This window comes from Sinohyriopsis cumingii, chromosome 18 (genome assembly GCF_028554795.1).
Source record: "Sinohyriopsis cumingii isolate HCF-2022 chromosome 18, ASM2855479v2, whole genome shotgun sequence".
NCBI lineage: Eukaryota > Metazoa > Mollusca > Bivalvia > Unionida > Unionidae > Sinohyriopsis > Sinohyriopsis cumingii.
The window spans coordinates 50,154,699-50,282,840 of NC_142978.1; the positions used below are offsets into that span (position 1 = coordinate 50,154,699).

General features: G+C 35.7%; 3 protein-coding genes and 1 long non-coding RNA gene across 9 annotated transcripts; 3 read left to right on the plus strand and 1 right to left on the minus strand.

The window, feature by feature from the left end:
* The first annotated feature begins 6,154 nt into the window (after positions 1 to 6,154).
* Positions 6,155 to 10,866, plus strand: LOC149776609 (uncharacterized). Its single transcript, XR_016416236.1, has 3 exons — positions 6,155 to 6,466; positions 8,337 to 8,484; positions 9,828 to 10,866. It is a non-coding gene; the product is annotated as an uncharacterized LOC149776609 (long non-coding RNA).
* A 13,253-nt stretch (positions 10,867 to 24,119) lies between these two features.
* On the plus strand, positions 24,120 to 46,219 carry LOC149776610 (uncharacterized). Of its 3 annotated transcripts, XM_089941107.1 has the most exons (5): positions 24,123 to 24,901; positions 37,178 to 37,395; positions 38,495 to 38,683; positions 44,558 to 44,790; positions 45,336 to 46,219. In XM_089941107.1, the coding sequence occupies exons 1-2, from the start codon at positions 24,392 to 24,394 to the stop codon at positions 37,355 to 37,357; spliced, it is 690 nt and encodes a 229-aa protein (XP_089797233.1). In that variant the 5' UTR covers positions 24,123 to 24,391; the 3' UTR covers positions 37,358 to 37,395; positions 38,495 to 38,683; positions 44,558 to 44,790; positions 45,336 to 46,219. The 3 variants fall into 3 exon arrangements, with proteins under 3 accessions (XP_089797234.1, XP_089797233.1, XP_089797232.1); XM_089941106.1 differs by having other exon boundaries at positions 44,558 to 46,219; XM_089941108.1 differs by lacking the exons at positions 37,178 to 37,395; positions 38,495 to 38,683; positions 44,558 to 44,790; positions 45,336 to 46,219 and adding an exon at positions 26,066 to 26,534 and having other exon boundaries at positions 24,120 to 24,901.
* An 11,902-nt stretch (positions 46,220 to 58,121) lies between these two features.
* Positions 58,122 to 86,355, minus strand: LOC149776611 (inositol polyphosphate 1-phosphatase-like). Of its 4 annotated transcripts, none has more exons than XM_089941109.1 (6): positions 85,864 to 86,106; positions 81,564 to 81,773; positions 72,886 to 73,003; positions 68,867 to 69,013; positions 67,187 to 67,361; positions 58,123 to 60,346 (listed from the first exon to the last, which is right to left on the minus strand). In XM_089941109.1, exons 1-6 carry the CDS (start codon positions 85,903 to 85,905, stop codon positions 59,812 to 59,814), a joined length of 1,227 nt encoding a protein of 408 aa, XP_089797235.1. In that variant the 5' UTR covers positions 85,906 to 86,106; the 3' UTR covers positions 58,123 to 59,811. The 4 variants fall into 4 exon arrangements, with proteins under 4 accessions (XP_089797238.1, XP_089797235.1, XP_089797237.1 ...); XM_089941111.1 differs by lacking the exon at positions 85,864 to 86,106 and adding an exon at positions 85,218 to 85,348; XM_089941110.1 differs by lacking the exon at positions 85,864 to 86,106 and adding an exon at positions 86,199 to 86,355 and having other exon boundaries at positions 58,124 to 60,346.
* A 45-nt stretch (positions 86,356 to 86,400) lies between these two features.
* Positions 86,401 to 120,033, plus strand: LOC149776612 (uncharacterized). The gene is made up of 10 exons (XM_089941113.1): positions 86,401 to 87,511; positions 92,553 to 93,206; positions 93,925 to 94,086; positions 98,425 to 98,561; positions 100,968 to 101,138; positions 103,719 to 103,908; positions 107,529 to 107,690; positions 109,563 to 109,757; positions 112,121 to 112,252; positions 115,846 to 120,033. The coding sequence occupies exons 1-10, from the start codon at positions 86,871 to 86,873 to the stop codon at positions 118,043 to 118,045; spliced, it is 4,644 nt and encodes a 1,547-aa protein (XP_089797239.1). The 5' UTR covers positions 86,401 to 86,870; the 3' UTR covers positions 118,046 to 120,033.
* Positions 120,034 to 128,142: the final 8,109 nt, after the last annotated feature.

Here is a 128,142-nt window from a genome sequence, read left to right on the forward strand (position 1 = left end):
GAGATGGTCTCGGTAGCACCATTGCGGGGTTATTTACAAGAATGGCCCCAAAAGTAGCGCCGTTAGCCAAACAATTAGGAATGAAGGCTATTGATGTTATTCGTGATAAGGGTATTAGTGCTATTGGAGATGTTGCCGGAAAGGCGCTTTCAGCCGCGCGGGATAAACTAATGTCATTGGTGAGAAAAAGAAAACAGAAACCACCGGTGATGCCATCAACGACAGTGATGCCTGCAAATGTCAGTAAAGTAATAAATAACGCCGTGGAAGAAAAACTAGAGTCGTTGGCGACGACTCCGCCAATGGCGACTTCGCCATCCGCCGATGCGGCAACCAACGCGCTCATGAACGCGATAGCGGGAAGTGGTCTACGACGAAAACGACGTTGATGGATTTCAATTGAAAACATCAACATGAATAATAATAAAATGTTTGCGCGAACCGCTGATCCCGCGTTTGATATGGATGCCCCAGTGCGCAGGGATGATTCTGTCCGCGATTATCAATATTATTCTTATTATGCAGCGCAACCTGACCTACGATCGCGAATTGAACTTCAAGTCCAAGATACCAGTAAATACTTTCTGCCGTGTGAAGCGTTTATCGAAATTGAGGGAGAACTCGTGACAAATGCCGCCGATAATGCACCATACGCAGATGACCATCGTGTTCGAGTTGGCTTCGTCAACAACGGTATCATGGCGTTATTTGAGAGCGCCAGATATCTTATTGACGGGCGAGAAATTGAATCAATAGAACGCGAGGTTGATGTTGCAACGACGATAATTGGGTTAGCGAGATACTCGGATGATTATACAAGATCGGCGGGCCCATCTATGATGTTTGCGAAGGACACCGCTAATAGCGCTGATCATCTTCAGTACATCAACGTGCTGGCGAGAAAAGATATCGCAGGTGATCAGGCTGAAGCAGCCAATCCAGACCGCAGAGCAAAACCGGACGCTGATTTCACTGTTACAAAAAGTCTTAACGATAATTACAATATGGGATTCGCAGCACGAGTAGGAATGTTGCAAGGACCACGCCGAAAGTTTTCATGCGCGATTCCACTCCATCACATATTTGGATTCTGCAGAAATGTTAGAAAAGTCATCTATGGGGCTAAGCATACAATTGCCCTGACGCGAAGGGGCGATGATAACAATGCAATATGGCATGCTGCTGGCGTCGCTGCCGGTAAAGTCATTTTAACTAAAATGGCATTGTGGATGCCGGTGCTGACTCCATCAGTTACCACGGAAGCACGATTGTTAGCATTTATGGAACAGGGAGGAAAATCGTTGTTGAGTTGGCTAGCGGTAACAACTGATGCTAAAGAGGATAACGTCGCCGATACGTTTACATGGCACCTAGCATCAAAACAGGGTGTTTCAGCCCCGCGTCATATATTCATAGCGCTACAGAATAGGGAACGATTGGGCAGTCAAGAACGCAGCCATATGATATTTGATCAATTAGGAGTCAGGGATGTTTCGCTGAGAATAAACGGACAACAGGAACCATCCGAGGATATACAGCTTAATTACGGCGACAACCATATCGCACGTGTGTATCATCGATTGCTGTCGTATATGGGTCGTGATCAAAACGTCGACACTGGTTTGCAAATATCACAACTTGATTTTAAAAACCTGTATCCGATTTATTATTTTTCGCTGGAACATCTTGATTTAACGAGACAATCCGTCGTTGATATACACTTCCGAGCTCATATAGCCCCGGGTAATGTTAATTATAGAGCGGTTGCTGTCATTCTCAGCGATAAATCAATGCTGCTAGAAGGTGTTGGTGGACGAATGAGAATCGTTGATGCGCCAGTGGAAAACATGTAATTGAAAACACAAACGCGTTTACAATAAAATGTCGTATAGTGTCGTCAGTGTAGAGTTGACTGATGGTCAAGTCAAGAAATTACGATCAAAGTCGGCTAAACAATGCGGAACCACAATAACGCTGAAGCCGTCGCAGATGGCGGGTGGTAATCATAAGATATCGTTGACGGCGCGTCAAATAAAACATTTCAATGATGCGATGAAGAATAAAAAGGGTGTTCAGGTAGATTTCTCGGCCGCAGCAATTAAAAACATGGAAAAGACCGGTGGGATATTTCCGCTGTTAGCTGCGATTTCAGCGTTGATTGCCGCGGCCGCACCAGCAGTGGCTAAGGCGGCGGCGTTGGGGGCCGTTGGTACCGCGGCGGGAATGGCATTAAAGAAGGCAACCGGGAAAGGCTACAAAAAAAAAACGACCCGTGGCGGGAAAGGGTCTAAGACTACCGGGAACCCCGTATTCATGGTATTCGGGAAAGGGTCTAAGACTACCGGGGACCGTTTATTAACGCAAGAGTCTATGACCCCCATGTCTAATTTTGATTTAATAGACGCCGCAAACGCGCTAGCGATAAAAAACTTCAGAGGTGTTTTTATGAGGGATCAATTACCGGCGGCACCAAGGAATATTGAAACAGGCATAATTAACCTCGATGGGTCCTCCGGAGCGGGAACTCATTGGGTTGCATACGCGATTGATCCGCGTGCAATCGTCTATTTTGATTCATACGGGTTAGCCCCGCCAAACGAGTTCATGCGGTATATCCGGGCGTGTTCAGCCCGGGCGTTTTATTCCACGTTGCCAACACAGCGATTAAGTGACCCACCGATATGTGGCCGTGAGGCATTGAACGTACTCGCGGCGATTTCATCATCGCGAAAACCACCTCATGTAGTTGTAAACGAATACACTAGTGGGGTCGTAGAGGCCCGGCGGGTTAATTAGAAACGCCGTTTTTTTTTACAATAATGATGATTGATATTTGGGGACGACCGGTTTCGGCGCTGAAGGAATCCACGGAAACGCTCGCCACCGATGACATAAAAAAACTAATCGAGGATGAAATCGCCGATACGTTGAATTTAACCAGTGTTGACCCAGGTGAAATAGTCGTATTTCAAGACCGCCAGGGTAAATTGAAATCCAGTAATGTGTCGCTGGATGATGTTTTAACACGACAGCGTGATGCCGCCGAGGACACTATCGCGTTGTATACCGGCGACGGACGACTCAAACCGGGTGAACATATATCGGCGGTAACATTAGTCAAAGACGGTTTTATAAGGTTGGATAGATCGGTGACCGAACTCGACGCGCAGGTGAAAAAATCTGCCACCGAGGTGAAAAAATCTATCACCGATATACAGCTCACTACCGCTAGTTTTTTCGGGACCCCGACGGTAACCGAACCGAATATTACAACAATAAGGAATACTATTTTGGATTTTGCAACGCTGTAGGGCCAATTTTACACGTTGCGAAAAAATGTTAACAGGATCGATGACAACTTTGATAAATTCTTTGGTAAAAAAAATACCAAGCTGGATGAGATTACAACAACTATAAATGATATCACTGCGTATGGACAGGAAATAAAAACAATCAAACTTGATGTTGCAGAGAACAGAGATGGTGTAGTAGTACATGAGCGGGAAATAGAAATAATCGGCGCTAATGTTGCAACGATCATAAATAATGTAGACTCGCATAGACGGAAAATAGAAACAATCAAAACTGATGTTACAATGATCATAAATAATATGAGCGCGCATACACAGGAAATAGGAACAATCAAAACTGATATTGAAGCGAACAAAAAGGGTGTAGACGCGCATACACAGGAAATAGGAACAATCAAAACTGATATTGAAGCGAACAAAAAAAATGTAGACGCGTATTGGCGGGGAATAGGAATAATCAAAACTGATGTTGCAGCGAACAAAAAAGGTATAGACGTGCATACATATGAAATAGGAACAATCAAACTTGATGTTGCAGCGAACAAAAAAAGTATGACCGAGACTACACGGGAAATAGAAACAATCAAAACTAATGTTGCAGCAAACAAGAATAATATGGACGCGAATTTGCGGAGAATAGAAATAATCAGAACTGATGTTGAAGCGATTAAAGACGGGCTACCGAGAATAACAGAGCAACTCGAAACTAATATTGAAGCGAACAAAAAAAATGTAGACGCGTATGGAGGGGAAATAAAAACAATCAAAACTGATGTTGAAGCGATTAAGGACAGACTACCTAGAATGACAGAGCAACTCGAAAAAATGAAAACACCTCATGGGATCATCGGCAGTGGCGTATACACGGTTCAATACGGATCATTCGATTGGACTCCTACGCGTAATGCAATAGATGTCACCGCAATTGTTAAGGGTATTTATCGATTGACATTGATTTCGGCGATGCAGTTTAGTATATCATCGCCGAGTTCATCCGGGTTTAACAATACAATATCAACAATCATCGACAAGGATACAATCGAACGGTTTATACTTAAAGCCGTTGATAGCAGTCTATTTAGGGCAAACATCACATGGTATGCGGAATTTGTAGTGGATCTAAGTAATTAAAAACACTAGCTCTTTTAAAATAAAAATGGCCACCAAGGTAATTGAATCAGAGGTATCACCGACGTCACATCAATATCGATTCGATACCGCAAAAGAATTCTCCGCGAACTTAAAAACGCTTTCCGAACAATACCGTGCAAAAATAAAAAAATACCGTCGTAAAATAACCGCCATCGACGCGGTCGTGTACTCGGTGTCGGGTATAGTAGCTGGCACCGGTGTTATTTTATCCACGGTGACCACGATAGCCCCGATCGCTGTTCCAATCGCTGTCTCCGCGATGACAACAGTTGCTGGAGTCGCCAACGCAATCACTAGAAAGATATCATCGTGTTTTCAGAAAAAACTCAACGAGTATACAGTAAAACATCAAATAGTATCCGACGCATACTCGAAATTATCCGGGTTGATCTCGTTATCGATTGATAATTTGTTCGTATCCGATGTTGAATTCTCCACGATGGTCCAGTTGTATAGCTCCGCGATGTCAAAAATCGAGGATTTTTAACTGGAAGCCGGAACCACCTGGTTGCTGAAATTAGACACTAAAGACAACGAATAATAATAATGTCGCTGAACCCCGAAGGGTTTCAGTTGCTTCAACGGATCGCGGAGAACACCACTCCGGTACAAACAAATATGATATCGATAACGTCAACGAAACCCGAATTCAGTGTGAACTTCCCGTCGCCGGTTCCAGTGAAGGAAATAGCGCTGGCAAAATTGCGAATATATCACAGTTGGCCTAATATTCGAGCGAACGCATTTAACGGACAACAACCTAATAACTCGCTGATTTTTGCACGGACAAATAAACCCGATGGGACCCCAAACTGGGAGGAGGTTACAATACCAACTGGGTCATACCAAATAGAGCAAATCAATAAAGAATTTCAACGCAGGATAAAATCGATCACAGGAAAAGAATCAAAAATCGCTATTACGGTTCATGAACCGACGTTATCGTCGACGATTGAAATAAGCACACCGGGGTATATGGTTGATATTTATAACAGTTCAATAAGAACCATACTAGGATGGCCTAAGAATCCACCCGCGGACGCCCCCCCATCAACTTATATCCTCAGACACGATAACGGAGATGATGGTAGGCATATTGCCCCGTACAACGTAAATATCGCATCGGTGATAGCAATCAATCTAGTATGTGATGTTATCGAAGGGAGTTACCAGGTGGATACCAAGCAATCAAATCAGGCTCAACAGGGATATATCCTTTATTCATTTTCACCAACAGCCCCTCCGGGATTTTTAATCGTTGAGAGTCCGATTAATCCGGTCTATATGCGATGCCATGATCGGTTTTTAACGAGAATTAATTTTAGAATTACCGATCAGTCAAATAACCTAATTGATCTACAAGAGGAGGAGTTAGTGATCACTCTGTTTGTAAGATCATAGCAGCAGGGGGGGCGATGACATCGACGCGGTCGTCGATGTGCTTACCGGACGCTGACGACGCTGGGGATCGACGCGCAGAAGGTATTAATTAAACCAAATGACGTCACCATCGTGTAAGATGGACCGACGTCGTTTTTTTTTTACCAGCGCTGACGACACCGGATCCGCTGAGTGCAGAAAGTACTAATTAAGCCAAATGACGTTTGGACAAAATGTCGGATTCGCCCCCCCTGCTGCTACATCTACCAAGTTTTGTGACAATTCCATGCATAATTTACATTTCAGCTGAAAGCCTCTTGTGTGCAGGAAGATAACAGGGGATCCTATGCCCTCACCATTATGGATTTGGATTCAGCCAAGAAAGCAGATCAACAAGTGGACTTAATGTGTTGGACATCAGAGTACATGAGTACTGAGTCATGCTAATGTTGCTTACAAAAATGGAATGTATAGTGACATGAATACCCAGATCATGTGCAAGGTTGATGTCTTTCTATTAAAATTAACAGTACCATTCCTCCATCAGCAGAAACATGTGTGCCTGAAACTTCTATAAAGGCTTTCCCATTGAAAAGACAAAATTACTGCAGCTACTGTTGTATGTAAGTATTATTAACTATTTTCTATCAGTTATATATACAAATAGTCATTTGAAGGTTTGCAAACTATGTTGGGTGGGATGGGGTGGTCTTTATTATCAAGATCAAGGTCACAGCTCAGTATTTTAACTTTTTCATTATAGTTTCCATTCCACTATAAATTTCAAGCTGTTATAGCTTTAGTGATGAAATTTGGTATACTTGTTTTAGCTTTAGTGATGACATTTGGTATACTTGTTTTAGCTTTAGTGATGACATTTGGTATACTTATTTTAGCTTTAGTGATGACATTTGGTATACTTATTTTAGCTTTAGTGATGACATTTGGTATAATTATTTTAGCTGTAGTGTTTAGATTTTTGGTATAATTATTTTAGCTTTAGTGATGACATTTGGTATACTTGTTTTAGCTTTATTGATGAAATTTGGTATACTTGTTTAGCTTTAGTGATGACATTTGGTATAATTATTTTAGCTTTAGTGATGACATTTGGTATACTTGTTTTAGCTTTAGTGATGAAATTTGGTATACTTTGTTTTAGCTTTAGTGGTGACATTTGGTATAATTATTTTAGCTTTAGTGATGAAATTTGGTATACTTTGTTTTAGCTTTAGTGATGAAATTTGGTATACTTTGTCTTAGCTTTAGTGATGACATTTGGTATACTTGTTTTAGCTTTAGTGATGACATTAGGTATACTTGTTTTAGCGTTAGTGATGACATTTGGTATACTTATATATCATCATTAGAATGAGTGATTGCCAGCTTTATTGTAGATCACATCTTCAGGGTCATGACCTAAGTTTTTGTTACACTTTCCATTCAGGCCCATTTTCTTTCACACTTTCCATTAATGTCCATTTTCTGTCACACTTTCCATTCCATTCAGGTCCATTTTCTGTCACACTGACTATTAATGTCCATTTTCTGTCACACTTTCCATTCCATTCAGATCCATTTTCTGTCACACTTTCTATCCAGGCCCATTTTCTTTCACACTTCTCATATATGTCCATTTCTTATGACACTTTTCATTCAGGTTCATTTCTGTCCAACTTTCCTTTCATGTCCATTTTTTGTTGTTAACACTTTCAAATCAAGTCCATTTTCTGTGACACTTTCTATTCAGGTCCATTTTCTGTCACACTTCTCATTCGTGTTAATTTTTTTGTGGCACTTTCCATTCAGATTTATTTTCTGTCATACTTCTCATTCATGTTAATTTTTTGTGGCACTTTCCATTCAGATTTATTTTCTGTCACACTTTCCAATCAGGTCCATTTTTTGTCACACTTCTCATTCATGTCCATTTTATGTCACACTTTCTGTTCAGGTCCAATTTCTGTGACACATTCTATTCAGTTCCACTGTCTGTCAAACTTCTCATAAATGCCATTGTCTGTGACACTTTCTGTTCAGGTCCATTTTCTTTCACACTTTCCATTCAGGTCCATTTTCTGCTAGTTTCCATTCAGGTCCATAATTTCAAAGTTGTTAGGAATTAGTGGTTAAAGTTATGTTATATATATCTGCATAATGTATATTATTTTCAAAAATAATGATTTTGTAAGGGTCATTTAGTTTATGACATATTTTTATGTTGGGTATTCTAACATTATAGAATGCACTTTAAAGGTGAGGTCATGTCATGTGTAGTGCATGAGTTTTCATTCATAAAACTATTCTTGTTTGATGTAAATGAGTAGCCATTTTTTGCATAGATAGGTTTTGTTTTTTAAAATAACTTTATATTTCTTCTAAGTTCTTTGCTGTACATGAATGATCATTATTTGCAACAAATTTATTTTTGTATTCTTTGCTGTCTAAATGCATTCATGAGATATTTATGTTTAATTTCCTTTATTTCTACAGTTAGTCACTGAAAAAGACCCTGTATCGCACCTCATTTCAGACAAATGTTGCATATATATATATATGCGGATTGTATGTGTAGAATGCTCTCTAGGACAGCTGAAGAGAGGCCCACAGCAGAGGAAGCACTCAGAATCATAAAATATAGGTAACAGGTTTTCTTGGTTGCAAAATTCATTTGACTGAACTAATTAGTGCATGATTGTGTGTGTGTGTTTTTAATTTTCAGTATAGCTGTTACGTATATATGATTTAAATCATATTTATTTTAATTTTATTGTTTGTCAGTTTTCAATTTTTTATTCTATTTTATGCTATTGTAATGTAAATTTATTCACTGGAGATGATATTTTTCCAGAAAATTGCTCAACCTGAATCATTCTTTTCATAAACACCAGGTGTTGGCCTGGATGCTGACCATGATTCAAAAATAGTAAACAAAGTTATATTTTTATTTTAAAATGATTGGTTGTTGTCAAGGTCATGATGGGCTTTGGGTTTAAAAAGTAAACAACTTTTTTTATTTTTTTATTTCTTAGAGAAAATTATTGGTTTAATCAAGGCCATATTCTGTGTACATGATATAAACCTGATCACATGACACCCCCTTCTGATTTTGCAACTTGGGGGAATTTCAAAAAATGCATCTTATAACACAATATAACCTTTGTTTTAGAGAGTGATCTCTCGGTTTGGGGCTTTTTACTCTGATGTCAAGTTAGTTTGCTGTAGCCAGATTTTGAGCTATAATTTTCTTCAGATCAGTTGGATTTCAAAAGGATTATTTCTTTTTCTCTGGAAATATTTTGAGGAGTGCTCACACAGAAATTTTGGAAAGACATTGCTTACAAATTTAATTTGGATTTCCAACACTGGAGTGCCATTATTTGTATTTCTACAAGGAACTGTAGATAAGTACAGTACTGACCACAGCATACATCGTCATCCATCTTGGATTTTCCATCAGGATTTGAACTTGAAATTATTAGAACATTTGTTACTAAGACTTTTGTAAAATAATTCGTGGATTATTCTTAGATTATTTTTGGATTTGATTCTTGAAACCGTAAGTTCTTCTCCTTTTTTCATTTTTAAAGAATTTTTCCAGGAAAATAAATTATTTACTAAATTTTACAAAGCTTTTTATTTTCACTCTTTCTGTGTTACTATTTATTCAAGCCTAAACACATAACAATAGCTTTGACAATTTTTCAGCCATATCACTACAATGTCTGCAGTGTGGCAGTTTATAGTGATGTCCAACTTGTGAAATCAGGGTTTTAATGTAAGCATTGATTTATACAAATTCTTAAGCAGAACATAGTAAAAAAATGTGTAGGGTGTGTATATATTGATAAATTATTCTTATAATAATTTAATAGTAATAATATTGAATAATTTGGAACTAAACCACTGTCAGGAAGAAATGTTATTGTGTCTGTATGTGTAAGTTAGAGTTCCTTCAGAATGAAAGTTTTGATGGTATTTCAGTGACAGAGAAGGAGGTAGATTAGATAATAAGCCAACCTTCAGCTTCCAAACCAGACTGCTTGGCCCTTAGGTCAAGGAACACCAGTAGCAGGCACAGTCCCATTGATCCATAGGGCTATCAGTTTACCATAGATCAAAGTCAGCTGTAATGCAGCCAAGTTGTAGCTCATCTGTATACACCCCCAATTAGGGTCAAGGTGCCAGTGAACCAGCTCTATTTGCCTAAATCAGTCATTAGGAGTCATTAAAATCAAGGACCACATGGTGAAGCAGAAACTGGGGGATTAATTTACTCCCTACCTGAAAGGGAAAATCTTGGTTAAGAAGAAAATTGAGGTGAAAATGGAAGCCAGCAATCCAACACCAATGAATGACAGGAATCCATGTTGGGGTTCCATGCAGTCACCATCATCAGTTGCCATGACAACCATGGAGATGATTGCTATGGATACCTGTATGAATACAAAGGAAAATGGCTGATGGAGACAGGGTCTAACATCACACAACATCAATTTCTGGAAGAGCTGGGAGTCACTCTCATCACTCAGCTTCAAGACATGAAACCTATACAACCACCCTGCCACATTGACCAAGAAAGTAACATGGTGGTACTGTGTGGGAACATTCCAAACTTTGAAACTATTGTCAGTATCTGACTTGTTAAATAGAAGTAAAGGATGTGTGAAGACATGACAATATTTTGTGCGTTTTAGATAATAAATAGATTTCATAAGGTAAATCAATATTGATGTAGTATATACAAGTATAAGTTTAATGAAGAGCTATGGGCTTTCCCGTTGTATGTAAAACTTGTTTCTGTTAGGTGATTGTACAGGTAACACTTTATGTTGACTCTATCCAGGGTTTGGTTAGGATCTTATTGTAAATAAAACTGACTTGTTACTCTGTCCAGAGTTAGATTAGGATCTTGAGTTTATGTATTATTTCTTTATATATCTTAACATGTTGGTACAAACAGTTCAGAATTCCTAATCATAATGTTAAATTGGACTTGATTGTTAAAACAAATTGGAAATTGGTTTGCTTTCTTTGTTTTTACTTTTTAATTGGACTTAAAAAAGTCTAAACAGTTTGTATGGGTTATCCAACTTTACCAGGGCTGAATCTTCAAACCACTTAAATGTGTTGAGGCCACATTTTTATTGTTTAAATAAATAGAATTTGTTGAATGCCCATCAGTCCATACGTCTGTTTCAAGACCATTTTCAGTCTCTCAGTTCATACATCTGTTTCAAGACCATTTTCAGTCTCTCTGTCCTTTTGTCCATATGTCTGTTCTAATACCATTTAAGTCTTTCTGTCGATCTCTCTATTCCAAGACCAGTTTAAGTCTCTGTCCATATGTCTGTTCAAAGACCATTTAATTGTCTAAGTCCATGTCTGTTCCAAGACCATTTAAGTCTTACTGTCCATGTCTATTCCAAGACCAGTTTAAGTCTCTGTCCATATGTCTGTTCCAAGACCATTTAAGTCTTACTGTCCATGTCTGTTCCAAGACCATTTAAGTCTTTCTGTCCATCTCTCTATTCCAAGACCAGTTTAAGTCTCTGTCCATATGTCTGTTCAAAGACCATTTAAGTGTCTAAGTCCATGTCTGTTCCAAGACCATTTAAGTCTTACTGTCCATGTCTATTCCAAGACCATTTACGGTAAGTCTCTGTCCATATGTCTGTTCAAAGAACATTTAAGTGTCTAAGTCCATGTCTGTTCCAAGACCATTTAAGTCTTACTGTCCATGTCTATTCCAAGACCATTTAAGTCTTTCTCTCCATATATCTGTTCCAAGACCATTTACGGTAAGTCTCTGTCTATGTCTGTTCCAAGACCATTTTAGTCTCTCTGTCCATATGTCTGTTCCAAGACCATTTAGGGGCCCAGAGTGGTCTAAAGTGCTCTCCGTTACTGATCACTGCCATCTCACCTCTGTCTGCGTGGGTTCGAGTCTAGGATTCGGCCAATGTGGGTATGTGAGAAAGCTTGCCAGTAGCTTCTCGGTGGTTCTTCCCGGGGTTTTCCTGGGTTCTTCCTCCACCATTAACACTGGCCGCCATGCATAGCCTATCGTGTGCTGAAAAAAGGCGTTAAACCCCACAACAACAAGAATACCATTTAAATATCGCTGTTCCAGGACCATTTTCAGTCTATATGATCATGTGTCTGTTCAAAGACCATATAAGAGCAATGAAACAAAAGTCCTTTAACTTTAAGCCAGCCATGAAATTCTACTCGCTTTATTATGGGCAGATGACTTGTTTATACTTTCAGACCATTCTACACACTACATAATGATCAACAGCAGATGACTTGATGACACACACATGGTACTAACTTTATCACAGTCATGAGCATATGGCATGATTATACTTACAGGCCACTGTACACACTTTATCAAGGTCATGTGCAGATGACTTCATGATACTGTTATATATATATATATATATATATATATATATATATATATATATATATATATATATATATATATATATATATATATATATATTGGGTCCTTAATTTCTTTCCATCATTGAGATTTGTGGAATTAATGCTTATCTGATTTTCATCATAATTCTAAGAAATAAACAAGATGTTGGTTAAAATCTGAGTTCAAGACCTAACCTTATTTACGTACTTAGATTGTCTGGAAGTGAACTTGTTTAAAGTTTGATGGAATTTCCCATTAGAAATGACTCACATCTAGAGAATTCCAGAGCATTCTAATGTCTAAGGCCAAGTGAAATATTATATATACAACTTGGTAAACAATTATTCATTCATGTGTTATGCTCATTCTGTGGAATTGCTTATGGTTTTGTTTCGATATAATTTGAGAGGATTTAAATTATTCATTGGAATTACAAAGTGCTCATTGACTTTATGGTCTAAAACACTTAGAATTATTGAGAACTCATTCAAAGACATTCTGGATTACATCACTGGTACATCAGGACTTCCAAGTCTATCAGAATTCATCTGAAACATTCTATACTTCTCAACTTGTGATTGTACATGTATGACTTTGGGGATTTAATTTACACTATTGTCTCTCAAATTTTCACTTCCTAACTATGGGACATAAATTATTTGTTGCTTTTAGAACACTTGTTGGGTTTGCTTCTTTCTGTTAGATAGTTTAAGGGGACCCTGGTGGCTGGGTTATCTAAAGTGCTCACCTTTACCAATTACTGCCATCTCACCTCTGACCACAGGGCTTCAGATCTCAGTCTCTGCCAATATGGGTAGTTGAGAAAGCTTGCCATTTGTTCCCTGTGGGTGGGTGGTTCATACTGGGGTTATACAGAGTTCTTCCTTCAGCAGTTATATTGGCCACCATGTATAGTCGATCATGTGTTGACAAATGGCACTAAACCCAAAAGAATAACAACATCATAGTTTAAGACCTAGAGTCCTAGCAATACTTAAAAGCAATTGAACACACTCTATTATGGTCATGAGCAGAGGACTCAATTATACTTACAGGCCATTGTGCACACTTTATAATGGTCATGAGCAGAGGCCTTGATGACACAGGCCACTGTACATCATGGTCATGAGCTGATGACTTGGTGATATGTACACACTTTATCACTGTCATGAGTTGATGATTATTACAGTAGTGTCATTAGTTATGTTTGGGATTTTTTTTTCAAGGTCCCTGTCTCTATCCCCCATGATGTTTGCTTCTTTTATAAATCAAGACACATACTATGTGCAACCATTGAATTGTTATAATTAAAAATTAATGAAAGTGAAGTTGCCAGACAAACAGCCAGTTATTGGGGATATAGGCCATGATTTGGAAAAGTAAGAACAATCCAAAAACATAACACTACCATGATTAATAATCCACATGGTAATGTCTTCAGTCAGGCCTATGTTATTGGTTGCAACTATACTACAGAAACGACAGAAACCTGGTTATTAATTTTACTGAAGAGTAGGATTACGCTGGCAAGGCAAAATATTCTGGCAGAGGAAAATATACACCAGATTTTTATATTGAAGAATAGCTACAGTGTATAAGTATAATGGTAAAAACTTTACAGATTGACGCTCATAATATTCTTAAGAAGGAGGTCTCTAAAAATGGTGTTAACCTACCTGAAAACTGGCACATAAAAAGTTCACATTAAAGCTTTAATCACTTTTTCTTTTGAATGCATCATACAGATTTATTATCAAAGATACCAAACACACTGATGAGCTGATTAACTTAGGAATGATTTTAAAACACCAGCATAGTAAACTTGGTCAAGCTTATGAGCAGAAAAAAAAGATTAACACAAATTTTTTTTACAATGTAATGTGCCAAAAAAAATAAAGTCTCAGACATTAAATTTCTTAGTACATTTTTTTATGTTGTTGTTGTTGTAGGGTTTAACGCCATTTTTCAGCACACGATAGGCTATACATGGCGGCCAGTTTTAATGGTGGAGGAAGAACCCTGGAAAACCCCAGAAAGAACCACTGACCCACGAGAAGCTAGTGGCAAGCTTTCTCACATATCCACATTAGCCAAATCCGAGACTCGAACCCATGCAGACAGAGGTGAGATGGCAGTGATCCATAACGGAGAGCGCTTAGACCACTCGGCCACTCGCGGCCCCCTTTTTTATGTTTCTGAAGAGAGTTATACAAATGAATCTTCTGATGATATGTCTGAATATTTTAGCAGCAATGATGAAGTTATCCAAGAGCAAATCTATTTTTTAAAAATCTATGTTGGTATTGATATAATAGTGAAATCCAAGCTCATAATCTTCATTCAGTAGTAGCTTTAACAAGGTGCGATCACTGGGTGGGGTGGGGGTGGAATTTTGGATTATTTAAAAAATGAATTTGATTATGAAAACAAACCTGTATTTTTCTATGACATGTCACAGAATTTCCTCAGCGATAAAGAAGTTTGAATTTGGTGGTCCATTGTCCTCATTTTGCACTGAACCCACACAGCTATATACTGCCGCTGCTTCACTTTATATATGAAATGTGGTACAATGATGTAGAAGAGGAGCGGCACAAACACATGGAATAATTTTTAGAAGTTGTTAAATGTGGAAATTTTAATTAACAAACTGCATGACTTGAGAGAAACTACAAATATTGAAAAACCAAAGGTGAATGAGATTTCTGACGAATTCTTTTAAATAGTGCTAATAAAACATTTGCAAATAGGAACAATACACAAATATACCATAATAAAGTACATATAAGCCTTTTGGGGGGAAACAATGTAAGCTAGCTAGAAATAAGTATCTTATTGCTATAAAAAAAACACTACTAAACACTCTTCAAAGTAAGAATGATATGCTTTCTACCTGTATAAATTACAAGAAAATAATCAGAAAATTCTCAAAATAGGAAGAAAACAAGATAAACTAAGAAACATGCAAACAACAAATCCAAAACAATAGTTGTCAATAATAAACAATTTGACTAAAGCAAATGATAAGATACCAATTGAAATGAACACCTATTCTGATTATTTTAGGAACATAAACTCCTCCAATGAGGAACCAATAAATATAGAACACTACAGAACTAAATGAACTAATGTCTTCAGAAGAAATACTCAAAGTACTAAAAAAATTTAAATCTGGCCAATCACGTGGTGAAGATTCCATCTTGAATGAATACTTGAAATGTACTTAAAAAAATTTTGTTCCTGTTTTTGTAAGTTTTTTTTAACCTATTTTAAATACAGGTGTAGACCCAGAAACCTGGACTACAGGACTGATTAAACCTTTTTGAGCTCGAACTGTAATGGCATTACAGTTGATTTGATGGATGGAGATTTAGAACTATTTGTTTTACTCTATGCAGACAATACAGTTGTATTTTTAGATAATCCAAGGGATAAGCAAAGTAACTGTGAGATATAAACTTATCATTAACAAAGAAAATGAAAAATATGATTTTTTGGAAATGTAGAAACCAGAAAAATGTGAAGTTCAAATTTGAAGATTCAGAACTTGAAATGTTCAGAAATTATAAATATGTAGGGATGACCTTAACAGAGTATGATAGATATTTGTTGGGAATTAAGAACTTGATTAGTCAAGCCAGAAAAGCTCTGTACCTTCTTGAGAAAAGAAGATCAAATCTGAACCTGCCTGTTGACTGTCAGCTTAAACTTTTTGTTATGACAATAGTTTCAATTCTCACATTTGCAACTGAGATCTGGGGTTATGAGAAACTAGATATGATGGAACAGGTTCATTTAGATTTTCAAAAATATGTGATAAAATTTAAAAAAAATCCACCCCTACGTACATATATACTTTATGGTGAGCTTGGTAGAATCCCGCTAAACTTGCAAATAAAAATGAGAATGGTTGGTTATTGGGTAAATCTCATTAACGGTTAAAAAAAAGTGAAACTAACTAAACATCATGTATCTGAGGCTATTGCAGGATTACAATGATGGTCTAGGCAGAAACAGATGGGTTAAGAGCATTCAAACATCTTGAAAATTAGCAAATGCAGTGTCAGTATATAAAAAAGAATTTTAAACAAATGTTTCTAACTATTGCCCAATATCACTCATTAGTATTTTGCCCAATCAGACTTAGTTTCAAAACTCATGACTATAGGAGCAGTTTATTCTTTGCCCCTTGAGGGCATTCATTTGTTATTAGATAGTGACCTAGCTGGAAATTGTGTTGTAGTTAATCCACTTGTAACTGACAAGTCTTGTTTGGATCAAAGAGTTGATCCTATTGAAATTGAAATTCTGGTGTATACCCAGCTTGTGCAGATGCTAGAGGGCTACCGCAAAGAAAGCTCTTGGGAAAGATGGTGATCAGGAAATTATTCCTTTAGCTGACACATTTATGTCTCATTCTTTTAATGAGGTCACCTTTGCTTCCAGTATGGATCAATAAAGAGGTATTAATCACAGTCATACTCCTTTTATTACTGATTCTCTTAAATATAATAAGAGTGATAAAAGACAACCACTTGTCGAACAGGAACAAGATCCTGGGTTATCATATTTGTATTAAAGATTTCATTAACTTTGAAGACTATGATTAGGTTATATTCTTTGCTATAGAAAATGACTGGGACCGGGGCGTTCACTTGTTGATGTTTGCTGTTGGGAAATCGCTTCGAGATCATCTTCATGTTAAGTATGTCCCTATAAAGGCAAAAGAAAAGTGACTTAAATTACATCATTGACTCTCTTGAGAGGCAAAACAGAAACAAAATTTGCAATACAAATATATTAAAGGAATATGTTGAGAGATATCCCTGTAAATCGTTTGAACAATTTAGTTGTACCCATCCTACACACCGCTGATTTGAATGATGTTGTGAAATCGGATTTTGTGTGTGTGTTTATATATATATATATATATATATATATATATATATATATATATATATATATATATATATATATATATATATATATATATATATATAATTAGTTGATATATTGAAGTCATTAGCGAGGGACAAAAGCTATTGTTACGGGTTTTCTCTCTTTTCATCAAATTTCGTGTTTTAGTAGAATGAAATCCAATATTTTCATTCTCGTAAATACAGTTCACAAGTTATTATGTCTTTATGAGAGAGTGATGCATGTGAAGTCGTTTGCATTTGAAACATGCACAGTGAAGAGAATGCAAAATATGAAACTGAAGAGCGCCACCAAATTAATTTTAAAAAATTGTGGATGTGATCCATTACCGAAATAGCAATATGGAAGAATGTTACTGAATAGATACCTTTTTTGATGTGATACTTGCTGGTATTGCTGGTTATGTTTTGTTAGATTTTCAGGAAATAAGGTTGGCAATAAGATGTGTTGTAAAGCATCTTTTAAATACATCCAATCGGTTATTTGGTTGATTAAAGCTTGCTTGATTTTCTCAGAAGTAGTATCTTCTTAGTCATGATGGAGGTTGGTTGTGTGCATCCTGTTACGTATATTTCATTTTGCATTGTTTCTTAGTGTATTTCATCATGTGCTGTTTGAATGGAACATTGTATGTTCGACTTAATCTTGTCAAAAGTTTATTTTCTACTTGACCTGAATTATTGATTTTTTATTTATTAAAGAAACAGTTATTCTGTAAACAACTAGTAAGTAGCTAAAATATTCTCTGTGTATGGATTTATTATCAGGATCATTATTAACAGAAGTAAATTTGTTTATTTGGGTCTGAGTCTAGGTTATCTGCATCCTAAAATTTTACTTTGTGTACCTGACATTGTCCAGAATTTATATGTTAATTTTAGTAACAGGCTGCTAATTATAGCTAACATTTTCTTGCAAATATTAACAACTTACTATAGGCAATGTTTTGTTTTGCTTTGTTTTAAAAAAAAAAAACTATAAAATGTTATTTGTGACCTGTGCTCAAATAGAAAACTATAGTCTTGTTACAGGAAGAAATCTTTTGGGCTGGAATTTATTTCTTCAAAATATTTAACTCAGTGAATAGAGTTCACTGGAAAAATAAAGTGCTCTAAAATAATATTCTTGGACAGAGACATCCACTGGGATTTATAGTGAATTCAAACCTGGAATTATATTACATGTACTGTGTTTGAACAAAAGACTGTTGGCACACAGGCATTATACACATCAACACTTCAGTATTTGTATTAAATTTGGATTTCTAATATAGTTTATTCAGGACTTTCAATTATTAAGACTTGTCTGTAATTCTAGGATTATTTTGGAATTTAACTTGCAATACTGTAAAAAAAAATCATTTTCATTTTGTATTCAATGGAAATATTTCATTTGTTGAATTTTACAAAAGCTTGTTGCTTTTCAGTCGTTTATGTTACTCATTTTAAGTTTTGTGGGTGGGGCATGTGTTGGTGTACCCCATAATGTCTGTTGTGTTGTGTATTTGAAATAAACATAATTTTGAGCAAAAGTTTATTTAAATCTGTTTTCGAATTGGGGTATTTCCTAATGTTGAGGAACCCAGGCTGGATCCTCTATTTAAGGAGTTGTTCATCCGACCAGAGGTTTTTCTCTGAGGTAGATTCCCTTCCCTTGATTTTTTGGGTGATCTTTGCCAAAGATATCCCAAGTCCTGTGTTTGCTATATGTGTATTTGCTCTACTGTTTGTTGTGAGCTATATATATTCTTGTAAGAACGACAATATGTCAAAAAAAAATATAAAAAATGTATTTCAACAAAATACTGTTTGGCACTTCAGCACTATACAGGTCATCACAGACATGTCAACACTGGAGCCTTGCACTTAATTTGGATTTTTACTAAAGTTTATTAAGAAATTGAAATTATGAGTACTTGTGTCTGTAATTCTATGATTATTTTAAGATTTCAATTGCAATACTGTAACTTATGTTTTCATTTTCACTTTGTATTTTAGGGAAATAAATTATTTGTTGAATTTTAAAAAGCGTGTTAATTTTCACTATTTTCTGTTACTTATTTTAAGAGCATAGACTCGTGACAATTCAAGGGTGACGTACTAATACGATAATTGCTATCTTCCTCCGTATAATCAATACATTAAACCCTCATCAAAATAACACCTGCTATGCTCGCGATTTGTACTTGACAACTGTACATCGTTTCCTGCGTTCGCTATTGTTTAAAGTTCTCAAGCAAAACGAAGTGACACTTTGAGAGCGAAAACGACTCACTTGGCTTTCAGTCTGGCACACATCTGATGATCATTTTTTTTAATCCTCCTGTTTACACTTATTTCTTTATGCATTCCTGTATTTCCCATTTTTCTGATTTAGCTGTTTTCTAATTGATGAAATTAATTTTTACCCCTCTCCATTCTGTTCGTACGTCTGTCCAGATATCATCACCGTAACGGCTGGTACTTTTCAAGCGATGTCAAGTATGATCATTTTCTTTCGTTTTACATGGCTTCATAACATTTGTTATTATTAAACAATGAGCATTTATCATTAATTAATGAGCATTTACACACTAATTAGTTAATCATTAATGATTATGCAAATTTTGCTCTTCGTTTTTTCTCTTTCAAACCATACCTAAATGTGTCTTCAGAAAGTCCCATTCTATTACTGCCAGACTCGAAGATTAAACAAATAATGTGCACAAGATTTCGACTTTGTTGAAGTTATTTTAAAAACAAAAGATCTCACGAATTTTTTGTTAGGTAGCAATATATGTTCATGCGGTGAACGAGAAACCGCGGAACAGTTACTCTTAGACTGCAAACAATATGTTACGCTAAGAATCCACGAAGTATTTTATTTTCGACTGTACAAATTATGTTACCCTCAGAAATCGTATAGCATTTTCTCTTGGACTGTAAAAGTTATGATACCCTCAGAAACCTTGTGGCATTTTCTCTTAGTACAAATGATGTTACCCTCAGAAACCGTATGGCATTTTCTGTTAGACAGTACAAATTATGTTACCTTCAGAAACCGTAAAGCATTTTTTTCTTTGACTGTATAAATTATGTTACCCTCAGAAACAATTTGACATTTTCTCTTGGACTGTAGAAATTATGTTGCCCTCAGAAACCATATGGCATTTTCTCTTAGACATTAAAAATATGTTACCATTATCATCCGAACAAAAGTAATATTGACTATGAATAAAGGCATAACTTGGTTACTAATGGGTAACCACTGCAATCGGTTGAGGTCAAAGATGTCTGAACTTCCTAAGTGTATAATTATGACCAAGAAACTCATGTCTGCCTTACGCTGTTATATCGCTAATATGTTGTGTTTTTACAAAATTAGAAACACATACTTTGACGTTGCGTGTCGTTTTACCACCGCACGCCAAATGCGATCAATGCCAACATATCCATATATGCAATAATTAATTGCACGTGAAAACATACTTTGTTCCCGAAAGTCAAATTATTGCAACAACATGCACGTTATGGAATTTTAGCAACTTTAAAGTTTAGGTACTACAGGCCCCGCTTTCGATACGACAGGTCCAGCTTGATTTGCTCAGTGGCCTTCTTTACTGCTTCATTTATTCTAGGGCGATAGGCAGAGTAAGCAATAGGTTGATTTTCGGCTGTCGCATTTCATTATTGGAAGAATATGTTAGTGGACCGATTTTCCTATCGGTCTAGAAGTCCCGGGATGTTTTGCTCAATTTTTGTTTGAAAACTCATATCAAACTGAAGGATTACTGATGACCCAAAATATTGTATAATTTAAGTAAAATTTTGGTAATAAAAAAATCTGTTACTCGATAGATGATTAGTAAATGCATACTTCCTTCATGTACCAAAAAAGAAGTGATGAAGAATTAATAGTAAAGAAGAATATGCCCTGTAAACTAGAGAAAATCTTTTTCAAAATAATTTTGATAAGTGACTCTCTCATTCTCTACAATAAATAATGCCTTTACCGAAAATGTTTTTATATCACTGGTTAAACAATATAAAGCTTGTCTCAATGCATTCTTTAAAATGATTTTCACACAAGACGATTTCTCGCAAAGAATAATATATTCGTGAGGAGGAAACCAAAACAAACGGCTCGACAAATCCATTTATTGTATTTTCTTTGAAACAGAGTAATGCAATTCCTCATGAAGATTAACAATTGGTGCAAATTACGATAACTTTACTGCTGATTTTTTTTAAACCAATATTCCTAGCAAGTATGTAGTACACAAAATATTAATGACATAATAAAAACTTTTCCCAAGCAAATCATGCCCTTACTTATATGAATGGTTTAATTTTGTATTTAAAATGTTAACAAATGCAGAATAGCTGGTAAGCTATTAAAGTAAGACACTAAATAATATTTATGCTTAACACTATCTGGGCTTTCTAGAATTTAAGGGTCTTCTCAAAGCCATTCATTAATAAAAGTTGGAATTATTATAGGATTAAATGATCTTGGTTGGGATTTATCGATGTGTAAATTTTACCTAATCAGACTTTATTTACTTTGTGAGTGATTAGGTAAAATTTACACATAGATAAATACCTAACCATGATCATTTAATCTTATAATGTCTTGCTTTTAAACAAGTTAAAACGATATTTATGTTGACCTTAATAACATAAACACTGAGACATTAAAAGTAACTCTAAATTAGTTTATGTTTTAAATAATTGTTTTGTTAATTTTGAATCGATTACAGCTAAAACCGATTATCGCAGATATACTTACTGCAAATGAACTTAACATCACGGTATATTTGCTCAAAGTGGATCTATTTATCATTTTGTATACTGCAGTATTTCAGGGGATATCTTATAATATGGCTTGTATAGGCATTAAAGTTCTCCTGTAGAGTATATCTCTTCGTAGTGTGAGCAAAACTCCAGATATGCAGGGTTTTGCCAGATATGCAGGGTTTTGTATCCTCTAAGTCTAATTGTAATAATACTTCCTGTCGGTATGAATGTACAATACAATAGGTTCTACACATGCTTTATGCAGTATAACTTTCTAATTGAATACTTCTAAATGACAATATTTTCTAAGGGATTAAAATACAACGCAATCAGATCTAATTGACCTATCGCCAGTTGTCAAACATTCTGCTCGATTGACCAATCAGAGAGCGCTATTATACACACCTCCATGCGCTGTTTACGTCCGCCATTTTCCTCCGACAAGCTGCTTCTGTCGATATCGACTCGGCTATTGTATATATTTTCAAATTTCGCAATGGTTCGGAGAAGACGCCCCACTTCGCCTGGAGAAGTCGCCCCAAGGATCATATATAGTAATTCTGAGATGTCGCCACATGGTTAAGGCTTTATTTATTGTTGTTTTTCTTCAACTTAATAACTTATTAAATTTATAAAATTTTCAATTTTTCAACTTTTCCATTTGATCTGTACTTAACGAAAAATAAGTGTTATCTGTTCTTTTTGCTCTGCTCTTCAAATTATTAGATGCACTTTAATAATATTTGTAGAGATAGTGTTGTCAATATTGTTTATTACATTTACATCTAAAAATGAAACATGCGTACAAAATGCAGTATAAGTAAATTTAATCGTCGGGTGAAAATGGTTTAGGCGATCAATAATTTTTTTCAGTTTTTCAGTTGAATGCTTCCAGATCATAAATATGTCATCTAAAAATCTGAACCAAAGAGATGGATTAAACTGTTCGTTTTTAATAAAAATCCTTTTTTAATTCACCCATGAATGGGAAGAGTATATAGGAGCCATATTAATACCCATTATCTGTATGTAATTCGTATTATTATAGTGAAAATAATTATTTTCCAAGATAAGATTTTATTATTTTACAAATATCTTCGCTAGATAGTGTGCTATTATTAAGATTGTTATCAAGAAAATATGTGTACGCTTCAATACCATCAGGTGCAGAATGTTGGTATATAGTGATGTTACATCTAATGATACCAGGATTGAAATGATCAGACAGATGTGGGATAGACTAGGACTTTTTTGATGAAAGTAGTTGTATCTTCAATGTATTAAGGAAGTGATTTCATTGAAGGTTGTAAAACACTATCAATAAATTTTGATAGGTTTTCAGGATATGAATTACAACCTGATATAATGGGTCATCCTGGAAAATGTAAAGGTAAATTATGGTCAGGATTTGTATGAGTTTTGGGTAATATGTAGAATTGAGGTGTACGTATATTAAGAGGGAAAGTGTCAAATTCCTCGTATACGGAATTATTATTTTTGAGGTATACGTATGTTAAGAGGGAAAGTATCAAATTCTCACATACGGAATTATTATTTTTAGCGATCTCATTAATGCATGTTGAATTTTTTTATTTAGTTTCACACTGACGTTCAACTTTTTTAACATTATCATCTTGATTCACAATAATAATAGTGTTTGACTTATCATCCTTTTTAATCACTATACTGGCGTCATTCATTAGATTATATACAGACTTAATTTCGTCCGTATAAATATTACTTTGATATTGCTTTAATTTAGTTAATATCTCTTGTGATCGCGTATATATAAAAATATAAATATGAATCACGTAAAGATTACTTAATTCTGTCATAAGTTTTGGTATGACATCTACCAATTGGGGCGACTTCTCCAACCACTCTGGGGCGACTTCTCCAGATACGTGGGGGCGAGTTCTCTGCATACCGACGTAACTTAGAGTAGTGCAAGCGATGTTTAAATGCACTTGCTTTCTGTCTCTGTCTCAATGTTGTTTCATATGGCAAATATTGCTCATCAGTATCGTCTAGTATACCTTTTAATTTTATCACGCCCGCCATTTTCACATAATGTTTGTCTGAGGTTAAGAGGTTGTCAAGTCACGTGATCGGTAGGCGGAGCGATCTACCTTCTGGCGTAAGGTCACACCCTATAATCCCTAGTTATTGACCAATCCTGTGTTCCATCACTCAAATTCTGTCCAATAAGGCCTGCTTTGGTTTTATCCAATACGTTTTGGTTTCAGGTGATAATTAGTGACACAATAAAACTGAGAACCATTCTCTCGGAAAGCGCATTGCCTTTTATTAACTAAGCGGACAGTGTAACAGTGCAGATTAGATTTCTTGTGCAGAAAGTCTTCATCGACAGTTAAATATCCATCTACTTGTATATCAGATCTAGAATGAATCAGTCTGGACATCAGAATTCTCCGGCATGGGGTTCTCCGGCAGCTTGGGGCTCGCCTGCTGTTGCACAGGCTAAGCTCCCCACCCCCACGCCTCATCGGCAAAATGCAATTCTTCCCGCTCCTCCAAAGCGTGTTCCTTCTGATCCGTTTGTGTACCCTGGAGCTGCCATACAGAGAAATAATTGTGAGCGACGACAGATTCCACATTCTCAGTTAAATAATTCTGGATGTATCCCATCCAAAAGTCCAAGGAATGCACATTTTAACACTCCTGGGCAGAGTTCATCCACAAGACTTCGACAGCAGAGGAGCCACTTTTTAACCCCTCCATATCATTTGGGGCCAAACGTCGGACACAGTTTCAGAACTCCAAGACATGTCGGACACAGTTTCAGAACTCCAACAGACACCGGACACAGTTTCAGAACCCCAAATCAGTTATTCAGTTCTCCTGTAAGATCTAACAGTGGTAGACAGTCATTGGGAAACGCAAATCATAAGCAGGTGGGTAAACAAAACATTTCTTTGTGAATAATTGAGCATTTTTATTGGTAAAGAATATAATATATGCAATGCGACTAAGATCAAACATAGATGACACTTAACATGCTTAATATAATTGTACATTATTGACAGGCTTGTATAGTTCAGGAACACATTATATACTTGTATATCAGATCTAGTATGCACCAGTCTGGGCATCAGACTCCACATGATTGGTACCTCCGGTTTTGCCTTATACAGTATGCAGCGGGTCCGTTATGAAATGCAGCCAACCTTGTTTTTAGGAAGCATTTACCTTACATGGTACAGCAGACGTTGATTTGATCCCATCATATGTTACAAATTCAAACCAATCCATGTTCCACCAGTACCAAATTGCTTCATTATTGGATAAAATAAAGTCATTAGTGGCAACTGTGTTGTCATCGAAATGCAATTTTTAAGAGTTAGTGGTTAGTAAAAATAAAAGTTAGCCCATAAATGCCATATTCTTAAAATTAAAAGAACGGAATGTGAATTTAATCATTTTTTATATACAATTATATGCCACATATTGCAGACATAAATCTAAACATAAACGGCTTTAATATTTTTTTTAAATTTAAAATTATCATCTAAAATACCAGTGTTGTGACTACATTTAAAAGTGTAAGTAATTAACATACTTTTTCAGTAATTGTATTATTAAAGAAATAAAAGATGGAAGGAACCATATACATATATGCATATGGAATTAAAGTAATAAGTAAAATATTCCAATAAAGTTGTGATTTTTTTTTTAACCAAATAAGTGATGAATAAAAAATAAAAAAATAGAAGTATTAGAATGTTTTCAGTTTTACTGTTTTTAAAAATAGAATCTATTAAATGAATTGTATTTAAGTAAAAATAGGATGAGTTTTTTTTTATTTTTTGCTAATAGTAAACTTTAGATTGTATTAATTATTTTAATAACCCAAGTGAAAACATGCAAATTAGTTTAAACTATATACCCTCACTTATCAGCGCTTTCCAAGTTCACCATGTCATTTCAGTAAACAGCTGGACCCGGTAATACAGCTTTATTACATTATTTTATTTGTAGGAAAACTTAAATTCATTTTTCTATTTTGTAAGTTAGCCAATACTATCTTATTTCCTAGTATTATATTTTCCCTTCTTCAGAGTCCCGAGTTTGGTAAATCATGTAATCCAGGTGCAAGCAATCACATAGAGAACTATTATAATCCAAGTATGGTCACAGATCCGTGGAAATTTTGCAAACCTGTTGTAAGATTATAACAGTCAACCTGATGTTTGTGATAGTACGAAATCTTCATCACAGTACATTATTTGGAAAGATCGACTTTTAAAGTATGGGGAAAAAGTGTGACAGTGTGTTTAAGTTACTGATGTAATTTACCTTGTTCCTTCATCTCAAGTCACACATCAGTAGAGAGTGCTATTATTGATACTTTTGAAAATTATAGTTATTTACTGGAAATTTATTGAAAAATGGTTGTGCCATTTATTTTATATCATGCCATCATTTGTAATGGAGCAAAAGAAGAGGGTGAAGAAACATGCTTCAAAGCGACAGACATAGTGAAATCCTACCGATTTTGTGAATGAAATTGTTGTTTAAAAATGTGACTTGTTTTATTTAGGTGTGATCAGTAAGACTGTGTTGTGCAGGTGGATTTTTTGGGACAATGTTTGGAACTTATGGTATGACTTGATAAGTTCAAAATGTAGTCAATAGAAGCATTTAAATATGTTTGTCATACACTTTGTTGTTTGGAAATTAAGGCTTTAAGAATATTGATGAGCAGTTTTCTTATCAGACAAAAAGCAGAACCTTCAGAAATAATACTTCGTTTAACTCAGGGAAGACAACCATTGCATGTCATTTATTGGAACATGTTGCAATAATCTATTCAGTTTCTTGAACTGATATTTATTTTGATCATTACCATTTTATGGAGAAATGTTTTGCTAGAACTCTGATAGCTCTAGGCAGAGATTTTTTAATAAGCGAATGGATTTTTAACATAACATTGCTATTTACAGTACTTGTATTTGAAAATGTATTTGACTCATTAATACTGTATTTTCCACTGTAGGTTTCTATTATTTCTTCAGCTAAGAGTAAAGGCAGTAAATTATTTTCTAAACTCTGTACTTATGTGCTGTTTTCTTTTAAATGAATTTTAAATATTTTATCTTGTTTATTCATAGAGAATAGGTTTGTCCAAATATTTTCTGCTGCATTGCCAATGCCATGTCCATCAATAACTCCCTCCCACGAGACGTGTTCCACGCCAACTCTGGCATTAAAATCACCAAGAATGATCAGCTTGTCTGACTTTGGTAATAAAACAATCACAGCTTCTAGATCCTGGTAGAACTTTGGCTTTGGCTTCCTCCAAGTTGGTCATGGTTGGTGCATAAGCACTAATGAGTGTGGCTTGCTTTTTTCCATGTAAGGGTTGTTTCAGCATTATTAGCCTTTGGAAAGATGGAGAGCTTATTCACCAAACTCCACATGGCTTTGCTGGGTCTGTTGACCAGCTGGTGGTTCCTCCATGTAATCGGCAATGTCCAGTCTTCACATGCAATTAGTGACAATCCCTAACTCACCAAGGGTTTGAGACCTGCCACTTATCCTCAAAATGGTTTCATTGGCCAGTCATAGCCATTGCCCATGGTGTGGCTGCTGTGCATGCTACAGCCTCTTGGAGCCACAGGTGAGAGCAGAGCACCAAGTGGGGACCAACAGTGGACTAGCTACCCCCAACTGAGTACGACTGCTACCCCCACCAGAGGTACTACCCCTCCATGAGCACCCCTTACAGCACATATAACATACTAAGCACTTAAAAGTGCTGGGAAAAACTGGCTCAGATAGAAGAACAAATCAGTTTTTGGTTTGTTTTTGTTAAATAATTTTTACCATGTGCATGTGTGGGTCAGTGCTAGGGTCAGCAATGAGAAACAGGGATAGACAGCTGAATGGAAATACACATAATTTTTTTTACTTCTATACCTATGCTAAGTAATTAAAACATTACTTTCTGTTGTCTTTGGTTGGGTTTAATGCCATTTTTCAGCACATGATAGGACATACATGGTGGATAATGTAACTGGTGGAGGGAGAACCAAGGAAACCCTGGAAAGAAGCACATGCTCATGGGAAGCTACTGGCAAGCTTTCTCCCATACCCACATTAGCCAAGCCTGAGAATATTTTACACATCGGTCTGTTCTCCAGACTACTTTTGGTTCCCTCTTTCCAAGCCATTTATGTGAAACTTTATCAATACCAATGCCTTCATCATTACCCCATCATCACATACTGATTGGTGTGAATATTTTGAACTTCAAGTAGGTAAAAGTTCAAATGAAGAGAAAGAATTTTACGTTTTAGGTGATATAAATAGAGACCTTCTCAATGATCAAATAAAAGTGAATTGGATGAATTATATGGCTTCATTAGGTGTAGAGCAACTAGTAAATGAACCCAACAGAGTAACATTTACCTCTAAAACACTATAGATCATATTTATACCAATACAAAAGAAAATGTTTTGGAAGTAATGGTTCCAAAGATTGGCATAAGGAACCACTTTGCAATATTTCTAACACGTAAAGTCAATGGCAAATCAACAAAAAGTAATATCCATAAATCCATTAGTTTACATATTGAGCCTTTCAAAACTTTGATACTGTTAAATTCCTAGAAGATCTGAAACAGATTCTATGGAATATAGTCCAAATCTCTGAAGATATTGATGTTTTAGATACTTGGACAGATCTGTTCATCAGTATAGTGAACATGCATTCCCCTTTAAAAACACACAGGATAAAGAAAGACCACCAGCCAGGCTGGAAATCCCCAGAAATTTTAGAAGCAATAAAGGAAAGAGACCAACTAAAATCAGTAGGAAATCAAAACTTAATAGTTTAGAGGAATAAAGTTAAGGAAATGAGATATCAAGCCAAACAAGTGCACTTTAAAAAAAAGTGCTGGATGAAAACCAGAGTAATACCAAAGCTATCTGGAAAGTCTTTACAGGGTTTGGTGCAGGCAAATGTAAGAGTAATGCTGAAATTTTATCCCTCAATCATGAGTGCATTTATACTGATAATCCAACTGACATCTCAAATATTTTTAAAAACTTTTTTGTTCAAATCGCTGAACCCAGAACTTCATCTGATCATCTGGAACATTTTTGTGCTAAAACACTACCAAACAATATAAAGTTTGAAATTCCTGAAATAATTCCCGAATTTGTGTTGAAATATATTTAAAAAAATGGATGACTGTAAAGCTACAGGACTTGATATGATTGGACCAAGGCTACTAAAGGTAACTGCACCTGCAATTGTAGTGAGTATAGCTTTCATTTGCAATGAAAGTACTAGGTCTAATAAATTTCCACAACATGGAAAACTGCCAAGGTTTTACCATTGCATAAAGCAGGAACAGAAGATGATGTAAATAACTACAGACCCATCTCAATCCTTCCTAGTCTCTACAAATTACTAGAAAAACTTGTACATGACCCTTTTCTCAACTATTTCAACACTCATGATAATCAGTCTGGCTTTCACCAGAATCAGTCCTGTGAAACTGCACTTGTATCTTGGATTGATAAATGGCTGAAAGCAGTAGGTCAAGGAGAAATGGTAGGCACTGTTATGGTTGATTTTTATAAAGCTTTTGATCTTGTAGACCATGAAATTTTGCTTGAAAAACTAAAAATCTATAAATGCTTAACTGATAGAGTGTAAAAAGTATCTTTAAATGGTCAACTTTCTGAAAATAAAAATAGTAATTGTGTAGTACCACAAGGCTCTATCCTTGGACCTTATTTATCAACAATTTACCTCTTAAGATTGGAACTTCAAATTCTTCCATTGACCTTTATGCAGATGATACTACACTGTCTGAGATTGGTAAAACCAAAACAGTACTTGAAAATAACTTACAAGATGCTATCAAGAGACTTCATGTATGGTGCAAGGAAAACAGTATGATGATAAGTACAGAAAAAACGAAAGCCCTACTAGTTACAACACAACAAAAATGAGCAAGGCTAGATAGCAACAAACTTCAGGTTCTATTTGACAATGTGAGCCTCAATATGACCTCTCAAGATATAATTCATGGTGTATTCATGGATAAAAATCTAACTTGGTCTATTCACATTAAACACATTTCAGAAAAGGGTAATTCTTTGGCTACTGAGGAAAATCAAAACATACATTCCTCTTCATTTTAGGGTCATCTTTTATAAAAGTTGTATTCAGCCATATCTGGACTACTGTAATGTTATTTGGGGTAATACCTCTAATTCAAACATAACACTTTTACTCCAAAAGAGGGCTTGCCATTTAATTCTAGATCAGTGTATAGACAATTTTCAGGATGCAATGAATAATTTAAAGGTTTTTACAATTCATGAAAGAATATTTATTAGAAGGGCCAAATTGATGTATAAAGTATCCAGAAAAGACATTCCTGTCTATCTAAGCAATATCTTTCACCAAAGAGATGCTGATGGTACTCCAAATGTAAGGTCCATAAGAAGAAAAAATTACATTATACCAAGGCCAAAGAAGGAATTGTTTAAAAACAGTTTTCAATATACTGGTCCACTGGTATGGAACAACATTCCCAGTAACATAAGGCAGGCTCTTAGCATTTCATCTTTTCATAATCAGTGTCTTAAATGGATGAAATATTTAGAAAATTGAACAGTTCTAGTACAAAAAATACTGCCTGCTTTTCTGTAATTTTGCATCATTTTCATTGCTGAATTTTTCAATGCAGGATGATATTTTATGTTTTATATATGTTTATGTTTTCACTGATGCCTTTGCATGGATTCCAGGCTTGATACTTTGAATTTTAAAATTACTTGATTATTTAGTGTCATGCCATCATGTTGTATATACTGTATATGATGTACATGACAGATAGAAGGCCTCAAAGTAGATTAATTCTGTAATTAATTGAGTTACCTTCTCTAAATAAAGTCATTGTTATTGTTATTATTATTATTATTATTATTAATCCCTTAACCCAAGAGATCGTTGGGACACCATAGTTGACTTTACAACTGATTCACTCCATCTTTCCCTGTTCTCTGCTGCCGTTTGGGAATCTCCAAATCCCATGCCTGTCCACAACTTAGTGTTGTCTTCCCATCTCTTTTCTGTCTGCCTCTTCTTCTGCACCCTCACACTGTGCCTTGCGAGATTGTTTTTGCCAGTCCAGATGATCTTGGGACATGACCATACAACTTCAGTTTAGACATTTATTTTTTACAGTAGTCAAGAGGTCTTCATAGAATTTGATGGCTTGTTGCATCCTGTTGTGGGCATTTTCATTGGTTACATGGTCAATGTATGAGATGCCCAAGATCTTGTACTAGCATCTCATTTCAAAGGTTTGAATCCTTTGTAGATTTGATGTGAGCATCCATGTTTCACAGGCATACAGAAAGATGCATCAGCTTTATTTTGTAACCAAAAGCAATGTTGATTTCTTTCCATATTGGTCTCAACCTTGTTATTGCTGCTGTTGTCTGGGCAATCTTGCAGAGTAGTTCTGGTTTGGAGCCCTCATCTGTGATAATTGATCCCAAGTACTTGAAGCTTGTGACTCTTACCTGCTTCTGTCCACTGACCTTTATTTCTGCACTGATGCCATTGGTGTTGTTTGTCATCAGTTTTTTTTCTTTCAGCATTAATCTCCATACTGTATGCTGTGGAGGTTGTGTCGAGAAGCTCAACCAAGTTGTTTTTCATCTCCTGATAAACCGTCAGTATCATCTGTAAAGCGAAGGTTGGTGATTGTTCTTCCTCTGATGCTGACTGTGCCCTTTTGGTCATGCAGGAAAACGTTGAAGAGTGTAGGTGACAGTATACATCCCTGTTTGACTGTTATTCGAAACCAATCTCCTATGCTGCCCATTGATGAGGACAGCACTGGTGGCTTTGTCATAAAGGTGCTCAACAACCTGCACCAAGTTTGAGCTGATGTTGTACTTCCTTATAGTTGCCCATAAGGCCGCATGCCACACCCTATCAAAGGCCTTTTTGAAATCTGTAAAGACGTACAGTATCTGCTGATGTTGAAGGTATTTCTCGCAAAGGAGTCTGAGATTGAAGATTTGTTCTGTGGTGCTCCTGCCTGCCTGGTCTTCAGCAGTAATTTTCTCTGCTTGAGGCTTTGGTCTGTTGAGAATTATCTTCAGCATGACTTTGCTCATGTGACTGATCAGACTGATGGTTTTGTAGTTTTGGCATAGCAGTAGGTTTCCTTTCTTGGGGAACACGATGACCAGGGATTGAGTCCATGTGATGGGCCATTCTCATGTCTGCCATATCTTGTTGTCAGGACTGTGAATATCTCTTCTTCTCCTGTTTGAATGAAGTCTACTGGTATGTTGTTAATGCCAGCTGACTTTCCTTTCTTTAGTGAACTAACTGCAATTTCTAGTTCTTCATGATGAATGGGGTTGTCATCAATTTCTTCTAACTGGGGGCTATTTATTACTGCTGGATCTCCTTGGGTCTTATGATTGTACAATTATGAGCAGTATTATGTCCATCGCTTGAGGATCTCTTGATCTTCTGTGAGGGTTTTTCCTGATTTATCTTGGATGGTGGTAGTTTTCCCTTGTTATGGGTTGTGAGATCCAGTTGATATGCCATTTTACTGTCTTTTCTCTTCATACGGTATTCAGTTTTGCAGCATTGTCTTTCTATCCAGGATTCCTTTGCCTTTTTCATACTTTTCCTGATCATGTTGTTTATCGCTCTGTATTTTCTAGCTCCTTCATGAATTCTTTTTCCCTTTATCAGTTCTCTTTTGTTGTATAGTTCAAGGGCATCTGTTGTGATCCAAGGTTTCTTTGTTCAATGACATTTGCCAATGATCTTGCTAGCTGTGCTAGTCACAGCTGTGTTGAATGTGGTTATTAAGGACTCTAGGTTGGTGTCTTCACTGTCCAGGGTTATCAAAGGTGCAAATTTACCACCTATCATTGCTTGGATGCTTCTGCAACTTTTGGATCTTTAATTTTTAAAGGTCAAATCTGATTCTTGGTTGGTTATGCTTTGTGATCATTTTTAGGTGGAGGCAAAACGTTGTCATTAATAAATCATGGTCACTTCCAATATCTGCTCCTGGAAAACTTTGTGTTCTGGCAATATTCAGTCCTATGCAGAATTATTTTTTCACCAAGATGTACTCACTCAATCTGGCTGTGATGTTGTCCATCTGGACTGTGCCAGGTCCATCTTCTAGATGCTTTGTGAGGTCTGAACATGTTGGCTAGCACATGATTGTTGTAGGCAGCAAGCACTGAGAGCCTGAGTCCTCTTTCATTTGTTTTTGCATTGCAGAAGGGTTCACATGTGCGTTGCCAGTTTGTCTGTGAATCAGCTCCCACCTCTGCATTCCAGTCTCCTTGTGCAAACTTCTTACAGTGAGTTGTCAATGACATTTTACAGTTGGTTGTAAAAATTCTCCAGTTTGTTGTCATCATAGTTAAATGTGGGTGCATATGCCTGTATGATTGTGATGTTGAAGGGAGTCACCCTCAGGCGGATGGTAATGAGACTGCTTGAGACTGGGCAGCAACCCATAATGCTGTTAACAGTGCCCTTGTGGACAAGAAAACCAATGATATGATTGTGTTTGTCCCCTCTTCCACTGAAGAAAACTTATGCCCTTCATCTGTTGTTATTTCACAACAGTTTTTTCCAGTTCACTTCACAGAGACCAATAATGTTCCAGTTGTACTTCTCCCACAAATCTTGATCCAATGGACCTGTACCAATGCCTTACACTATAATAACAACAAGCCCCCACCCATGCAGTGATTTCTTATAAAGACTTGCAACTCCCAGATTAAAATCACTCATTTGAAGCCAAAACAGTGCACGTCTTCCTGCACTCCAACACTCACCCCATTGGCCAAAGAAAACGTGTCAGGTTTCACAAGCCTTTCTTTAGAAATTGTTGCCTTTTGTTTGACCATTTTTCCCACGAGCTGTTATTAAAAGTCATGGTCATACAGAGTGCAGGGAACTCACAAAATGGGATATGATTGTGTTTCTGCTTTAGAATGCTGGAAATTCCCCATTAATTGCCAGATCTACTTGTACTTTACCACATTTTATATTATAATTTTATTTGCAACATTCTTGTAATCATTTGGAACCTTTGAGAATGAAGTTTTCAATTAGATAATAGTTTTTTCTTCAAATGATAATTGTGACCTGAGGTCAGGTAGGGAGAACAGTAAAATAAATATAGAGGTCAAGTAGAGGAAAATATAATCTTGGTTATCTAGAAATTATTCATTTGTGCTGTAAGATCTGAGCAGATTAATTTTTGTATTGTTGTGTCCAGTATTTCATTTTTTTCTGGAATGTATTTATTCAAAATATTTATTTCAAGTGATTTTTTTGTGGAAATACAAAGTGTGCAAAAATAACATTCTTGAAAATAGAGTCCTGGAGTTTATAGTGAAATTTGAATAAGGCTATATTCTTGGATTGCATTATTGTGATTCAACAAAAGAATGTTGGCAAATCACCACAACACAGGCCACCACAGGTACATCAACACTTCCAGACTGCAAAGATTGTCTCCCCTTGTTACAACAACTAAGTGTTTATATTTTAAAAGGTATGGCTATGTTCAGATTCTAAGTTATAAATTAAGTCCTAGTTCCTAGGGTCATGGAGATAATGAGGATATAATGCTGGTGACTTGCCCTTTATGCTTAGAACGTGGTCCTGAATATGAAGTCCAGCAAATAAGTAAATACATGAAATTTCATTCACAGCATCTGGTCTGAAATTAGATAGATGTCCACAGTGTTATGACATTGGATAGATATCCACATTATCTGGTCTAACATTAGCTTGATATCCACAGTGTCTGAGTGTCCGATATGACATTAGATAGATATTCACAGGATCTGTTATGACATTGGCTAGATATCCACAGTGTCTGTTATGACATTAGCTAGATATCCACAGCATCTGGTATATGTAGAATGCAATAAACCAGTTGATTCCAATTATAGCCATGATGGACTTGACTTTAAGTATTGCATCATCTTATTATTCAGATGTTGGCATTCACTCTTTTAGAAATTTACCCCTTTGCAAAAGTACATAACTGGATTGGAACCCGCATGAATGGTCATATTGACACAGGCTTGCACTTACATAATTCTTATTCTGCTTGATTGTTCATGAACTAAAATAATGCTCCTTGGACATCCCGCATGGCACCATGATGGCCAATTTAAAAAAAATGTGCAGCCTTCTCCAGTGTATGGTCATATCAGCATGGGGTTATGGATGTTGGTGTTTCTTAAGAATATTAGAGATTGTTTAAGGATGGAAAAACAGACTTGTCTTCGATGATCAGTTCCATCAATAATAATAATTATAATAATTAAAAAAATAATGATGATGATGTCATTATTTTTTTACTTTTATTTTCAAAAATTACTTTTGGATAAAGTATACTATCTGTACAATATGATGACATTTCATGTTTTATACAATATAAAAGGTTTTCTCTTTTAACATGGGTGGGCCTAGAACAAATTTTAGAAAGGTTACACATGTTGCAGACATTGAATACTATGCGAATCTATTTATTATGATATTAAACCAGAAAAATGTTTTGAAGAAAAAAAGATTTGAAAAAAGTTTTTCTGCATGATCAGTCTTAACTCTTGGTCACTTGTGCTTTTTACTATTGCATCCATTAGACAAGGACTAATTGCCCCACCAAATATTTCCAGAGATAAAGACTGACTGCCCAACCAAATATTTCCAGGAATAAAAACTGACTACCCAACCAAATATTCCCATAAAAAGACTTCACTACCAAATAAATCCATAGATAAAGACTGAATACACCAAATATTCCTATATATAATGATTGACTACCCCACAATATATTTTGATGGATAAAGACTGACCGCACCAAATATTGGCATATATATATAATGATAGATAAAGACAGACTACACCACCATATATTCCCAATAAAAGTGCGATTTTACTCAAAATAATCTTTTGACAGCTTACCCTGGTTGCAACTGAAAAAATAGCAAAACAGAGACATTGTTTTATGATGGAAATTCAGTACTTTTACAGACCTGAATTTGGAAAATTCATTGAAATTAGAATGTGACTCTTTGGTACAGAATTAAAAGTACAGGATTCAAACACATATAGATCTTGAGAAAGCCAAGGTTGTGTCTATAACTTATAAATATATGCTTATTCATGAGCATTCAGAAATTCAAAGTTGTTGAATTTTTAATATCATGGTGTTTGTTTAGGTTTGCTATTGGAACTGAATTAGTGCTATGAGTCCTGTATAGATACAAGTTGTCATATCAACATGGAATATTCATGAAAAGACTTTTTCAGATCTTTAGTAGGTAATAAATGAAATGCTGCCACTCAGACATCCACTATGGCAGCCATAATGTTCCTCTTGAAAATGTTTTTAGCATTCCTTCTAGATGGCTAGTCATATCAGGATTGTGTCAATTGCAAAAGGCCTTTTCTGATACCTAGCTGGTACTAAATGGAACTTGTGCTAATCTGATGTACAATATTGCCATCATGGCAGCCATCTTCGTTGTCTAGTAATTGTTACTCCTCCAAGATGTAAGTCATATTAACATGGCGTTTTCACCAGTTGACTGTTTATGACATCTTGTTGGCCCATAAGCAAAGTGATGCTGATCTAACATCAACTACAGCCGCTAATTGGAAAATCTTGTTATCATGGAATAATACTGGAGTTTAACACTTAGCAGTCAAAGGGAAGACGTGGTCTTATTTTGAATTCAGGTAAATTCGTTTTTGGGCAGTAGAGCATTAGTCCCTTCAAGGGACTCTTGCCACTGTTTGGCAAAAAGTTAGTACCAGAATTCATGCATTAGTGATAGGGTGGTGTTTGCTTGGCCTTAAAATTTATGGTTCATTGCAAACATAAAATACATGAGAAATAATTCACAGTATTATTGTCAGACATGTATTTATTCTTGAAAATCATGTCTTACTTAATTTAAGTTTGTGTATAACATTTGCAGATGGACTAAAATATTCCTCAGACTTTTCCTTCTGTACAAGGATCTAATATATTCACTACGACTTGTATTTTATCTTAATTCAATTCTAATGTTATATATACATCTGCCAAGTTTTGTGACAATTCCATGCATAATTTACATTTCAGCTGAAAACCTCTGGGTGCAGGAAGATAACGGGATCTTATGCCCTCACCATTGTGGATTTGGATTCAGCCAAGAAATATAGTGACATGAATACCCAGATCATGTGCAAGGAGGTTGACTTCTTTGCATTAGGATTAATTTTCCTCCATCAGAAGAAAGATATATGCCTGAAACTCCTATAATTGAGAAGACAAAATTACTGCTGCAGCTGCGGTTGTATGTAAGTATTATTAACTATTTTCTATCAATTGCTCTGTATCATTATACAGTGTACTTAGATTCTGCTTTTTAATTGTCATTTTAGATTAAATGATTATATATCATTTGAAGGTTTGCAAACTGTGTTGGGTGGGATGGATGGGGGGTGGGTGTTCTATTGTCAAGATGAAGGTCACAGCTCAGTATGTTAACTTTTTCCTCCTAGTTTCCATTCCACTATAAATTTCAAGCTGTTTTAGCTTTAGTGATGACATTTGATAATGTACATCATCATTAGAAAGAGTGATTGCCAGCTATTATTGTAGATCACATCTTCAGGGTCATGACATAAGTTTTCATTATACTTTCCATTCAAGTCCATTTTCTGTCACACTTTCCATTAAGGTCCATTTTCTGTCGCACTTTCCATTAAGGTCCATTTTCTGTCACTTTCCATTGATGCCCATTTTTTGTGACGCTTTCCAGTCAAGTCTATTTTATGTGACACTTTCCGGTCAAGTCTATTTTATGTGACAATTTCTATATCACACTTGTCATTCATGTCCAAATTTGGACACTTTCCATTTGGGTCCATATTCTGTCACACTTCGCATTCATATCCATTGTTTGTGACACTTTCTTTTCAGGTCCATTGTCCGTGACTTTCCATTCAGGTCCAATTTGTGTTACAACTTCCATTCAGGTCCAAAACTCCAGAGTTGTTAGGAATTAGTGGTTAAAGTTGTGTTAAGTATATCTGTGTAATGTATATATATTGTTTTTAAAAAATAATGATTTTTGTAAGGGTCATTTAGTTTATGACATATTTGTATGTTGGGTATTCTAACATTATAGAATGCTTTTTAAAGGTGAGGTCATGTCATGTGTAGTGCATGACAGTTTTCATTGATAAAACTCTTCCTCTTTGATGAACATTAGTAGCCATTATTTGCATCTACTTTTAAAAAAAATAATTTTGCATTTCTTCTTTGATGTACATGTACATAGGTGGCCATTATTTGCAACAAATTTATTTTTGTATTTTGTATTCTTTGGTGTCTAAATGCAACTGATGTAGTCATTCATGAGGCATTTATTTTTAATTTCCTTTATTCCTACAGTTAGTCACTGAAAAGGACCCTGTATTACACCTCATTGCAGACAAATGTTGCATATATATATATATATATATATATATATATATATATATATATATATATATATGAGGGATCTTATGTGTAGACTGCTCTCTGGGACAGCCAAAGAGAGGCCCACAGTGGAGGAAGCACACAACAAATCATAAAATATAGGTAATTTGGATGCAAAATTCATTTGACTTAAATAATTAGTGCATGAAATATAGGTAACATGTTTTTTGTGACTAAAAGTAAGGAAAATGGTTTCCACACAAGAAAACAAGTTCTCCACCATTTGCAGGTATCAGACTTTATAAATAACATACACTTATGGTAAGGAAGAACCCTTTTGGTTTTTGGCTCAATAGGTTAAAGGTCAGGGTCACTGACTGAAAGGAAATAATATGTCTGCACCTAGAAGGAGTTATTTACATAGAAGACTATTAAACATGTGGCAGCATATACTATATACACAACACTCTTGTTGCATATGGAAAATTTCAGACACAACTTGTGAAATCAGGGTTTTAATGTAAGCATTGATTTATACAAATTCTTAAGCAGAACATAGTAAGTAAGTGTGTAGGATGTGTATATATTGATAAATTATTCTTATAATAATTTAATAGTAATAATGTTGAATAATTTGGAACTAAACAATTGACAAGGAACACCAGTAGCAGGCACAGCCCCATTGATCCACAGAGCTATCAGTTTACAATAGATAAAGGTCAGCTGGTAATACAGCCAAGTTGTAGCTCATCTGTATACACCCTCAAGTGGGTCAAGGTGCCAGTGAACCAGCTTTATTTGCCCAAATCAATCAGTAGCAGTCAGGCCTAATAAATGACCACATGCTGAAGTAGAAACTGCAGGAACAATTAAACCCCATTCTGAAATGGAAATATTGGTTTGGGGTTCTGTGCAATTGCCAGCATCAGTTGCCATTACAATCAAGCAGATGGTTGCCATGGATACTCATTAGGGCATAACAGAGACTGGTGTGATGGAGTCATTGTAACACATTTTTAACATCTAGGGCTTCAACATAATTAACAAGATTAGGTAAGCCCATCAAGCATTTAATTTTCCAAAATATAAATTTATTTAAATAAAATGTGAAACACAGGAAGTGAAAGAAATAAAAATGACTTACAGTGTATGAATTCCTAGAATATTACCCTAAACTGTATTATCAATATCACATAAACTGTCCAAAGGTATTCCAAATGAAGGCTCTAATGTGTTTATGTGTTAAAGTACTATCCCCACTAAAAAAATCTGTTCTAAATCCAAAAGATTTTACTGCAGGGTGATCTATTGAAAGCAGAATATCCTTGAATAGTCTACACAGTCTAATAGAATTATTTAAATATTCAAGTCCTTGAATATATTCACATAATCCAATAGGTAGTCGCTGTTTAAATTAAAGATTTTCCGCTCTGCTAAATCCATTGAACAAGTATAAATAAATCACTATTCCTTGTCAGTGATGCTTGCAAAGCTGGTATTGACTGAAGAATGAAATGGTACTTATTTAATTCTCTTATAAAGCCACAGCATATGCATAGAATCAGCAAAATCTGAATCGCAAAAGGCATTCTCAAACATTAAATCCCATTATTTTAGAATAACTCAACAAATTACATGCATGATAGCTTTACAGGACAAATGCACATTCTGTTTCACAGGTCGTTTATGTGACCTCCATTAAAAGGAGGAAGTGATATGGTTATTCATACATTAATAAATGACAACTCATTTATGAACAAAATGGGTAATGAGTACCCATATTTTTTGCATGTATTGAAGTCTTTTCATGAGTTAGGGGAACATACCCCCCTCCTTTTAGAACATTTTAAAGAAAAAAGAAAGAAAAAAAAACGCAAAAAACACCAGGCAAATGCAACAAGAAACCAGCGATGTAAAGCAAGCAGGACCGTTCCAGAGCTCTCCTTGCCACTAATGACAGCCAACCATTCAACTGTAAGGGACCTTTATGGACCCACAGATTGAGGCCAAACTATCAGGGTTTCTTGAATCCATAAAAGCCTGGGGGAGGTGGCACCATCCCCTTCCCCAGGAACAACTAGCAGGCTGCGGTGCAGTCAGAAAAAAGTGGTACATGCACAATTGTACGCACGCCACTATAATTAAACTCAGCAACAAACAACATGAGTTAGGGGTTATGTATTATTTCTTTGCATATCTTAACATACTTGTACAAGCAGTACCAGAACTATTATGTGTAATGTTATATAAGTCTTAATAAAATTGGAACTTTTATTTGCTTTCTGTTATTTTATTTGTTCATCTGGCATCAAAACTCTGGCCAGTTTGTGCCAATAATCCAACTTTCCATGTTAGAGCTTTCAACCACTTGCATATGTACTGATATCACTTTTTGATGTTTTAAATAAATAGTATTTGTAGAATGTACATACATGAACTGTAAATTGCTTTGTTGAATGTGCATACTGTAATTGTATTGTTGAATGAAAATACTGTAATTGCCTTGTTGATTGTACATACTGTAATTACTCTGTTGAATGTACATACTGAATTACTCTGTTGAATGTACATACTATAATTGCTTTGTTGAATGTACATATTGTAATTACTGTTGAATGTACATGCTGTAATTACTTTGTTGAATGTACATATTTTAATTACTCATTTGAATGTACATACTAAATTACTCTGTTGAATGTACATACTATAATTGCTTTGTTGAATGTACATATTGTAATTGCTCTGTTGAATGTACATACTGTAATTGCTTTGTTTAATGCAAATACTGTAATTACTTTGTTGAATGTAAATGCTTAGCTGAAAAATTATTTGTGCCTCCACAGTGATGGCATTAGAGGAATATTGCTTTGCTGCTGTCATGCCATTTTCAGTCAGTTGCTCTGTCCATAGATAGACCATATAAAATATGTCCATATGTCTGTTCAAAGACCATATTAAATCTCTCTCTCCATTTGTCCATATGTCTGTTCCAAGACCATCTTAAATCTCTGTTCATCTGGTTGTTCAAAGACCATATTAAATCTCTCTGTCCATATGTCTGTTCCAAGACCATTTAAAAACTCTGTCCAAATGTTTGCTCCAAGACCATTTTAAATGTCCATATGTCTGTTCCAAGACCATTTTAAAATCTCTGTCCAAATGTCTGTTCCAAGACCATTTTAGGACACATGGTATGAATTACACAGAAGAACTGTGAACCAGTCTAGAAATGGGTGAAGAAATAGTAGAGTATTTACAGGTTTGGTGGTCCATAATTGGTTAATAATGAAAATTAAAAGTTTAGGAAAAATATCTTTTGAGAGCTCATCCTATATGTAGTGTAAAAAATTGACAAATTTCTACTGATGCAATTTTAGCATTTTTACAGGCTTGACTCAGGAGTACTCAATACTGAAAGTAGCACCTGATTCATTTGGTGCAGAATCAATAACACGCGTTTCATGCACATGTATGTAAACAAAGTGCCGCGGGTCATATGGTGTTCTCCACACATAAGCTTGCACCAAGGTTAGATGTGCATCAAGAATTATAGGTGTCATTATCAGCACCCATAAATTTTAAGTTACTGAATTTTGAATATGATAGTGTTTCCATATGTTTACCATTGGAGTTGAATTAGTACCGTGAGTCCTATAACATTCTGTCCATATGTCTGTTCCAAGACCATCTTAAATCTCTCTCCATATATCTTCAAGTCTGTCCATTATGTCTGTTTCATTTGAGAGCAATTAAACAATGATCATTTTGACTTGGAGCCATGAGAGTTTATGCACTTAATCAAGGTCATGAGCAGATGACTTGATGAATCTTACTAGCCATAAAATAGTCCTTACGATGGTCATGAGCAGATGAATTGATGACACTCACGTGCAATTTTACATGCCTTATCATGCTAACAAGCTGATGACTTGATGATACAAACCATTGTTAACAAGTAGATGACCTAATGACATTCACAGGCCATTTTACACGCTTTATCACGGTCATGAGCAGATGACTTGATGACACATGCCATTGTACACAATTTGTCACAGTCATGAGCAGATGACTTGATGACACATGCCATTGTACACAGTTTATCATAGTCATGAGCAGATGACTTGATGACACATGCCATTGTACACAATTTGTCAGTCATGAGCAGATGACTTGATGACACATGCCATTGTACACAATTTATCACAGTCATGAGTGGATGACTTGATGACACATGCCATTGTACACAATTTATCACAGTCATGAGTGGATGACTTGATGACACATGCCATTGTACACAATTTGTCACAGACATGAGCGGATGACTTGATGACACATGCCATTGTACACAATTTATCACAGTCATGAGCGGATGACTTGATGACACATGCCATTGTACACCATTTATCACAGTCATGAGCAGATGACTTCATGACACATGCCATTGTACACAATTTATCACAGTCATGAGCAGATGACTTGATGACACATGCCATTGTACACAGTTTATCACAGTCATGAGTGGATGACTTGATGGCACTTAAAGGCCACTGAGGAATTTATCCTATTTTACACATTGGTGAACCTTTGGACTTTAACCATTGTAAGAAAAGCACAGCATGAATAAGTAAATGTCCTTCAGGCAGACAAATCAAATTTGGTTGGCCTGTTGGTACTCTCATGCAGATAACCTGGCAATATCTTCTAGTCAGGTGGCAAAGTGGCCTAAAGTTTTTGCCTGTACTGATCACTACCATCTCACCTCTGTCTGCATGGGTTCGAGCCTTGGGCATGGCTTATTTGGGTATGTGAGAAAACAGCCAGTAGCTTCTCATCAGTCAGTTCTTACTGGGGTTTTGCAGGGTTCTTTCTCCACCAGTTTTACTGTCCACCATGTATAGCCTATCATGCACTGAAAAGTGGCATTAAACCCAAAACAACATCCTCTAGACATTATTTCAGTTGTTAGTTCTGCTAGTCACAGACCAGAAAGGTTTATACCATGGTTTGTTGTCTGTTATCAGCCTGTCCATCCTTTAGCACAAGTTTGTTATTGTTGGAAGATAACCATGAAACTTTATACACACATTTATCCCATAGTCTAGTTGATTCTAATGAAAATGGTGTCACATGGACATCCTGACCTTATTGACAGTCTTATTGGAAGTACACCTGATTGGTTGGTCATATATATGTTAATATCAGTCATTTTCATAAGAGTTTAAAAGAAAGTATTACATGTTTGATATTTCCTTTAATGTTATATAATCTGGATGTGAAAACTAACATCCTATATTGTGAAAATCTTACACATCATGTCAAAACTAACTTCCTATACTGTGAAAATCTTACTTGTCATGTCAAAACTAACATCCTATATTGTGAAAATATTACATGTCATGTCAAAACTAACATCCTGTATGGGGCCCCAAGTGGCCAAGTGGTCCAAAGTGCTCTCCGTTATGGATCACCTCTGTCTGCGTGGGTTCGAGTCTCGGATTCAGCCAATGTGGGTATGTGAGAAAGCTGGCCAAAATCTTATCGTGGGTCAGTGGTTCTTTCCGGGGTTTTCCCAGGTTCTTCCTCCACCATTAATACTCGGTGCCATATATGACATGTCTATCGTGTGCTGAAAAATGTCGTTAAACCCTACAACAACGCCAACAACAACAACATCCTATATTGTGAAAATATTACGTGTCAGGTGGTATGAAACAAACAGGTATCTGACATGTTCTTTATAACCTCAACCACTTTCATACATGTGTTAAAAATATACATCTCTCCACTATATAAAGATTTTGATATGTTCCTGGTTTTCAGACTGAATTATAATACGGTATTGTACATTCATTAGGGATTGTGGAATATGAGTTACTTTTTAAAAAAAACATAGTAATATGAATATCAGTTGTTGATTGATGCATGAGTTATGGTTCTTTACACATCACAGATAAAGGACTAAACCATAAACTAACTGAAATAATGTAAAAAGTTATGATATTTATATAATTACATCATTTTCCGATTTTTTCATAGGCATTAGGAATCAGCCAAACCTACTTATACCACTTCATAAAAGGATGAAAACGAAGCTGTTCTGTCACAGAGTCCATGCACACAAGAAAGCAAAAGCAACAAGTTCGCAACCTCTACATGCAAGGAAAGCAAGTGTGTTTTTGAGCAAGTTACAGGTCGTTCAAAGAGAAAAGGAGTGTAGATGTCTCGTAGACCGCAGCTGTCCACAAAGTACTTGAAAGACGTGGATTTAGGTATTAAATAAACTTTATATGAATTTTTATTAATGTAATTGCTGGTGGTATTCAAAATATTCAAGAGATCAGCAATGCAGATTTTGATGTCGAAACATTTAGAGAGAAAATAATGTCAAATTTGTTACAGTTACAAAACTCTAATTAAGCAAAGGGATATAACGCTGATAACATAAAAAAATGCAACTTTTAATGATATTATTTTATGAAATCTGGTTATAAGGCAAAGGATGCACATATTACATGGGTGTGCTTATGAAATATGTCAAATAACTAGGTGAATTTATTTAAGATGTTGGAACTAATTTGAATAGTGAACATTAAATTTGACTGCCAAATATGGCAAGGTAAATTTTTAAAGACATTCTCAAATCTATTAATTTAATAATCATAATGTTAAAGACATATTCGCTAGTAAAACAATTGGGTATCTACTACCTCTGGATAAAAAAGGAGTAAAATATCCATCAAACATTTTATTCACTAACCCTATTTGTACTTGTGCTTTTCTTTTCTTCAGTATCCCATTGTCTTTCTCTTGACAGATATAGATGAAATGTTACTGGATGAAGATTCATGGCAGAGTGCAATGAAGTGACAGTCCAGTACCATTCTTATTTATGTATTATTAAGAAATTTAGGGAACAAGGCTGCCACATTGTCCACTTAGATGAGACTTGGATTAATACTCACCATGCAGTTAAGGGAGGATAGGTGGGAGAAAATCATGCATCCACCATTACCCTTGAGTCATTTTGTAAAACAACTGGACATTTTGTACCCTCAGGGAAGTGCTCTTGACTGATAATTGTTGATGCTGGCACATCACATATGGGAATCATACCAGGCAGTAGCCTTGTATTCGAGTTCAAGACCAACAAAAATGATTACCATGGAAAGATGAATGCCAAGTGTTTTACTGAGTGGTTCAAGGAAACACTTGTCCCAAAACTGCACAGGAACTCAGTCATCATAATGGACAATGCAAGCTATCATTTCCAGCTTGATCATCAGTGAAAAGCTCAGAGTAGCTCAAGGTGTAAAGCTGAAGTTCAAGCCTTGCTTGATAGAAGCAGAGTTTATTATGATCTTGAAATGTCTATGGATGAGTTCTTGGGGTTAGTAAAGATCAGCAAGCCTAATCCAAGTTACATAATTGATGATCTTGCAGCTTGGCATGGTTATGAGGTGCTATGTCTACCTCCCAGGCACTGTGAATTAAACCCTGTCGAGTTTGTTTGGTCTGATGTAAAGGGCTATGTTGTCAGGAACAACTCTTCCTTTATAAAGGATACCTTATAACCCTATACAGCCAGATCAGAAAAAGAACTGATAGGGCTGAATGACAAAAAAAATTGAAAGTCATGTAATCAGGGAGGTAGAGGAAAGGTTTTTGGGAAGTTGATGGCATCAAAGAGGAGGAAGTAGACCCAGTAGTAATTGAACTGAATGATAGTTATACAGATGACACAAACTCTGAGGACACATTTTATTCCTGTGACAAAAAATTGGCGATTATGATGACCTCTCTGATGCTATCGGTAATGACACCAGTAACCGTGACATTTCTTGCAACATCTGTAAACAGAGATTTCCTCAAGATTTCAGTGCAAGAGTCCGGAATGTGAGTTGGCATGAATACGAGTTATGTGAGAAGTGGGTGCGTGACAAATATTGGAAAGCTTCATTTATGTAGATTCACACTGAATAGAAAGGACAGTTGCTGTGAAACATTTTCACCTTAATCATCTTAAAATGATCAGTAACCAGTCATCTGCAAATACGATTTTCCTTCAGTGTATTACTCATGGATTGTATTAAAATTGCCAAAGTTCTGTAGTATCCTTAACATAATGTTCTAATTTTTATACAATGAAAATTATAAACATGATGAAGAAATGTAATATGTATAGTCCTAATAAATTCCTATAAAAATGAAATAAATGTACATTTAATTTCGCTTATTCCTAATGCCTTGAAAGTCCGTCATTTAAACAGAACAGAATAAATTTTGTTCCAGGTACTTATTTTGTATCATTTCTGTATGAATTATCTTGTAAAGTACAGCCTAAGTGATTAGAACATCCACCTCAGATGCAGGAGGTTGTGGGTTTGTACTCCGGTTGAGTCATGCCAAATCTTTATAAAAATGGTACTATCAGCTGCTTCACTTGGTGATCGTCATTAATAGGTTGTTGTTAGGACTGGTTGACCTCTTGTCTCGATAACATAACTGGGTTGAACATGATTCCACATGTCTGTGGCATGATGCACCAGTGGTAGATATCATTATAAACTTACACTATGCAGACATCATAGGGTATGACTCAAGTTGTTAAAGCTATGTTAAAAAGCCAAACACATATACATAGTATTTGGAACTAATGCTGTTACATTATGAATGAAAAGATACACAAATGTATTGCATTATTCTCACAGATATACTAATGTATATAGATAAACCAATGTATGCCTTCAGTGATAAAGATGCAATGTTCCAAATTGTAAATAATTAAAAAATTTCATCCAAAACAAGTCATAAATATGTATACATGTGAGTAAAGAAAATGGACATAAAATATGAAGCAAGTTAAATATTATCATTTTGTTTTTGTTTATAAATGTCTTGATGTCTTTTAATTTTCAGTTGAAATGGCTACCAGCAGCTACATTATAATGAAGTAATGTTCTTTCAGTTGGAATAAATATTCATGAAAATGTAAAGTGGTTATTGTGTTTTGGCAGTTCCATCTGGTTAATGATCGATGTTTCCCATTATGACTTCTCTCATAATGTCTTCAGATTATTCTTGGTATAGATAATGGTGGTGATTATAAACAATATTCCTTACAACATTTCATTTAATGTGGAAACAAATAATTGAATGGTCACAGTAACCTAATTTTAAAAAAATGCAAGTTGTATTCAAATGGCACAATGTTCAAAATATACACAAAATAAACCATTTAAATGTGCACAGTTTATTAGGCTCTCTCTCTATCTCATATTCTGCCCCATTATATTCACAAACAATTTTTGCAATGATCCCCATTTAGCATGCTTGCTACAAAAGTTTAATCTCACCTTTTACATTAAATGCATACATAAGATTTCTAAATTTATAATCGGTGTTCCTTTGGATGGATGTTCAATTATGGGCAATGACTGCTCAGGAGCCTCAGTTTCCACATCCATGATGAGCCATGATATATTAAGTTGGACCCGTGTCCCTCTTTTGAGCAACAAGGACATATCATATCATCACCTCCATCCTCTTTCATTATTTTGGGTTCTATGTATATGTAGTCTGTGTCCTGGTTTTAGGAGGAAAATAATACAATTAATAAATCTGCAGTTGTTAAATTCATTCATTGTGTAATAATGATTCAGATTATTCCTAATTAAGATTTGATACCTCTCTATGACCATTTAACAAAAATGCAAATGATGCCCATTTTGTATGTAATTTTATTGAATATGTTCTTATTTAATGAGAATAATAGTGCATGGTTGTAAACTAAATAACAGAAAGAAGTAAAACCAACAAGTCTCGTAAAACTTAATAATTTAATTATCAAAGTTAAAAATGAAAATGTAAAGAGGAACTTAAGGTATTATAAAGTGCATCCAAATAATCCTGATGAAGTTAAATGAAAGTCCATATAAATGAAAAGTTTTGTATAAGTTTTAAAACCCGAAGTGAAATGGTTGTTAAAGAATCATGACATTGTCAAGATGACACTGTACAGAACTCCTTTGAATAATTCAAAATAGTTCCTGAATATTGTAGTCCCAAACAAATAAGCACTTTCTATTTCCAGTGAACAGTTCAAATGTTTTTCCTCTCAACTAATATTGAAGTACAACATAAAACACATCTGCAGTCTTACAAAATGAACACAAGAAATAAGAATGACTCCAAAATAGAAGTAAGTCTGATTGGCAATGCTCAGTTCTCACCTTATGTACTCCTTCTAGTATGACTTTGTTTAACAACATACCCTATGTGACAGATCTTACTACTCAATTTATTTTGAAATTGTCTATTCATGTAACCTAGCCCAACCAATGGGAAATTACTTGATTCTTCTAGAACTGTCCAAACCACACCAGCCAATGAAAAATTAACCCAAAGTCATCATCAAGTATTATTATTAAGATTATTATTAGTAATTGTCAACACATACGTAAGCATCTATTTAAAGATCCTATATAATTTTAGGCTCTTAATATTCCTAAAACAAATCCTACTCATGTAGGCAAAGTCTAACTATAGATAATCTGTACAAGTCTATACAATAAATAAACATTAAAAAAGTTAGATAAAATCATGTACCTGGAATTACAATATATATATATATATATATATATATATATATATATATATATATATATATATATATATATATATATATATATATATTGTATCAATCAGTGATAAAGACTATAATGTAAATCAGTAATAAAAACTATAATGTAAATTAACATAATATAAAGTCATAGATAAAGATTACAATGGAAATATACATATCTATTTTCATAATTTGCCACATTTATGACAAAAATCTCACATTTAAAAAGAGATGCAACAGTTTGATGATATAGCCATCAATATAAATCTCATGATAAAGGTTATTTTTCCCATGGCTGCTTGAAACAGTAACACCAAACAGTGGTCATGTGAAGAGACTAATACAGTTACACCTAACAATGGTCATGTAAAGAGACTACTACAGTTACACCAACAATGGGCATATGAAGAGACTACTACAGTTACACCAACAATGGGCATGTGAAGAGACTACTACAGTTACACCAACAATGGGCATGTGAAGAGACTACTACAGTTACACCAACAATGGGCATGTGAAGAGACTACTACAGTTACACCAACAATGGGCATATGAAGAGACTACTACAGTTACACCAACAATGGGCATGTGAAGAGACTACTACAGTTACACCTAAGAATGGTGTGAAGACACTACTATAATTGCACTGAACAATGGTGTGAAGAGATTACCAGAGCTACACCTAGCAATGATCATATGAAGAGAGTACAATAGCATTAGACATGAAGAGACTACTACTTTTATACTGTGCATAATAATGTGACTTGGTGGGATGTGATGCTGCATGTCTGTTGCATGATGCACTGTGCTAGACATTACTATAAACTGTCACATTGCAGACATCATAGCGATATGACTAAAATTGTTAAAGCTACGTTAAGAATCTAAATCACACACGCATTGAAATAGGTGTTTGTATCATGTTTCATTTGATAATGGAAGAACATTGGATAATGCTTGACCATTTCAGTCTCATAAGATTCAATAGTCTGCAAATGTCACATTCACTGCAATACAAACACCCAGATAGAGTGACTGTACGTTTAAGCTGTATTTACTGCACACTTACCTTTTACATAAAGATTGTGTATGACAAAAGCACCTGGTTGTTAAATGTTTCTCATGTACATATTCAGGGAGTTTTTTGCACAGAACTCAAATATTTTAAGACATTGATAAAATATATGTTTACAAATTCATACTTTCTTTTTCTTTATATTAATTGCATTAACTAACAAGAGGCCCAATTGGGTCTGAGATTGTACTCCTGACTGACATCTGCCTAATAGCAAATGCAGCAGCAGTTGACCAAGAAATCTGGCTCTGTAGAATGCTTTCTGTTGAAATGTTTCTAATGGTTGTTCAAGATTTTACTAGCATTTGTATCTTCATCTATATTTGATGACTCATCAGCATTATTTTTCAATATTTAAATATGCCATGACACTCTGTGTCAGAGTTTGCCAGATTATGTTCAGTAGTATTACACATTAAGTTGTATCAGTGTTTTTCTACATTTAGTGTTGGACTGGATCATGTCTACAAATATCAGTCGTATAAGTGTTTTTTTTCTACTTTTAGTGAAGGACTGCAATCATGTCTACAAATATGACAGTTACATCAGTTTTTGTTTACTTTTGTGGTGGACTGGTATCATGTCCACAAATATGAAAGTTATATCAGTGTTTTTCAATGTTTAGTGTTAGACTGGATCATGTCTACAAATATGACAGTCATATAAGTGTTTTTCTACTTTTAGAGGTGGTCTGGGATCATGTCTAGAAATATGAAAGTTATATCAGTTTTTCTACTTTTAGTGGTAGACTGGGATCATGTCTACAAATATGAAATATATATTAGTGTTTTTCTACTTTTAGAGATGAACTGGGATCAAGTCTATAAATAATTAAAGTTAAATTAGTTTTTTTTACTTTTAGAGGTGGACTGGTATCATGTATATAAAGCCAGGATGAGGACAGTAGACACTGCACAAATTTTGTTGATCAGTTTTACATCACATGCCATCTGAAGATCTTTCTATTTAAAAAAAAACAAAACAGGTGGCATATTTGATAGTGCATGTGTTTGTCTGGTTTGGTTTTGTGTGTTTAAGACCATTTTTCAGCACATGATAGGCTATATATGATTGCCATTATATCTGGTGCATGAAGAACCTGGGAAACCCCAAGAAGAACCTCCAAACATCATGAAGCTACTGCTGAAAAGCCCATTTACATACACATGTTGGCCAAATCAAGATTCAAACTCATGGACAGTGTTATGATGACAGTGATCTGCAAAAGCTAGCACCTAAGACCATTTAGTCAACCTGAGCCTCGGATAGTGGACTGGAATTATTGTATAAAATTGAAACCTCTATGCCAGAATACTTTGTTGAATGCTGTTTTTTTTGTTGTTGTAGGGTTTAACGCCATTTTTCAGCACATGATAGGCTATACATGGCGGCCAGTATTAATGGTGGAGGAAGAACCCAGGAAAACCCCGGAAAGAACCACCGACCCACAAGAAGCTACTAGCAAGCTTTCTCACATACCCACATTGGCTGAATCTGAGACTCGAACCCATGCAGACAGAGGTGAGATGGCAGTGATCCGTAATGGAGAGCGCTTTAGACCACTCGGCCACTTGGGGCCCCGTCGAATTCTGTTGAGCGATTCTGAGAGGAAATTGTTCAATTTTTTTTATGTATTAGTATTAGTGGCGATTTTTTTACTGGCATCTTTCAAAAATATTTTATGTCTTCATGCAAAGTTGCTTTCTTTGAAGTTCTATTAAATTCTATTAAGTAGTTTTGGAGAAGAAGGCATTAACAAGGTTTATGAACCTTTTGTAATGGTAGTCATATTTGATGGTAGATCAGTATAATGTGTACCAATTTGAAATGCAACTTTCTGTCAAATGTGATCAAATTTTCATGACTGGTTTTGAGAAAATGTCATTTACCGTATTTTCCGGCCTACAAGTCGATGCGGAGTATAAGTCGAATTGACCAGTTTTGTAAATTTTCCATCCTTCGTCCATATATAAGTCGATTCGGAGTATAAGACGAGGCCAGGTCAATAACTTGGCTTTGTATTTTATACTAGTAACTTCCGGTTGCATATTAATGGTATCGTTGTATGATATTCCATATTACCGGCAATCGTGAAATTGCATTACCGATGCTAACATGCTTGTGATTTTACTTCTGAACTGCTATATTTTGTTATCAATTGACACAGCTGAATAAACAGTCCATGCTTGTTTTATTATAATTGAAAGCACATCCATGTTGTAGACCATTTTATTACCTGTAGTTACGAACGTAACTTATACAAACTTGTCATTTTCTATTGTAAGTTTGAAAGTCACGGACTCTGTTAAATCGATTCGTGTGTATATATATATATATATATATATATATATATATATACTATTTTTTAAGTGTTTGTTCTGTTTGGACTTTGATATAATTAACATTTTATTACTAATCTATTCAATGATATACCCCACTATTATCTTTATCGGCGAGTTCAAATACAAAGTAATGGGTATGATCTCTTGTCCTAATAACAAATTTTGTATGGACAATGACTTAATAAAATGTTGACAGATTTTCATTTCCCTAAAAAAACCTCATTTCCCTACTGGCAGCCTCGCTGATTTGACCTATTCTGTCGATTCTTGCCCTCAATCTGGTTTCAATTATAGCCAAAGCGCTAATCATGTTTAATTACCATGTAAATAACACTTCATAGCCATGTGGTTGTTGTGACAATGTACATCGTAATTAAAACAAGAATGAATTGTTGATTTAGAGGTGTTTATTGATAATGGAATATAGTAGGCTTGTAATACATGAGGATTATCACAATCGTCAGGTAACTCAAAATACCGTCTTTTTTCTCTTGCAAAAGCTACAAATAAAAACCGCCCTGAATAAAAGAACGATCTTGTACACGGACAATTTTTTCGTCTCTCACTCTCTCTCTCTCTCTCTCGTGCGCACACACACAAGCACGTGCGCACTCACAATATATCTGATTTTAGTTTAAACCATATTTGTTTTAATTATGATATCCATTGCAACAAGAGCCACGTGGCTGTGCATGCTATGATTATTCCTTCCAGTTGAAACCAGTCTTGAGTGCAAGATTCAACAGATGAGAACTTTACAAGTTCCAGCTTAAAAGCCGCTGTGTAAGACTTGTGTGATTTGACGGGAGGCATTGTGAGATAAGTTGTATGATTTGTACGGGGATATTTATATGAATGATTATGACTGAAAAGATTGATCAAAATATACCGAACTCATTAAAATGTGCCCGTACTATAGCAATGAAAACAATGCCCATGGCTAAATTCATTATTTACATCTAGAGAAGAGAGTGGGCATCATTTCCTTTTGTACTTAATCCCATTGATATTAAAAATGGGTAGCGTAATTGATGCGGATTAATGATAAAGAACAATGGGGTACTGGCAATATGGTAACTAGTATCGGTAGCTAAAGCCAATATCAAGGTCTAAACAATTATGGCAACTGGCTTTGATTGTTGTTGGAAACCAAAGACCAATTTATCAACAACCGGTATAATCAAAGAGAGACACCAAATCGTCAGCTGGTTAAGAATGAATATAGGTGAAGTGTTGACATTACAATTTGCTTTAAACTGAATTGCGAAACTAAAAATCATGGATCACTGATGATCTGAGTACTGGTAGTCCATCTATATATCTGATTTTAGTGTAGTTTAAACCTAATTTATTTGAGAAACTTTGTCAAATACAATTAGAAACATTTGATTTGGGGGATTCAGTAGAATGCATGATCTACATTATTTTATAAATAATCATAGAACGCTCGAGTTAATATGGATTACATCCCTTTGTAGGATCAATTGGATCAATAAAAAAGCTATGCCGGTAATTGCTCACGTGTGTCCAACATTATACTGGAAAATCAAATATTAATGGACCAGTTATTTCATATCTTTTTTTTTAGGAACAAACAATATGCTTTGAATTAGTACAGTACACTATAGAGTATAGACCGTAAGTGTGCTATGTGGCCCGGTGAAGTTTTTACCGGTACGGTAAATTGTTTTCTTTTATTTTATGTTTGAGAAATAAGAAAAAACACGCAGAATGCAAAATAAATAATGACAAAACTTACAAATATAAACGCAGTCATATTAGTTTATGACAATTTATTGACATAGTAATTTAACATGAATTTGTACTTCTATGTGACCTGTTTTCGATTATGCCGATTATAGAGCAATGTCAGTAGCATACCGGATACTGTAATCCATATATAAGTCGATGCAATTTCAATGACACAATCCATATATAAGTCGATTCGGAGTATAAGACGAAGACCGAACTTTCAAGTCAAAAAGTATCGACTTATACGCCGGAAAATACGGTACATGCTTTCCGATTTTTAGTAGCAGACCATCTACAACTTTACAAGCTTGAAAGCCCCGTTTGCCAAGATGCTTTCTGTCATTACTGGTCAAATTTTCTTCATTGGTTTTGGAGGCATTTTAATGGGGGGTTTTCTACAAAATAATAAGGGCTGTAGTTAATGGTGGACTGGCATCATTTATAAAAATTAGAAGGATCTATACACAAGGATGCTTACCATCAAATATAATTAAATTCTGATCAGTTGTTCTGGAGAAAAAGTCATTTAAAGGTTTCTATTTTATTTTCTAATAGTGAATATTATTGATGGTGAAAAGTCATCATTGGCACAAACCTGAGATCCCACTACTATAAGGCTAATTTCTCTCAAATTTTATCATATTCTGTTCAAGAAGAGGCTTTTTAAAGGTTTCTCTATTTTTACTCGCCCATTCCCCACACCAGCATAAAAAGGAGTGTATCATGCTATGAACTTGTCTGTTCATCTCTTATCAATTTGACCTCTGTACAACTCGAGTTCTCCACCATCTACAGTTATACAAGTTTGGGGATGCTTTGCTTTAGAGGTAAGGAGAAACCAATTGATTTTTGGTTCAAAGTCACGGTGACTGAAAGAAGGAAAATGGTTTCTGCACAATAATTCAAGATTTCCATCAGTTACCAAAGTTTGTTGATAGCTTGCACTTGGGATAAGGAGGAACCCTATCAATTTTGGGCTCTAAAAGAAGAAACTCTCTTGATTCTGGAGTCAAAAGGTCAAAGATCAGGATCAATGTCACAAAAAGAACAAAATGGTTTCTGCACAATAACATCATTTTCATGCCACACATCTCAAACAAACTCTGTAGATAACTTGCATCTTGATCAAGAAAGAATCCTATTGATTTTTAGACCAAAGTTTTCAGGGTCACTCGGCCAGAAAGAATCTATTGATTTTTGGATCAAAGGTCAGGGTCATATGCCTTAAAGAATCCTATTGATTTTTGGATCGAAGGTCAGGGTCACTGTGCCTAAAAGAAGAATACTGATTTCTGCACAGTAATATTGGTTCTACTTCTCAGACCTGAATCTAACTTTGTGGATGGTCTGCAAATAAGGTATGGAAGAAACTTGTTGATTTTGTGGTCAAAGGTCAAGGCCATTAGAGAAATGAATTCTACAACAACATTTCAGTTATCTACATGCAGAATTATTTAATATAGTGTTGTATATTGTTACAAGTCTATGCTCTTAAAATAAGTAATGGAAAAGAGCGAAAAGCAACAAACTTTGTAAAATTCAATAAATAATTTATTTCCCTAGAATACAAAGTACAAATGTAATAAAAAGGAACTTATGGTATTATGAATTAAGTCCCAGATAATCTGGGATATTACAGACACAAGTGCTAATAGTTTAAAGTCCTGAATAAAACTTAGTAGAAGTCCAAATAACTGCAAAGTTGCAGGCATTTACATGTCTGTTGTAGCTTGCAAAGTGTTGATGTGCCAATAGTCTCTTGTTGAATCACAGTAACATAATTCCAGGTTTGAATTCACTATAAATTCCAGTGAATGAGTCTATCCAAGAATTTTATCAGGGCACTTTTGTATATCCAGAGAAAATAATCGTTTGAATTAAATAATTTGAAAATAGATTCCAGACCAAAATAATACTGGATACAACATATAATAAAACTTGATTGTGCTAGAAGTTACAGCACAAATGAAAAATCCTCTCAGTTACAAGATTATATAGTTCTCTTCTTGACCTCAGGTAACTATTAGCATTTTCTGTTTTTTTTTTAAAAAATGATTACCTAACGGAAAATAACCTTCTAGAATGATCCTGATGTTTACAAACTAAAAATATTAGTTATTATTAGAAACCAGAATCTGGACTATGTCAAAAATACACAAAGGAATATACAAAATCTAGACCTAGACCCAAATAAACATATTTACTTATATTAATAATTCTGATTTTAAACTCATACACATAGAGAATAATTTAGCTATGTATTAGTAGTTTACAGAAAAAAGTAAATTCAGGTCAAGTAGAAATGAACCCAATTTTGAACAAGGTTATGTCCAACACACAATAGCATGTAATGAAATATACATTTTTTTAAAATAAAACTAATTAACAAACAATGTAAATTAAATATACATAACAATATATAATACACTAATCACCATAACAGAAACCAGGGTTGATGGGTCTAAAGTGCTCACCTTTAGTGATCTCTACTATCACCTATGCCTGCATAGGTTAAGCCAAAGTGTGTATGTGAGAAAGCTTGCCAGTAGCTTCCCATGGTTCTTCCAATTATATTGGCCACCACATACAGCCTATCAGGTGCAGTAAAATAGTGCTAAATCCACAAAACCAAACTAAACCAAACAGGGACCATATTTGATGGCAGACTGGCATCATTTGTACAAATAGGAAAGATCTTCATGCCAGGGTACATTCCTGTCAAGATTGGTCAAATTCTATTCAGTGGTTTTTAAAAGGTCATTAAAAACCTTTTTATTGTTAGTAATTATAGATCTAATGTTTTTAGTACCACTGGCCAAATTTTAAAAGTGGCTCATTATCATTTGTACAAATTTGTAAGGTCTTCCTGTCAGGATTCTGAAAAATTTGATCAAATTCTGTTTGTTGGTTTTTGAGGAGTCGCTTAAAAGCTTGTTACAATATTTTTAATAGTGGCCATATTTGACAGTTGGCATCATTTACATAAATTGGAAAGCCCTTTGTACCAGGATTCTATGTCTCAAATTAGGTCAAAAATGGTCTATTTGTTTATTTTTAAAGTTTAAAATAGCAACTGCGAATAGATGCCTGTTGCATGATATGCACTTGTGACCTAACAACAGAGAAATGACAAAGTAAACAAATGGATACAATCAGAATGGTGAAAAGCCAATCAAAAGTAAGCTTGGGCTAATGAAACATTCAATTTATAAAATACAGTCATATTGCAACAGTCTTATAATTTATTTTAATGTATAATAATACTACTCATGAATATATGTGAACTGATACAATGTTTACTGATAAGCATCAAATACAAATATACAATGAAGTGCATCTTTCAAAGCATCTATCATAGCCAAGGGTGATAACTCCACATTATATCACAAGGACCCATTTGCTACTATGAAGCTAGCCAAAACAGTATGTATCATTTCACTATCTGACAGAAAGACTACACTATCTGACTGAAAGAAACTGTTCCCATCTGATATCTTGTTATATTTACTTGGAAAGATAACAGAATAATCATCACAGCCTCTAGAAAAAGAGATGATATTACTAATAAGTCTTGATGGCAGACAGTATTCTTTTCAGTCATGGCATGTGCACATCATTGTACATATAGTAACTTAATGATTCTTGAAATACTTAAATCATCCAAACTTTCTTTGGTTACAGTTGTAAGGCTTGTCATATGCAACATGAACATTTTACCACATTTGTATTTGGTTACAGTGTTAATGCTTGGATTAGGAACATTTTACCACATCTGTATTAGGTTAGAGTGTTAATACATCAGGAACATTTTACCACATTTGTATTAGGTTAGAGTGTTAATACTTGTATCAGGACAATTTTACCACATTTGTATTTGGTTAGAGTGTTAATACATCAGGAACATTTTACCACCTTTGTGCTTGGTTACAGTATTAATACATGTCACATGTAACAAGAACATTTTATCATATTTGGTTACAATGTTAATACTTGTCACATTCATCAGGAACACTTTATCATATTTGCATTTGTATTTACAGTGGCAAGATTTGTCAAATGTATCAAGAACATTTTATCAATTTGCACTTTCAGAGCAGCTATTAATGACAAAAATGTGGCTGCTTTCAAATCCAGTGATGGAAAGTCAAATATGCATGGAATCATTAAAATGTTTGTAAGGGCTGTGATCAGCATGGATAGTGTTGCTAGGTAACAGTGATACTTAAGTATGGTACAATGACTTTTTGATGAAGACTAAATCAACTTGTGACTTTATTATACACTTAGTACTTCAATTAGCATTCCAGATTTATGTTCATGAAAATGAATACCATCATTATGAGGAATTGATCTGGGGTGGCTCAATGGTAAACATGTAAATCTGCCAGACTGATGACCATCAGACCAGCCTGGGTCAGCTACTGTGGTGTGTCCTTGGACAAGGCACTTTACTCCAACTGCATCGGCACTAATTAACCTAACCGTGACACTGTGCCATAAAGCACCAAACAAGAATTATGATGAATACCAAATGCAGACTGGCATAGCAAATCTATAATTTAAAGATTAAAGAAGGAGACAATGAAGTTTTTTTGTTTAACAAGACAATAAAACGTGCTGCAAAAACAATTTTTATAAACAGAATTTAGTCAAAAAAGAATCAGAGGACCAAAAAGTGTAATAAAACAAAACTTTTTTTAAAATGTGGCTAATACTCTATACATGTTATTTTTATGATAAAAAATGATGAAATATTGTGCATTCACTGACATTTGTGAGTATACATTTTAGTTGAAACCATATTTATTTGAGAAGCTTTGTCAAATGCAATTACAAACATTATGTGGGGGATTCAGTAGAATGCATAAGCTTATTAGTACTGTCTCCCCAACTGTAACAAGAAGAAAATATAACATGAAGGATCTTGATGATGGTACAAATGGTTATTCAAAAAATATGCATACACATAACAATGAATAAGAAATAATTAATTGCAATTAAAATGTTGCAAGTTCAGTCTATTAAGTAAATCTTTTAGTTGTCCTAATATAATATTGCACAGCTAAAAATATTTATGTGCTGTTTTCAACAGTTAACATTAGGTTGCTGTATAATACTTCAATTGTAAGAGTGATAGGGAGTGTGTAGAATTTGATCTCTAAGATTTGAATATTTGAAACAGTCTAGAAGAAAGTGTTTTGCATTCTCAATTTCACCGCATGAGCAATATTTATTATTAGATACATGTTTCTTAATTTAAGTTACTATAACTTGTTCTTAGGCTATCATTCCTGATAAGATATTTTCTATCACCAGCATAGTATACATTTTCGTGGCTTTGTGAAAAATAAAATTTCCACTAGTGCTTAAATTTGTCAATTGGGAAATGGATTTTGAGTGTTTCTGAAGAAGGATGAGGCTCCTTGTGACTTTAAATTCTTGGTTTGTGGTTACCACAAAATCACCAAAAATGAGATAATTTAATGGTAGAAAATAGCCTTTAGGAAGTCACTATGGATATTTTTTTGAGAGCAAGTGCAATCTTATGCAAGACTTCTATGGACCTATAGGCAATAATACCACCATCATTACACCATTTCTGTGCTCCAGTTAGCTCTGGGCAGTCTGGTTCATAGTACTTTATCTGGGATGTTTTATGAAAGGTTTCCACAGTTTTCATCTCTGTTAGTGAACCATTCTGCATTAGGCATTCTAGAATACCATCATATTTGACAATCCCTCCATCTGACGCTTGCAACACAGCATGTGGCCCACAACAGTCCCACTTGAAAATACTGTTTTTGGTCAGAACATAGGCATCTGCAAGACCTTGAGAAACACACAGAAGTTTATACCCTGCTCCTGTTACGAACTGAACATCAAAGTCCTGGATGAAAATGTCCTTCATTTCTGAAGACTCACTACTGCTCATCAGCAGAATAGGTTTCTTCTTGTCTGATTTGTGGTACTCCTGAGAAAATGAGGTTACGTTAACATCATCCTGGTGGACACCCCATGTAATGTAACCAGTCCATCTAAAGAAAAGAGAGGGGAATATTAAATTAGTGTAAGAAGGCAGGGCATTTTACCCCCATTACCGTGGTACCTGATAGCCAATCAACCTTCTAGTCACTGTGCTAATAGCAAACTTCATTGGATATGTTAATAAATCTTTGCATATGGTAAAGCTTGCTCCTGTCTTTACTACTGTGAATGCCATTGGCAACATTAAACTTCGTAGTGTGTAGTGGAGCATGAGTATTTCTGGCAAAGTAAAAATAACACAGATTTTGATTATTTCTGGCAAAGTAAGAAAAAACATTTTGAATATATCTGGCAAAGAAATATAACAAATTTTGATTATTTCGAGCAAAGTAAATAATAACACATTTTGAGTGTTTCTAGCAAAGTAAAAACTGCACACATTTAGAGTATATTTGGCAAAGTAAAAGAGAAACATTTTGAGTGGTTGTTGACCTATATAAATTCAAGTGCTGCCAAGAAATAGGCTTTAAAAATCTAAGTAAATATGCCATAGTCAGATATGATTTTGGTATTCCACAAAAAAAGCTGCAAATTTGAAAGGTGGGTTTGGGGGTCATCCCCCAACAGGGTCTTGAGGGGCAGAGCCCCCTGATCCAGGGGTCCTGGGGGCCAAAGGCCACCGGCCAAAGATGCATTTTACAATCATAAAAATCTGCTCCTGGTGCAACTTATGATCAAAATATATAACAAAATAATCATTTGAAAAGTTAACAAACTTACCAAACATTTTCAACTTGACTTGAATAATTTCACAATATTTATTGTCACATGAATTTGTTTACCAATACTATTGATGCTGAAGTGTTCACATCATAACTGAGTCACAATAATTTCTCAATTTTGGCTGCAAATATATTGTACTTCTCTCTTTTCATAACAAATCTGTAAAATAAACACCCAAATACATCAACTATTTACAAATAATCCCATACATTCACTTGTCTTTTTCTCCATTGGACACAACCTGCTGATTTGCCAGTAGAGCTCTTTTTGCGGCTTTGGCAAAGATTTCTTTAGCTTTCCTTTTTTGGCTCAATGTGCAACATTTCTTTTCCTTCTCAATTAGAGCTTTTTCCCTTTCAAGCTGGTGCTTGTATTGGCAACATGCAGTGCGAATATTCTGACAGAGAGCAACATCTTTTCTCTCATGCAAAAACTCTTTCTTCTTATAGGATTTAACTGCACCTTTTCCAGATGCTTCTGAGCTTCAATTTATCCATATGCAGCTTCATTTGTCAGTGCTGTTTCAAACTCTTCCAACAGTTTTCTTATAAACTGACCATCTAAATTTTCATCAACTTTTCACTCCAGCCATTCCCATTTCCATACGTTTTTTAAACCTTTTTTTAAACTTCTCGTGTCATGGTCTCTCTCAGCAACTCGGGATGCCATTTTTTCCAAGCATGTTTCTTCTTTCCAGTACCATCAGTTTCCATTATACAAAGATTCAATAGATGAATTTAAACTTTTGACCAATCAGAATACTCCTTATGGGCTAACTAATATATGGAATATGTTACAAGGGTCATTTCAAAATGGGACCGAACAGACCGTTTTTTAAAAACCAGATCGGAGCTGATAAAAAATGGACTATATATAATTAAAAAAATCAGATTCAAGGGAAGTGAAAAGCAGAATTCTGCTTTAAAATGGAGAAAAATCATGTCTGCATAGTGCTGCCAAGAAATAGGCTTTAACATGCTGAGGTGTAGATGTCATAGTGCTGCCAAGAAATAGGCTTTAACATGCCGAGGTGTAGGTATGTCATAGTGCTGCCAAGAAATAGGCTTTAACATGCTGAGGTGTAGATGTCATAGTGCTGCCAAGAAATAGGCTTTAACATGCTGAGGTGTACATGTCAAATTGCTGCCAAGAAACAGGCTATAACATGCTGAGATGTAGATGTCAAATTGCTGCCAAGAAACAGGCTTTAACATGCTGAGGTGTAGGTATGTCATAGTGCTGCCAAGAAATAGGCTTTAACATGCTGAGGTGTAGATGTCAAATTGCTGCCAAGAAACAGGCTTTAACATGCTGAGGTGTAGATGTCATAGTGCTGCCAAGAAATAGGCTTTAACATGCTGAGCTGTAGATGTCAAATTGCTGCCACGAAACAGGCTTTAACATGCTGAGGTGTAGATGTCATAGTGCTGCCAAGAAATAGGCTTCAACATGCTGAGGTGTAGGTATCTCATAGTGTTGCCCAATTCTATTTGTAATCTACATTCAATTACACTTCTCATGATGTATAAGCGATTGCCTGCCTCTTTGCTGATGACTGTATAGTGAACCAGTAGATCAACAACTACTGTGATGATTGCAGTGTACCAGCATATCAACAACTACTGTGATGACTGCATAGTGTACCAGCAGATCAACAACTACTGTGATGACTGCATAGTGTACAAGCATATCAACAACTACTGTGATGACTGCAGTGTACCAGCATATCAACAACTACTGTGATGACTGCATAGTGTACCAGCATATCAACAACTACTGTGATGACTGCAGTGTACCAGCATATCAACAACTACTGTGATGACTGCATAGTGTACCAGCAGATCAACAACTACTGTGATGACTGCAGTGTACCAGCATATCAACAACTACTGGGATGACTGCATAGTATACCAGCAGATCAACAACTACTGTGATGACTGCATAGTGTACCAGCAGATCAACAACTACTGGGATGAATACATAGTGTACCAGCATATAAACAACTACTGGGATGACTGCATAGTATACCAGCATATCAACAACTACTGGGATGACTGCACAGTGTACCAGCATATCAACAACTACTGGAATGACATGCTTCAGCAGATAGATTTCAATACATTGGTCAAATGATGTCACACAGGACAGATGGAGTACAACATCAAGAAATGTGATCTAATGTGGATCTCAAGTAAAGTATCCAAGAAGTTTACCTATACTACTGAAGTTTACCTACACCACTGAAGTTTACCTACACCATTGAAATTTTACCTACACCACTGAAGTTTACTTACACCATTGAAGTTTACTTACACCATTCAAATTTACGTACACCATTTAAGTTTACTTACACCATTGAAATTTACTTACACCATTGAAGTTTACCTATACCACTGAAGTTTACCGATACAATTGAAATTTACCTACACCATTGAAGTTTACCTATACCACTGAAATTTACCTACACCATTGAAGTTTACCTATAGCACTGAAGTTTACTTACACCACTGAAATTTACCTACACAATTTAAGACTAAGTTCTCAATGTTGCAAAGCACCATGCATACCTCGGAGTAGAACTGAATGAAAACTTAAAATTCACATTTTAACAACATCACTTAACTAAGCTTCTAGTCTTCAAGTGTGATGGGATTTTTCTTAAACCTAATTTAAGAAATTGTCCATTCAAAGTACAAGAGAGGACCTACTACAACGTTGGAAGACCAAAGCTAAAATATGCATACACCCTCAACAAAAGATCCAGCATTCAGAACAAATCAAGGGGAATGAAGCCCGTTTTTGTGCTAAATTAGTTAAACATCATGTATCACCCTAACAAAGCTTCCATTAACACAATACTGTCTGTGTTTTGTGTAAATAAGCTATTGATTATTTTCACAGATATCACTATTGTGTATGCAAATACCCACAATGCAATGCACACACAATTTGTGCCACCATTTTGCTTCCCTGACGTTGCATTGTCAGCATCATGTATATTGAAGATAAAACCCGATTTAATCGTCGATAAGGATATTTACTTCATTGATTATACTTTTGAAATTAAGTGCCGCAATTGAACAAAAGACAAAATAAAGCTTGAAGTTTCCTGTCTTATACTGAATGACAGAATAGTGAAGCTGAACCGCAATCATGCAAATTACTATCAAATAGAAAAAGTTATTTCTGAATACTGACCATATTGTTATTTATTATTAAAAATTATTTTGTATTATGTCCCCAAACTGTCATCTTGAATAACTGTTTCCAGACAGTGATCTTCAGGATACAATATCAGTTTAATACGGAATTAAAAATTCAACTTTTTGTGCAAAACCTTTTCATGAAAGCAGGTGCTTGTGTCAAAGACAGCTGACAAACCAATATTAATTAGGTCCAATCCCTTCAATGATCTCATCAACCATACAACAGAAATCTCCAGAAAAATCTAAAATTCCTATATCAGCTCAAACAGCCACAATGGCTGGTGTTTTATCTAAACCAGAGTTGCTGAACCTGCATGTCTGAAGCATATTAAACAGGACATCAGAAAAAAACAGATCTCACAACCAGTGGTGGAAAATTTACTCAAGTAAGATGACCTACCACTTATGAAGGTAAATAGAATATTTTCACACACGATACCTGTGACCCAGGTGCACGTTTGTCATGAGTGAGTGCGCAAGTGAGTGAGGGATCAGTGCATGAAGGGGACGATAACAGCGAGCACCTGTCACCTAATATAAGTCCTAGACACTCGTCCTATCGACTCAGGATGAACAACATCTTACTTATTTTGTACAGGCCTAAGGTGGCAATTGCAATTCAAGAGAATTGTAACATCTATATGTGTTATCGTGTTGATATATTGAAAATACCAGCATGCAGGTTGTGTATTGTATTTGTTCTGGTCTGTTTTAGTATTGTATATATAGTATACTTTGTTCTGTTTCAGTATTGTATATATAAGTATTGGTTTTGCTTTGTCGTAGGTTTTTCTTTTCATCTTGCATGTTTTCCTGATGAATAATAAACCCAACAACCTGCGAGTGTTGTATTAGCTTCATTTTATGTAATGCCCGGCTCACATAACACTCCTTCAACTTGCTTTAAGGTAGAAAACTTCCATAATGCTTGTATGTGGATTGCAAGGCCTCTGTCTGTAGAAACCATGCTATCCTGCACACATGAAAGCAGCAGCTTACGTTTTCATGGTGCTTGGCATCAATTCCTGTATCAAAAGGCAATCACTCATTCTAGCTAAGAAGAATCAAAATCATTGGGCAAGCCAAGGAGTTGCACAACACTCTGACTGAAATCCACTTCCTGTTGGAGATTGATACTCATATTGAAAGGAGACAAATGAGGCTGAGATTGGTATAAAAAAATCCAAACAAACTAGGACACAATACTTGGATGGGGTGAGAAAGCCCAGCTGAGGGGAAGAAGACTGTTTTGTCCTTCATCAAAGATGATCTTACTGTGTAGTTTTGAAAGATGTAGTCATAGAACACTGCAGTTATTGATGTTGTGGTTCATAATGCAGGTGATGATCTTCATCCCTGGGCTGATGTTGGGACCAAATGGGAGAGCTAACTGAATGTCTAACAAAAGGTTTGCATGAAGCCATGTGGATAGGCTTTAAAATATGTATCAGTTAGATTTAGACTGGTTGCAAACCTTCCCTTTTGACAGTAAGTCTGACTGACCATGCTGTTTCTATTTAAAACTTGGTAAGGCTATATGCTTGTTACGTCTGCTGAGATCTATGACCAACCTCAGCTTCCTGCTGTCTTTGTGTTTGGGCACTAGAAAAAGGCTGGAATAAAACCAAGTGGCTCGGTTTGTGAACTCTCTCACCAGCTGTCAAGTAGTATCTTCTTGTGCAAAATTTCCACAATATATTGATCAGCTGAAGCATCCATCATGGAAAAGGACAACACACAGATTGCCAATTTGTTTATTAGAATAACATAAATTCAAGCCTGGCTGGATGACTGGTTCACATCAAGCTTAGAACTACAGTTTTGTATTATGCATATGGTTAAATTTTTAAAGAAATTTTTTTCCCTGGTTTTTCTAACTGGCTATGTAAAAAAAAAGGAATTTGTATATCTTATGTATTGTTCAAAAGAACTTTAAATTCCCTTTATTCTGATTATGATTGATGGGTGTAATATTGGTTATAGAGTATACAGCTTGGCCTTACATCAGATGTGCACTTTCAAAAAAGTGCTGCTCTGCTGGTCATTTGCACTTCCTGGACTTCAGGGATAAATTGCGAAAAAGGAGCCCATAAGTTTTATTTTACATTTTATACATTTGGTACTTGATTCATTGCACTTTCTGAAGTTGGTCTCATCTATTATGGCAAAATTCCTTTCCTTATTTTAATAACTGCGAAAGACAGTGTACTTTAGACTAATTTAGGCCATTTTTTTAACATGGGTGCAATCATTTTAGTTAACTGTTTGCTTAGATCATGTACAATTTCCACAGGTACAATATCCAAAGAAATTTTAACCACAGTACATGAAAATAACATAGAGAGGTATACCAACATTGTAGATGTTGAAAATGTAAACAACTGCACCTTACACCTGCCACTCTCTCAGAAGTGCATAACATCTGTAGAACACCTCTATAGCTGACTGATACAAAAGACCATCAAGGCTTGTAGTGTACCCTATGTGCTTTGACTTGCAGTGATGCTCGGACATATGGAACAACTTATGCCAAATGGGAGGGAAACCAACCTTCGATCAAATCCAAAATTTTACTGGACAGACTCAATGAATGATGAAATAGAAATTCACTAAGGCTAGCAACTGCAATGTCATTTCCTGTACAAGTCTCACTTTTATGCCTCTAAGTGGACATTCGGTGGGGGGTGTCGATCCTCCAATTCCTGGTGCTAGTCCCCAGTCCAAGGTGAATATTTAGGTCTAGAACAATAAAACAAGGTCACAGTCTGATAACTTAAATCAACTTCTATCATTTGGAATATCATCCTTCTTGTCTTAGGACTTGTGCACTTTTCACATGTGTGTATTAGTGATGATAATGCACTGAGCTGCAAATGATACACATGTCTATAGAGGACTCACCTGTCATCTGTCACCCTGTATTTATAAAAGGGCTGGTTGATAACTCCCAACACTGGCAGTCCTGTCTTCTTGTTATAGACCCCAATCAAGACACAGACACACTGCAGACCCTCACTGACCAGTCCATCAGGATTCATTTTTCCAACTTGACCCTGAATGTACTGAGCTGTAGAGTCTAAAGGAAAAGAAACAGAAAATAGCACATTTTGTTTAATCTACAAATAGTTATTAAATACTAATGTAATCTTACAAGACTGATCTGGTGTTTGATATTCAATCCATATATCTGTATTGTACACCATGCAGAATTATTTTTTCACCAAGATGTGTCACTCAATCTGGTTGTGATGTTGTCCATCTGGACTGTGCCAGGTCCATCTTTTAGATGCTTTGTGAAGGACGCACGTGTTGGCTAGCACATGATTGTTGTAGGCAGCAAACTCCATGAGCCTGAGTCCTCTTTCATTTATTTCTGCATTGCAGAAGGGTCCACAGGTGTGTTGCCAGTTTGTCTGTGAATCAACTCCCACCTCTGCATTCCAGTCTCCTTGTATAAACAGAATGTCTTTCTTGGGTGAGTTGTCAATGACATTTTGCAGTTGGTTGTAAAAATTCTCCAGTTTGTTGTCATCATACTTAGATGTGGGTGCATAGGCCTGTATGATTGTAATACTGAAGGGAGTCGCCCTCAGGCGGATGGTAATGAGCCTGCTTGAGACTGGGCAGCAACCCATAATGCTGTTCACAGTGCCCTTGTGGACAAGAAATCCAACGCCATGAACTAGAGCTTATTCCCTTCATCTGTTGTTACTTCACCAAAGTTTTTCCAGTGCACTTTGTACAGACTAATAATGTTCCAGTTGTACCTCTCCAACTCATGTATAAGTTCTTTCAACTTTCCCACAGCCCTCAGTGTTCTAACGTTCCATGTACCGATGATAATGTTGTCTCTCCCATGGATGTAGGTAGTGGGGGCACCAATATCATACTTGTCACCTCTGTCTGGGTGTGCAGCGGAAGGCATGGTCATTGTTGACCTGGGCTGTGAACGATCTGGTATGGAAGAATTGTTAGTTGTCTTCATGTGGTGTGTCACCGGCAAGATATAGTCTGGCAGAGCCCATCCTTCTCCAGGTTGGATGACCACAGTCAAAATCCACTGATATAATTTGGCATGCCCTGGCCCTGAGCACATGATCCTCAGTCACGATACTGTATAGGTCTTGATAAAATCTTTGGTTAAAGAAACAGCAGCAGGGAGGGTGTGACCATCAATGAGTGTCCAAAAGGTCTGTTGACCCTCTCTGCTGCTCCCCATTACTTGTCCATTCTTCAACAACCTCCTTTCATCACCTAACACATTAATTGACAATGTATTTTAAAATGTTCCAACTGTATCATACAAGTTTCAGTTTGTATCTTCCTAAAGTATTTCTTTATTTTAACATTTTCAGAACATTATTTCTAACTGGCATCATATAGCCATTATTGTACTGATGTGCTGTGAAACACTAATACATATACTTATTCATCCTGAATTCAGGAATCAATTTTAATAGCTAGTCATCCATTCATCTATTGGTAACCAAATACCCTTAAACAAATGCAAATAGGCATGATAACAAGCTTCTGGCTTCTTGTATGCACAATACAGAAAAATTGGAGTGACAATAAAATTACCTATTGGGTCAATCCAGACCCCTATATCCTCCACAGCGAGGTCCAGATCCAGGAGGTTTGAGTTTAGATGCTGACTGATGTGGACAGGGGAGTGAACTACAGCTGACAGTAAATCTGCTGCTGTTTTATCATCATTCAGGACTGTAGCTGTAGGAGAGATATGGAAATATAGATAACAAACATTGTACTGTCACCTGCCAACCTATTCTTGCAGATATAAGAATAATGGATTGGTGGTGGTGGTGGTGGGGTAAGAAATACTGAAACTCAGATGAGTGTATACAAAATGGAAAAGACGTAAAGCACAGAAATTTTCAAAGTCCAAAGAAAAGATGTAAAGAAGAGTAATATTTCAAAGTCCAAAAAGATAAGGATCTTGTAGACCATGACAAGTACATCTATTTTTTGTGTTAAATTAATGTTAACAAAATCTTACTGAGTATATGAATTGATTCATAAGTTTTTGTGAATGAAAATGCAATTTGCATTATTTCTGAAGAAAAAATCCAGGAATGTGCTTATGATGAAGGCAGGCATCAGTTATTTGGATTGTAAGAACCTTGTCTGGAATGGATACCATTCTATTTTGGATTATAAGAACCTTGTCTGTAATGGATACCCTTTTACAATCTTATTACATCTTCCAATGCACCTGTGCACACCTGGATGAAGTAATATTTAGGGTTCAGTGAGGAAAATATATATTTTCATTCCTCCAAATCCAGATGCCTGAATACCTGCTATATGGCTGGTAAATCAATACCATAAACAATATCAATTTACACAGGTAAAATAATGTGACTAAAGAGACCCAATAAATCCATTTTGGAAAGAAAATTCATCAAAACCTATCACAATGATCACTTTTATATAGCAATCACTTGACCTCAATGGACATTCTAATTATTCCTTATCAAATTTTTTATAAAAATCATGTATATTAGTGTCACCTGCTTGCCAGGGCCAGTGTATCCAAACAAAATAATGGTTCTCATTTCTTTAAGTGGTTATGGAGTGTATCAAGTCACCACCCAGTGCATGCTAATTAAACTTTTCTTTCATGATAAAGGCATTGTTTTGATAAAGGTATAGTATGTGAATCGAAATATAAACAATTTTTTATCTTGGTTTTACTCATCAAACTCCAGTCTCACTAGAAGTATCACTCAAAGGTGTCATCAAAAGGCAAGAATGTTTTTCTCATCAGCGGTTAGGGTTGTAGTAGTTTGTTTGCTGGATGTAAGAAAAGTACAATATAATTATATTCATTAGGGTCAAAGGTCATTCAATATCTACAAAACTTGTCTGTCAATATTTAGTCTCTTTCAACAGACACAAGCCCATGATGAACATAACATATAGCATCAACAAAAGAGACAAAAGGCCTGCAACCTACAACATGAATATAATAGATATACCATACATACTCGCTTATACATCAATCTTTAGGGGTCTTTGTATAAGAAAGACATAAAAAAAATCCACAATCTTTGAGTAATGTTGGAAACTCTAGATGTTTGCAGTACACAAAAATACCATAAAGTCAAATAATTTTACATTTCGATACCATTATTCCCATTCTGGGGGCCCAGAGTGGTCTAAAGCACTCTCCGTTATGGATCACTGCCATCTCACCTCTGTTTCCATGGGCTTGAGTCTCGGATTCGGCCAATGTGGGTATGTGAGAAAGCTTGCCAGTAGCTTCTTGTGGGTCAGTGGTTCTCTCCGGGGTTTTCCCAGGTTCTTCCTCCACCAATAATACTGGCCGCCATGTATAGTCTATTGTGTGCTGAAAAATGGTGTTAAACCCTACGACAACAATAACAACAACAATTCCCATTCAGAATTGCATATATGGTATGTATTGTTGTACTGTGTTTATTTATTTGATAATGGTTTTCATTTGTAAAGAAGCACTCACTTGATTTCAAGCGAAATAAATTCGTTTAATCAAGATGCAAATTTAACACATGTACTTGTTCAGTGCCAAGAAGTTCTGCATCTTCCAGTGAATGTTTCACCTAGATACCATTAAGCTTACAAAGGAAGCACCCTCTTTGTTTTCCCATATGACAACCCTTTGATCAAGCCACAACTTTAAAAATACTTGCTCAGTGACTAGCAAATGAGGGTGGTTATTTGAACTCCCTATGATCTTGCCACACAATTGACATTTGTTCAGTTGCAACCTTTAATAGATTTCACAGTCTCTATTATCAAAGTTTTACTTACAAAGGCTAAGCTCAGTCTCTACATAAGCAACTGCATATGATAGTAAAGCCATCTGATAATATTTACAATGACTATACCATGGCAATTTACTAGATGATGATGTAAGATTATAGAACTTTATCAGACAATGAGGATCAATTCTTCAACTTTGTACCAGATGATATTACTGAAATTTATAGAATACTGTGAATTTAAAAAAAAAAATACTTAACTGTCATTGTTTTGGTTTTTTTAAGATTCATGCAATTAACGTATTATGCAATATTGTAAATTGGATCATTGTGAACTGTTTTTATACCAGCATGTGACCTATAATTCAATTCATGGATTTATTATATAAATGAATATAGAAGTCAAGCTTTATGGATTTAATTAAGACAAATTGTAAGTTGTCAATTTATCTGTATAATATTCAACTCAATAATATAGTTATGTTTTACACTGGTTGTGTCATTTTTTTATATATCTATCTAGGCTTGTTTATTTTATTGTTCAAATGTGACTCACTGATGAAGAGTCACCCCTTCAGATGGATCTGATCTGCAAAATACAAACTACTTTACAGCAGGGTCAAAGAGAAATTGGCATTTTGTGGCCCTAAAAAGAAGGGGTTGACTTATGTTGAGCAGGCAGCAAAGGGAAGGTTATACATCTTTCTCCTTTTTCCTATGGCCATTTTTCACTTCTCTGTTCTTAAAAGACTAAATGAAGAGAGTGCTAGAAGCCTTGAAACAGGAGTTAAAGAACACGTATACGCCATCAGAGAATCCCTTACAGCAGTTAGCGAACACTGCAAAGAATCAGGACATATTTACTCTTGGGATAACATCCAAGTACTTGGTAGAGAGAATAATAGCCTAAGAAGAAAAAACTGGAAGCTATTGAAATCATCAATGTGGAGCCAGTGTTGAACCATAATTCCAGATTGGAAATCCTGTTATTGTACAGAGGAATTTTGTCATGTATCAGCATTTAGATGATCAAAGACGTGATTCCTGATATCATCAGTCTGATCCTTGTCAGTCTATAGTTTTCATCATCAATTATATGTGCTTTTTCCATTTTTTCAACTATTTACAGTTTCAACGACTGACGCCATGCCTAATACATTAGCACTGTCCTTACTAGGAAAAAAAACAATACTCCATGTACTAGTCTACCATATCAATGCCCAAGTAATTCTCTCTTGACATGCATCACATTAAAATTTCCTTTCAAAATTGTATCCATTTAAACTTTTTGTCCATAAAATTTATAATGCAGAATTTCTGCTCCAATTTATTATGATTCCCAGACTCTTTCACTTCTCTCCTTTTTATATGGAGGGAAAAGTCACTCCTCCCTTTTACATGGTGGGTGTAGTCACTCCTCCCTTTTACATGGAGGGAGAAGTCACTCCTCCCTTTTACACAGAGGGTGTAGTCACTCCTCCCTTTTACATGGTGGGTGTAGTCACTCCTCCCTTTTACATGGAGGGAGAAGTCACTCCTCCCTTTTACATGGAGGATGTAGTCACTCCTCCCTTTTACATAGTGGGTGTAGTCACTCCTCCCTTTAACATGGAGGGTGTAGTCACTCCTCCCTTTTACATGGAGGGAGAAGTCACTCCTCCCTTTTACATGGAGGGTGTAGTCACTCCTCCCTTTTACATGGAGGGTGTAGTCACTCCTCCCTTTTACATGGAGGGAGAAGTCACTCCTCCCTTTTACATGGAGGATGAAGTCGCTTTTCCCATTTATCTGACTCTAGATTGAGACCAGATCACAAAACATAAAAACAATTCTCACCTAGGAGAGAGCTTGTCTCCTCTCTTGTAAGCTTGATAGATACTGAAACACTTTCTCCAAGTGCATTGGTGAACTTGTTGCTTTCTTCCCCATGAATGCTTCCCCATAGACCTGGAAACTGAAATAAATGGAGGCAAAGAAGGTTTTAAATATGAATTCTTGGTTATAAGCTCAAAACAAATGAAAATTACCAGACTTAATATCAATACAGGTGTTACAAATACACAATCATTGATTATGCAGACAGCACTTAATAATTATTCAGCATGAATTAATATGTGAAAACAATATTTCCTTCTTGTCAAGTTGGTATTATTGTGAAAACAGGGAGTGTAAACTTCCACAGAGATTGTAACCATCCATGCAAATTATCATTCTCTGAAGTAATGAACTGGTATTAAAAAAGAATAAATATATTTCAGCCGAGTGGTAAAATCAACACAACATTTTTATTGAAGTTATGGATGTGCAGTTACTTCTGACAGGGTGCAATTATCAATACGAGTTTCAAATGATAACCAAACCTTAAAAGTGGACCTTCCCATGGTGAAAATGTCGTTCTTTCAATCTGGAAAGTATTTCAATGTGAGTTCCAACTTGTCGTAATTTACCACTTTATCTGATCAAAATAAATAAAACATGTGAACAGATGTAAAAATGTGTAAATGGTTCAAATTAACCAACACCATGAATACATAATGAGCACTAAAATATTTCCAAGAAAACAAATTAATCTTTTAGAATCTGAATAATTTGAATAAAAATTAAAATGTAACTCCAAACTGGTCACGACATAATGAACACCACAAATGTCAAGTGTTTAAACGCCCCAACTGACTAATTTTTTCTATAGACAAAGGTTATACAGTAACTTGAGATGCAAAACAGATTCCCGGATGAGGGTCAACCCTCCAGAATTCGTAGAACATCGTAGAAGCTATTTATGTCTAAATTCACGCAGTCCCAGTCAGTCTCGATTTCAATGTTATCATTCACACATTAAGAATGAATTTAAAAAATGCTGTTTACTTGATTCTCAATCAAGGTCAGGAACTAGGTCAGCTTTCAGATACAAAATTTGGTGTTTATGACAAAACAATCAGGTCAAACAAATCTTGGAAAACATCAAATTCCAGTAAACAAATTTACATTACTTTAACATGCAATAAAAAAATTAAACTTACAGACAATTAAATTAAATCAAATACAAATTAAATCAAATTTACATAACACTTATTTCACTTATTCCATCTCTCTTTTTTATTCTCTATCAACATACATACGTACATACATATATACATACCAAATGCCCACTTCATACAGAATATGAAGACCACTAAATGATGCTGTTCCATGATTTTAGAAGAATATGACCCCATTCCTAAAACTGTCATCGATTTCCTACAACATTTATCTTTTCCTATATATCTGATGTTGACATGTTTTTTAAATGACTCTTCCAAACATGCTGTTAATCTGAAACTGGATAATGGTCACTGTAATGTCTATTCCTCCTGCGCAATCTAACCTCACAAAGCATCTTTAACTTTTTCTCACACTAAAATCCTTTTGGTCATATGAGAATCCCCCCTCATTCATTTAAGTTCGATCCATAAATTTCATATCATTTCAGCTGTAGTACAGACTTGTATTGTACAAAATTAATTATGTGTATTAGAAGCTCTTAAATGTAGTAGGAATTTTTTTTTGTTTTTTGGAAGCAAATTATAACACACTTGTTCCTTGGAAGTGCTGTATAGGAGCAACCAACGATCTTGATTTCATTTTGTACTTCATTATACAGACATCAGCATTTGTAAAACAACAGATAATCTCAGTTTCTTGCCAACATGAATATAATGATATGATGATGGTGGATAGGACAACTCTATTTGCATCAATATTAGAATAACATCATCACTCATTGTGTCCTTCATTAATCAGTCCATCAAAAATTTTGTCCAACTTCCTTCTTATTTGTTTCGCTGATTACCACTATGAACCCTATATACACATGTTTTATATATACTTAATTTATTTAGTGCACCCAACTTTTGAAAAGCTGAGGGTTGTGCCTACCTGATTTTTGTCAAGTTCTTTACTTGAATTTAAGCTGAAGACCAGACCTTGTTTACAAATCCATTGTTAGGTGATGGTCTGTATACAAAGAGGTTAGATAAACAAAATTTTCATTCTTGCTTTACGACAATTCTGTGGAATCACTTATAGTTAGTTGTGCTCAGATATAATTCGAGAGAAATTATTTTTAACTATTCATTGGCAATACAAAGTGAATTTCTGGACTAAAACACTACTTTGGCATTATTAAGAATTCATCAAAGACATTCTGGACTAACTCATAGTTATACATCAAGACAGTCAAAACTATTGGAATTCATTCAGAACGTTCTATAATGGACTACAGTGATGGGAAATTTTGAACTACCTGGGATTTAATACACACTGATGCAAGTTCCTCTTAAATTTCAATACGGTTTCACTTTCTTTCTGTTACACAGTTTAAGATTTAGAAATGTAAGCATGATTTTAGATTCCAGTGTGCACCATAGAGCAAGCAAAGTAGACCTTACATGACAGAGAAATTACAAAGAACTTATAACTTAAATTTGTCTCGTCAGGTCCAATGAACACTTCATGTGCCACATTTGCTTTCATATTTTTTGTCAATCTTCTCAATCCGCAGATTATCACAACAACAACAATCTAGCCTATCCCATTTTACCATCATACCATCAGGGATGGTCCTGGCTTTTAAAAAGCTGTCGCCAAAAAAATCGCCAACCTCAATATTTTGTCGCCAATTTTCAAAAAGTGTCGCCAGAACAAGTAGTGTACATTTTTTGAAGTGTTAATTTTAGTCTATTAATGTAACAGGCAATGAAAATTACAAAAGATGGGTTAGTTAATACTCTAATTACAATAAGCATTAACAAAATGTTACAAAGTGTTATATGAAGATCCGTCGCGATTTTAGGGCTGCCAACTTGTTGAATGCAGTTTCAAAGTCTAACTTTTCACATCTGTACATGCTAATTCTCATTCAATTGTCGAGAGATGAGAAGCAGAGTTTATTTCTGATGTCAGTTTTTATGAGGTTCATCTTACTGAATCCACGTTCACAGTCTACAGTGCTGACAGGTAACACCAGTAGCCTCTCGGCAGCCCCCACCCCCCCCACCCCCACCCCCATGGCTAACTTCACAAAGCTTGAAGTGAATTGCTTCCTAAATCCCAAGAATGATCACTGAATGCTGTATAAATTTTCTCGACAAGCAAACTAGGATCTCCATTCCCATGAATGAAACTTACATGAGTCAACACCTGGCAATATTGGACCGTGTATATAAGCATAAATTCACACCTAATTTAGGGATTCTATCACTCCTGTATTTTGAGAAAGAAATAATTATTATTAAGTATGCAAAACTGTTTGTTTTTTTTTTTTTTTTGCTATTTCTTGTTGCGGAGTTTAAGTCTCTGCAGCCATAACATGGATTGATGGCAAAAGGAAAAGATCAATGAGTAAAATGCTGCACTGGCGACAGATATAATTGTGATTGAGATTTTTTCCATTTGCTTTGTATTTATATGCAATAGGCGGTACTTCAAAGGTTATCAGTTTTCTATGAAGGTTCAGCAAAACTATTGTATTGGTATATGTAAAAAAAAACAAAGAAAAAACAGAAGGATTAGTCATTCAATTAATTGTATATGTTCTATTCGCGTCTTCAGAAGTCGGTCAGTTGTAGGAATAGTTCGGTAGCATGATTGACTGTATCACAGCATACAGTACTCAGCCCAGATGTCAGCATAAGCAGATTATGATGTAACAATGCAATGTAAAAATGGGGTTGTCAATACGAACAAAGGATCGTTTGTGTAACAGATTGATTCCAATGCATTGTTTAGTCAAGTTTGTGGCTTCCTTTCATTCTCCCTTTTAATTTATCCAGTCCAAATCCATGATTGTATGTACAAATTAAATAACCAAAAAGTCTGTCGCCAAAAAAATCGCCAGATGGGATAATTTTGTCGCCAATAAGGAAAAAAAATCGCAATTTGCGACATTGGCGAAGCCCAGGACGATCCCTGTACCATGAACTTGGCAGAAATGAACACCCTTTCCCAGAATATGTTCACACACTTAGTATTTATATCATTTTCTGGAGATTAATATTGTTTTGTCCTTTTCCTGTTTGGAGACAGACAATTAAAAAAGGACAATTTGGAGACAGACAATTCAAAGGACATTTCAGGGAAGGGACAATTTGGAGACAAACAATTCCAAGAAGGACATTTCAGGGAATGGACACTTTGGAGACAGACAATTCTAAGAAAGGACAATTTGGAGACAGACAATTCAAAGAAAGGACAATCTGGAGGCAGACAATTCAAAGGACATTTCTGGGAATGGACAATTTGGAGACAGACAATTCAAAGAAAGGACAATTTGGAGACAGACAATTCCAAGAATAGTATCAATACTAGTGTGTAATCACCATATCATGAACCAGATTTATTTTTCCTTCATGACAACCTATCAGCATTTGAACTGAGCTTTCCCTATCTCTAGAATTTTCTAAAATTATATTTTTGCCAAAATAAAGCTCATCTCAACATGTAACCTGCCTTAATTTTGGTTGGCTGTGTTGTTTTAAAAGCAGCATGATCAGTGGAGACCACAAAAACTTTGAAAGATAGGTACACATGGAATAATCGAACTTCTGCCAATGTTCAACCTTCTAGGTTAGTAATTGCCCATTTCTTTTCAGCCTTTCTTAAAGCTCTTCCTCCATAAACTACAACAGCTTATCTATTTTCTTCATTCTTCTGTCCTAATTTACAGCCAATACCAAGAATGTTTGCATCTAAGTACAGGATAAATTCTTTCTCAAAATTTGGTAACATAAAATGGGGGCTGTGGTCAAACAATCCTTAAAAGTCTTAAAGGATTTATTACATTCTTCAGTCCAGACATATTTGGCCTCTTTTTGTGGGAACCATTTATAGGTGATGTAACGCAAGCAAACCCCTTGATGAACCTGTCAGAGTAACGACATAGGCCTAAAAATCATCTCACATCAAGCTTTGATTTAGGCTGGGGGAAACTCAGACACAGCCTTTATTTATTTTCCTGATCCTGATCTACAATAATGCCTTCTCAAGAAAAGAGATGGCCAGAGTATTTTCCTTAAGACACAGAAATATTGCATTTGAAGGGTTGAGGTTCATACTGGCCTTCTGCAGTCTGCCAAACACAAAATTCAGATGCCGCTAACATTTGAGAAAACTCAAATACCAGACTAAATACCAGAAGATCATCAATATAGACTAAATATCAAGTTTAAATCTCACAAAATTTCTGTCACGACCATAAAAAAGGCTAGAGGATTGTTTGACAACCCATATGGAAGCTGACTGAACTGAAATACCTTTTCGTAAGTTTTAAACCCAGTTTTACTTTTGCAAAGCTAGAGAGAGGTATGGGCCAAAATCGAGACTTGAATATAGCTGCGTTTTTGACTGTAAAATTTCATCAGCAATATCATCAAGCCAAGGTATAGGGAAGCTCAGTGGTTTTGTAACTTTTTTAATGCATGACAATCAACTGTAAACTTGAAAACCTCATTTGGTTTCCGTACATGTCTTACTGGGCTTTGGGTGCTGGTCTCTTCTATTATATCATTTCTATTGTCTGTCTTTCTATCTCTTTACTAGATGCAGGGATAGTGCAGTAGAACTGTATCTACTGATAATAGACCTTGGTACACTAATTCACTCCCTCTGAGCATATCTATATTACCATCCATCTAAGTGGAATACCAATAACAAGATTTTTAAATTGGCACCATGGCAGCCATATCTGGGGTAAGATTGGCACCATTTTAATTAAGAACCAACTGGATACTGTCAGAAGTTTCCTAGTGAAAATCCCTATGACAAAATAACTTTATGTCAGAAAACAGCAATAAGATTTTCAAGACGGCTGTCATGGTGGCCATACTGGATATCAAATCAGCAGCATCTTCATTAATGTACAACCACATATCACAAGAAGTCTTTTTATTTGGGGAGGGGGGGAACATGTCAATCTGACCATCCATCTAAGAGGAGTAGCAGTGACAAGATTTGGCTGTGATCAGATCAACATCTTTTCATTTGTGACTAACTAGAACTAAGAAGTCTTTTAACCCAATCCTCATCTTAACATGACCATCCATTCAGGAGTAGTAGCAGTGACAAGATTTTAAAATGGTCAGAAAAGTGGTCATAGGGAGGTCAGATTAGGGTCATTTTCATACAGGCACAATGTCTTTCAGTGACTTTCCAAACAGAAGGAGTAGTGATAACAATATTTTCAAGATGCCTGTTCTTGTGGCCACTGAATTGGCATAAAAGGTTGAACATTGGCATCATTGTAATTGAGGACAAAGTAGACCATCATAAGAAGTCTTCTAGTGCAAACCCCCTTGTCAATATAACTCTCCATCAAAATGTAGTGACAATAAAAATGTTAAGATTGTGGCTATAATGGACATCAGATCAGCACCCACCATATTCATTTAGAACCAATAATATATCATAAGAAGTCTTTGAGTCAGAACCCCATGCTTACACGACCATCCATTCAGGATGAGTAGCATTAACACGAATCTCATGATGGCCAATGTGTCAGTAATATTGGAATTCTGAGTGGCACTATTTTCCACTTGAAATCATAACAAGTCTTTTGGTGAAAATATGTCAATATGACCATCCATTAAAGATGAGAAGTAACAGCAAGATTTTAACATGATTGCCATAATCATCGTATTGGATGTCTGAGTAGAATTATTGTTCATTGACAACCAACTAGACCTTGAGATGAATAGCTGTGTAGAGTTTTCTGGCACTTTTCCAAGTAGTTTAGGTGGAGTAGTGATAACAAACTTCTGCTAACTGATGGAAAGATAGACATCAGATGACAGGCCATCCCATAATGCCTTCTGATCTATGAATAGTAAAGCTAACAACTGAAAAATTGCTGTGATGGCCTACAAATCTACTTAAATATGCCAACTAAGTTTGGGATGTCTACCCAAAATATCTGAGTCTAAGTTCTAAAATGTCTCAAAATAATGGTCTAATTAAGGCTCCTCTAATGACTTGAATATTGAGTCATCTAATAAAGGCTGCTATAATAGCCTAACTATTGAGTCATCAAATTAAGGCTGCTATAATGGCCTGAATATTGAGTCATCTAATTAAGGCTGCTCTAATGACCTGAACATCAAGTCATCTCACTAAGGCTGCTATAATGACCTGAATATTGAGTCATCTAATCAAGGCTGCTATAATGACCTGAATATTGGGTCATCTAATTAAGGCTGCTATAATGACCTGAATATTGGGTCATCTAATTAAGGCTGCTATAATGGCCTGAATATTGAGTCATCTAATTAAGGCAGCTATTGTTATGTATATTTAATTTGCACAGTTTGTTTTTTTATGCATCATATGATATGTTTAATAATAACTGTATTTTGTAATTGACCTTGTCCAAAATCAAGTTCTTGTCATACTTGATCATTAACTTTTAATTTTTATAAACAAATAATACATAGGTAATTTTTTCTACTGGAGTGTGGGTTTAATATTAGGATCATTATTAATAGAAACAAACATTTATTTGGGTCTGGGTCATGGTTATTGGAATTCCCTCCCACACAATACTTAGCCCACATTCTATATTATAATTTTAGTAACAGAATCTTCAAGAATGGAAGTTTCCATTAAGTAATACTTATTTTTTTAAAAATAGAAAATGTTAGGTCAGGTAGAGGGCTTTATAATCTAATTTATCTAGAAATTACTCATTCATACTGTAAGCAGAATAATTTGTTGTGTTTAGCATTTGATTTGGGCAGGAACTTATTTATTCAAATTATTTATTAACTCAAAATACAAAGTGCTTATTTATAATATTCTTGGGAAAAAACATCAACTTGGAATTATAGCAAATTCAGACATAGATATCTTGGATTATATTATTGTGATTCATCAAAAGACTATCAGCACATCATCACACTCAAGGTTACTTGTACTTTAGTACATTTGACACCACAAAAACATCAACACTTTCAGAGATGAATCTTATTTGAAATAATACTGTAATTTAATTACAATTTTATTCATTAAGACTAGTGATACATTTCTGGTGACTATTTGGGATTTAATTCACATTACTGCAAGTTCTTTGTAAACTTTCACTTTGTATTCTAGAAGAATAAAATATTTGTTGAATTTTACAAAACTTGTTGGTTTTCACTCATTTCTACTACTTAGCTTAAGACCAGAGAGTCATACTACTATAATGGCCTAAATACTGAGTCACCTAATTAAGACTCCTATAAGGGTCTGAATATCAAGTAATTTAAATGTGACTAATAGAATGTAATTTCATCGTTCCAAGTTCAATCTTTTTTTAAATTGAGCTAAAACAGGAAATGCATATGGACGGACAGCAGCCACCAACCCACAGCCTGCAAGCTGTAACCAGTAGACATCCATGACACCATGGTTGAAGTTCAATCATTCTGTGTATAATTTTGTATGCATTATTATACATGTAAAAACCAGTGGCAAAGTTTATACACACTTCTTGCTGAGTTCTCTACCTGCTGAACTAGGTCATATCGAACCAGTTCCTGCACCAAAACGTCAGCCAGTGTTTTAAAATCCTGCAAAAATCGTTCATTCTTTTGGTCTCCTTTCTTCTCTTGGACAAGTAGATCTAGTAGGGATGACTCTGAACGGATGATACGTGCAATATTCGCCCCTTTTTCTGACACATTCAGCAGGACATTGAGCAATTCATTAATTTTCATCTGAAAATCAAAGCAATATGAATGTGAGATCATATATATATATATATATTCATACTCCTTTTTACTAATTAATCATTACCTACCTACCCTTTAATGTAAATACAATTTATCATTATCCTCCTATCCTTTTATATAAATACAAAATGTTATGACAACTGTTTCTTTCCAATCATTGTAAAATATCTCAAATTATGACTTACGGCTACAGTGTTGCATCTTGTACAGTACATAATACTAGTATGGGGAGACAATCATTTACTGTAAAGGGATATTACTTATGCAATATACCAATTGGGAATTGTTACCTTTAAAGACACCAAAAAAAGAATGCATACTTTACAAAGCATTTACTGTAAAGGAAAACATTACCTTAAAGTAATTTTGACATCACTGTTGATATCATATCCATGGCGAAATCACAAATTTCATATCAACACAAGAACTTAGGATACAAAAAAAAATATCCTTCTGATTTAAACAATCAGTGTGTAGTGCAATATCTCGTAACTTTTTTCCTGTACTGATATTATCAATGCAGATACAGCCTGTACAAATTAACAATGAAGATATAGTCTATACAAATTATCAATGCAGAAACAGCCTGTACAAATTAACAATGAAGATATAGTCTGTACAAATTATCAATGTAGACAGTCTTTACAAATCATCAATGACGAAAAAAATCTGTACAAATTATCGGTGTCGATAAAATCTGTATGAATTATCAATGCTGATACAGTCTGTACAAATTATCAATGCTGATACAGTCTGTACAAATTATCAATGCAGATATAGTCTGTACAAACTATCAATGCAGATATAGTCTGTACAAATTATCAATGAAGATAACAAGTCTAAAAATTATTAATGCAGATACAGTCTGTACAAATTATCAATCAGATAGAGTATGTACAAATTATCAATGCAGATACAGTTTGAATAAACTATCAATGCAGATACAACCTGTACAAATTATCAGTGCTGATAAAGTCTGTATAAATTATCAATGAAGATAAAGTCTGAACAAATTATCAATGCAGATAAAGTCTGTACAAATTATCAATGCAGATAAAGTCTGAACAAATTATCAATGCAGATAAAGTCTGTACAAATTATCAATGCAGATAAAGTCTGTACAAATTATCAATGCAGATAAAGTCTGTACAAATTATCAATGCAGATAAAGTTTGTACAAATTATCTATGCAGATAAAGTTTGTACAAATTATCTATGCAGATAAAGTCTGTACAAATTATCAATGCAGATAAAGTCTGTACAAATTATCAATGCAAAGAAAGTCTGTACAAATTATCAATGCAGATACTGTCTGTATAAGCTGAGACTATGTATCTCATCTGGTCATTTTAAAACAAATCATTATAGTATGGTGACATCAAAATGGTTGAAGGTGATTGGTTGGAAAAGCCACAAGACTAAGGAATTGATTATAATTTTCAATAATTGATTACAAATAATTGAAGTTTTTCTTTGGAGAGTTCTTTTATACCTTTAATTTGAATTTTTTCTTGCATTGAGTGAACCAATATATCAATGTTTCTGTACCATTTCCATATCAATCGCCATACTGATACTGGTGAAGAATCAATTAACAAATATACTTATTTTACACAAATTACATTAATTTCCAGCAGCTATTATTATTAGTTGATTGCTTTTCTTTTCTTGCTGCTGTTGCTGTTGTTGTAGGGTTTAATGCCATTTTCAGCACATGATACATGGCGGCCAGTATTAATGGTGGAGGAAGAACCCGGGAAAACCCCCGGAAAGAACCACCGACCCTCGAGAAGCTACTGGCAAGCTTTCTCACATACCCACATTAGCTGAATCCGAGGCAAGAAGACAGAGGTGAGATGGCAGTGATCCATAACGGAGAGCACTTTAGACCACTTGGCCACTTGGGGCCTCCTTTTCTTTTCTTGAAACTGAGAGATGTACCTGGGACATGCACTTACTCATATCAGTAAAAAAAAAAAACTACCGTCCTTCTGCAGACTGACCCAGTGTGACTAACTCATATGGTTAGAAATCAGCCAATTCCCACCAATTCCATACTAATTATTTTAGTCTGAGAGCATGTTCTGCCACTGATAACATATATCAGTGTAAAGAAAATTGTCCAGATTTGTTATCCATGTATCATTCAGCCACTGATAACATCTATCAATGTATAGAAAATTGTCCAGATTTATTCCTCCCTGTTTCATTTAAGTACTTTACTGATCATTGCTTTGTATCCTGTGTATTTGAATCAAATTTGAATACTGCGCTTCCTGTGTGCCACACAGTAAAATGTTACGTTCAGTTCTGATTGGTGGTCCAGAGCAAAACAATAACCACAACCCACACTGTAACTTGTCTACTGTGTAACTCAATGGATGTACTGGCATCCAAACTCAATCCAAAGCAACATAGACACTTCACGTAAAAATGGCTTTTAAATTATCTATAAAGCACATCAATTATACATAGGGAACAAATTTGGAATGTCTCTTTTATACTGATATATGTAATCAGTGAATGAATGTGCATACAAGATGAAAAATCATTAGCAAAGAATCAGCAATTGGCAGATTCCAACCACATGAGTTACAAATTAGTGCCATCTTGTAAATTTGCAATTAGGGAAGTGGGTGTTGTCAATCATTTACTTTTTCACAGACAGAAATGAGTTTCTGTTAGTGCATCATTTGTCTGCAGGAAGTATATCGTGAAGTATGTGCTTGTTAGTCATCTCTGTTTCCAAATTAGAACTTGTTCTGTATAAGATTTTCCTTCCATGAGGCAATTTTTGTTTGTTTTGAAGGTAACATGATAATATCTTCCAACTTCAACTGAAGACATAACATTGATAAGATGTTTATAAAGCATTCATGCAATGCAAAATAATGGGCATTGTGACCAAGATGCATCAGATAAAATGGAGCAGCCAGAAAAGGCCTAAACTGCTGATTTACACTGCTGACAACTGTTAGTATGTATGAAATTATTGTTTGCTTTCTTATCTTATCAAGGATGAGAATGGCATATGAACGGATAATAAGTCAGTGTCTATCTGTACCTGGCATACAAGAAATACAACAGTATATCAAGATGAATAAAATGGCACCATCCTACAACTGGCAGAACTTATAAAGATGAAAAGACCATCAAATCTATAAATGTATCATACTTTTGGATGTGTATAATGAATCGTATTGATATGCAGCAGAGGTGTTTCATTTGTTTCACCCCTATTGGCCTATTGTAAATACCTGAGGGCACATCAAACCTATTCTAAATACATGAGAGCACACTGGGTCTATCCAACATACCCGATGGCACATCAGGCCTATTCTACATTCTTGGCAGCACATCAGGCCTATTCCACATATCTAAACAAGCAGGGTGATATTACAGATCACAGGGGTTTGTATCATTGCTTACATTTTACCAATCAACTGCCAGTATCTTCTCATTGGTCAGTGGTTATTTCCGGGGTTTTCCCGGGTTCTTCCTCTACCATATATACTAGCTGCCATGTATAGCCTATCTTGTGCTGAAAAATGGTGTTAAACCATACAATAAAAACAACAACCTATCAACTAAAATATATCAATGTTGAGTTGTAAGGATATGTATATACAAAGAATAAACTGGAATGCCAAAGGATCTTCACTTTGAATACTTTTGTTTTTTATTTTTATAAATTATCTTCCCATATAGAATGGAATTATTGTGTCATCAACTGACCAATATGCTGATGATCAGCTCTTTCAAATACAGCTACATAACTGTATACTAAAATATTCTTTCAACAACAATAAACAGGCTTCAAATGTAGTGTATGGTTGTAAGTACAGATAAAACAAAGATTTCATTAAAACCAACACAGCAAAAATAAAAAAATAAAGACAGATTAATTAAGCTTTTTCTATAACTTGAAAATAATTGAAAGAGGTTTCCATGGACAAACTTATTATTATTCTTGTTGACAATATTTTACTACAGTCTATCATCAATTTTCATTACAAAAAGAACACACTCGTATCTTTGGCTAAGAAAAATATATTATTTTGTTTACAAAGCATACCATTAAGTTTGGTCGCAGTGATGTCATCATATCGGAACACATAGCTTTAGGCGGGTGGAAATTGTTCCAGAATTAGTGGTAATTATTTTTCTTGCTTAGCTCTGAATTGTCCCGTTAAAAAAGTCTTAAATAGTAGTAACCGCGAAATAGAACACGTGTTTCCAATGTTGTAAACATATCCACCTACTTTAAATAAAGTTTACTTGAACCTGAATTAGTTACGACATGATACGTCACATGTATTATTTAAAGGTACATTATTTATAGGTAATTTGTAAGCCACGGTAGGGAGAGCTCGTGTTACAGTGGAAGTTTAAATATATATTAAAAATTACCTTTTTGTTCACTTAGAAATTTGTTCGATGTCTGACATGAGTTATACTTTACACTCTAATCTTTTATATTACAATTACTATCTCTTTTCATCAAGAAGACAGGTTGTTTGTAATAATTTAATCAGAGTAAATAAGTACTTCCGTCACCGCCCTGTGAAATACGTCATCAATTCTGTCGCATTTCTACCCATAAAGCTTAGCGTTTCCTGACTAGCATAAGAAATTACAATACTGACCGAAAAAATCTGTATGAATCTGAAATCATCGAAAACATTTGCGACTCTTTGACATTAAAATTAAAAGAAAGAAACGCTTAAGTTTCCACTGATTGCAACTAATTGGCAAATATCATATAATAACTTGAATTTTAATGGAAACTTTGTAATTGTATTTAGCCGTACACATACTTCCGCTAACCGTCTGGTACTTGCGTTGGCAAAATTGTGCGACTTGACGCACGACAGACAATATTTCTGAACTGCCTGTGTAAAGTAATCAAGGCCACATATTCTAGAATAAGTGGAACTTAGAATATTTTGGTTTGTTATGGACTTAAAGCAATAATTCAGTTGATTCTTGGAATTTTGTGATAAGCGCCCTCTTTGGGGCGTTCTTGGTATGAAGGAAATGTAATTGTGCATCTTTGCTGCGTGGAGAAAGTGTTCGTGCAGTATGCCTAGGAAAGGAGACGAGGGACAAATTTACGATGAGTACGACGCAAGAGCATATGCACATCTTGTGCCACAGGAATACTCGGAGAAACAAAAAAAGAAGAAAAATAAACAGAAATCTAGGAAGAGATCGAAGGAAAGGAGGGAGAGGTCGGACAAAAAATCTAAGTCAGATGGCAATTCAAGTTCCACAGCGGTGTCCATTATTGGGAAGAAGAGCATTGTTGACTATGAGGATGTAAGTTCAGACTCAGATATATCAGAACCTCCTCCGCGAGGGCCGCCAGAAAGTGTATCGGTAAGGAGGCCACAGTCACCTTCTGTCATTAGGTCTTATGTGACTGATCGCAGTCATAGCGACTCTCCAGCAGTCAAAGAATCTAGTCCATATCGCCAAGATAAAAGTGCTCGAAAATCGAAGAAAAGACATAGGACACCAGAACCACCCCCAAGACCGCATGCAGACCCCCCAAAGGCATACATTGACCCTCCTAAGGCATATGCTGAGCCGCCTCGTGCCTATGCAGACTCTAAATTGCACAGCAGCTACAGGGGTTACAGTCCAGTGCAGAGTTCCAAAAAGCGTCATCGATCACGATCGCCAAGTCCTTACACCAGCAGACAAAGTAGGAGTAGGAGTAGGTGGGTATAATAGTCCCACAGTGCAAGAGTTTGACCCTGATACACGTATGCATGCTGGAGGGGTTAATCTTTTACTACGATAACAATCGATGTTGTGTAGCGCAGTTCTGCAGATATTAACGAAAACCACAGGACAAATTTTCACGAATATTTCGCATAGTTGACAGCCCATATTGCCAATTTTTTGCACAGCTTAGAGTCTGATTTTGTATTCGTGCTATACTAACTTGGATGCCTTTTTCCTACTTCTAGGCGCAAGCAAGTTGTTGTTTTTCAGAGTGTTGAGTGTCAACCTGTTTGATGGGAGAGCAATGGTAGCTTAGGAATACTGACATTTCTGTAACAGAACAAAAATGTCTTTTTTTATTATACTTATTCTGTTGAAGATAACCTCTCCAACCAATTTTGGCATTCTATGACAGCCTTCGTTCTTGGCAGCGTTTGAAATACATAACCATTTGATTGTACCTGGATGTACTTTATGGAGAAAAGGCTCCTCATCCAAGTGAAATGGCCATTGACACAGTTTGAAAAACTAAACCACTTGATTGTACCTGTATGTACTTTGTTAAGGAGAAAAAGGTATCAGAGTGTTTAGTACTGAAAAAAAACATGTTTGCTGCCAACTGTGAGGTACATTTGTGAAAATCTGACCATCAGATTTCCTGATGCGGTTAAATAGGGGCTTTGCAGCACTTGTTATGGCAGTAAGAGTAATTGTTTCTTTCTTATCCCCTTCAGATTATAGTGTACATATATATCAGGGAAGACGTCTTGTATATTACGACTAGTGGATACAGTGGACTGGTCTGTGTAGATGTTTATCTGGTTTGATGTTGTTCAAGATTTTTATGTTAGCATTTATAAATGGGTTCTGAAGTAACTCTGGTTGCATGGATGACCAATCTGATTACTATTGCCACTGTCTTCCACGGGGATCTGACAGCAACCACTTACTGGTCATGTTCTTGTGACCTGCGTTTTTAACATAATCACTAGTTTTATCAATCAGCTGGAGTCTTGTATCTTTGCATTTGGGAGACTAATCAGTATGGACGAAGAGCATCATTGTTTGTGAAATCTACTTTGTCAAAACTGCTTGTCAGACTGAGTAATAAAAAAAACTTTGGTATCAAAACTGGGGATCAAATTAAGCACAAACGAGGGTAAAGGGAAACACTGGAATTGATTTGATTAACTTTCTGCATTGACTCGAATTTCACAGGCCTGGATTCCAATTTAAATATGCCCAGAATATCCCTTTTTTAAATATTTTTTTCATACAACATTCAGTAGGGGGGTTTGATAGTAGTGCAAGTGTCATTGGGCCAAGAAAAAAGTTTTTCACAATGCACTTGTTTTAAAATTAGGCTAGGCATGTACACTTTTCTGTTAAACTTATATTTATGTGAATTTTTTGTGATTTTTTTTTGTTTGTAACTATGTTGAAAATACTAGGTTAGGCAATGAAAACCTAACAGTCAGCTGACTATAAATGCCCACATTTTTTGCTTGCCATTATTGTCCATCACTGCTCACACTAGAGACTGGATACTGGTGTTCAAACTTGTCTGTTGGGTTCTGAGTGAATCATATTCAAAATTGAGTTGTTCTGGATGACCATAAGATAAGGCTTGTTAGAACTGTGATACAGATTGATCACAAAATATGCTGGTCTTTTCAGAAAAATGAATATACATCACATTTAGAACTGGCCATTTTATGAGGGGAGGGAAGGAAAGGGGGCATAGTATGTTTAGGTTTAATGGGGGCTTTACCACTAATACAGAAGTAGTAAATGCCTCTTGTCCAGTAGTGGTGGGAACGCTTTATCAATGCAAATCGAATGTGCAAACACAAGCTTGTGCTTATTAATGCCTTTCAATCAATCTTTTTCCTGACTGAAATCATCCAGAAAAGCATAGGTCAATGAACAGTTGGTATTTTAACATAATTAAGATGACAAATAATAAAGAGAACTAATCTGAATGTTCAGTTCAGCGTGTCAGATGTTACAGGTGTTTGCTCTTATGTCGACATAGTACACAAAAGAGTGATACATTTTTATATGTCTGTTTGCCATATGTGCAAGCTAGAGTGCATGTTACAAATAGACCTCTGTACAATTAATGCGAGATACCATCCCAGCTGAACAGTGATAAAGATAAGGAGGGAAGCAGACTGTTTAAATTCTCAGTTTATAATTGTGATTGGAATAATTGCCAAGAAAATGTATTTTCTAATGAATTTCAGGGTTCCCAATAGATGTGTGCCATAGGGTTTTGATTGGAATTTAAATTGGAACCATTTCTTATGTCTGACAAATTATCGTAGTTGTTTTTATAATGCATTCTGGGCTGGGCCAGATCATCAGTCATAATTTCCTTTGATTTACCTCGGGTATGATTTCTTACTGAGCATGTGTTGCCCAGAGCAAGTTGTTGTTGGCTATAGTATACTGTTTGCACCTTGTCAGCAAATAAAATAGCACCTGTGCAAAATCTCTATGAATTAGGTGCAATTAACAGGTCACCGATGAGAATCTTGGACGGGCATAATTAAATCTAGGTTCATTAGAAATTTAGGCTGCCATGCCAGTCTTTAACAATCATATCAAATTGCATAAAGCAGCTGCTGCTATCTTTGTATCTCATCTTTGTAATATTCATCCTTTAGTTGTATCACAAAGGAAAGCAGAAGATTAAGAATTTTCTCCTGCCAAAAAAAAAGAAAACAGAATTTTTAAGGACGATTATGCCATCATGTTTAGATTTGTGAAACTATCTAGTGAATTTTTAAAAATTTTTTTTTAATAACTTAAGCTATACTATTTTATATTAGTTACCAGTGGTCAAAGATCATCCACGATACATCTAGGTTCATAAGTATTTTTTGAAGATAGATGATCATGTGCAAACTAAAAATCTACCACGAGAAACATTCAGGTTAAGGGAATGGTGCATTTTGTTTATTAGAGCAACATCATTTTAGTGAATTGTTCAGTACAACCCAAAGGCTATTCCATTATTTGATTCTCCTAAAAAGGAAAATCGTTGATGGAAAGAGGAACCTTTGAACTAATTAAAGCAGTTGTCGTGAAATTTCTGCATTTATCTGTCTGTTGAATTCCATTCATTGCATCATTCATATCACTTGAGTAATGGTTATTTGCTATCATTCTGTTACGATAAAGTTCCTTTAAAAAAGTAGCATTCAAGTAAATCCCCAGATAATAATATAGTGTATTATAAATTTTACAATTGAAGATTTTTCCTTGAATTAAGATCACTTGATTCATTAAATATATCTGATTGTAAATCATGCATGCTGTCTCAGTCTTTCCGTGGAAGTAAATTCCTTTTTCCTTTTCTTCAAACAGAAGTTAATGTTTGAATTTAATCTTCCATACCTCAAAGGATTACTTTACATGTTAAGACATTAAGATAAATTTCCAGTGTTCAAAAATGGTCAACAAGGTGTCTCTAATGTAAATGTTAGGAATATGCAAGACTCTTTTTATATTAACTAACATTGTCCATATATATGATTGAAATAAAGATCACCTATTGATGGTATCTGATTGTGAATCACTTGTGACATCTGTTTTTTTCATGGTTCAAATGTCAATCACTATTTCCTACCATCTGCTCAGCTGAGGAGTGGTGGCAATTTGTAGGTATTTTATTGCTCCATCAAGAGCAGTATCACAGAGAAAAAGTGGGGGATTAAGTATTTGAACTTGCTACCCAGCAATTGCTGCATTGTCTTTTGATGTACTCTTATAATGACAACATGCACAACTGGGGGTCTTGAGCCACTGAAGTGTCATTGTAAATATCCACACCAACACAATTTCCCACTCAGCATGTGGTTGAAGAAAGACTGGCAAGCCTTGGAATTTGCTATTACATGCATGTGGAGGGCTCCCACATAAGTGATTTTCTTCATCCAGATAAATAAAATTTGAGTCCAGATATGTGTGATTAAGCATTTCTGAGACCTGCTTATGCCAAAGACTTATAAATAAATATGACAATAATGGCTGCCTCACTTGGTGTTCAACATGTAGAAGTTAGTGTTAGGACTGGTTGGCATGGTGTCAGGATAATGTGACTGGGTGGGACATCATGCTACATGTCTGCGGCATGATGCCCCAGTGCTAGACATCACTATGTTAAAAATCTAAATCACGTACTTACATTATGGTTTTTGTTAAACATTTCTATTTGTTTATATTTTGTTAAATGATCTGAAGAGTTTTCTTCATGTAGTGAATTGTTATAAAACGTAAGATAATTCATTCAGTGATATGCATGCTTATGCATTTGATCTTGGGGGTTCTAGGTAAACAAGGAGATTTGTACTTAGGTTTTAGTTAAAGTTGCTTGTTTCTCATTTACTGGCAGTATCTCTGCCCCTCAAGAGTGACCACATGATGGTGTTTACATGTAGAAATCTTACAGTTGATTTAAAATTGAAATGTACAAACTTGAATCCATATCTAGATGGATGTGTATTCCATGTATGCTTGGCTTTGATATGTTGGTTATTATTGGTAATCATTAAGATGACAAAAGCTAACCTCAGAGAAGCACAATATTGTTCAGCTCCACTCAACTTGAAGAATGGACACTAGAAAGTGAAAATGGTATGTTGGCAATTCTGGCTTGTACATTACTTGCGTATAAGCCACAAATTGCCAGTTAAGGAACACTTTATTCTAAAAAGTGCAGAATATCTTAAATATTTCAAGATATTCCAAGTTTACAGAAAAAAGTGAACCAGTTCAACTCAATGAAGGACTAGAGTTAAGATCACCATTGAGGACTTGAATCATGGAAAGATTAAAATCAACATTGCTATACATTATACACTAGTTTTAAAATAGAATGGAATATACATTATATATATTTGTACCATGATTTTTCCATGTCAGAAATAAACACTGTTGGCATATATAGGTTTGACTAGTATCTCCTCCCCTCATAACCTTTTCACTATGGTCACTGTATTACTGCAAATTGCTGTTTTCTTTATTTAGGTCAAGGATGGGATACAATACAAAGCAGCGCAAGTCAAGAAGTCGAAGTCCTATAGGTTGGTCACGTCGAAGTCGGTCTAGGTCTCATAGTCGTTCAAGACTTTTCAAGTCCAACAAGAAACGATCTCCATCACGAAGTCCCAATCATCGACATTCCTACCCTTCTGGGAAAATTAATATGAAATATGCTACTAGTCTTGCTTCAGAACTTAGTAAACATAGAAAAGCTCGTGAAATTCGGGAAGCTCAAAATGCAGCCAAATTGCGGGGACCTGTGAAGGATGAACCTATCTCACCTGCAAAACATATAACCGTGATAGAAGAAAGGAGTCCAATATCAGTCAAATCAGCATCATGTACTCCTACCCATCCCTCACCTGTCCCAGCCCCACCACCAAGAAAGGAAAGGCTGATTGACCGAATGGACCAAAACATTGTAGTCAAAGTTGAAAATAGACAGACTCAGGATGGAGTAGTTTATGAGGAGAGGCAAGTGCAGAGTAGAGATGAACCTCCACCACGCAAAAGTGAACCAGATCAAACTTTACAAAGTCGAGAAAATCGGCTGCCTACATTGCCTAATCTTCCCCTGCCAAATGTGTCCCCGCCTTCAGACCTGGAGAGTATTAGTGATACTGAACCGAGTCCGTCCAGGTAATTATCCAACCATGTTAAAATTTGGTAGGAATGTTATGTGCATATTTAGACTGCCTAATTAGATATTCAGTCTAGTAAAGCAGTTTGTCCATTTGTTTAATTAAACATTAGTGATCAAAAGATCTTGATGGCAATATTGCAAAGAAAACAACTACATACCTCCCATACATACATGGCTATCATAGATAAATTAAATTTTGTTGGTATGTATGGGAGGTACTTGTTGATGACCTGTCTGTTGTTAAGGCCACTAAAGTCATTTTTCATACATTTTATTTTAATTTTAAATTTTACATTGTTTTTACATCGACAAATGCAATTTTGATGGGCGTCTGTGTGCATTTTTCACTGCAGTTGTTGGATACATGATTACAAAATCGAGTCTCAGGAAAGTGAATATTAATTGGGTTGTTTTGCCTTGTCTGCAATTCATTGATGAAACAGTGTCATTGTTCACTTTGTTGTGCTTTTATGTTTAACTTTTAGATCTTTGCATTTAGCTCAGATTCTCTCACACTTGTGCATGTAAATATTTAGTTCTGTTCACATATATACATCTGTGGTGTTTATCCAGGTATAGTCTTATGCCACCTTCTTACTCAGTGAGACTATATGTTAAACGTCTGAATTGTATCAATGGACAAAAGTCTATTAAAAATGTCCTAAACAACATTTCCATGTATGCCTATGCACCTTGTATACCATGTGCTTTCAGTGAGGAACATCCTGTGAGCCCAGTACGGCGAGGTAGAATTACTGATCTCCCAATGCCCCCTGTGATAGATGAGCCAGAGCCAGAACTTGAAGCTGAACCTGACATTGAGTCTGAGCATGAGATAGTGGAGAAGAATAAGGAACCAAAAATAAAAAAACCCAAGTAAGTCGATGTGCAGCTCTGTACATTTACACCAGAGCATTCTTGCTAAGTTGGGGGATGTGGGGTTCCAAAATCATGTCTGACAAAAGTCATGATGGTCATCTTAAAAATATTGAGCTTGATAATGTTCCAGAATAGTTCTTTTATTATGACATCTTGATGGTCATAAATGAAATGATGTGACATGCAATATACCCATTGCAATGGCCATCTTGAAAATTTTACCACTTATTGTTCTAGACTGCTGGTCATATAAGTTTGTGCTATCACCAAAATGCTTTTGATGTCTGGTTGGTCATAAATGTAAATAGTGCCAATTTGGTATCCAATATGTCCATCATGGCTGCCATCTTAAAAATTGCATTATTGTTACTCCCAAATGGAAATTCACATCCGCAAGAAAACTTCTTATCTAAATAATGTCTTGATGGTCCCAGATGGTGTTTGTTTGACATATGTCTACCACAGTAGCTAATTTGAAAATCTCCTTATTGGTGAAGATCATCATTAATTAAGATGGTTTCAACACTCAGAATTTAAAAGGAAGAAATAGTGTTGTCTTGAATTCTGAAGTTCTTTTTGGCCACTGGCGTGCCTGTCCCTTATCGAGACTTTGTTGGGTCTAATGGCACTTAAATACATTATTGATTAAATCAGGCTGCATGAATGGGATGTCTTTCCAAAGGACAAGTCAAGAATGCAAACCAGGGTTGGCCTAGTCACGTATTGAACTAAGAACCATTGCATTACAAGTCCAGTGTTCAACCAGCCAAACTATTGGGACTGCCCAGCGCTAGATGAAACCTTGGACAGATAAACATGTTAAAACAGGCATAGAATAGAGCTATTATACTACCCCTGGTGCCAGCATCAGTGTCAGCACAGATAAAAGCATATACATGTATATATGACCATCTTGCATCTTTACCCTTTCTTTCTTCCTAGGCACCTAGCAGCAGTCTGGAGTAAGTTTCAAAGCATCTGCCTCATGGGGATGGGGCTAAGGAGACAAAATTTGTACATTACTGGTACATTTATGCTTAGGGTTATTCATTCTGCTCAGTTTTTGGCATGCACTACATAAGTACTGTTATACCAAAAAACACGTAGGGTTTAACACCATTTTTTAGCACATGATAGGCTATACATGGCGGCCAGTATTAATGGTGGAGGAAGAACCCGGGAAAACCCCAGAAAGAACCACCGACCCACAAGAAGCTGTAGGTAAGCTTTCACACATACCCACATTTTTTTCAAATCTGAGACTCGAACCCATGCAGACAGAGGTGATCCATAATGGAGAGCGCTGTAGACCACTCGGGGCCCCTCAGAAAACAAGTCCCCAACACCGAAATTGTGTCATTGCCCTAAAGCCACACCCTAGATACATAACCGAGTTACATATTCAGTATATTCAGCACAATTTTTAAAAAACATATTCCTGTCATAATAAGTATAAAGATGTCAAACAACTGTACCAGACCCTTATTGCCAATGTCACTGTGACCTGCATTTGCATTTTACTGGATTGGTTTATGCTTTTTCTTTGCATCAGGCATATTACCAGTACTTTTTACCTCCTGTTTTAGGGTTGATTCCAACAATCAAATTTTGGGGTCCCCATCCATAGTGTTGTATACTGGTTTATGGCTTTTAAACCAATCAATTGAATCGCTTGTTATTATTGTTGCGGTTGATTTTCTTATGTCCGTTTATAGCACACAAAAATTTATAAACCTAAATTACCAGTTATTATATAATTTTGTTTTTGTTTTGTGGAAAAGTTGCCTTTCTAAACAGTAGCAGTAGCAGAAGTGTCTGTTGTTTCCTTGATATAATAGAAAGCTTTATAATGACAAGTCCTTAATATGGTACAGATTTATCTTTTAATTGAACATACTGTAAAGAGATAATAATAATTCCATTTGGAATCAAGGTGCCCTATGATCATATATCTTTATTTGAATTTCCCTATGAATCTTAGTCCCTTATTTCCAAGAACGTTATTTTTAGAGCACTTTGTATATCTGGGTCAAAATTAGCATTTTCTTTATTAAAAAAACCTTAGTTGTAATTAGAGGTCTATACTAAAATTATAATAAAGTATATGGTAAACACATTGTCCTTGATTAATGTTTAGATAATAATCAAAATAGTTAACCATACTCTAGAGAAAAATTTGATATGTATTAATTGCTTATGGAATTAAAAAAGATTAATGATTCAGGTCAGGTATAAAATGAACTTGATTTTGGACAAGGTTAAGTATAGTATACAGTTATCCATAAGCATATGATGGAATAAAAAATTTATTTAAGAAAAAATGACATAAACTAAATATACATTGTGTGTGTATGCATACACATTCATCAGGGCTCCAAGCTGCAAGTAAATTAATCAAAATTTTGGCCGAAAGGCAACAGCTAATTGCAGGGGCTCATATTGTTATCTCAGTCATACTACATACATTACGCTTTTTTCACCTACTTATGTCATAGACTTGCCTATATATCGATTACGCTTTTCTGGTTGATTTAAAAATAAAAGTGAAGCAATAAAAAGTTGTATGAAAATAATCTGAAGAAAAAAGTTTCGACTACAAATAGGGTAAGAAATAATTTGAACAACCTAAACCTATGTGTATTTTCCTTATTTTCTATTTATAGCAGCTGTATTACCTGTTTACAAGAAAACGGGGTTTCTTTAATTTGAAATTTTGCAGGTTCATTATATTGATATTCAAGTAAATTTTTGTCAACCAGTCTTTACGTTTAAAGAAAGTGTGCCAGATGTTAAGCAAAATGGACTTTTTCACTTGACTTGAAATTTCTTAGAGCAGATGGGTCTTTATAAACTTCAAAACATGTCTAATATGAAAAAAGCACAGGTCAGCAGTGCTTTGCATATTTAAAAAGAAGACTGATATTGAGAACATTGTCATGCTCTTTGCAGAATTTGTGGACTTAACTAACAATCATTTGGCTAAAGTTAGACATGTAGACTAGCTAAAGTGAATGTTGAATAAAAATAATTTGTCATCTTATTTTGTGTTTGTATTCTGGTTCAAATCCACATAGCTTTTTCTCCTTCTTGCCAAGTATTTTGACCTGCAGATTCAGGTTATTGGCAGAATAAATGCACATTTAATTGTGACATGTAATATGTAGATTAAAACATTTTATGCTCAGATTTTATATGCTTTTTGTCAGTTATCAAAAATTACTTGGGGTTGGCATATATGTACAAATTTACTATCAACGACTTCTTGCACAACCTATTTAAGAATCTACACTATTTCACACAGTGTACTTTGGTAACCAAGCGTTTGTAAATAGTGACTTTAGTTTTTTAAGTTGTTAGCCATTCTGTGACCAATGCATTAGACTAACTTTACTTGGATCCCTGTTCATAGATGCATGCATGCGAGCTCACTCTTTAGGGGCCTCAAGTGGTCTAAAGTGCTCTCTGTTACGGATCACTGCCATCTCAACCTGTCTGCGTAGGTTCGAGTCATGGATTCGGCCAATGTGAGTATGTAAGAAAGCTTGCCAGTAGCTTCTCGAGGGTCGGTGGTTCCTTCCGTGGTTTTCCTGGGTTCTTCCTTCGCCATTAATACTGGCCGCCATGTATAACCTATTGTGTGCCGAAAAATGGCGTTAAACCCTACACCAACAACAACACTCACTCTTTCTTGATGAGTAACTCACATTGCAAGTGCATTGCAGAAGTTGATATATTTGACACTTCACTAAATTGGCTTATATTGTGTCTTCAACATGTTTGTGCTTGAAGCATTAATCTTGATGATAGTATACATCTCTCATGGGCTATGCCTTGATACATGTCCGGGTATCTTTAGGAAAAGCACTTAGCTTGGTAAGATATGGCCATTAATGTGCTAATCTAGAATCATGGGATTTGGTGAAAGGATGCTTCTTGACGAGTAATCTCTATCATTTCAGTGGAAGCAACTGACCTTAGTTAAATTTTGTGTTTAATGTTCATATCTTAGCCACTATTCATTCTAGAATCTTTAAATTGATGATTATTCGCCTCTCCTAGTACCATATCCTTACAACAAAAGCAGCTCATCATGATCAGTATTTTTCCTTTTGATAGCTCAGGTTAAGTTTCTGGTTAAACTTATAAGCATGAATCGTTTGAGTATGCCTATTTTCATACCTAAAATCGTAAAACTTTTGTCAGGGAGCATGTTTTCAGGTATGGTTTCATGGCACGTCAGCACAATACTGGCTGTGTTGAATCAATTAAAGTTACAAATTTATATAATCTATAACTGGTGGGTTACTGTGCAATAACTTTTTCCTTGTTCAACAGGATTTGCTTGCAGCGGCGCTACAATGAGCGAGTGAAGGGAGACTGGGGAGAGCGATGTGTAGATCTCTTCAACATCATAGAGATTATCGGTGAGGGAACATATGGTCAGGTGTACAAGGCCAGGGATTCTCTTACAGGTGAATAGTAGACACGACTTGGTTTGAAAACTTTTTCTCCATAGAAAATGCATGCTATCTGTGACAACAGCGTAGCAATCCTGTGTATTTTATACTTTGATCTCCTTAATTTCTGATTCTTATAAATTTGAGGATCTAAATGTCAGTGCTTTTTAATGTCTCAGAGATATGAGACATTATTTAGTTTGAGATGGAGTGTATGCTTTTATTTGCTAATATACAGAGCTGTATTGAATGGGAAGCATTAGCATTGAACATCATAAAATAGGTATGGAAAAAATGTTTAGCTGGCTGCTGTCCTGCAGTAGTGACTTTCTTCTCCTACATAAATTGTACACCTACACTGTACATAATACGAATTGGCTTAAAATATCACTTGTCCAATCAGACGAGCATCTTGAAAAGATGGCATGTCCTTCTTCAACTTTTACTTGCAAATATGAGTGGACACCTGGAATTTTCAAATCCTGATAAAAGTATGTTATTGCTTGTTGTTTTAATGACTGATGATAAGAACTATTTCATTTATGAGATGCAGTTTTGTTGCAGTGCTTTCCTTTTCTCATTATCATGTAATTGGAAAGTATTGTATGCTGTTTTAATTTTGGATGGTCAATATCATATGGTTGACGGTCACGTTTTAACAGCAAGATTATTGTCTTCATTCACACCAGGGTGTTTACTTTTTATAAATACTCTGGGTTAGTAGAGGACTACAGTGTAAGTTAAAACTAAACCGTGCATTTATTTGCATCTTTTTATAGTACCCACTTCAGATAGATTAGCTTTGAAGAAATTCTTGGATGAGAGTCGAGTAAAGAAAACTTTTAACTCAACTGGCCCATAAATCCAATTGATAAAGAAAGAGTTCTAGCTTGAACACGTTTCTGATTTAGAAGTAAACTTCACTTTAATTTCTTCCAACATAAAGTTTCTTGTGTTTGCGAGACACAAGAGCCATTATTTAGTTGAGTGTGCATGTTTATGCTTTTGGATAATAATTTACATTTTTTTAGAGAGAATATTGAACATCATGACACCCAACTAAAAAAGTCTGTATGTGTCACACTTGTCTTGCAGTGCATGTGTCTTGGAACTGGTATTGCAGCACTTTATCTCAATCAGTATCAAGCAATGGAAAGCACTGTATGCTGGTTTTATTTTGTTTGTTTTTTTTTATTGTCAGTGCATCACATGGTTGACCGTCAAGTTTAACTGCAAAATTGACCTCTTTCATACCAGGGTGTTTACATTTTATAAATACGCTGGGTTGGTAGAGGATAAGAAACCAAAATAAAACCTAGCAATGTAGCATCTCATGTTTGTTAGGCTCGCTTAGAAGAAATTCTTATTACCGGCCAATCTTTGTTTATAATGGGTTTGCTTAAGAGATCTTGCAGCAGGTCAGTGCTGAGAAGGCATATGATTGGAATTGAAAATGTTGAATAATTTGTGTGTTCAATCTTATAAAAACTACATGGCCAGTGGCAGATATTTGTGTATCATAATTATTGGTTAATAGCAGCTAAATTAGAAAAGATATTGGTTTTAGCTTTACTGGTTATAGATCAGAAGAGCTTATGCGATTGTTTGTTGTCCATTAGCACAAGTTGTTTATTGCTCCTCCTCCTAAACTACTATAAGGATAGCCATGAAACTTCACACACATCTATTGGAGTAGAAAATTGACACACTTGATCCGGGAAGCACTGATTCAGGGCTATCTAATATGTCAAGAAAAATAATGTTTGCAGACTTGGATCATTGAATGTCTATACTTTTCACCAGAAATTTGTTTATTTTGACAAAGTTCACACAAGTTGTTTGCTGTATGCATCACCACTTTGTTACAAATATAATCCTGCCAGAGGGAGAACAGACTGGTATCAAACAGCAATTGCTTGCATCTAGTATTCTGGATATCAACCTTTGACACTGTTCTTTAACATTTTAACTTTTATATCTCAAAAATAGCTTGTTGTAATAGTATATTTTGGGCAAGTAAAACATAGTACTTGCGTGACTGGGCAAGTGGATCTTTATAGAAGTTTTAGGTTCTGGAATATCCTGCCTGTCTGGACTTGAACAGACTGGGCAAATGAATATTTAAGATTTTTTTTGATTATCCTGTTTGTTTGGGGTTGTAACTGACTGGGCCAGTGGATCTTAAGAGATTTTCAACTACAGGACCGTCCTACCTGTCTGGGCCATAAATCTTATTACAGGACACCAGTTAAAATCAGATTTGAAATGTTTGTACATCTTGAAATGAAAGTGACACATGTGCACCAAAACCAGGTTACTACTGCAATTTGGAGCAATTGCTTTAAAAGTTGCGACCCATATTTCAGAATCTGAGCCCCTTCTCATTTACCATCTGTTGTTATTTTTGTTTTACTTCTATAGGCGAGTTGGTGGCTCTGAAAAAGGTACGCCTGGAAAATGAGAGGGAAGGCTTCCCCATCACAGCTGTCAGGGAGATTAAAATTTTGAGACAGCTCAACCATTCTAACATTGTCAACCTCAAGGAGATTGTTACTGACAAGCAGACAGCCATCGACTTCAGAAAGGACAAAGGTATGGACATATTGCTCAATCAAATAAACTGGTATACTCATACTAGTGCTTAATACAAGTTGTTGAAATTGCAGAAATCGTTTAAAAGTAGGGCTCTTTGACATGCATTCATGAAATCTTGGTTGTAGATGATGACGTAAGTGTTGCCTGCATGTTTGCTCCAGAGATACTTCCTGTGCATACATGCAGAAAATTTGTGAATTTATGTGCTTGGTGACAAGTGATGCATGAGAACTCGAGCAATTTAAAGTCCTGCGTAAAAATATACTATGCACAGTATACATTTTTATTAAACTGTTGACCCTGAGAGTGTGTTGTGACATGTCATGCTGCATCATGGCTCTTGTGACATTTTTTTCAGGTTGGCAACTGTTTACTTATTTGAGTTTTTGCAACTTAACATAGATGGTTATTAAACTAAATTTGATTGACACATGGAACATTGTCACTGTTTTAAATTTAAGAAGTTTTTCAGATTATTGGAGTAAGAAGAGTATTAGAGATACCATTGAGTGACTTTGAACTCGAAAGAATTTGAATACGAGTCCAAGTACATGCAGAATGGAAAAAAAGGCAGCATGCCAGTCAGCCCCCACTTCAAGTGGTATTTTGACATTAAATGTTGAAAAGACAGAATAACAAGCCTTGTTAAAATTTAGACCATTTAAAATAGAGTGCTATTTTTAGACAGTTTGGTCTGGCAGGATCTTGTGCTACAAAACTACATAGCCCTGTAAGGGTTACGGTAAATTGAATAAATAAGAATCTAAAATAAAATTAGTTGTTGTTCTAGGGTTTAACGCCATTTTCAGCACAAGATAGGCTACACATGGCAGCCAGTATAACTGGTGGAGGAAGAACCCTGGAAAACCCAGGGAAGAACCACCGACCCACGAGAAGCTACTGGCAGGCTTTCCCACGTACCCACGCTAGCCGAGCCTTGGACTCGAACCCACGCAGACAGAGGTGAGATGGCAGTGATCCGGAACGGTGAGCGCTTTAGACCACTTGGCCACTTGGGGGCCCCCAAAATAAAATTAGAAAGTAAAGATATTTATTTGATCAGAATCCCTGTCTGAAAAAGTAGAACGTCATTGACAAGCTTAAAACCCTAATACAGCATTATGGAACCAATAAGAAATCTGGCATAGTAGTTGGCAAACCGGATTGAAGAATATGAAACCTTTGCATGTTTATGTTAGAAAAAAATTCTTGTTTTGGAGTAGAAGTATCCAAAAGACAATACCTATGAGCTGTATGAAGCAACCATAAAGAATGATTTCCCAACTTATTCAAGTTGGCTAAGCTAACTGTTTACACCCCTTTAGACAGCAGACTGTTAAAGGGGCGCGAAGCACATACCAATATCCATAAACAGATGAGGAACAGATTAAGCTCAGAAACAGTTCACAAAATTACTAACATCTTTATTAAAAGCCAAGACAGAAGCAATAATTTCAGTGGAAAGGGCTTGGTTTGGTGTTAAATGGCATGGCAACACGAGTGTGTTGTTTAGTGCTGAGTTAGTTGGAGTGAAATAACTTGCCCAATGACATGCCATGGTATCCTACTTGCCCCTGGACATGCTATGGTAGCCTATGTTAAAAATCGAAATCACTCACACACAGTAAAATGTTACTTCCTTTCCCTATTTTGGTCGAGGGAGTGAAAGTTCCTCCTCTTCTGCAAATAATAGTGTCGTCTTTGCATACATTGGAGTAACAAGTTTCACATAAAAAGATATTGATTGAGGAGTGGAGTAATGTGTTCCTGCACTTTATTCATCCTGGAAAAGTTAAAGTACAAAATTTACAGGGCCCCAAGTGGCCGACAGGTCTAAAGTGCTCTCCGTTATGGATCACTACCATCTCACCTCTGTCTGCTTGGGTTCGAGTCTTGGATTCGGCTAACAGGGGTATGTGAGAAAGCTTGCCAGTAGCTTCTCGTGGGTTGGTGGTTCATCCCGGGGTTTTGCCAGGTCTTCCTCCACCATTAATACTGGCTGCCATGCATAGCCTATCATTTGCTGAAATATGGCGTTAAACCCCACAATAACAACAACAAAATTGACAACTAAGCTGGACATGGCACACAAAAAAACTTAAATATTTTCCAGATGTCAGATATTTTTCAACATGGTGGTTGCCCTTGATGCAGCAATTAGTGTTCAGTATTGGCATCGTAAAAATAAAACTAAATTTTTTGTCTCAGAAGCATATGCATGCCAAGAGTGAATGGAACTACTAAAATGACGAGTGTCCATGCAGCATCCATTCAGGTAATCATTTTGGATTTTAACCCTGAAGCCTGATAAGTGATTTCTGTCAAGATTTTGGCTTCATAAATATGGATACTGACATCTTAAAATTGTGGATTTCTGAAAGGGTTCTGTTGCCACAGAAGTGTCTTTCAGTGTTGCTTCTTTACACGGTTTACTTGGTTTATAGAATCCCTGAAAATGTATGCCCCCTCCACAGTGAAAATTGGTATCCTTTGACTAATTACGATTTCAAAGCAATCACCTTACATAAGTATGTTCTTTCTACTTGATGTTTGAACATGTGCATAATTTCCTTGCAGGTGCCTTTTACTTGGTGTTTGAGTACATGGATCATGACCTCATGGGGATACTGGAGTCGGGGATGGTAAACTTTCAGGAACAGCATATTGCGTCTTTCATGAAGCAGCTTTTAGATGGTTTGAATTATTGTCATAGAAAGAACTTTTTACATAGGGATATAAAGTGTTCCAATATCCTTCTCAACAACAGGTTAGTATTTCTTACTTTAATATTGATTTTATTGCTTTGGATTATATATAATATATTTAGATTGATGGTGGTAAAATTTGGCAAGTAAGATCAAAGTTTACTTGCTCAGGAAACCGTTTACTTTGTTAAGATTGATTTGTAAGGAACCTGCAGATCTAAGTTGCAAGGACGATCTTAAAATATAGGATTCATTCAAGTATTTATGTATTGTTTTCAGACCCTGCATTCTGTACAAATTATTGATTTGGCTATAATCAGTACTTTAATTGACCTTTCTTGGATCCTATGAGACTTTAAGAAAGAATGACAATATGTGAACACAGCTCAAGTATTTAACAAATTGGGCCTCTTTGGACTGTGTATTTTGAAACAGACCTATGCTCAAGACCAAATCTTAATCATTAAGACAGTTATCTTGCCTTAGACTGCATCATTCGGTGGGGGCAACAGACCTGCCAGTCCTTATGATTTTGACAAAAGTCTTACAAAAATTACCCTTAAAATACGGACTTGTGGCATAATGGCATAAACTATGGGAAAATGTTCGTTGCCGAAAAATCCAGAAATTTTGTTTATCTGTTTGATTTGGACCAAAGTTTTTATATTAGAATTAGTGAAATTAGTCAGGGAACCAGACTAACTTTATAGCAGTTCCTCATACATGTCAAACTGCACTTATTTATTCAGGCGATGATATTTTGTTACACCTTACTGAGACGAATTCTTCCTGGTTGACAGGTCTGGACCAAGACTGCTTTGATTATATGAGTCAAAACTCATTTCAAATATGCCTGAACATGAACTCGTAAAACTGTACTTGCAGCAGGAGCAGTACATTTACAACTTTTAAATGCTTAATTGATATGCAAAATTTGAATACATTTTAACCCATTTGCAAATGCTATGCTTATCTGAGCTCTGCATGAAACTGAGGAATTAATGAAGAGTTGACAAGGGTAAATTTTTGTTTCATTCCTCATTATTCTAGAGTGCTTTCAGGTCCTGATTAATTTCTCTATTGCAAGATCTGTATACCTTCATTCTCTTGCACTCGATGTGATGCAGAATGGACACTTTAGGAAAAGATATGACATCACCTTATATCCAGGTATTGCCCAGAGGAACAAGTCGACAATCAATATAGCAGAGAGTAAACATGACCACAATGTTGTGAAAGTATTGAAGGATAAGTCGACAGAGTAATCCTTACAACTTAATTCAATTTTGATTTTGCTGTCAGTGTCATCATCATCATGTTGCTGAAGCAAAATATCATAATATGAGGGACCAACCATTTGCTTTTCTGAAGACTGTGTTTGGAGAAAAAAATGGGCCACAGATAGCTTGAGAAATAGTACTTTTGCCCAAATTTGTATATAAAAAAAATCTGTCATCTTTTATTGGAAATTTTTTTATATTTAGAGATGAAAGGGCAATATATTTGTCTAAACATTAAATAGTTGGTCCTGAACTATCGGTATTTGGTCAAAATTGAGTGTGCATCGTTATGTAGGTTAATATTGTATGGAAAACTAAATAGAAAGAATACAATTGCAATGTAATTCTTTTCAACTTGACAGTTTGATTGGTGATTTAGAAAGGGCTATAAAGATTATTGGTTTTGATTTTTAAGCTATTACACATTAAAGGTTGAGGTTGGAGATAGAGGAGATAAATTTTTGTTCCTAAAATGTATAAAACAATAAATAGCCAAGTTGAACTGGCATGTAGCCTTACAGTTTAATTTCCAATTTCCAAATAATTGTCAGCAGATTTCTTTAATCCACATTCTCATAATGTCTGCTACAGATGACGACATGATGCAAGTCATCCATTGACATAACATACCTTGATAAGATCTTGCATTTCCAGTCCTCTTGATATTCCTAATCATTGATATACTCTATATTAACAACTGAATGCTTTCTACAGACCTACCAGCCCTCACAATTTTGGCATGATTTTTACAACTCCATAGCAATTCATGAATTCACGCAGCCTGGAAAAAAAATCATGAAATCCCAAATTCCTAATCTGCTTAAATCAGGAACGAAATAATTTTATCCTGTTTATTGCATGTCAAAATAACAGCAGTGGTCACTGATGCCAATAACAGTCCTGTATTGCTAGTCGTGATGTTAGTTGAACTTTATCCAGTTGTAGTTTGCCATGTAGCAAGCATTGTAAAGTACATAATCTGTATTTAGAACATAGATTTTACAAATGCTCATGAAGAAAACCGGGGCCAAACTGATTTTAAACAAATAAAATATCACATGTACACACACACATAGCATCTGTAATTGAAATGAAGACAGCTTTTTCAAGTTTAGGAGATTTTTTGTATATTGAAAGATTAATACAGTATGTATCATAGTTTGCCTTAGTTCTATTTTGCTGCGCTTGCGCCAGCACTACTAATCATTCATCGTTCGACATTTCATCTTCATTTTCATAATTAAACAACACTCAAATGGAAAAGATTGGAATAACCAAAATTGCATTCAGCCATCAAACATCGATGTATATTATACATTTCGCACAGTAGTCTGCCACAAATTTTAGAATTGGGAATTCACACAGGGGCTCATGTCGTTGCTTACAATTTGCCTGGTCATACATGTACTATATAATAATATATATGTGGCATTACGATGTGAAAAAGCACACTGCTAGCAATAAACATACAGATATTGGGGAAAATTTAGAGTACCCATAGCAGATTTCAACTCTGGAGTACTTTAAGCCACTACTCAAGTCCTGCAAGCTACCAATGCTGAAGCATTGTTTGTGAGTTTTCTTGAGTTGAACTTAACTTTCTCAGTTGGAGATCAGCAATAGTGACAGTGACAAAGTATTTCCTATTGTTCAGAAAAATAAGACAAATTTTAGTGCCGCCTTAGATGCTGAAAATTTGCACACACACAATTTTAGTTGCCAAGGTTAAACAGCAGGCAAGAAGCCTGAACTGTTGTGTAAACAAATTTACCATAGCCCAGTTTGAGGAAGTTAAAGTGTACCACAGCATCATATTAAGACAAATAGCGTCCAGTTTGTGTATATCAGTAAATTTGTACATGTAGTTAGTGTAAATAATGTGGTTTCATTTTATTTTGGGATTTTCATATAATGCAGTACTAACCATCAAAGTTGATGGAGCTAGTGTCATGATACAATTTTTCACTAATCATGTTCAAAATTCACTAACTTTTATCCCTCTTTTCAGTAATTGCGAGTCTGGAGGGTTGGCAGCTCTGTTTCTGATATCTCTATTTTTATTATGGAATGCTCGTTTTGCACAAGACTGTCATGTATATTGTAACGAATAAATGTAGCTTCCCTAGCTAGATTGACCAGATTTTACCTCGAGCAGAGACCTGGATGTAAACTTGTGATGTCATAGCCATATTTTCCTAATATGTGGCCATTGTATCAAGATGTAGACATGTTGACAGACCATGATGCTTTGAAAGGTTAGAATTTATCTTGAACTTGGCATCAGTTATAGAAGTCTTGGAAAATTAATTAATATTGATCTAGTACACACAAACCCTTGCATTTTTGTCTATATCACAAGCCTGCAAGGCAAAGAAGATAACTGCAGATTTGATTTATTCCAGAGGCCAAATTAAGCTTGGAGATTGGGGTCTGGCCCGACTCTATCATGCTGATGACAAGGATAGGTTGTATACTAATAAAGTCATTACACTTTGGTATCGGCCCCCTGAGCTTCTTTTGGGAGAAGAAAGATATGGTCCTGCCATCGACATCTGGAGTATTGGGTGAGTCCACATATCATGGTATTTAGAGAGAATAAACACTGTATGCCCATACATTTAGTCCTGTCCATTGTCCCATATGAATTGGTATCTAGATTGTACAAAATCTACTTGATTTAGAGAAAGTGAAAAAATGTGTAGGTATGCTTGTGGCATCTTTTACCATTTTACTGAAATATGTTCATCACTGCCTGGATTTTACCTATTTTGTAAAAACTTTGTTAATACTATTGGGCAAAATCTTTTTTGTGTTTATACTAGTAGGACCAAGCATATCAGTTCAGATAGTTTAAAAAGATAGATAACACTCACCCACCATCTAACCGCTCCAGTATCTTAGTGGTTAGAGCGTCCACCTTGGATGCACGAGTTCAAATTGGTTAAATATAGATAATTCTTTCTTGACTAGATTTGAAAAAGAAAAGCCGGGAAACTCAAAAGCTGCCAAGAACATTGGAGCTACAGCACTTTCACTGCAGCTCAATACAGATTAATTTAAAACTATAGGTAAATGGATATAGGGATTGGGAAGAGTTCAGAGTCAAACATAACAATTGTATTCACAGTCCAACAATATAAGATGCCGACCATGATAGTTACAATGTGGGTGTGGGTGGGACGATCCGCGTCCCCCCCCCCCCCCCCCAGTCATAACTGTCAGTTTCAATGTCTTGCACTGTTTGACATTGGACCCCCATCGCTATAACCATTTACCCATACTCTTAATTTTAGTTTTATGTATCCCCTGTAGGTAGCCTAAACTGTTAATCAATATGATAATAGATTTAAAGACATGAAAATTGGTTACTCGCATGTCTGGACAAGAACGATTCAGCCAAAGCTCATGATAGCATAAAATCCAAGAGTCAGTCATGTGTCAGGCAAAACAACACATCCTTTGGTTTGAATATTGAACTTCTACTCAGATCACACGTGCCAATTTAGATAAAAGCTTAAGACCATGCTGTGAAATGTTCAAAATGTTTGGTCACTAACCATTGGTAGAATTTTTTTTATACTGACATACTATTACGTTGCAGATGAAGAATCCCCTGTTCATTAAATAGCTACATAGCAGATGCATCAACAAGCATTAATACGCTTAAAATGGCTCAAAAACTGATATGCAAATATATTTTAAGAAAACAATAAAAAAATTTTTTAAAAATTGCAATTATAAGAGTTGAGCTGTTTTTATATCGTGGTATGAACTGTCAGTTGCCAAATCGCGGCTTACATAATGCCCTTTGGTTGTTATTTGCTTTGTGTTTTAGTAAAAATGGCGTTAAACCCTACAACAACAACAATAATATAATGTTGTTGTGGGGTTTAACGCCATTGTTCGGCACAAGATAGGCTATACATGGCGGCCAGTATTAATGGTGGAGGAAAAACCCGGAAAGAACCACCGACCCACGAGAAGCTACTGGCAAGCTTTCTCACATGCCCACATAGGCTGAACCTGAGACTCGAACCCGTGCAGGTGAGATGGTACAATAATATAAAAGGTTCAAGGAAAAGATGATTAGTGCAAATGACATAGTTCAGCTGGCAAACCTCTCTTAAACAAAAACGCATCATTTTTTAAAAATATTTCAGAACTGCATTAAGATACCATTATTTTTCTTTGCTCCAACAGTTATCAAGGCGATATTCTGGAATCTTAAGCGCAGGGCTAAAAATGGTAGATCAGACAACAATACCAATAGCTGCAAATGGTAGACTAGGCTACAATACCAGTCACCAAAATCTCCCTTGCAGCTTTCTAATTGCATGCTTAGTTATTTTTTTGTAGATTTACTGCTCTGATTAAATTGTTCAAATTTTTGGTTAGGAAATACTCAAGTCGTGATACACAGTTGACATTTTTTTCAGGTGTATTCTGGGGGAGTTGTTTACAAGAAAGCCGATTTTCCAGGCAAACCAGGAGATAGCACAGCTGGAGTTGATTAGTAAGACCTGTGGCTCTCCAGCACCAGCAGTGTGGCCTGATGTCATCAAGCTGCCACTATTCCACACATTCAAACCTAAAAAACAGTATAGAAGGAAACTGCGTGAGGAGTTCTCATTGTAAGTTAAAGTCTTGAATTAATTAGAGCTCAGGGCTTTTGATGATGATCTATACAAACCCATTGAGTAGCCAGGGAAGTGAAAGACGTGAAAAGATCAACTTAAAAGAGGAAAGATTTTATTTTGAAACTTGTGAAGAAGGTTCTTTTTAATTTTAGAGAATACCATGTATCCCTTTATTTTTGTCAGCATCAGTTTTTGTGGTTTTGTAGAAAGTGACATTTTTTCATGGGACTTTAGTTGTGGTTTTGTGAAAATAACATTTAAGACAATGTTTGAAATTGTGAATATAAACCCAGTAGGGTTAGGGTCAAGCTAATGTATTCACCGATGAATTTTTTTCTTTGATGCTTCAACTCTTCATACCTCATGAGCATGAACAGACAGTCTTTCCCATACAAGTATAGTAACAGTTGACTATATGACCAATGGGAGATCCTGATTTTGTCCAAACTGGAGGACATTTGCTTGTGTGTATGATCAGATCGTCCACAGTATTAGCATTCAGATGATTGCAATTGACTGGATTGGTAAGGCTTCCGTGTGTTAAAGGTCTTCAACTACTATCTGTATGGCAACCACTTGTACAAATTTACAATAAATATCTTGCAAAAACAACCTCACTAATTTTTACCCAGTAAAAAAAGCATCCTATCACAGTTGCATTTACTTCAGTACAACCGATAGTAATCTTTCATGCATAGCTGCCAACCCTCACGAATTTGGTGTGAATTTCACGACTTTTTCAGCGATTCACGGAATCACGCCGTAAGCCAGAAATTCATGAATTTTCCAATCCTCAATTATTTTAAATCTTTAATAAAATAACCGATTTCCCGTTAAGCGCTAGTCGTGATATTCGCAATTGCCGAAATGGTCCGGTACTGCTGGTCACGATATTAGTAGATCTACAGCGATTAGTATAGTTCACCCGGTAGCAAGCATTTTCGCCTATTTTGATCTATATGTATAAGAGTAGTTTTACAAATGCTTTTGAGAGAAACTGGGGCCTAACTGGAAATTTGCTCTGCGTATGCGTCAAAACGCTGATTTGAGTTACCGTTCAGCATTGCATGTAAGATCTTGAAAATGTTTTCACCACCAAGGAAAAAGAAACGTATTACTCAAAAAGTGAAGTTTAATTTGGAATATATCAAAAATTGGCCGCGCATTCTGCCATTAAACATTGATATTCATGCATGCTTTTTGCACTCAGTGTGCCATCGCAGAGACGATGTGAGGAAGAATGTTGGTTGCATAAAACATGTAGAAGCTGGGAAAATTAAGAATTCGCAGATTTCAGCTCTGGAATATTTTAAACCATTGGCGGAAGACCTGCAGGCTACCAACGCTGAATCATTATTTGTGAGTTTTCTTGTTGAACACAATCTACCTTTATCAGCTGGAGACCATGCTAAACATTTGTTCTGACAAATGTTCCTGGACTTGAAAATTGCTTCCAAATTTTCCAGTGGAAGAGCCAAAAATGCTGCAGCTCCTGTGCATTCCTCACAGCAACAGTGACAGCGAAAGAGTATTTTCTTTAGTGAGGAAAAATAAGACGGACTTTAGGGCCTCCTTAGCTGCAGAAAATTTGTCAGCAATTTTAGTCACCAAGATCAACCAGCAGGCAAGAAGTCGGAATTGTTTAGGAAACAAATTTATGATCAAGCAGTTGAGGAAGTTCAAGTCTACCACGGTATCATGTCTTGATAAATAAATATTTCTGCATATATGTAGTGTTTTAGTTTTATTTTGCGAACTTGATATAGTGTAGTATTGACGGTCAGAGTGGATGGAGTGGTCAGAGTGGATGGAGTTAATGTCATGGTATTTTTCACAAATTCATGTCCAAATTCACGACTTTTTATCCCTATTTTCACTAATTGTGAGCCTAGAAGGTTGGCAGCTATGTATTTGGCCCAATGCTAAGCAAATGAACAGTTTTGCAAAGATTATTCCAAAACTTGAATTTTTTTATTTGATGAAATATGAGAGGAATCAGCCGTTTGTAAGTCAATGGAATGCCCAACATTTTACTGTGGCATGATCCAGACCAAACCAGTCACGCATAGGTTTTATATACAGTGTAATTCAAAGGCATGAGTGGCGATGTCCTTTTCTCATGCGCTTTATAAATAATTTTAATGACTGACAGGCATCGTAAACATGTACATGACATGAGATAATTTCATTTGTACATTTGAAATTGACAGCCTTAGTGCTTACTGTTTAGATTTTATTAAAATTCTCAATTCATCAAGCAATATTTTTATCATATTTCTGGCTTTTGTATTGACAGAAAACTAATCCAAATTTTGCATACTCCTCTACTGAATAAACTAATATTCGTTGTTTTGCAGCTTACCTAAACATGCCCTTGACCTTATGGATCAGATGCTGGAGCTAGACCCATCACGACGATGTACTGCCGAGGCTGCTCTCGGCTCACCATGGCTGAAATATGTTGAACCAGATATAATTCCTCCTCCAGAGTAAGTCTTACTGATATGTTGTCTGTCTTAAAGTTGGTATTTGGTCTGCCTAGAGACATGTCTTATGATTCAATATGTGGTATTCTTGCAGTTCCTATGTTGTCTGTCAAAATATGAGTATTAATTGCATGTAATCTCTCTTGATCCCAGTCATTCAATGTTTAATCTGACAGTCAGTATGTTTTGACAAGATAGGAGTCTTTGTGTATTGACATTAGATAGTGACATTTAAAAAAAAGTATTATGTTGCTGCAGTGGTGAATCCAACCCAGACATCTCTAATATGGCAACTATGGTATGTCTTTGTACCCCCACCCCCACCCCCTGCTCCATTTGCTTTGCCAAATATAACATGGCTTGTGTTGAGGTACTATTGAACACCTACCAGCCAATCATTGTGACTATTATTGTGATATCCTTGAATCAGAAACAATGGTTGTATTGGGGTGCCATGGAACACTTACCAGCCAACCAACACGACTATTATTGTGATATCCTAGAATCAGAAACATTGGTTGTATTTAAGTGCCATTGAACATCTACCTGACAATCAACATGACTATTATTGTGACATCGTAAAGTAATTCCAATTGTTATAAATCAACCAAATTTTGCGCAGTCTTATTGTATATAAACGGTTACGTTAAACTGATGGATTTTTTTATACATTGGTAAATTCTGTGGACTACTTTTTGGCTCACATTTTCCAGGTAATTTTATGTGAAGCTTAATCTATATCAGTGCCATAGACCATAATGATAACAAACCTCACCCACCCAACTACATGATTTCCAACCAAAATTTGCAACACCCTGATTAAAATAACATTAAAGTTGTCATTCCTGTACTCAAATGCTTACCCCTTTTGTCAAAGAAAACATATGTCAGTCTTTACAAGCCAGTCTTGAGAAATTATTGCATTTTGCTTTGACAATATGTTCCACCACTGGTTATTAAAGGTCAGGGTCATATGATGAGCAAGGGATTTCACTCAAAATGGACACAATTTGGTTTTTAAAGATAGATATGCTTAGAAAGCAAGAGCAAAGAATAGCCTAGTTTAAATAGCATCAGCCAATTTTTAATTTTAAAAATGATCACAACAAGCACCTTAGATTACATGCTGGACTTGCTCAGACACTCTGTCCTCTGAATCCGGCGACTTTCTTTTTTTGGTTAGACCCAAATAAATAGTCATGATCTAATGTCCAATGTTGCCACCAAAGTGGCAATCACTACTGCTCGATGGATGGATGGTCATATCGACAGACTTTCTGTTTTACATAGTTGTCTCTAAAAGAAAATGGTGCCAATCTGATATCCAGTATGACTGCAGTTCCTCATTGAATTGGAGTTTCACCAGAAGACTTGTTTTGATATCTAAAAATAAATATGCTGTGTCAATATGGTGGCCATTTTGAAAATCATTTTACTGCTACTCAGAGATGGATGGTCATAATTGACATGGATTTTCATCAAAAACCAAATTTGTGCAGATGTTAGATCCAATATGGCTGCCAATGGAAATAATGTGGCAATTTTCTATTTGCTGTGAAATATCAATGATGTTTTCAACACTCTTAAGTAAAATGAAGATATGAACTTGTCTTTAATTCCCGAAAATTCTTTTGTTTTTGGACAGTTCCTTTGAGAGACTCTTCTCTGTATAAAAGTGACATCATGATATATGCATGCCATATTTAACAAGTTGTTATAATGCAGATTTCTTGCTAACTGCAGGTACTTTACTATATCTTGAGATAATATGGTCAACAGAAGAAAAGTCGGGACATAATGTTGGTAAATTGTCATTGTTGATGTATTTTAAGTGGACTGATTGGAGACTTGTAAAGTATCCATATAATACTACATTACTGCAAATGATAGGCACAATGATGAGTTATGACTCTTTGGCCACAAACTAAGTAACAAAAAGAAGCAAAACCAATAGGTTTCATAAAACTACAGATAATATAGTTATCAGTGTTATCAAAGGAATATGTAAGAGGTTCTTAAAGTATTAAGAATTAATCCAAAATAATCCTAAATAAAGTTCTTTTCAAGTCCAAAATAAATTAATATTCCAAACAAATTTCAAATTTTTATATCAGATGGCATTGTCCAGATCTTCTTTGAATAATTCACAATAGTCCTTGAATAATGCTTTCATCCAGTGAGCACTTTGTATTTCAATGAATAATCAAATGTTTACTCTCAAATAATATCTAAACACAACATTAAATTTGTCTCAAGACTGATGTTACAACCAGAATATAAGAAATAAAACTGACCAAAATTGTCCATGTGCTTGTGAAAACACATTTTGCTACTAGTAGCTTTGTGACTTGCCCAAATATCCCACATGATGACAGAACCCACCTGACCTAACCCATCCAATTAAAAAATACTTAATTCTAAGAACCCACCTGATCTACCTGACCAAAGAGAAACAACCCCAAACTTGTCAACATGTATACTGCTAATTTTATTAATATAATTTGATCATAGCTATTTATGGATCCTACAATCTTGTCACACTTGATGCCTAGCACATTACAGAATATCAAATTTGATGTAAAAGACCATTTGCAGTTGACTTGTTGGACTTCACATCATGAACACTGACTTACATGGATTTATTGTTTCTTCTAAATCAAGAGTTCACTTTATTGGTAATTATAAATGGCAGATCTAGTACTAAGCCATTTGCACTTGGGCTCATTTGACATGTTGTACAACATTTCTTTGCTCTAATTGGTCATAGACCAAAAGAGCTTGCGTGTTGGCCAGTTATCTGTCATCCGTCATCCTTTGGGAGAAGATTGTTGTTATTACTCTGCTACTCAGAGTATTGCCATGAAACTTTACACTTGTTCATCCTATGTTCTGGTTGATGAAAATGGTGCAGCTTTGATGCCTGTTTAAGCCACCACAGTGCCTATTTTAAAAATCCTGTCTTTGCTACTTATCTTGAATGGATGGTCATATCAGCACGTGGTTTCATTCTTGTGATGTCCACTTGGTCCTCAGGGAAAATAATGCCAGTCTGATGTCTATTTATGGCCACCACTCCAGCCATCATGAAATCTGGTTATCACTACTACTTCTACATGGATGGTCATATTTTCATGGGGTTTTCACTAAAATACTTTTGTTAGTCCTAAATAAATGTCTAGTATGGCTGCCAGAGTGGCCAACTTGAAAAAAAAATTTGTCACTGCTTCGCCAGAATGGATAATCAGAGCAGCACAACTAAAAGACTTTTTGTAATGTCTTGCTGTCACTACTTCACCTAAATGGATGATCATTCTGAAATGGGAGTTTTCACCAAAAGACTTTTAATGCTGTTTTGCTTTGTCCTAAATCAAATTGGTGCCAATCTGACATCTCATCTATGGATCAAAGTAGTCTGCTTGAAAATCTTTGAAGAATATACCGAAGTTGGTTTCACCACTTGACATATGAAAAAAAAATGTTCTTGCATTGAATTCCTGGAAACTCTTTTCGCCCACTATAGTGTAAGTTCCTTTGAGAAGCTTTCGTTTGTTGTTGGTTTTTGTTTTGATTAATTGTATTTTTCTTTCTTTATTCAGCCTTCCAAAGGATCAGGACTGTCATGAAATGTGGTGCAAGAACAGGAAGAAGATCTTGAAGGAGCAGCAGAAGTTGAAAGACGGGGATCCACAGATCAAGACAGACAGTGGTGGTGCTGGGGGTGGAATGTTGAAAAATGTTACTCCACAGAAGCCTGCTGTGGGACAGAGCTCCATTGTAAAGCCAGGCATTCAGAAAAAAGAAGGGGACGTGAGTAAAAGTATTGTGAAACCCAAACTTGGACTATCACTAACAGCAAAGGGAGATATAAGAGTTCCCCAGAAAGGACTCAGTCAAGACCTGAGCATTGTGAAGGATAAAAATTTCATTGCCTCCACAGGGGTTGCAACAGTACAAGCTCCAGATAAGGGAGTGATGAAAGGTGTAAGCACAGTTGGTACTTTCCCAGTCAAAACCCAAGCAGGATCACTCACCACTCAAACTCTGAGTCACATTCCAAGCATGACATCCATGACAGCAGCAGAATCTGTCACAGCTTCACAAACTAGTGGCCAGCCTCCACAGCTGAACCAGATCCCTAGCCTGATATCATTGAATGTCACAGGTTCAAAAAATGATTCAGTAGCTGTGGAAGAGGACAGTAATAAGGGCCTGGTGACAACAACAGGAAATGCAGAACTGGCACATTTACTGCAGTTGTTGCAGCAGGGAGTGACTGTGGATCAGGTGGCAAAGAGTATGAACATCACACTGGACAGTCAGACACAGCAACTATTGGAGACCAGCAGACGGCTCCTTCTGCCTTCAACTCTTGCAGAACAACAGAAGGCAGTTGAAAAACCTCCTGGCAGTATTAGCTCACTGCCAGCAGAACAAGGAGGCTTTGCTTTTGTTCTGGGTAACAACTTCCAGGCAGATATGGATAATAGACCAAGTTCTACTGGGTTCGTCTCTCAAGGTCATTCAGCTGGGACTCAGTCTGGACTTGGTAGTACAATAGGTGCAAGTACTAATGGAGTGAAAGCAGCTCTTGCTCAGTTGTTAGCTCAGCAGGGTCATAGGGTCAGTCTTGGTGGGACAGAAATTGCTACAGAGAGACTGATGTCAGACACTTCCCAGTTTACCTCGACCATTGGGCAGGAATCTTTCTATTCTACAGCAAGTCAAGATAGCTTTGCCTCATATGGTTCTAGGGATTCTTACGATCATGGTCATCATCATCTTCGTGGAGCAGACACGATCGTCAGTGGTGACAACTTTTCACGTTATAGTTATCGTGATGACCCTGCTCCAGCTCAAGATCTTTATACTTATGGGTCAGATCCCCCAGAACTAACAGGACGATTAGCAGCCTTGATATCCCCAAAACTTGAAGACTCTGCAATGCAGCAGCCATCAATGTATTCTGGTGAATCAAATCTAGACACTTCTGGACCACACCACCCCATGTCCAAGAATTATTCATACAGCTCAGGTGATGGGGACTTGTATGCTAGTAATAGATCTAGGTACTCTGACTCAAAGTTAAACACTGGACAACGATCCGATTCCTCAGGAAGTACCCCTATTTCAGCACAAGGTGGGGGGAGTTCCTCCTTTCCCCATCACAGTACAACACACAGTAGTAAGTTGGAATCTGGATCAGGGTTCGGGCGACAGTTCAGTGGTGAGGGTGTGGGGATGGGTGACAGCACAAAACATTATGATACTGGGAAAAGACACGAAAGAACTGGGTCAGGGTCATTTGGTGCCAGTGGTATAACCACATCTGGGGTATACAGTGGAAAATTGGCATCATCTGGAGGGTTCAGTAGAGCAGAAAGTGACCAAGGGATCTATTCTGCAACAGGGGGAGGGGATGATGGAGGGTATGGGGGACCAGAAGGTAGAGTTCCCTTCAGTAGGGATAATCAGTCTACATCTAGTTACTCTGGTGGGGGTGGAGGTATGGACTCTAATTATGGAGAGGGTTCTGCGAGTAACTTTGATGGGGCTCCTAAGAAGGGAATACTAAAGAATAAAACTACATCAGAAATACTAAAAAAGAAAAACTCCAACCCAGATTTAAGCAGAGACCAGTTTGGTGGTCCCCCAGTTTCCAGACCATTGCTTTCTCTACATTTGGATGATGGAGCTAGAAATAGAGGCATTTGGGCTAGCTCAGGAAGTGGGCAGGGAAGTAGGGGAGGGGGAGCAGGAGGGAGAGGGAGCTTCTCAGGGGGAATGGGAGGATGGTAAAAGTTAAAGTTTCAAGGTTTTTTTCAAGTACACTTTTAGAAGTTTTACATTGACTTACTGTACACTTCACCAGACAAAGACAGAAGTAAAGCTTATAAGAAAAAAAAATCCCTGAGAATATAATGTGAAATATAGTGGAGAGAACCTTCCACCAGAGCAAATGTGGAAAATTAACCTTCAAGTTTCAGATATGTTTGCTGGGTTTATCAGACTTTTGAAAAGAAAGTCTAGGCTTAGGGCCATACAACTCGGTCAGGTATTGTGATGGACAAACAGCACTGTATAGATGCATATAGTGTTGACAGCAGTACAAACCATACTGCCTCTCCAGCTCAGGTCTGAAATTGTCATGGACAAACTATAGTGTTGTACGCAGAACAGACTTTTGCCTCCATTTTGTAGACTGTCATCAAGGAGACTGACACGGCAGATTTTTTGATGGCAGTTAGTTTACAGTTGACAAGATGAATGAATGCTGCTGCTTGACATGCCAATATGACTGTCATATGCCAACTATGAACTGCCACAAAAATTCCTCACTTACTGATAATAAAGGCAAATCCTAGGTAGATGCTAGGTATGCTGTTAAACATTTGCTCACTTGTTAATGTGACAATTTAGTTGTGAACTGCCTTTATTTTAACATAATCTTGAGAATTCTTGTTTCATGATTCACTAGTAGAAGTCAGTACTGTTTTTTTTTTTAAAACAAGCTTTGACGTCCAGCCTAATATTCACATTAATATTGGAGGAAAGATTCTTATATGGATGAAGCCTGGCAGTTAAAAGGGCAGGATGCAAGTTCTTGACATTGTTATTTCAGTTCCTTAAAAATGCTGTGTTGATTTCATGCATCAAAGGAACAAGCATGAAAGGATATAGAAGCATGCAGTGTCCATGGAAGGAGTTTATACATCTGTGTGATAAAGAAGTATGCAGTGTCTATGGAAGGAGTGATATAGAGGAGGATATTTTTTTGTATTTATTTATCCCAGCAGTTAAGCAAGACAAATGTACTTTGAGTAATAGTAAATGTATGATGGCACAAGTTAAGCAACAATATCCAAGAGTTTGGAAATTAAAGAACATTATTGTGACTACCTTTCTCTGGAAGAAGGCTGCTTCTTTAAAATTATTGATTTATTTTAAGACATTCTTGGCAATATCATGTGTAATATTTAAAGATTAGTCCAAGTGAATTACTTTTTGTTTGCAATCTAAATTATAATGCCTTTATTTGAGTTCAGAATCAATTGTCCATTGCTTTGCTCTTTAATGCCAGTGAATAAGGAATGTTGGCTTGATTTCAGAAATCAAGTACAAAGAAATGTCAAGAATGTATGAAATGTATAACTGTATATTGCTTTGTGTTGGAAATAATGGCCTGAACCAAAATGTTTGTATATTTTCTTTTGGAAGAGGGCAGAAAAACAATCACTTTGGATATTTCACTTTGAACACTTTATACTTTGTTTCACATTGAACACACCCATGATAGTCAAGACTTCTACAGGAAAAAAGAAAACCTCTTAAGATGCTAAGGAACCAAATGTGCACCAATTACCCAGTCTTTACAAACCACCATAAAAAATTTGGTAAACCTGTTAAGTTGAAGTATTGAAAGAAATGCAGCTTATGCTTGTACTTAAAACCAGACCAGAAATATTCAGATTTGTGAAAAACACCATTTAAGAAAACAATCACTTGAGTATTAAGTACTTTCTAGTCGAAACGCATACACATATCATCTGTCTCTTTGTTGAGGCAGATTTGTTTTTTATTTTTAAGCTTTGAGAATTAGTTTTATAAATCTGATGGATGCTTGAGCGATTCTATATTACATTATTTAAGATTTTGTCTGGGATGTAGATAGGCAAAGTTACAATCATGTAACATTGAGCAACCTTCATGTAAGGGTAATAATTGCATCAATTATACTTTTGTCTCACATGCCTGTTCTAGACAATAAACTTCCTTAGTTTCTGCCATGGAGTCGACCTGTCTGTTTCTCCAGATAGTATCCACTGCACATGAAAAAGCTTATGTGTTTGGTGCACAATAATATTGGTTATTTGTATGCATCATCTACTGTTCTATTATCGTTGAACCATATCCGTTTACTTGATACTGCTGATGTAGGAAATGTATTGAACAATTCATACACTGGACAACTTTCCTTGCTGATGATTTGTTTTTTTGATAATGAAGTATTTGTCTGTTTGCATGAACACCACTGTGATGTACCACTCTTGATTGTAATACAGAGTTAGTTATTTAAAGATGTAAATACCATAATATGACCATCATCATTTCAGATTATAGAGTAGAGTTTAATCCTAAGTATTATCCATACCCTTCCTTGTGTCACCTTGCATCAGATAAATTTGTATATTGTATATTTGTTCTTGTTTGGTGTTTCAAGGACATGTTGGATCTGCACCAAGGACTCAATGGATTGGTACCAAACTTATTATGTGGCTTAGCATCAGGATAACCATAAATGATCAAGTTTAATTTTCATGGTTCCCCCCCCCACCCACCCCCGAAACCAAAATTTGAGATGTGTCAAAGCCTCACTTTAAAGTTTGCTTTTGCATTTTGAACGAGGGTTTCATTAATTTTGTTGGTTGGAACATCTTTTTGTTTGAGACACGTTTGGACTTTGTTTCTTGCTTTTTATATTGAAAAAACTTTGCAAGTTGGTCATGATCAGGTCATTTTCTTTTCATTGTTATATTACAGGTTGGAAGCAATTGAAATATAATTTAACTTCATTCTGATCTGTGAAAAGATAAATTAGAAGTAGTTGTTTAAGAATCGAGTCCATTGTATCTACATGTAGAATTAAAGGTATTAATTTACTTCAATCCCAACTACTTACTATCAGTTGAAATAAAAACACAATGCAAATCCAGTTCTGGTTTTGCTACGGAAATCGGTCCATTTTCAGATGCTGTTGATATGGCGACATCCATTTGAAATCCATGGACCAATCTGAAGTGAAAGTCATACCAGTCATGTATGCATATTCACTTAAATGAAATACATTTTAATTGTTATAAAATTTAACATTAATTTAGTTCAACCAATGCCTATTCATTTCTGAATGTAAAATGCTCTGAACCATAAATGCCATTAAAGAAACTTCCAGATGAAAATTATTGACGGCTATGGAATTTTAATATGTCAGCCAGTACTAAACTGGTTCAAGAAAAAAGAATGTCAGGTTTGTCTTAACAAATGACAGTAGTGCGTAATTGTTTTCACCATGTGCTGCTTTCATTGTGACATCACAGCATGCGACATTCAATCTAGTTTATTCTGGATGGCACCCTAATGTTAAGTGTCCAGAAATGTCCACATAATTCAAGATTGATTTTGCTACTTATTGGGGAATGTAAATAATGACCTACCAAAGGAATATAGATGTATCAGGATCCCAACAAAGTAAATAAATCCCGTGTAATCCTATGTATTCAGAATACCTATGTGACCTGTACAGCCTTTACTATGTTCAAGAGGTTTAATTCTATTTTATGGTTAATTTTCAAGAAATGCTAGCATCATTTGAATGATACAGCAAACTGAAGATTGATTGGAATAGTTAATTGCATCTTTTTCATTAAAAAACCTCAAAACATTTACATTCAGCAACCATGTTTAAGAATCATTTTATGTGATCATTGCAGAAAAATACAGGACCATTTCATATTCTTTTTGGCTTGTCCTAAAGTTTTGTTTAAATGGTTCATCTATTATGCTTGCTAGAAAAACATTACAGCCAGTCTCAGTAGAAATCCCATATCAATCTGTTATCCATCCAGCACAAAATCTTAGTGCATCTTTTAATGCAGTTTTTATATGCCTGCTATAAGGTGGAGTCGTCTGTCACTAATTTCATTTCTGCCCAACAACTCGAGTTGTCCACCACCTATAGTTTCCAATGTTTATGGGTGGCTTGCACATGCAGAAAAACCCAGTCGATTTCAGGGTCAATGGAACAAGTCCAGTAAAATATGACTAAAGAAAAATTATTTCTGCATTACAAGTTCTTCACCATATACAGTAACCAAACTTTGGTTAGCTTGCACTTGGGGTAAGGATGAACCATACCAATTTAGGTATGACAAGGTCGAATGTCGTGGTCACTGTGACTGATGGGGGAAAAAAAATGTTTCTTCACAATAACAAGTTATCCATCATCTAGTTTACTTTGAGGATGTTCTGCACTGGAAGTAAAGATGGCTACGGATTTCAACATCGAAGATCTGTGGTTTGAACAAAGTAATCTTAGATCAGTACCTTAGATGCGGGAGGTCGCGGGTTTGAACCCTAGATGGGTCATACCAAAGACATAAAAATGGTACTAACAGCTGCCTCGCACGGCATTCAGCCTTAAGAGGTTAGTGTTGGGACTGGTCGGCCTGGTGTCAATAATCTGACAGGGTGGGACATGTATGCAGCATGATGCTCCATTGCTAGACATCACTATAAAATGACACACTGCAGACATAGCAATATGACTGAAAAATTGTTAAAGCTTTGTTAAAAATTAAATTGCACACACAGATCTGTGCTTTGGGTATATAAAAAAAAAGACAACTTCCAATGTTGTCAAAAGTACAAAGGTCACTGTAAGTGAAAGGAAAATGGTTTGATCACAACAGTTTATATGGAGGGCTATTACGCAAGAGCAAGGTGTATAATGTGCCTGATTATCATGAAATTTAGTAAAGACTATTGTTTACACTACCCTTATTGCTGGATTGCCATAAAACTTGATAAATATTATGTGGTGTTTACAAAACTCGCAATGTAAGAATGCCTTGAATCTTTGGTAATGTATTTACAATACTTTTAATGCTGGATTGCCATGAAACTAGATAAATTTTGTGTGCTGTTTACAGTACTCTTATAGCTGGATTGCTAATTAACTTGGTTTAAAAAAATATGGTCATCACCAGTAGCTGTGCACATCTTCAGGTCATTTGCTCCCACAATTTGAACAGGAGACGTTGACTTGAAATGCATTATATAACAAACATACAAATACAGCTAGTAGACCAGAGCTTATAGGTTGGTCCATCTTCCATTTGTTAGCATTAATGTTATGGATGTTGGTATCAACATGGGTTTTTACACTTAAAGATCTTTTATGATGTCTGGTTGGTCCTAAATAGAAATGGAGTCACTTGGACATTGAATAAGGCTACCATAGGGTTCATGTTGCCACTTTTTCTAAATGAATGTACTTGTCATTATGAGGTTTTTAATGAAGGACTTCTTATGATGTCTTGATGGCCTTAGATGGAAATAATGTGAATCTGACCTCCTATATGGCCACCATGTCTTGAGATCTTGTTATTACTGCTTCTCCTAGATGACTGGGCATATCAATATGTCTAAAGATATTTAATGTCGAAGTGCTGCTTCATTAATACAAGTTATTGTCCTGAATGCATTACACATCAGATTGATATAAATGCAGAACACTACAGATTCTTGAGAAAGTAGATTTTTGATGGATTACTATAAAATTTGGTACACATTATGGTGATGGTTTAAGATGTAGTATTAAGAAATCAAAGTGCAAGAGCAACTTTTGATTTTGCTTTGCTTGGAACTGGATGTAATGGGAGACAATCTTGGGAGAATAACTTTTTAGCTTTTTATGTGAAATTTGGTCATTTATATTCATCTTCCACACCTTGATAAGAATCTTTATTTTTGCAGGAGGTATTGCTGTTCACAGTATGACAACATTTTGTAAATTTAGCTACTCTTGGAATTTTTAGTGGATTATTGTGAATCTTGTACATATGATGGTGATCATCATCATCATCAGATTTGCGTTGTCACCCATTGTTACACTTGTTACAGATCCAGCCTTTTTTATTTACATAAGTTTGTTAAAGGCTTGCACATTGAGTTAGGAAGAACTCTACCAATTTCAAGGTCATTGACTACAAAGTCCATGCAGTAATATGTTTCCCATCATCTATGGTCATCAGACTCTGAATTCCTTGCAGTTGGGTTAAGGAAGAAGTTTATTAATTTTGGGGGTTGGGGATAGAGGTCAAGCCCCCTACCCCATAAAAAAGAAATCATTTACACATACCACCATTTTTGTACATGTACAAACAATGGATTGTTTGCACTTGGAGTAGGAAGAAGCCTGAAATTTAAGAGTCAAAGGTCAAGGTCACTGAAGAAGAAAAAATGCTTTCCATGCTGCAACAGTGTTGTATCATAGACCTCGATCAACTTCTGTAAATTGCTTATAATTGGAATTAAAAAAAAGAAGTGGATTGATTTTGGGGTCAAAAGATAGATTATCAAGATCGCTGAAATAAAATTAGTTTTTGTACAAAACGGTCTTTAATACATAGAGGACTATTAAGTTTGCGGACAGGCATATAATGTCTCGTTCATGATACTCATTTGACTTATCTCGATTATGGGTAGGAGTGTGATGCAAGGGTATGTTTGTACTTCAGTGAACTGTTCACCATTCCATGTTTGTATTTGAAGAAGACATTCAAGTTGTTTATTTTTATTATAAACTTGGAATCATTCATGTTAAATGAACTGAGAAAATTTCAATACATATTGAGAAAGAATCCCATCATGTAATGTTGAAACTAGCATCATAAAATAGTGAAATCTCTATCTGAAAAAATGTATTTTGTTTGCTCAATTTACGAGTGTCCATGAGACTTCATTTATATTTGTTGGAGATAACTGCATTTTTTAGAATTAATGCTTCTTTTTTTTTACTTTGTAGTATCTTAAGCATTGCTGGTTGGTAAGTTGTGTAATTTTTATAAAAAGTTTCACTTGTCTCCAAAAATATTTACATTAAGCCAAATTTTGAAAAAACAATTGCAGTCTGTCAAAGGAACTTGAGCCCCACACCCACGCACACATTTCCAACCACTCTGCCCCCCCCCCCCAACAACAACAACCACACTTGTATGGAAGTATTGTGCAAATTTATTAATTCATCTTTTTGTTTATCATGTATCATAAAATGTACATACTGTTTATTTTACTCTGTAAATAAAATTTAACCATTGTTCAAAACCAAACGAAAAATGGAATGCTGGGATGCAGGTACTGTAACAGATGGAGTGAACCTTTCCACAAGTCATCTGCAAGACAGGCATATAAAAATACAGGAAATTTCTTGTGAATAATACTGAAAATGGGTGTGAGGAATGGACAACTCTTCAGATTCACTGCTGATATTACCTGGACAGTTGGGTCTTTCATCCAGTTGAAGTGAGCATTGACAATCAGGGGAGACAACTTTTGATGAAACAGGAACACCGTTGATAGTGATTCTCCAGATTCATTTTGGTTCTTGCGTTTATTTGCCTACTGTGTTCTTTAATTCCAGAAAATTGGGATTTACTTGTGTTTGTATTCTGGGTGTGAAAAAAAAAAAAAAAAGAACAATTCACCAGGGATGTGTAGCCTAAATTTTGTGGATGTCTGGAGCTATTCTTGATATTGATATTGTACAACTGTATAACATCAGGGACAAAATGAAAAAGAAAACAGAAGAAAAAAAAACACTTTTATTAAAGCTTGGACAGGATTTCTCTCCCATGTGAGGAAGAGCAAGAACATTATAATGTGTCTGTTGTTTGTGACACAGAGACATGAAGCGAGGTTATCCAAATTGCATAAGAGAGACATACCAGAGGATTCCACAGGAAATATCTGATGAAGTGTTAACTGAAGTAACTACTTGTCAAGGTAATCAAAGGGTGCTCACACAAGTGAAGTAACTACTTGCTCTCTAGAACCTGTGTTGAAGAATGGTAAGAACTAGTTCAGGGCATGTCTGTATCTAGAATGATAAATAGGCTAGTACCAGCAGACAACTAAATAGGCAGGTTATGTAGGTTAATACAATGGTGTAGTGTCCCTGTTTTTATTAACAGGCATTTCCTTGACAGGACTGCTTGCCATTACAAAAAAAAATGTTGTATGTGGTAGACTTTACCGGATAACATAACCATGGGAACAGCTGAATACTAAGAAATTAATCATGTGATCACAACGAACATTAAGTTTCAACAAATTTATCATTTATGCAACTAATATTTTTGTTTTACCATGAAGCTTTTATGAAATTCATGATATAGTGGCAAGTATTCAGATTATAAATATAACCACAGTCCATCCTTTTAATGAATATTTGTCATCAGTTTGCAATCAGACTGTCTTTCAAGATGGACAAGATAAAATGAAGATTGATGGAAATAATGGTCAAAGATCTAGGTCATAGAGGCAGAATGTACAAGATTATTTAACTCGTTATTCTCATTACTGTCAGTAAGCTTACTAATTACTGGATCCAGGCAACCATGACACTGGGGAGTGCATTATGCAACCAGTTTTAAATGCCAATTATTAGGCTATATTCATAAAATAAGTGTCAGCTTTCCCATGCAAATAATATTCATGCGTTTTCTGAGGCAAGATACTGGTCCAAAAAGAGATGTCAAATTGGGCAATTAACATGGCAACGATATACATTCTTTAAACATTTACCTTCCTCACCACTGGTTAGTAATGTAATATGTTTTGAATAATTTTATTCCTCAAATTTTATCTTCAAACTAACTACTGCCCAATTTGGTGGAATGCAGGCAGTTGCATTGACATTTTCATCCAAACCCTGCATCTTGACTCTTTAACAAAATTTAGAAGAGCAAGCCAATTGAATGCACCTTTTATATTTTTCCAACACTTAAACTTCCGCAGTATTTGTAAAGAAGTATACTGGCACATTTCTTTTTGTTTTTCTTTCAACAAGAATGGAGCATGTCATGAGATGGTTTACATCTTTCTTAATGAAGGATCGATTGTTTACATTTTGTGACTTCTCTTCCAAAATGTGAACTATGGGTTGATTTTGTTCATGCAACATCCTATGAGGCTAAATTGACATTCACATACTATACATCTTATCATTGGTGAAATAAACATTTCATCATCATAAATGCTGTCATATCGATGTCACCATTACAGAACCCCAAATACGCACCCCTATAGCACCTTTTGAAATGCTGTAATATATTAGGAGGCAGTAGTCTGTTGTGTAATCAAGAAGAAGACCGAAGATCTGGCTGGAGGAATCCACCCAGGTCAGATGACATCCCTGGGTGCAGTAGCTGTTTCAGGTACGTACCAGAGAAAGTATATACATCTTTCAGACTTCAATGAACACAGACATGTACATCTTGAGCTCACACACGCACACACGGACATGTGGCAGAATGTGGTGCCACCACTGAAATCTATACACAACTCCTCACTAATATTCATTATACAAATGTGTCAACTAAAAGATACTTTAAGAATTTGGCACTGATAAAATCACAAAAGGTCCATAATTTCTACAAGAAGGTAGAAATATTACTGAGATATATATAAAAAAAAGAGATCTTTAAATTTGGTAACAAAATGTGAATGCCATTATCATATTGGCCTCTTAAATAAACGGGACTGTCCTGATTACAAACAATTTAGCAACAGAACAGCTGACTTGAGTAGGTCTTAACCAATAACTTGTAGCTAGATATAAAAAAATGTTTTAATTGGAGATGTATTTGTATAATACACTTGTCTGCAAATTGCAGACAAAAGAATATAAAAGTCCAGTAAGTGCAAAATCCTGATAATGTTCTCTAAAAAATTTTAATGGCAAAGCCAAATCATTGTTAAATGCACATCTATTGCAGCCTAATTTACAGAGGCAAGTCTATTTCAAAATGGGGCCCCGAGTGGTCTAAAGCGCTCTCCGTTACGGATCACTGCCATCTCACCTCTGTCTGTGTATGTTCGAGTCTCGGATTCGGCCAATGTGGGTATGTGAGAAAGCTTGTCAGTAGCTTCTCGAGGGTCAGTGGTTCTTTCCAGGGTTTTCCCATGATCTTCCTCCACCATTAATACTGGCCGCCATGTATAGCCTATCGTGTGCTGAAAAATGGCGTTAAACCCTACTACTACAACTATTTCAAAATAATCAAGTTAGCAAGGTTTCACCCACCTACAAAAAAGTCTTTAAAAGTTGTTTTTAAAAA

Coding starts and splice junctions, on each gene's coding strand:
- LOC149776610 (XM_089941106.1), top strand. CDS start 24,392: ATGAATCAGTCTGGACATCAGAATTCTCCGGCATGGGGTTCTCCGGCA. Junction 24,902..37,177: donor GAAACGCAAATCATAAGCAG/GTGGGTAAACAA, acceptor TTTACATTTCAG/CTGAAAACCTCTGGGTGCAG.
- LOC149776611 (XM_089941109.1), bottom strand. CDS start 85,905: ATGTGTTCCGATATGATGACATCACTGCGACCAAACTTAATG. Junction 73,004..81,563: donor GATATGACCTAGTTCAGCAG/GTAGAGAACTCA, acceptor CATTTATTTCAG/TTTCCAGGTCTATGGGGAAG. Junction 67,362..68,866: donor GGTCTGGATTGACCCAATAG/GTAATTTTATTG, acceptor CTTTTCCTTTAG/ACTCTACAGCTCAGTACATT.
- LOC149776612 (XM_089941113.1), top strand. CDS start 86,871: ATGCCTAGGAAAGGAGACGAGGGACAAATTTACGATGAGTACGACGCA. Junction 101,139..103,718: donor CGACTTCAGAAAGGACAAAG/GTATGGACATAT, acceptor ATTTCCTTGCAG/GTGCCTTTTACTTGGTGTTT. Junction 103,909..107,528: donor AATATCCTTCTCAACAACAG/GTTAGTATTTCT, acceptor GATTTATTCCAG/AGGCCAAATTAAGCTTGGAG.